The sequence below is a fragment of the Scomber scombrus genome, chromosome 16 (assembly GCF_963691925.1).
Source record: "Scomber scombrus chromosome 16, fScoSco1.1, whole genome shotgun sequence".
Lineage (NCBI taxonomy): Eukaryota > Metazoa > Chordata > Actinopteri > Scombriformes > Scombridae > Scomber > Scomber scombrus.
Genome location: NC_084985.1, coordinates 26717975 through 26862153, shown reverse-complemented (window position 1 = coordinate 26862153; position 144179 = coordinate 26717975). Strand labels below are relative to the sequence as shown.

General features: G+C 38.8%; 1 protein-coding gene across 2 annotated transcripts; it reads left to right on the top strand.

The window, feature by feature from the left end:
* Positions 1-43232: 43232 nt before the first annotated feature.
* Positions 43233-132129, top strand: phf14 (PHD finger protein 14). 2 transcript variants are annotated; one of them, XM_062436280.1, is made up of 18 exons: positions 43233-43311; positions 45843-45953; positions 47201-48021; positions 49551-49683; positions 62040-62199; positions 63008-63119; positions 65196-65333; positions 67381-67527; positions 68533-68803; positions 70729-70835; positions 73016-73111; positions 78645-78751; positions 81610-81741; positions 85650-85800; positions 92321-92383; positions 93611-93732; positions 110297-110414; positions 131134-132129. In XM_062436280.1, coding segments are annotated over exons 1-18 (2865 nt in total). In that variant the 5' UTR covers positions 43233-43310; the 3' UTR covers positions 131209-132129. The 2 variants fall into 2 exon arrangements, with proteins under 2 accessions (XP_062292264.1, XP_062292265.1); XM_062436281.1 differs by lacking the exons at positions 110297-110414; positions 131134-132129 and adding an exon at positions 95699-97974.
* Positions 132130-144179: the final 12050 nt, after the last annotated feature.

The window sequence follows — 144179 nt, the reverse complement described above, 5'->3', positions numbered from 1 at the left end:
ATGTACAGTAGTAGTGTCACTGTACCACCGATAAAGATGATTGGTTGGTCATACTTACAACCCAGCTACCAATGAGCACAACAATGGACATATTTCTATTGTAGATGTGGGTGGTAGTTTAGAGGTCTGGAACAAGGCTACAACAAGATTACATTAACATTTTGGATGTAAGAAACATGGACAATTAATGTGCAATTAAAATTACAGTAAGAATACTGATCAATGGTGGTCAAGAGAAAATGTGAGTGTAACCCAAAACTTTGAATATTTACTTAAAGGAAAGTCAGTCCTAAGTTTTTGAAATAGCTTGTGAGCCACACTGTTGGGCAATGGAAACATTAGGCAGTTGGGGGAAAGGTTAAAGTCTCAAAATAATCAGTAATCATTCTTTCGGGACCATTAATATTGACCTTCCAACCAATATTCAAACCCTATGGGACAGAAAGTTGAAGTTTAGCAGCCTTCATGTGGCAAAAACTAGGGCATGAACTCAGATTCATAAATGATTCTCTAGCGTGGGGAGTGATTATTTCTGCCCTGGATAGTGTAAATGAAATCTGACTTCATTTTGCTTCTGTTTATCAGGAGGGAGATGATAAGATAATCCGGATTGTGAAAATTGCTGGATTACACAGAAAATCATCACAATGGGGAGTGATTGAGACTTTGGAAAACCGCAAAGCGCCTTTTTGTCTGGCAAGAAGTTGATGCAAGTACAGATCATCACGTCAGATATGGAAAAAAAGTAATTTAGGCTTTGTGAATTTTAACAGTTATTTCATGCTAAGAGCTGTAACAAAAGGTTTGGTAATCCTCACCCTTCATTCAACATGCAAGGCATTCATGATTGAAAAGATTATGGTGGAAGTTATTTGATGAAAACTGCTGGCATATGTCTGTGAGGAGAAGTTTGCTCATGCGACGGCGCAGGATGGTGGACGCTCTTTCTCTCCAATCCTGTATAGGACGGAACCTTGAATGATGAACAGAAATCATCTCCATTATCACCACTTCTTTTATCTGTCCAAACCAACAGAATCCATTCCATCTCAAGCTCATCAACTCATTTGTTAAATGTTGGAAATTAATTTCAGTCCAGTCCTGCTGACAGTGATAGAGCACATTCACTAATTATATTGTTACCATAGTGACAGTACGGGACAAAGCGTGGCACCGCGGGTTTAATTTCTAAAGAACTATTTTTTCCTTTTCAATAATATCTTTTATATCTGATTTATTCAGCATGCCAGTGTTCACTTCTATTAGATTCCATGCTTGCATTGCTCTTACAAAGACGGCTGATATAAAATAGCAGCAGGAGGAATACATGGAATCATTCTTGTTACTGTATGTGCACACAATGAAAAGTACAGCAAGACAACCCTGCTTTATCATTTCTTATTCTTTTTTTTTATGAACTGCTTTGTTTTAATGTAACATTGTTTTTGGAAAAAAAAAAATTAAATTTAACTGTAATGTTTGTTATTGAGGAAAAAATGTGTCATTAAATTACAGATACTGATGAACATGTTGATTACTGTACATCTGAATGTTTTCTGTAAAAAGCTTATAAAGGCTGTATGTTGAATAATATTCATTTTGATGTTTTGCATGTTTTTGATTTTCTCAATACCTTTTATTCTTTGAAATCAATATTTCAAAGAATTATTTATTCTTTCTAATCATGACATGGGCTTATTTGAAACACACATGGTCTCACTTAAATGGTGTCACAGTACCAATTAAGCCCATGCCAGACTTGACTTTTTTCATTAAATGTATTTTATATTCCAGAATCTACATGAACTAATGAATATATTTTCAAATGATTGATAAATCTTCTGACACATTTACAGTCTTTTTAGCATCAAATTCCCTCTTTGTTTCCTTGTTGAGCTGTGATGGAAGTACAGTAACAAAAAGAGGGACTTTGGCACTAAAAAGACTAACATTGAAACAGAAGACTTGATTTGGCTCATTTGGACAGCGGAAGCTTCAGCAATCAACTTAAATACATTTTTTGCACAGGAGGAGGACTGGATTTTGTCCTTAATCACTTACATTGGAAATGTATTATGAAGAGATCTAATGGTCAGTTAGATGGTTCAGACACTTGAAAAATTGTGAATCTGTCCTTTGAACATGTGTTGTATGTTCAGTGTGAGAAAACCGATCTGTATATATTCTGTGTAAGCTTTGTTCAGCCTGTTTTGAGGCACACTTCTCCATCTCTGGAAAGACAGCTACAGTCAAACACTGTGTAGGGGGAGAGTCACATGACCCACACAGCTGGCATTGATAGGTCAAACCTTGGATGACTGCGTTGCAGAGAAGGTGCTGGCTGATGCTGTATAGTGTGCTAAAATAACCTAATAGATTTATTTAAGCCAGGGGTGTCAAATACACGGCCCGTGTAACAGGAGGAGGTGGTAAGACCCAAATGTACCACAAACTCACCAGGGAAGCAGTTTGTAATGACTTTTATTAATACTCAGCAAGGTAACTGAACAGGTACTTGGCAGATTTTGTTGGCAGGCTGGTCTCAGGGTCAAGACGAAGCAGAGTTGGCAGTAGGTAAGGTAAAGCCAGTAGCACTCAGAGATGAGGCGTTTCACCAGGCAGGAGTCTGTAGGCTCTCCTGATAGGGCTGAAGCTGGAGAACCAGGAACCAGGAACCAGGAACCAGTAACGAGACAGGCAATACTCATGGTCAAAGACAGAAGGCTGTTGCATTTACCGGGGCAGAGACAAGGAGAGGAGGTCAGAGGCCAGCCCAGTCAAACCCAGGAAGTCAGTCCATGAATCAGTGCTGGAAGGTCTGGCATTAGAACAAAGAACAATCTGAGTGGACTGAGGCTGCTTAAATACTGGCTTAATTACAATTAATGTTAATTAATTATAATGAGGTACAGCTGAGAGTCCAGGTGGATGGGGTTAACTGTTGAGGTGGGTGTGGCTGACTAGCAGGAGTAGAGCAGAGGTGGGACAGCCTGGGGGGCCAGAACCAGCCTGGTAAAGGGTCCAATTTGGCCCACTGGATAACTTTGCAAAATGTTAAAACTGCAGAAAAGTCAAATGTGCCACTGTTCTCATTTATTTTCACTCGCCGTTCACAGTTAAGTCTTCTGATCTTTCCCATGGATGTCCAACTTGAGCTAACTGACATGCAGTGTGATTCAGATGTGAAGGACAAGTTTTCCTTGGTGGGTTTGGACACTTTTTTTTTTATCAATATCTGTTACCATGGTAACCCCAAATTGACAGCCCTGGCTGCAAAAATGTTGTTAATGTTTGGGACGACTTATATGTGTGAACAAGCTTTTTCTGTGATGAGCATCAATAAAACTAAACTGTTTTGTAAACAGATTGTTTATTATAGTAAAGTTATGTAATATATATGATATATTATTCATAGGGTTTTACTGGTCGGGCCCACTTGGGCTGTATGAGAACTAAAATGACTTTGACACCCCTGATTTAAGCAGTCTGCAGGTGATGATGAGGACAGTGAGGAAGAGGCAGAAACATCAAACAGGGACTGAAGTGCTTAAAAAAAAAGGTTATCAACTGTAAATGGGTCAAATTAAACATGTAAATGTGATCATTTACTTCTAGATTCCTCCTCGGTTCCTCTTTCCCATTAAAGCCTATGAGGCGTAGAATATTGGATAGCCAGCCCAGCAATAAAAATAATGAGTTAAATACTTACTAAATAAACAGGTGAATAAAGCTGAGAACAAGAAAGGGAAAGGATTCTTCTACTGTAACTACTACTGCTCTGAATGTAGCATCTTAGAAGACGGAATCATTTTCTAGTTTTGTTTTTTGCCATGTTTCATCATCTCATACTGGTATGGATAACTAATATAGCCTGATTAAAGCTGACACATCCTTCAGTATTCCTAGAATAATTCCATGCTCATTTTGTCATTTAACATACACTTATTCATTTGTATTTTGACGTGCTGCTGTGCTGCTGCTGCTGCTGCTGGATATTCCCTGAAGTCCCTAAAATGAGGTGGAAAATCACCTAATATCTGTTCTAAATCTAACCACCCCTCGAGATGAAAGCACAAGGCTTATTATCTTGATGACAAATATGCATCCTAATATAATAAACACAAACTAATTACGTGATTGTGGAAGAATGATAATTATTTTCAAAGTCTGGAGCACGGATATATTTGTTCTGTTTGTCAAATCCCTTTCGATTTTTTAGGCTAATGTCACTAGGACAAAGTATAGAAAATGTGCTTTGAGTGGAACTCCATTATAGCACATTCACTCCTTGTGTACCATGGCTTGTCATGTAGCTCTGTGATGATTAGTAATACAAGACATGCAACCATCTTTACAGAAGCACAGTGAAAGGCAACAATATTTAGCTTCAGCATCACTGTCCTTTTACATCTAATGCGTTTGGCTCCAGTTTCCATTGAGACACTGAGTCAGTGACAAATAAGGATTGGCAAGATGATCAATTCAAAACAATCTTAAAAAAAATAGTTTTAAAAGCAGCATCAGGTTTGTTAAAATGTACATTTAGTATTTTTGTTGGTTTTATATCATTTGAAATGACATTTGCACCCTTTTTTTTTTTTTAACCAAAAGTAAGACTGAATGCTCCTGAAAATGTCAAATGGTGTAACCACAAAAGAATATCTATTATATATTAAATATTTGATCCACCTACAGTGTATTTACAAAAGTGGAATGGTTCCCGGTTAAACCAGATTAAATGTAATATTTAGAACAATTGTATTCCATTACCTTTATTTAATATAAAAAGTTATAATGTAAGATCATGCCAAACTAGTTGATATGGTGTTTTATTGAGAATTTACTGTTTTTAAGCAAGTTGAATTATTTGGTACAAAGTTTTTATGGTTACACCACTTAGACATTTTTGCCATAATCCTCTAATATATTCTCTCTAAATGGATTAAAAGCAGAAATTTGATGCTGGGTCCACAAAAAAAGAATGTGTGCAAGTTATTCATATGTTTATTTTCACATTTTAACCCTTTAAATTTGACTAAACCACATGGACACAAAAAACACATGTACATCTGTACTCCAAAGATATGCACAATTTCTGGTACTTATCACCATCAAAACTATATATGCGCATAACCCAGTGAGATCATTGGGAGAATTAAAATAGTTATTGTCCCATTTAAAGAAGTGTTTTTTTATTTCTCCATCATTCCACATGTGGACATTCACACTACACATGTGACTTTTCCTTTTCTGAGGAAGGTCAAATGTGTTCCAGAACTGTACAAGCTGTTAGATATTTGTATTATGTGCTTAAGTGTGGTGTGCATGTGTCTGCTGCTGGTTGTCTGTAGGATAAATATTAATCAAGTGGTTATGCCTGCCAGTTAAACACGATGATGATAGAGGGGATAGGAGTGGAAACAGAAATTGAAATGGTGGAAGGGATACAGCTGCTACTACAGAGGAAGCCCTCTTTGGACAGCCTTTTTTTTTTTTGGAGGGGGGGTGTGGGCAGATAAACAGAGCAGCCTGGGGCATGATGGGTAAAAAGCTTTGTAATAGCAGAGCATATCCTCCTGTCCTCAAGTGCAGCTTACCATATTTGGATCTCAGCTGCATGTGCTTTGAAGATTGAAGGATTTCTCTGGGTTTGGACATATAACAGGGGTTTCTTTTCGTTTGCTGTCAAGCAGTCTTGTATGTACATGTTTACCTGCCCTGTGTATGCATGTACTGTACTGTATGTGTACATAGTGTGGATGATGAGTCAGTATTTCAATCTGTTTTGCATAATAATCTTCTCACCTTTTGTTTTTCCTACACACAGTCATACAGCATGTACACTTGAGGATAATTGAAGCACAGTGTTTGTTTATTTGCCATATCTATGCAGAATATAATGACAGCAGAGATTTAGCCATTGAGTAATTAGAATGATTAAGTAGTGAAAGACTCATATTGTGCCATTACAATGACAAATCTCTAAACTTGAGGAAAAAGCAAAATTTAAAGTACCTTCATGAATATGGCAAAAAAAAAAAAAAAAAAAAAAAAAAATCAAAGCAGTAAAATGAGGAATGTTACCACCATGCAGAAAATGTGCACATTTTATGTGCGCAAGTTAATTATGCCACTTCAGAGGAGCTTGTGAAAGGATAAGGAAAGCTGCATAAATTTAGCTGTAATCCAGGCAGGCAGAACTCATTTGCAGGGATGGTCTTATCTGGGCACTGCAGCTTTCTCACAAAATTAACCTTGGATATTTGGGCCCAATTCAGCCAGCGTTTGATTCTCTCTCTCTCTCTCTCTCTCTCTCTCTCTCTCTCTCTCTCTCTCACATTCTCTACACACAACCCTTCCCCATATATGCCACTACAACCCCCCCCCCCCCCCCGCCCGTTCGTTCTCCCTGTTTGTCTATCTCCCTCTGCATATTACAATGTGTGAGTTAAGATTTCATTTTTGTAGCTTGAGATGAAATATACATACAAGTGATAGATAGATAGATAGATAGATAGATAGATAGATAGATAGATAGATAGATAGATAGATAGATAGATAGATAGATAGATAGATAGATAGATAGATAGATAGATAGATAGATAGATAGATAGATAGATAGATAGATAGATTTTTATCTATAAAGCAAATTTCATTCACAGGATTTAACATCAGTGACTGAAAAAAAAGAGACTTAATTTGCAAATTATCTTAGTAGAAGTGCAAAAAATGGCTGAATTGGTACTGTATAAATACTGAAAAATGGTGAGCCCAGGAAGAAGCCTTGTGGTTCTCCATGTATTGACAGATAGGTAACTATTTAGATAGACAGATAGATAAATAAACAGATGGACAGACTGACTGACTGATTGGTTGGTTTTCTGAGGCACTTTCAAAGCTTAAAAGTGCTTTGCAGTAAAAAATAAAGTTGTACAAGTACTAAAAAATACAAGTCCAGTATATAGATAGTCCTGGGAACCATTAAAATGTGTGGTTTAATTAATCCAGGCTAACATAACTTGGTTCTTCAAAGGGATGTTTGATTGATTAACAATGGATGAAATTGTCTTAATTGACCGGGCGCTAAAGGGAACATGAGTGAAGAATTTGAATAACAAGAAAAGGAGCAATTTGTATTGGAAAAGGAGTTTGTGAATAAGGTCTTGGTCACGATCCAGCTAGCTGTGAATAAGCATACATCATTGTACATTAAAGCTTAAGGAATTGTTGTTCTGACAGCAGTTCTGGATCAACTTTAAGCCAGCTTTGAAGAACTGAAAAAGCTGAACCAACTCATTTAGTCATCCATGTATGAAGAACAAAGCCCAGACAACTGTAGCCTAGCTTAGCATCAATACTGGAAGCTCATGGTTCCTAGAATCTCCAAAGGTAGAATGAGAGGCAGAGCCTTCAACTATCAGACTCCTCTCCTGTGGAACCAACTTCCAGTTTGGGTCTGGGGGGCAGACACTCTCTCTACATTTAAGAGTAGGCTTAAAACTTTACTTTATGATAAAGCTGATAGTTAGGGCCATTCCAGGCTTTCGCTCCCCTCTCCCCCTCGTTTTTCTTCCTTGCTATTGTCGCTAAGTGCTTGCTCATGGGGGAATGTTGGGTCTCTGTAATTTAAAGAGTACAGTCTATACCTGCTCTATGTGAAAAGTGCCCTGATATGACTTCAATTGTGATTCAAAGTCCTTTTAGCAGCTGTTATGGAGGTTTTGGTCACATTTATTGATCTTCATTAGCAGATGGAGTTGCCAAGGCCTCGTCAAATTGTAAATGTTCAAATTAAATTCTTTGTTGGCACTTAAATGACTTATTTTTCATGTTGCAATAATGATGAGATCCAACTTTCATTCCTGATCTTAGAAACAGCAGTTTCACATGTAGCAGCAGGTCTGGACTTGGATGTAAGATTTGTTCTGTTGACTGTATTCTTCCTGGTCCATGTTCTTTTTTATATTCCCAAGACTAAATGTTCACTTCATAGTTTTAGCAATACCAACCAGGGAGTCACCATACCAACACAATACCACCCTGTAGGCAATCCTACAGTACAGGCATGCCCTTTTGATCTTTATGATTTTACTATACTGATGATCTGGTCTCAGTGGATTTGGCATTCCTGTTACCCCCTACTAAATCTAGGTGTCAAGATTTAGTAAGGGAGATAGGCCAGCTACAGGCCTATCTCCAACCTCCTTTTCTAGTCCAAGGTGTTGGAGACGGTGGTTGCTTCTGAGTCTCAGGACCACCTCAAATACAAACAACCTACAAACCCACAAACCTCCACTCGCACCCTCCGATCTGCCAACAGCTTGTTCCTCAGGGCCCCCCTGTACCCAGCTCCGCACCATTGGGGATGGAGCCTTCTGTTCTGCTGCACCATACTTGTGGAACAGTCTTCCTAACCATCTCAGGGCAGCACAGAACCTAAAAGGCTAGAAAAAGGTTTCTATTCAATTAAGGCTTTTTCATCTTGATTCATATTATTTGCTCTTGTATGTTTTTAATTTGAGATTCACTACAAAGGAAATGGTAAATGGACTGTACTTATAAAGCACTTTTCTAGTCGTTTTGACCACTCAAAGCTCTTTTACACTACGTCTCATTCATCCATTCACACACATTCATACACTGATGGCAGGGGCTACCACGCAGGGTGCCAACATGCTAATCAAGAGGAAACTAACCATTCATACACCGTTGGCACAGCAACGGGAGCAATTTGGGGTTAAGTGTCTTGCCCAAGGACACATGGACATGTGGACTGAGAGGAGCCGGGAATCAAACTGCCAATCTTCCAATTGGTGGACGACCGCTCTACCTCCTGAACCACAGACAACGAAGTGTGGTACAACTTAAATGTATATAATACAGATAATTGCGATATTGGAATATGCCATTGCTCCATGCATGTGATGGGTTCCAAGATGTGCAGATGATGATATTTTCATGTTAATATAATGTTGGAAAATCTATCCAAATCAAATCCTCTGTGTTTTGATTGGTATGCACCACAACACTAAGGTACATTCCTTGTATGCACAAACTTACTTGACAATAAATCTGATTCTGATTTATATTTCCCACACGTACATGTTCCTAAATTAAACGTTTTAAGTTAAAATGCAAAGACAGGTAGAACTAGAAATCTTTTTATGTCTTTGTTGGTGATTTGTGAATCATTACTTATGTCCTCTTCCTGACAGAAATAGTTTCCCATTGTAGCATATCTGCCTTGATCTTTCAAACAGTCCTTTCATACAGTACTGTGCTGTGGTGTCAACTGTATTTAGTGCCAAAGTGATAGCAATCATAAAGTATAATAAGCCATGAATAAGTCATAAGCTCACATGATGCAATAAATCTTGTCAGCATCTGGGCTTGTACCCAGTGAACTTAAATTAGTTGCCTTTATCGCTGTAATTGAGTTCTGCAAGAGAAAGACACTTTCAAGGCATTCAAAATTATTGAATTGTCATTTGTCTTGCTGCACAAGTGTTTGCTCCTCTGATGCTGACAAGGTAATCTTCCACTAGGTACTCTGAAAGCGAGTTGAGAAGCCGCAAAAGCTTTTTTTCCCAACTCTGACTGGACCCATAATCCTCGCTGCCTGCTCCTCTCACATCATTTTGGCAATGCGTCACCTGGAGACTGATGGTCCTGACAACGTCACCTGTCCCCATCTGTAACACTAATGTCCCTGTCAGGTGATGCCAACAGAAAACATAAATCAGCCCTTCTGCCAGGCTGCTAATGGGACAACTCCTAATGTATGTATATCCCCCCTCAGATTCATTCTGTATGCTGGAAACATATGCTAATCACGCCTCAGTGTCCGTGAGGCATGAGTCTTCAAAGTCAGCCACAAATCTAAAATTAAGATATTTTCTTTCTTTTTTTTTTTCATTTTATTTTCAAAAGAGGTTTTAGCGTGCCAAAACTGCTGCACACTCAAACTCAAACTTATAGTACATCTGTGAAGTGTACTGTCTTTGGAATGAGCAAGAAGTGTGTTCTCCCGGAGCAGTCACTTTCTGTTCCGATATTGATATATCAGCTGTTAATCTTATATTCAATGGTCTCAGTGGTACCAAATACTTTCAACAAAGATACTGTATGTAATGGAGGCATGTACAATTTAGGAATCAATGTAATATTTATAAAAAGGACATCAGTGCACTTTATCAATAAACGCCACTTGGAATTTAATATGTAAACTTGGATTAAGAAAAAGGATCAAATATACATAAAATGCAGCCTTTATATCTTTAAAAATATCAGCACATATCAGACGATAATATCGGTTGGGCTCTAGTTATCACCTTTTTGAACACACTTGAATACTGTATTCTACATGCACATGCTGTGTATTTTAGACATGTCACACACAAACATATACATTTAAACTCTCCATTGAAATGTAGGATAAATAAAGCCACCAGCAATAACATTGGAATCTTAATTATTACATTATACAAATATATTGTATGAATGCCATAAATTCTTCAATAAAATCAGGTGTTCAAATGTTGGCCAAGTCACAAACAGTAGTCGGCACAGATATAATAAAGGCCTGTGCTAACACCTATACCTGTTTTCATTCACTAAATAATTCCAATCACATCATTTACAATGCAGAATGAAATGAACAAGAAGCACCCTATACCCAAATAAATGAATGAGTACCATTCAAAAACAACGTAATGCATGAATGTCACCTATGGCGGTTGAAGAGAGTTGCTCTTCAACTACTTTTTTTAAATTAGCATTTTAAGGGTTAGGGTTAGGGTTAAACAATTGACAACAACATCAATAACGAGAAAGGAAGTAAAAAAAAAGAACCAAACTTTTAGGTCAGAGGATATATTATGACAGGAAACAGGTACTATATATATATATTAAGCACTCCTACACCCCCAATTCCTCACAAATGGACTCACACATATGTACCCACACTGTGCGCACATATTCACACACATTCTTTTATATATTCATAAACAAAGTGACATCAATACAATTTTCATCTTATAATTGTCTATTATCACATATAAGATCATTAAAAGTATTATTATGTTATGTACCTCACCCATTTTCACATCTTTCTTCAATAATATGTAGATTCCTGATTCTCATAGTTCTTTTTTCTATTTCATATATTTCCTTTACAAGATCCTTCCATTTGGAGTTAATTAAGTTATCATCTGTTTACTAGTTCCTGGTCATGTGTTTAATTATTGCTGCTCTGATTACTACAAACAAGTGAGAATCTTTCCTGCCAATATCCTCAGGTATTTTCACAAGTAGTAGAAGTAGTGTGGTTCCATAGAAGGAAATACCAAAAATATTCAACAGTTCTCCAATAGACTTTTGCAAGAATCCACTTATAGTTATTTACATGACTGTGGTTTGCCATCTGCTCACTGCATTCTCTCCAAAATCTTGAAGCTAGATGTCCTTTTGTATGTCCATTGAATTTGAGGTGTCTTAAAGTAATCTTCCATGTATATTATTTCCAATAATTTGAAGTAGTTCTTTCAGTTGTTTATTCTTCAGCTACTAAAGACTATGATTTGTAAGGGACCATCCATGCTTATTAACATGCCAAATGCTAACCTTTAAGACATAACTGTACAGCTAATAAGATAGTTGTAGTTCATAAAAACAGTTACAAAGAAGAACAGAACAGCTAATGGGTTTTTTTTTTATTATGAAAAAAAACCTTCCTTGGAGGGACACACTCTGGGACATATCCTGCCTCAGAGGTCTGTGTGGTTAATATTGAGCAGCTGTGACAGATTGAACAGGGGAAATGCAGAACTGATCAATTCCACAGTAAATATAAAATCAAATGGTGAAACATGAGGTTTTCCCTCATAGCAGTACAATAGCAGTACAATAGAGAAGAAGCTATGTAGAATGTGCAATATTTGACATAAAATAGAATAGAATGACTTTATTGCCATTGCATGTTAACATACAACGAAATTTTCTGTCCTTCTAAAAAAGGAAAACTGTTCCCCATTCACTCTGCTCATCCGTCCATTCACTCACATGGACACATTAAAAGAAACTGTGTTTTCAATGAGTAAATAACTATGAAAATAGAATATGAAAAAGAATATGAAATGAGTTTAAATGCTTATGCAGTTCCAAAACCACCTAATGTGATTTTGAATGAGGTTTCTTACTTCTGGAACAGAACCAGAAAGTTTCAATCTTATTTTGTACATTAGTAAAGCCATATTAAAAATACTAAGGGACCGTTCGTTATTTAAATTGAGTGCCAAACGGAGAGATTTTCGGGACTCTGATTATTTTTTACATGACCCCCTTGCCGGAATAAATATATTTTGACATGACCCTGCTTTTGCTTTCAAAAATTGCATGACCCCTGCATCATCACATGATTTTTTCATCACGTTCTGCAAAGCGCAACGATATTTCGACAACCATACCACGATCCCCAGAACATCTGCATTTTGACCTTACACACCACACTCCAACAAGACGGTTATTATGGAGACACAATAAGCATAACCAGAGCCCGTCTACAATGGACATCTCTGTGGAACTCTTTGGTGGAAACTCTAAAATGCAAAAAAAAAAAAAGGCCTACTTTAAAGTTAAAACACAGTATTGCATTTTACAAAGCACACTGAGTAATCCATTCAAATCATCACTGTTTTAGCAGACGTCATTTTTAACTCACAATTTAAACAGATAAACATGAAGGATAAACGTGGCGTAGGTGCCTGAAGTGCCATGAGTGCGAGGACTAAGACCTGGCTCCACAGGGGAATGCCTGCGGCTATTGTGGATTCCCACCGGTCCAACACCAGCAAGAGACACAGTTGGGTCAGGAAAGCAGCGGGTTGGAAAGCAACCAGAAATTCGACCAGGTATATGTAAGGAAACTCGTAGGTTTTTATGTCTCCAGCAACCGGCCCGTATGTTTGTTCGTGTAGTGTTGTGATCCATCTTGGCGGAACAGGGCAAGAAACTCGCTACTTGCTGATATCATACACCTGTTATTATAGGATCGAGGGGGGAGGGAGGAGTGGCGATTTTCGTTAGCTTCAAAAGTTGAATGACCCCCCCTCTCTGACAATTTTTTTTTTGGGTGACCCCCCCCTCAACAAAGAATATTATGACATGACCCCCCCCCCCCCCATTTTCCTCCGGTGGCCCATTCCATAAATAACGAACGGTCCCTAAGGACTGTACTTTTGCTTCCACACTGGATCTGTTGACATATGTAAAGCCAATGGGGTCGTATTCATTTTCTATGGAGAGCAGGAGATCCGGCCACACAGTGCATGATGGTTATGGAACAACAACAACTAGACGGACCACTCAACGTATCTGAACTTCCATAATCACAACTTAAGGTTCAATTTTATGCAAATGAGTCCAGGACAATGCACTGGGCTCACAAAAATTCAGATCAAATTTACCAAGTACCACCCAACTCGCCCATCACATCACCCACCAGCCGGAGCGTTCCGTGGTCCAGCATGTCTGCACCATCTCACATGCCTCATATTATTCTAGAGATATCTGCTTACACTAACTTACATTCACCGCTGTGATCCTGCAGGTCACTTCCTCACCTGTAAGTGCTTTGACATTTCAATTTGCCTTTTACCTCAAAAAGAGGTCTCCAACCAAATGGACTCCTTTTGATCCTCTCAGATATTCCCTACAGTAAAGTGTGATATGCAAAAGCACTGCAGCTCCCACACTGCTGCCTCATTTATTCACGAGGGAGTTATTAGTCACCAAATGAGCTGAACTTTATTCGGTCGGAGACAGAAAATCAACCGCTAACCGTGCTGTGAGGGAATGTAAGAACTCAAAAGAAGATTGTTTAGGACATAATGTTCGTATCCTGAGACACTGCAACGTCTTTGCTGAGCATGACTTCATGACAAAATGAAAGCTTGTCTACAGAAAGATCCACCCATTAAAGTTATTTCTATGGTGGTACAGTACGTGCATAGTAATGAAAGGAAGAAGACAGTTCCTCGCTATTTTTTTTTCTCTAATTGGACTGAAATTAAGTGGAAGAAATTGCGAGACAATTAACTGTGCTTTTTTATCAGGGTTGCACAGTCTGAAGGAGGTTCAGTGGTGGGCCGCCTGCGCTGCCAGCCACAATCTTTCCCTCTGCTTTTCACAGCCTTTGTTTATCTCATTTTTCAATTAACCTCCACGATTTAACTCCCTTCATAAAGCCCGGCGCATGTTTGCTCCAAAGAACAAATAAAATGGTCTCTTTCTCTCTCTCCCTCCCTCTCTCTTTTTCTCTCTCTCACACAAGCGCTATCTTTTCCTTTTTCTGTTTCTCCGTCTATACCTCTGACTCCCCTCTCTCTTGGCTGCGGTGTTCTTTCAGCCCAGGATGCTGAGCTTCACAGCGCCTTGCAGGGTTTTAGCAGGCATGAGGCTGTATGTGTCAGATTAAAGAGGGGAAATCTGTGGCGTGCAGGGAGAGCTTTGTAGATATGGCAATTTGGTGAGATCTTCCTCTTCTCTGCACCCTCCCTCCGTCCTCCCTCCTACCCCGTGCCTTCCATTTGGAAGAGACCACTAGAGGGAGGGTGGGGGAAGAAGGGGGGGGGAGCTGCTGCTGCTGCTGCTGCTGGTAATCCTGGACAATCTTTTCTCCAGATCTGGTCCGCCCCTGCCACTTATCAGAGAGATTGGAATGCATGTTTATTCTAGTCCGACTGTTTCTGACTTTGCTTTCTAACTCGGCTGTTTGAATTTTAATTAAAACTCACATCAGACAAAACCGCCCGCGAAAAAAAAAAATTCGGAGTGAAATTAGAACGTGTCTCGCTTTCACACCTGAGAAGTCTGTCGAAGCCTGTAATGTAGTTTATCGATTTTAAACGGGGCGGAAAAATGTTACACTTCAGCAGAAAGACTGGAGATCAGTGTGTGCTGTTTCACACTGCACTAACACTGGATAAAAGTAAGAGCAGAGGGGGGAAAAGAAAAAAAGAAAATCCCAAGACACGAGTAGGCTACTCCGTGATTAATCATTACTAATGAGGAAGGAGGCCCAGGAAATACACAGCAAATCAAAATGAATTAATTGCCTGAAGAACATAGAGTAGTGGAGTAATTGCATTACTTGTTTTCAGTGTCACAGGGGTGCCATTCCCCTTCGCAATCAAAGGCCAGTTTGAAAATCAAATACAATACCATCTTGGGGCTGCAGCGCTTCTGACAAGGCTGATTGAATGAATGTATTACCCGGTGCCCAAAGAAACGCACATTGTTTGCCAAAGCAACCCCAACCCCCCCCATCCTCCACCCCTCACCTCCTCCTTCCTCCACTGTAGGGGGAATGTTTATCAGTGCTGCAGTTCCATGGTTATGGATGATGCAGCGAAGGTTGTCCCACCCCGAGGAGCCCCCGGCCGATGCTTATTTCAGCAGAAAGCTTCAGTGGAGAGCGGGCGTTTAGCAAGCATAAGCACAGGACATGGTGGATGTGATGTCAACAGAGGGCCTCTAATAGATCAATCTGACCCTCCCAGATAAATCTGCGGTTTTATGATCTTGAACAGTGCTACTGGTCCTGCTTCCACTCAGCAAGTCTGAGGTTGCGGAATGGGGGCGAAATTGCTTGAGGAATTAAATGAGAAGTGACTGTTAAACCGTAGCATGTTCTTCTCTCGACGTGCTCATCAAATTATTCCGCCTATTTAAATAATTCCTCGAAGAAGTGTGTGTTATCTGTTATATCCGTCGCACTGACACACCACAGCTGTAAATGAAAACATTTTAGATGCTTTACCTTTCACACTGGTCTCCTGTTTAGAAGAAAACAAAACCATTTCAGTTCTCCCTTTATACATTTGCAAATGTTTGCTAATATTAGCCACTGTAAGCTACCAGGCCAGGTGACAGCAACAATTTATCAGTTAGATTGAAACATCATGCTGAAATTATTATGCTTCAGTTCTTATCAGAAATGGTCTGAAAACAGTTTATCTTGTGTGTTACCATTGGAGAGGTCAATAAAACCAATTTGATATAATTTAGAATCTAATTGTTCTCCAACAGTCTCTTGAGAAATGCTACATGCTACATACTAGCACTGTTAAAGCTGCGTTAGCTTATTTTCTGGGGCACTACAGGGCTGCAAAAGAAGCTAGTCTGGTGTATTATTAGCTTGCATGATTGGGAGACAGTTTACACATCAAACGTACACAAAAGAACTTAGCATTAGCATTTATTTATAGTCAAGTTAGTGTCCACCAGTATATTATTAGGAGACACTCTAGCTTTGTTTTGGTCTCCTCCTGAGAAAACAGCTGCCTGCTACAACTACTACTGGAAACTTCTTTAGAGCGAAGTTTGTAAGCTGGACAACCAAAACAATAAGCTTAAAGATGCTAAAGCGCTCTATAGAGGTAATTAGGGCCCGAGCGGCGACTGCAAGTCGCCTGGCGAAACCCCTTTTGAAATTGTAATGTTTATTATTATTATTATTATTATTATTATTATTATTATTCCGACATTTCGTGCCCCAATTTCGCCCCTTTCCCAAATGCGAAAATGCTTATACTTTTGCACGGACGTCCGGCCTCATCCGAAATTCGATATTTTTGGGTGGTCGCACATGGTCGACGCAGAATGGCGGAATAGCGCCCCCTACAAAGTCAAAAAATGCCCATAGGGAATTTTGCTAACTTTGTCCTATGCTCACAAAATTCGGTACACATATGTATTATACCCACATATGCAAAAAAGCCTCTTGACCTCATGACCTCAACCCAACAGGAAGTCAGCCATTTTGGTTTAGATTTTTCCCGCCTAAAATTAACTCCTCCCACAGCGTTCGCTGATCCGATCAAGTTCAAATTAGGTACGCAACATCTCCAGACCTAGCTGAGCTTAAGTTGTGCTCTGCGCATCCGTAGGTCAAAGGGCGTGTCTGCCAGGGCTCAACTACCTTTGGCGTGCTCGCCATGTACATACGAGTGGCTCTCACGCCCACATACTTCATCCAATCAGCTTCAAACTTGCTGGACATGATGATGGCTCCGCCCTGAACGTCCCGATATATTAACTTCCCACGTAACTCATAGCGCCCCCCGGTGGTAACAGGAAGTTAACTAAGATTCATTAAAATTACATACTTTGCCCCATCAACTTCATTCAGAACCAGTTGGTGAAGCTACATTATGAAGACTGTGAAGCTACGAGTAATGGCGTCCGTGTGGCAACGCGGTGACCATCAATTCCTCGCCATGAAAATACGTTTGGCTTTTTGATGGCTTTATTGAACTCGTATCATCATGAAAATTGGTACAGAGAAAACCAAAACAAGCTAAATGATGCTAAAACAGGGAAACTACAGAATTCTCTGTGAGTTGGTCAATACGAGTAAAACCTTTGACATTACATTTAGGGATTTGACACATTGTTTATATGAAAAATAGAGTGTAGTGCACCTTTAACATTGTTTTTTTTTGGTACATTGAACTTGAAGTTGCTTGGTGAAGGTGTCTTTATTTGTATACTAGTGACCTCTGTGTTCAAAGACATTTCTGTCTTCTGTGTTCAGCCTCATTCTGTTCACGCACCAGTGAAAAAGAAGGCGGGGGGGGGAGCAGCTAGAGACTGATTACCACTCAGGCATAATCCCTTTTCTCTGATCTCCCCGATTTTGGTTTAATATATATATATATATATATAAAACAGGAAGGAATTATTCAAATAAAACTGCTCAGTGGAATTCTGTTCTGTACCTGCAGGCGTTTGGAGGGAGGCAGGGGAGGAGAGACGAGGGAGATAAATTGGAAGAAAGTATTGAAATGGCCTCCAAGGTTTCTCTCCGTGATATTTTCCCTCTTCTCTGACTTTCTTTCCTGTCGTCTCTCTCTCTCTCTCTCTCTCTCTCACACACTCTCACTCAGTCTTTCTGTTTCCTGTATGTCAGTGGACATCTTAGCTACTTTAGCTTATATCCTAGCTAAGCCAGGTAATTGACTCTGGGCTGTTTGGGCTGATCTCCTAAATCAGACACTGGAGCAGAGACCTTCAGCCCGCCGAGCTCACACCCCGACTTTGAAGTAATAACTGATAGGCTGCTGATAGTCAGTCAGCGCAGTTAAGCATTCATTTGTAGGAGCATCAGAACAACATCAACATGTCTCAGGACTCAGGCTTGTCAACAGAGATAAGGGAGAGCTGCTAAGCATGCAGGTATGTGCATTATACACGTTTGGAGGAGATAAAGGAGAGACAAACATTGACACCATATAAGAAATGTGAAGCTAATATACCCTAATCTTGAAGTTTCCTATGCCATATTGATTGAAAAATTATTGATTAACCCAGCAGGGCCAGTTTCACCTTCTGGAGGTCCAGGGGCCAAAATGTGATGTGGCCCCATTGTGTAAACGTTCATACCAGTGTTTGACAGTAAGGAATTACTACACGTTAGTAATGTAGTTTTATGGATGGTTGAATGCTACATGCTAGCTTGGTTCAAGGCCTGGAGGTGTGGGGATTGTAGCTTGCCGCCACCAAAAACGTTACAATAGAATACAGTAGGAAGATAAAAAATAAACCTTGCAGTATTTTTGGCACAGTGTCACCAATGAAAAAATATAGGATGATTAGGATATATTGAGGTGTTGGTGATATTTTCCCAATAAAATATATGTATATGTGTCACACAGTAACATAAATGACAGTTTAATTTCTGCAGACACAATGAAATCACACTTTTTCTTAAACCTGAACATACAGTATAGACTGACAAAAGGCCCACAATGCTAAGCATGCATTTAATGTGCTTAACTGTTTCTGATTGTTTAAAAGCAGCAATGAGTCTGTCTGCGCGTTCATCCCAGCAGTGTGTGAAGCTGGTGGAATGCTGCTGCGTGCACGCTGATGAAGCTGGCAGTCAGGTGCAGTGATGGTACAACTGGAGAGTCCTGTATAATCCCATAGTGTGAAAAGCCCCGCCACTGGCAGCTCATTTTGCTTCAGTGGTATCAGTTTGTGCTACAGCCTCCCTCTGCAAATCAAAAACTGTCCCTCCAGAGCTATTTATGAAGCCAGTGACAACACATCCAAACATAGTTGGGATTAATGTAACTTGGCTAATGGCATGTATCTGTGGCGATCCTATGATTGTGTTTTGATTGTGTCTTTTGTTGTTTATCCAGAAAGCTCATCTGTAAGTAATTTGGGAGGATACTTTTAAAATAACATTACTTGTGTTAATCTGCATATTTTAAATGAGATGAGACATGAGATGAACATAAAGTAGCGTACCTTAAAGCCACTGTATGTACAACTTTTCATTTCTGACTTTGGCGCCCCCCAGAGGAAGAGTTTAAACAGGCATTGTGGCAGACAGCAATGCACTCTGCTTTTAAGAGTGAATTCATTATTTTTGTGTAGAGACCACATACATTTCAGGAACGTTAAAGGAAAGTCTTTAATATTTTTTCATCTATCTATTAATTATGATGACATGGTACCAAAGCAGTTGCTGAAAAAAACCAGGATGTGAACAAACACCAGTTTAGCCAGCTGCCACTTTTTTTGTCAGAGTTAAAATTTGAGATTGAAGTCTTGCTAATAATTCCACACAGAAAAACTGCACATATGGTAAATACAACAGGTCAGAAAAGCATTTAACATTTAACCTTCCTGTTGTCTTCCTGTAGACTATGCAACTTGTGTACTCCTGGGTCAAAACTGACCTGGTCTGGTTTGACTGTTTAGAAAGCATAACGTGTAAATTATCAACCAAAACTGTGTTAGACCTTTTAAGGCAACTTCATTCCAATTTATTACCACAGGTTTTACACATATTTTTGGAAATTATGGTCAATAGGCCCAGTTAATGAAAGTATACTTAATTTTTGAGCTAACGCCTGTTGTCCTCCTGGTCAAAATTGACCCGTGGACAACAGGAAGGTTAAACTGTGATAAATGTTTACAGCAGACAGTGTTGGTAGTAATTACACCATTCGTTTTTATTTTCTCTTCTTTTCAGATACATTTGGCTAATCCAAACTTACATTGGCATCAGACAAACATATGTGGAGGTTATTTGGTTCCGAAACCATCATCTGACCATCTGACCGCTTGGGTTTTTTGCCCTGTTAGACCTTTTAGCAACAGGGCAATGACCGAAAGAACTGTACCAGAGCTACACAAATTTACAATATTACAAAAATGTAACAAATAATATGTCATTTTCCACATGTAGCTTTAATAATGTATGCTAGAGTCTGTGTTGTAGTGTAGCAAACCCAGCTGCAGCTGATGGAAGTGATAATGGATAGGTTTGATTTGGGCAGGCTAATGAGCAGCTATGAACAATAGTCAGTATTGTTTGATGGTGCTCGCTAAAACTGGCACAGCTTCATAAAATCTTTCCATCTTTCATCGATTTTATTAACTGCAGCTTTGATTGTAGATTTTTTTTTTAGCACAACACCAGCAGCTCTGTCTATCATACAACCATATCTCCACCCCAGATAACTGTTCATTCAGTGGTGCTAATTACACTGGTTATTAATAACACTGGCAGTCACTATCTTCAGCTGTCTTGCAAGTGGCGACCAAGAGACTGATCACAGTTACTATAGCTTTCATCACATATGACGTCAACGTGGCACCATCGAGGAGGGTCACGTGACTTCTCAATATGGATAAAACACAGTAATTCACCCTTTTGACCTGGTGGTGAAGATCCGGGCTAAATTGAGACATTTCCACAACCTTTTGGAGCATTAACAGGTTCTGTTTGCTTGGCAGTCATATCATCTTATTGCCTCCCCCAATCAGCAGCAGCAGGTTTCAGCTCAGCGTTCAAGTGAGCAGTGGGTATGGCAGCAGAGCACTGACAACAACACCAACAATGATTAAAAGTGAGTGTTGGGTGTTTGTAGTGAGAAGCGTACCCCATGTGGGTGTAGCATCTGCCTGAACTAGCTTGCATGCTGCATTTTTGTGAAGAATGGAAAAGTTTGATAGATATGTTAAAATTCTGGAAATTTTGGAAAAAGTTAGAAAAGAAATTCATACTCATGGCCCCATAATTCTGATGCTTTTAGTCAGTACAGTATGTGCACAATAAGTCTTTACTTTGTTATATTATAAAGAAAGTGACTTCAGAACAACTATAAATTCAGCTACAGACAATACCACAAGCACTTTGTTTGATGGATATTGATAAGTTCTGTTGAGCGTTCATGATTAGTCTGTTTAACATCAAACAAGGCCTAACCAATTGTGAGGAAAATTTTGATTTGAGCATTCATAGTAGTTTTGACTGTCTCGCAGAACAGACTTGTCAGAAATTGAAAAGTATGTTTTAATTAGTGTATCATCACCTGAAAATAAGAATCATTGAGTTTTTGTTACCTTAAAAAAGACCCTTTATATCTACATAGGGAGCAGGACCTTTTCTACATAGGTCATCATGTTGTACTGCCATGTTTCTACAGCAGCCCAGAATGGACAAACCAAACACTGGCTTTAGAGACAGCCTTTCACATTTTTCAGGAGGTTCATGGCCACTGTAGGTTCTCCTACATGCTTGGTAGTGGAGAGGTATTCAGTTGGTTGCGATCTGGAATCTCGCAGCTAGATGGCACTAAATTCTACACACTGCTCCTTTAAGCAAAAATGGAAATTAACCACCGAACACTGAACTTACTTTGCTGTGACTTTATTTTGATCAAACAATGCGTTTCAACTGCAGCTTCCTCAGATGTGCTCAGCAAAAAATAACAAAAGCACACAGGTGCAATAAATACATTGGTGAAGGTGTCTTTAAGTGTAGTGCACCTTATGTTAAAGGTGCACTACACTCTATTTTTCATATAAACAATGTGTCAAATCCCTAATGGCCTGGTAGCTTACAGAGGTCACATGGCCAACCATCTCAGTCAAAGTGAACATATCACAGAGGACACAATACCAATTGTGAAGAAGGTCAATACTACACAGTTCCCCAAAATGATCATTCTACATGATATAAATGTCACACAAGTAAAAGTGGGTTGTTGGACAAAAAAAGACATTTAACCATCATGTTGTTTTAACTGTGCAACTTTTGTCTTCCTGGGTCAAAATTGACTCGATGTGGTTTGACTGTTTAAAAAGCACAAGGTGTGTATATATATATATATATACACACACATATAGGCATACTGTATATATATACCATCACCCAATTCTGTGTTAGACTTTTTTGCCAACTCCACTCCAACTTCATTCCAAAGTTTTTGGAAATGATGGTCAATAGGCCTCATTTAAATATTATAATATATCATTTTTCAGAGTTTTAGGTGCATCTCATGGTCAACACAAACGTTGTCATGATGCCCTCTCATTCATTCAGATAATGCAATGTTGAGAAAACATGATAATCTAATGGAATTAAATAGTAGAGACTCTTTCAATTGAGTGGATTATTCCTTCTGTGGAAATTGAAATTCAGCTCAGTATTTTTGAGCATTGTTAGAGGCCATCATCATATTTCTATGCTGACATGTTTCCTACATATTTTCTCTTCCTTGTGTTGCTTCCACTGCTGTCTACATGACACATGATTATTTATTTTAGTGTATCATGTCTTTATAATCAGTGTTTAACATGTCAAACTGAATCAAGAAGCAGTATGGTGGCTTCCCAGGCATTTATCCCAATGTGATGCCAGCGCAGACAGACCAGGGAATCAACTTCCTTTGGACGAGCTGTCTCGCCGTCGAAAGATAAAGAGAGAAAACACAAACAAAGCTGAGGCTGAACCTGCTGCCAGCATCCAGCTTTACTCAACCTGCCAATTAACTGATTGTGGGCAAGCGATCAGCAGCGGCTGGCAACGTGACCACTTCCACCTCTTCCATGTCAGAATCTGCTTCAATCTGTTGTCCTCTCTGAAACCAGACAAACTCAGCTGCATTTTACAGTCATTTACTATTTCTTTGTTTTAGGGCATTCATGAAAGCTGCAACTTGTATCCAAAGAAACTGAGTTCATGCCAGAAATGTGACGAAATTTAAAACCAAAAAAAAGTGGTACTTTAAAGGTACCCTGTGGATTATTTTTTTTTCACTAGTGGAGTAATGTTTTGATGAGCAGGTCACAGTATTATCTATATCTAGAGCACAAACACAAGGATGCACATATACATGCATGAATGTGAGGGTGGAATATTGGAAAGACAGCAATGTGCCAGCAAAGGCAGAGAAGAAGAAAACTACTAACAAGAAGCACAGACTGATGTAAGGAATGCAGGTTTACACATAGTTTTTACTCCATTTGGTGACCATGGAACAAACACACCTGGAAACACAGCATAAACATATGTTTTAGCAAAAGGTTGCCTCACCCAGCAGGCACAGAGCAACATTATAATTCATTTAGAGTCGGGTTTGTGTCCGCCTGATGAACGAAAGTCTAATATTCATTCTCCTTTTAGCTCAGTTTGTGGTCTCCACCAGCTAGTTTCTACTTTGCTGTTTGAAGTTGGGCAGGTAGGATTTTACAGTGGATTTATCAGAGCAGATAACTGAATGCTGATGGACACACACTTGATGAGAACAGTGTTTAAAACTAAATACATTAACTAAAAGATGGTAAAAATCGTATAGCTGAGAGGAACTGCAGAGTTGATGATAATTCTCTGAGGGTTCCTGCCAGCATCCCTTCACAAGTCATTTAATCCATTGTTTACATAAAAATATTGATTAGTGCAAGTAAATTAGTTTAATTTTGCTGTTATTCCGATTTCTTGCATTTGCAGACTATATTTGAGATTGGAATTTGGGGGACTTAGTGAAGTGGGAAGAAAGTTTAAATTGCACTATTACCACAAATTATATAATGTTGTTTTCATGTCTGATTTGGTTTCTTTTAGTCTTACCATTTTAGGCAAAAAACTAAATTGATCAAAATAAAAGGGATTTTGTATTTCTCCACCAAAGTGACCTGGTAGTGTAGAGACAACTTTGAACAGATACAGTTTATAAAAAGATGAAGATAGACGTTATATAGAAGTTGAATAGTTTCATGAAAATAAAATGTGAAATTTTCTATTTTTTCCCCTCAAATACCCTGAAAATTCTACAGTTTAGTTGACAGCCATGAATTCAGTACTAATAAAGTATGTAAAATCCTAGCAACAGCCATGAATGCAACTGTCTAACATGGTCTAATATAATGCGCATTTGGACATTAATTGTATTGTTTTTTATTGGTTTGTTGAACATCACATTCATTCATCACATCTTTTAATATCACTTTTAATCAAATTAAACAACAGTAAACTGCTATGTAGACTTTCTGTATAATGTTTAAGTGCACGGGGGCCAAGTCAGTTGTGCTAAGAGAACTATAAAGACTTGTTAACAGAAGCAGTCTATGGACACTAGTGTGTGTGTGTGTGTGTGTGTGTGTGTGTGTGTGTGTGTGTGTGTGTGTGTGTGTGTGTGTAAGGAAACAATTTGGTCCTCAGATAACTGTGAGAATGACGCATTGTGACGCAGTGTGTGTGTGTGTGTGTGTGTGTGATATTGTGTTCCATGCTCTGTTTGCATGTTGATATGATAAGACTTTGCTTTTTATTTGCTGTGGCTTACATCAGCTTCTGTGTTTACAGTTAGGTTTACTGCCCTCTGCAGGACATCTGTATAGGGCACAGCACACATGAACACACACCCATACACCCATACACACACACACACAAACATACACGTGATTACTCAGATGGCCTTTTAGCCTTTTGGCAGTGGAACAGTGGATGTACATCCTCTGCTGAGTATTTGCAGTTGGATGACAGATTAAATACATGAGATTACCTGCATTACCATTCAATGACACACTGCCTATCCTCTTACTGGCATAGATTAACAAACCAATCAACATAAGCAGCTCATACACAGAAACACACACACTCTCCACTTTCCTCTTAGTTTGTCTCATTCAAAGTTCTACACTGAGCTATGACAATTAATCACACACTGCAACATAACACACCCTGCATGGTGTTCCTTGGGCCTCTAAATGGGGTAAATAACCCCAGCACTCACCATGCAGGGAGACATTTCGTCAAACAAATATGATCAAAACAAAACTAATGACGTGTAAATTGTTTATGATGTATTCTGAAATGAGCGGGCCCAGCGCGCTGTCTGGGAGTAATCATAGACACGAGAAAGACATAATCAGGAGGAAATGAATATGAGCATAGCCAGAGCGCACTTTGACACTCGGGCGGTGTGTGTTGGTGTGGTCGGAAAGGTGTGTGGCATAAATGTGTCGCGTCTAGCAGGAAAAAAGAAATCATGTGGTCCCTGCCATTTGTGCTTGGTGTGAAAAATGCTGTTTGAAGAGTGAATGAGTGACACGGATATGAAAAGTGTTCCTCCGTTTCATAAAAGCACAATCACAATACTGAATGAAGTGTTATTTGTAAGAGACGGGAGCACTATTGAATTCTCTGAACCAGCTGCTATTGTACAGTGATTCAATAAATGAACTCCAAGGGCATCATTACAATGAATTTCAATTAGCCAACACACAGACCTGTTACCAACAAAGGTGGTTATGATGTACAGTTGGTGCACTGTGGTTACATGGAAGGCCTCTTTTCCAATTGCAATGTATGGCCTTACACAAACACATTATAATGTGTTTATTATACAATAAGTAATTTAATTATAATATAATATTAATACCAAACAATAAAGCCCTAATTTTAATTCAATTTAGGTCAATGTTGCATTCATGAATTCTACTATATATTTCATTAACCTGCCTTCTGCTGGATATCAGTCTTTCAAGGCAGACAAAGAGCTGTTTAAAGCTGCACTGATCAATATTTTTTTATGAAATAATAGACAATGACTATAAGTAATGTTAAAGTTATCTTGTGCAGTGATGAACCCACTGAGTATTATAGCCAACTCTGCAATTCCCCTCATCTGTACAGAGCTTTTTAGATGATTTTAGCTCATGGTTGATTTGATGGCCCTTGCCTTTACTGTTTTGGTTCAGGCTCAATGTTATATCATTGATATATCATTGAGCCGGGATCAGCAACTAGCTGATCCCAGCATAGCATGTAGCAGCTAACGTAAAGAGCCAGGTGTTTTTTCTCAGGAGTTGGTGGAGACCAAACCAGAAATAAAATGAGAGGAAATGTTAAACATGCATCACTTGGACACAAATGTGACTCCAAATGGCACTGTGTCTCAAATCACATACTTCTGTTAGTACACTTCTGTGTAGTACACTGTGTACGCTTTGTACTTATTTTTTGTATTGCACAAATGTTGACAGGTTAGTGTCTCAAATACAGCACACCCGTTGCACACTTTATGGAAATGATGATTAGCTAGTTAGCAAGCTAGTGTTAGCAGGCTAGCGTCAGAGGGGGGGAGAGTTGTTACGTATTTTATTACTTTTTTAGTTATTATAGCATTATAAAATGTCATTATTATAACAAATAATCCCTGCAGGAAATGGCTATTGATGGAGAAGAATACCCTCTAACTTGGTGGAAAACTAACCAGGGACGTTTTCCGCTCTTGGCCAGGCTTGCACGTAAATATTTATGCATTTGTGCTACCAGCGCTCCATCTGAACGTGTGTTCAGCACAGCCGGTAGTGATGCTACCCCACTCCGCAGTCTGTTAAAGCCAGAAAAGGTGAACATGTTGGTGTTTCTGGCCAAAAACTTTGACCTTTAAATTTGTTTGATTTCCTGACACTGTCGTTTTGCATTTGCACTTTTGTACAGCAAAATGTCTAGTTTATCCAGGGTAGGCCCATGTAAATAGTTTTTAACTTTGTTCCTTATTATTGGTTTAAGATAATTATTTGCATAATTTGTTTTGAATTTCTTTTGCACAGCACATTTTTGAGTGTTAATTAATTATTAACTAGTTCACCGTAGTTACAACATCCTTTGCCGCCATTTCCTGTTTGAAAAGTGGTCCCGCTTTTTGACTGTTTTGAGTGCACCATCCAGGTACTCATAGTACACTGCATTTTTCCATATTTCTCAGTGTGAACACACTTATGACCTCAAAATATTAAGTGTAAGTACAGTAGAACAAGATTTGAGACACAGCATGTGTGTGCGGATGTTTAAACAGGCAAACAGGGTATGGTTTGCTAACATGTTAGCTTTATGTATGGTTTTACATTGTGGTACAGTTCTAACCCAAAAAGACCAAGAAAAAAAAAACCCACTTCCTTATCTCTCATGGCATCTAGCCATGCAGATAGTTTTGGGTTTGTTCAGGTTTTGAGATATCTGTTCCTAGGATTTATGCCTCCACCCCAATACAATGGAGGAAAAGGAATTTTGTGTTACTCACAGTTTATGGGCAAACTGTCCACATCAATTTATCAGGCTTCTCTGTGTAATAACAATGGATTTTTTCCCCCTCAAGATGATCTCTTGAGATTGAAATCTTTTCTAAGACTCAGTACAACCCAGAAACAACACAGTGGTGAGGGGGAAATAAAGAAAAGGGAAAATATACCACATGGCATTAGGGGACAATATTAACTGAAAACAAAAACATTGAAAACAACTGCACTTGCTCTCTTAAGTCTTAAAAATATTAATTAGTTTTGAGGATTGATAATTTAAACTAACTAATTGAGTGTTGTGTAGTTTGTTGAAGTGACAAATGTTTCATCCACATACTGTTCAGGTCAAATTTAACATTTAACAACTGTAAAAACACCCCAAAAATTGTCCTTTTACCCTGAAATTTGATGACTTTTCCTAAAGCGACCGAAAATGCACAAAGATGAAAATATTTTAAAATATTATACTTTTGTATAGGTGCTACAAATGTTTGTCCATTGAGGCTGTTCTGAGTCAGATTTGAGCCGTATCCATGACATGTGTTTATGTTAAATGAATAGTTAATAGTTTTAATAATTCTTTTTATGATGTAGCAGTGAAGACTGATGGCTCTAATGGTTATACAATAAACCCCACAGTTCCATAAAGTTTTTGTCATTTTCACTTTACATAAAATACATTTACATCATTATTGCTATGTTATATTTTCATGTCTTAGGTAAAATAGGACATGATATTGTGTGATAGTAGCTGTTTTTTCTTCTCTCTCTGCTCTCTGAAACATGAATCATTTAATCACATTTATTGATCAGTCAGATCCACTAGTGATGTTTTCTAAACAGATCTGTGGTTCAAAATTTGGTATAGACACTTTTTATGAGGGGATTCTTAGACCTGGTCAAAATTGACCCAGAACATACTGTGAGGGTATAGATGCTTACACCCTTAATGCTCAATTCCAATTTTTTTAGTCAGATCTGATGTTTTTATGGTGATGTTTCACATTCCGGGGTGAACACTGTTGAGGTACTAAGCTGCCACGCATGCACAGATTTAACTGAAATATGAGTCACACATGTACAAGAATAACAGCAATTTTTGCAACATTCAAATCATAAACATAGATGACATGGCTGTGCTAACATTTATGTCCAGGATTATTTGTTGTGTAGGTCAGCAGACAATACAGATGATGTGGATGAGAATGAGAAGGCAACAGGTTCATTTTTACCAGACTGTGAGGTGCTGACACTGAATGGTGACAACAGGTAGTATGTGCTGAAAAGCAAGACACACATTAATTCTGATCCAACTGTTCTGACAGTGGTCGCATAGCCGGTAATTGGATCAGATCTAGGACCATATGGGCTATGCTTGTGGCCCAGATCTGATATGAAAAAAAATCTGATTTAGTTTGTTCACACTTGGGCCACTTCAGCCTGTAATGTGAATGTATATTACCATTAACCATTTTGGAATGATTAAAATTTCCCTACTATAAAAAACACAGTTTAAGTCTTTAGTAATTTTATCTATCAACGTGATCCCTAAATGACAGAATTATCATCCAGACATCAAGACATGTAAAGGTGGGAACTGTTTCAAATGTGGAGTCAGTTTTTAGTGTTAGGAGTCGGGGTCATAGGTCGGATTTTAGAAATATTAAGGACACAAATTGTTTGACCAACCACCTAAAAAGCAAGTTAAACATTCTTTTTCCATATATTTTAAATGTATGTCACAGTTTCTTTAAATGTTATCTCCCTATGTTCTGAATGCTGTTTTAAAGCCTTCCTAACACTACCAAAAATATAGATCTGGTGGCCTGTGTCAAACTGAAGAATTTGGACTTAAAAAACGGGATTAGAATTTATAAAGTATATGTTATATGTGTTATTGGAGAATATAAACTTCTATGGTTGTTTAAACACCCAAATTCCCTCAAACAACACTGAAGACATGTCCTCTGTGTCCTCAGTGTGTAGCTCCAGTCTTGATAGTAGCTCAATGGTTGGTGCTGATTATTTGTGAGGAGCCCTCCACTGTGAGCCCCCTCCTACAAACAGGAGCAGTGTGGCACTGCAGCCACCGTGCGACATGTGCAAAAACCAAAGCCAGCCCCTGCCAAGGCAGTGAATTACCAGTGCTAATCCCACAGGCTGAGGCTGAGGATCTTACATCGGAGAACAAAACCTCTATTTCCACAGTCTGACGGAGGCGCAGACACAGCAGAGGTTTAGCAGGGTCCTCAGGGTGCTGCCCAGGAGGGTTTAGGACTGGTTCAAGGTACAGACACACACAATGTTTTTTTTTAGAGATAATAAGAAAAACACTGTGGACAAGAAAAGCAAAAGGTGGTATAATATTGAGTCAGGTCAGGGTTGTTTGTTCTTGGACAAAACACTGAAGAAAGCTAATGGATCAGTTTAGCACAAATACTAGAATCAGGTGGAAACTACCATCAAAACATGAAGAAATAAGCTCCTAACAACTCCAAAAGCTATCTGCATGTTGTATCTTGTTAGTCACCAATATAGAATCACCTGAGTTGTATTAATAGAAACATTACAGGAGTTGTTGCGGTGTCACTTGGCATCATCAGTGTTTCACATTTAGTTTTATAAGTAATTATGCAATATTACATTGGTTTGACAATTAGAGTGTCATTGTTTTGATCATTACAATGTTGTCGCAACTTTTACTGGAATGATTTGATCTAGAAAAGGTTCAGGTTTTTTCAAATCTGTTTTAATACAATACTGACACATGGAACTGGGTTTTGGTCGCTGTAAACATTCATACATTGACACTGACCTTGAATAATCATAATCAAAATCATCATTTTGTACTAAACAGACTGTAACTTTGGGAGATACTGACTGGATTTTGGACTGTAGATTTTGACCCTCATCTCTTACAGTGTAGGCATGTTTATAGGGAATAGCTAAAGGGCCAGTATATAGGGTTGGAATTGTGACAACTGCAGTATACAGTAGGTACATCAGTAGGCTACTGTAGTAAAACACGCTTGAAAAAACTTGAACCCATCATTTGATCTCATGACCATAAACCTCAGTTAGCCTATATGTCTACTGTAGCTTTAACCTCTAGTGGCGTTTAGTCCATTTCTACAGGACTTTGCATGTGGATTCAGAGTCCAAATAAAACAGATTCAAAACCTTAAACTGCATCTGAGCTAGAAGTGAGTGTGCAATTTAGCAAGATTACTAGGTTTGGCGTTGTTGTGTGTTTACAGAGACCCATACAAAAAAATGTATCGTTTCTGACACTATTTAGATAGATAGATAGATAGATAGATAGATAGATAGATAGATAGATAGATAGATAGATAGATAGATAGATAGATAGATAGATAGATAGATAGATGTAGCTGGAGATGCTAGCCAGAAGTACTGGAAAGAAAAACTAGTATTTTTCCCCAAAAAATACAAAAAAATAAATAAAATAGCTCCAACATGTAACTCGCCCTAACATAGTGAATTATGATTTTGACTCTTATAGGTCAACAAATGTTAATTAGCGAGCTTTAGTGTTGGCAACTGATTTTTCTTTAGCTTTAAACAAAGCTAGGCTAGCTGCTAGCATCCCCCTGCTCCCAGTCTTTATGCTAAGCTACGCTAACCACGGAAACTGATTGATATCAGTCATTGAAAGAGAGCAAATGAGTGTGTTTTCCAGACATTGTGAGCAATTCCTTTAAGGAGTTAGAGAATAAAAGAGCTAGGTCACAGTGTTTATTCACTAAAAATGTTATATCCTGAAATCCAGCTCATGTTTTGTCCTAAAATCATCCTCAGCTCATACACTGCCAGTCTTTACAAATGTCTGAGAAGCCCATAACAGCGTTGCTAACCAGTTTTCAGAATATATTTACTGTAAACCAACACAACACATTTCTATTAAATCATATTTGTAACAAGAACTCAGTGTTTCCTTCTCTTTTTGTCCCCAGCGCAGTGCAGCATAATAGAAACATCCTCTTTATTTCACAGGAAATGTATCACGTGCCACGTTGCCAGAAGTTAATTTACCATGGCGCAGATATCCTGTGCTGCTCTACCTGTTTTGATATCGATGTAAATGGCTGTGTTTGAGGTGCTCGAGGAAACATGATTTTTCCATACAATCTGTGGGCGCAACAGATGGATTTTCCCCTCCAGGAGCTGAATGAAGAAAAAAGAACATTCAATATGTAATTACCTTCCACAGACATCGTCACAGCCTTGTCAGGAATTCAATATGCACCCATGACACTCGTGGTGTAACGCAAAGGGAAAAAAATGTTTGTTTGGCTTTGTGGAGGAGGGCGAGGAAACCGCTGCGGCTGTTCATCATAAGAAACAGGTTGAACCCCCACCACCACCACCCCTCCCGTCTGATACTGGGAGACGTCTCACCATGCCAGCCAGTTCGTGTTGGCGTGCGCGCACACACACACACACACACACACACACACATGCACACACACCCCCACCACCAGCTACGTCTCTATGCGGGATTTGCAATGGTTGTGTGAGACTCTGTCGCAATATATTTTTTATTCTTATTAACTGCATGGGTGCAATTTATTTTCCTCTCAGGCGATGGAGGTGGTTGGGAGTGAGGGCAACTCTGGTCGGAGCTGATAAGCTGCTGCTCACACGCAGGCCTGCTGGAGGGACCAGATTTACCAGGAAGACAATGTCCACTAGGTCAAACGCACACATGCGCAAAAACACTCTCTCAGACATATACATTTTTTCTTTTTTCTTTTTTTGTTAATATAAATATAGTTGTGAGGCTGTTTTTTTTTTTTCCAACCTGGGTCTTGTTTGCACTGCAGAGATTTTGTAGATGGAGACTTGTCTTTTACAAGGAAGCTTTACTGTCTGTCCTTAAAATCTGTGTCTATTACAAATGAAGCTCTTTTACAACAATTACTTCACCATGATGTCACAGAGGTTTATATAAAAAAAAAACAAATATTAATATATATATATATGTTCTGACAAATATTCCAATTCCAAATGAAATTGTGATTAATCTCTATAAACTTAGCTCCAGGCCTGAGTTTGGAGGCTACATAGTTTTAAACAAGATGAAGTTGTACCAACAATATAGTGACAAATTTATCTTGTTTCTACATCTATAGAATCTAATCTGAAGTCATTTCTAATTAAACTTGACTAGTTTTCAGTAAAAAGTTGCCGTATTTATTTAGACCCACACGGAAGCTGCGCACGCAGATTTTCCACCAATGAAGAAACTCAAAATGAAATGAAAATGACTTTTTCCCACTTTTAATCAAGTGTCCCTGTTTTCATTTGCTTATCTATATCTTATTACATGCCAAATATATGTCATAAAATCAGTCCCAGAGTATTTTGACATCATTACATATTTCCTCTTCTTGTAAAATAGTTTCAAATGTTTGCTCATAATGTGTCAGAGACATTTACAAAAGTTCACCCAATCAAACATGACTTTGTATAAGTAGCTGACCACACTGGAGATATAAAACCACACGTCACTATTTGTGAGTCATAGTGGCTTATAGATGTGAATATATATGTGTTTTGATATCAGTGGGAAAAAAACTGTCTTATATACAGAACAATGTGGCTGATTCATTGAAAACAATCTTTCTTATCTTAAACTTAATTGATTTATATCAGTGACATTCATCAAACATCTGTGTTTTCTTTAAAAATACACAACCTGCTCTCTTCTTTCATATATCTATATTATATAATGTAGAAAATTGTTTCATCCTTAAGGAAACCATCTTTGGCTGAGTGTCAATAGCACAGAAACCAACCCACTGTACACAGAGTATAATTAACAAGAATACATCCTTCTCTTTTTATGATCCAGCCAACTCACAGAATCTAGTTAATGAGCTGCTCAGTTATCATCACCATCATCTAAAACATTCAACTCTTTATATATTTATATTTTTTAGACATTGTGTCAGTTCAGTGGAATAATTATTATGTGACTGTAGACAGTGTTGGTGCTAGAACAAATATCTAGGTGGGACAAGAGGCTTATGGGAGAGGGAAACCAAATTAGTGGCAATGTAGTTGTGCATAGTAAAAGTGAAACCATTCAGTGCTATCTAGAAGAGAAAATGTCAGAAAAATCACTAAAATAGTGCATTCTCTTCACTTTCCTAATAATCTGTTTAAAAAAAAACACAAGGACAGTTAGGATGCAAGCATATCAATCAAACTCAAATTTATATAGCACCTTTCACACAGGCTAGTGTATTTAAATGACGAGCTGATAAGACGGAAAGAGTGACAACATAAAGAAAATGAATAAAAAACAAAGACAAAATTGAAAGATTGAGACCAATGCAAACAACAGAAAATAAGAATGATAAAAATGTTTAGAAAATTAAAATTAAAATAAGCGAATAAATAAAATGATGAAATAAATGAGTAAAATAAGAGAGAAAAGAGAAAGGGTTTATTAAAAGTTAGAGTAATAACTGGGTTAAAATAGATTAAAAAGACAAAAGAGAAGTAAAATAAGATAAGAAGATACAACTATAGAATGAGAATAATGAAATAAATATATAATAAAATAAAAAAAGTAGAAAACATTTTAAGATTAAAAAAAATTAAAACATCAAAACAAATACAATAAAATAGAAAAAAGACTATAAAACAAGGATATGCATGTCTTACACTGACTGAATGTCTCAAAACACACATAAGGTAACACATAATATGGTCACAGCAATTGACAATACAGACCAAATATCTAAATAATCTCACTGTGTTCATATTTGTGGAGTGAATGTTAAATACAAAAATGGAATTGCATGTATCAGATCATTACAGCAGTCAGTGGCCAGTATGCACATAATAGCAATCTTATTTAGGTCTACACAGGGTTACATAAAAGTTTACTTAAATCCAAAATGTGTTGCCATTATAAATGCTGTAGTCTGCCAATGGAGGTGCTGAACTTGCACAGGTCTTTCAATTCATCTCTCAGCTTCCTCTTTAGGTTTTTAGGAGCGTGTGTCATTGTCCACCTGTGGTCAGTAAAAATAGTGGTGTAGGTTTGAGGGAAAGCAAAACAGTGATCATGACCTGAAGTACTTCATTTTGATCTGAGCGGAGTCCTGACACGTTCATCTCCCTCTGATTGTCCTCTTTCACTCTAACAACGTATTGCTTTGCCACTATACACCCTGTCTCCATAATGGTGGATTTTGTCAGCTGCTTTCATGTCCAGAGAAGAGTCATCCTTTGGGTCAAAAGCAACAAGTGCAACTGCCAACTTAGATAGTTGTTCACTGAAGCGCCATTTCCATTTCACTAAGAACATAACCCAACATACTGAAATACATCCTGCACAACTCAACCTTATCCTACAGGCAAATAAACCAGCAGCTTATTTGCCTGTAGACTACATTTACAGGCACAGCAGGTGTCAGAGTTTCCTACAAAGTGTAGAATTCTTCCTCAGTTTGGAGATTTCTGATTTTACAAGTACAACTATTCCAGTGGAGAGATCTGGTCCACTCATTCACCCATTCACCCATTCACCCATATTCATACACTGATGGAAGGGGCTACCACACAGGGTACAACCTGCTCATCAGAGGGAAACTAATCATTCATACACCGTTGGCACAGCAACGGGAGCAAGGACACATCGACATATCAACTGGAGCGAGGAATCTAACCGCCAATCTTCCAATTGGTGGACGACCACTCTAACTCCTGAGCCACAGCCGCCCCAGAATTGTTCAGAATTGTGTTTGCTGGGTTGAGCAACTTAAGCAACTACAGGTTACAGAGCAATATTTAACCTTTACAAACTGTTCATATTCTGACTCATAATTACACTCTAAACCAATGCACATTCATAAACTCCCCATCAGTCAGTAATACATGTTTGATTCATCTTATGAAAAAGTATGAAAGGATTAAATATTGTGCATTATGATTACTTGTTAAGTTAGGCCTACTTATTCACAAGCAGGATATGGCCTAGTGCTATAGACACACAAATGATTAGCGCATTCAGCCTGCAGTTTGAAGCATTGTGAGTGGTGCATCAGACACATCTGATCACACACAGGTGGAGCTGTCTGTTCAGCATTATTGCATATGTGTCATTCAGACATTAATATTATTTATAAGCTTGATTAGCCATAGCTTGTCCAACTGATTTGTTTGTGACTGTCAGGCGTCATTTTATTCTGAAAATCCTATCAGCAGCAGGCTGAGGAGCACAGAGATGCAAAAGACAGGTGAGCTGCATCCTCTCAGGTGAGCTCTCATACATTCAGGGGCTGAATGAAATATAATACAGACAGATGTTTTTGAGATGATTTAAAGATAGATTTGAGGATCACTGTCATAAAACTCATGAGTTGTTTCACCCAAACTGAAGGATGCACAGAATCTCAGCTGAGGTTTGAGAACCTTACAGAGCAGCACATTACATTACCTACAAGTTCCCATACATTTATTTTATTGTAACCTTTAATGTGACAGTCTATCATATATTATTTTTTAAATATTATTGTTAGTCTCAGATTTATAGTAAAGTAGTACATCAATAAAATAAAATATAAAAAACTGAGAAAAATCATGATACATGTCCGGTTTCATGCAAGTCAGCAGAAGCATATTCATTGAAGTAAACATTTTGCAGAGTCAGGCTCTTTGTGTGTGTGTGTGTGTGTGTGTGTGCGTGCGTGCGTGCGTGCGTGCGTGCGTGCGTGCGTGCGTGCGTGCGTGCGTGCGTGCGTGCGTGCGTGCGTGTGTGTGTGTGTGTGTGTGTGCGCCTATGAAAGATAAAAGAATACACAATTATTTTGTCCATCTGATAAAAAATGTCTGTACCAAAGTAAAAAGCAAGCCTACACCCTCACAGAGTGCTGATGACTACCTTACATACTGTGAGTTAACATTACATGACTTAAATCCTCTAGTGTCGTGATTATTCAGTTTTGCTGCTTGTTTGTTTGCATGAGGAGGCCCGGAAACAGCAGTGCAATGATAAGGGAGAAAAACTACAGCGTGCATTGCACAGTCAGGAGCTCAGACACGTCTATAAAGTGAAAGAAGCGCCGCACTGTCGGAATATGACAGCCAATCCATCAGAGAAATGGAGGCTGTGTCTAAAGCGCCAAGGAGAGAGTGCCTGAAAGTATTATAAATAGTTGGGCCTTAAAAGGAAAAAAAAGGAAATTGGAAGTTGTCAGACACATGCCATCTGCATTTCTAGAGAATATGTGCGATAGACTCTTTGAACATGACTGAAACATCATAACATGTAAAGTGGCAGAACTGAAAGCCTCTCTGGAAACAATTGGATCTCCTGCTGCACTCAGAGGAGTCTATTCACGGCCTGGTATAGCACAGTGTCAAGATGCCAGGGCTAATGAATAGAGTTTCCATGACGTCTAATTAACCTTGCTTATGCTTATACTGTGTATGTGTGTGTTTTTTACTGTGTCGTGAATGTATATGTTTATGACAGGCACGTCCATACTATTTCATAAAGGGCCGTGTGCCTGTAGGTTTTTGTTTCAACCAATCAAGAGCAAACATGATTCGACTAATCATCTGTCTGAAGACTGAGATCAGATGATGAAATGAGTCAAGCCTGGTGTGCTCCTGCTTGGTTGGGATGAAAACCTGCAGCCACATGAACCTTTATGGAATAGTTTGGACACCTTTGGTTTATGAGTGCAGCTAATGAACATCCTCTAAATGGGTTGGTCCACCAGTTTCGGACGGGACTGTAGGATGTATAGAGTTAAGATTAAACTGGAACAAAAATATGCAAGGGTTCAGTAGATTGACCTGCTGGTAAACTAACTGTGTGTGTTAGATTCAAGCAGAAGTGTGAAAGCATAACCTCTTAGATTTGTGCCTTATTAGGTCTAAAAGCTTGGTTATACAGATACAGTATAGTTCAATTTAGGCTATTGTAAGTCCATTTTTGTCACCTATATTTTCTCTACATGTATAAAGCACTTTACATTTGCAGAGCAAAACTCAAATATGTTGCCTGCTTGTACATATTTTTTAGAGGTTGTGACCCTGTTGATGATGAGGGATTACAATTGTTGCACACCACAGTCACAATCTTTTCATCTAGCTGGTGCACTGGAAGTCATACTGATGCCTCCAAGCTAAAGTAGCCTCCAAGAGCTTCTTTCTTCAAGCTGCTACAATTGCTATGCCCTTTGATGGATCTCATACATGTGTAAACTGATTCGTCCGTTGCACCTTACAATTTTTTTCTTTTACTATTACTTTTGTGACAACTCATATGTACTCTGGTTAACCTCACTCCTTCATATATTTTGAAGTTACTTATCTTCATGCTTTTAATTTTGATTTACTTCCTGTTGATTGTTCAGTTTCCTGCCATATGTGTTCAAGTCACCTGTGTTCTATTATTCAATCAGTCTTAATTAACTATACTGCTAGTTTTTCACCTCATGTTTGTCAGACTGTTTTAGTTCTTTCTGTAGTTCTTTCTAGTTGTGCATGTTCGTGTGTTAGTCTGTTTTGCCTTTACCTCTTCTGCCCCTTCTGCTCTGCTGTCTAGTTTAGTGTGAGACTTCATGCAACTAAGTCCACTTTGGCTATTTACTATTTTTTTCCTCACCTTTTTAAAAAATTATTCTTTTTTTTTTTTTTTTTTTTTTTTTTTTTTACAGTATTTGATAGATAGATAGATAGATAGATAGATAGATAGATAGATAGATAGATAGATAGATAGATATATAGATAGATAGATAAATAGATAGATAGATAGATAGATAGATAGATAGATGGCCTTTTATTGTCTGATGGGGAAATTCTTTTTCACAATCTGTCAAAAACCCCACCAACATTGAACAATATACATACACACACACACACACACTATACAAACACCACCAAACATTGAGAAACATATGAAATACACACACACACTGTACAAGCACCACCAGACATTGAACAACCAACACGTGTATCACACTCAGGAAGGCTGGGTCCAGTGTGTATATGTGGGTGTGTATGAATGTGCATTTTCATAGCACACACATGAATTCCAAAAGAAATATCATATTAATTCTCACACTTTCATTCAATACAATCAGTACAACAAAGGTTTTGCTGCTATACAGCCTGACTTTACTAGTAGTTTTACTATTGTTTTTATTGCTTTTGTACTTACTTATTATTTAATATTTATTCTTTTTATGAATACTCTTTCTTTTCATTTTTTCTGTCCACTTTCTACTGCAATAATGTAAATGTATTATCTTAAAAACTATCTTACAGTCTGCTGTGACCAGTAGCTTAGTTGCTAATTTTGCTAATTTTGGCTAATGTTGCTAATGTCTGTTTCAAGTAAAAGTTAAACATTAGCTGTATAACTGCCACTTTGCTGACTTAAACACTTGTTTTTCCTATACTACTGTTATACAATGTTTCACCATTATCCCATAATTGATACGTGTAGCCACATTAGCTGCTGGTTAGCAAATACGCTAATGTCAATGCCTTTTTCCTATCTTAGCAAAAGTAGCCTAGCCTAGCAGCCACTTTGTTACAGTATTAGATAATTAGATAGAGATTTATTATTATATCATGCATTGCTCTGTTTTCAGTCAACATATCTATCTATTTTAAACACTGTCTTGAATCATTAATTGAATAATTATGCTTTAGAGTTGTTGGCTTTTCAGTTTGTGCTAGCTAGGTTAGCAGTTTCTTCCCACCTGAAGACAAACCTAATTTATTTATGAATTTTGAAACTGGATAATTTTAGAGACTGACTGTTATTATAAATCTAACTGCAGGTTTTTCCAAATATATCCGCTACTGGATCCCTCTTTAACAAGGTCACCTGAGTCCAGTTTGACAACCACTGTGTTAAATAATGAAACATTTATTTTCTATGTTCATCAAATTGCATTATCATATTTATTTTAGTGAGGGCTGAAAATGACACTTGCTTAAATATAATTTGTTCTGCATGTCTCTGAAGTAATTGGTTACCAGTGAACATGTTATTGCATTAAGACGTCTTGCGGAACTGCCAGTGGGCTTTTAATACAATTCACTTTCTGCAGACCTAGAATGAAATGTAAAGGCAGTCCCATAAAGATAAATGCAGAACATGGGGCCACATGATTTACACCATACCAATGGATAAATATTCCAATTTAAATGCAAAATCTTGAGGTGGTTGGAGGCTGTAGATCAACAGAGACATTTTGGTACATTTTACCTCAGGATTCATAAATAACATCCAATGCAATTACTCCTCTTCAAATGAGGTTTTAAACCTTACTTGTCATGGTGTGTCCTTATAGTAATGTTTTTATTTCCTAAACCTTGTGTTATTCTTGCTCTCAATGTAATTGCTTCTGTCCACTGGCTCATCACGCTGACTGATATCTGTGGTAAGATACTTTCTCAAGATCTCAGCTCTCTGCACCTAGCCTGCACAGCCTTTCCTACTGCTCCTCTTAAATCAAAACTTCACTAAAGTCACTCACTGCCATCCACTTGTATCATTTCATTCTGCCTAATAAGTTTAATTTCTAATGTATACAGTACGGTTTGCGCACCTCATTTGTTCCTTTTTAAATGACCTGCGTTCATTTTGTAGATTCTAATCACAATTTGCCAAATAAACACTAGTGTGAAAAATCAGGATATGATTTCTAAATGGAACATAAAGTCTTTCATAGCTTTGTATAATTGATTATATAACATTATCACTGCGTGTCATCATTATCTGATGTGTTCACAACTTCACAACTCAACAAGTCTGTTAGATCTAAACCAATAAGTGAAAGACTTCCTGAACACTGTTTCTGTCTTGAGTTGTGTATTTAGCTTCCATGTTTAATTTCCAGTGATGAAAGAAGAGAATACTAGTCTGCTTTGACAGTATGACAGTGCTGATCATTTTTTTATTTCATGAGTTGTATCTCCACCAGGATACTTTGCCCCCTATTAAGGTATAAAATGGTCATAATGGTAAAAACATTTGAATGTTTTATTTAATATAGAAACGTGATACATTCTTGCTTTCCCTTGTCATTAATATCACACATACTAGTTTCTAAACAGATTTTTATCATTTCTATGAAAGTATAGACCTACCACAAGCTTCACTTCTACCAATTCAAGGCAGATATAACTGAACAACCACCTTAACCCTCCTATCAGGGTGTTAAAGAGTCTGTATCTCCTGGTGCACGTTCCCTGTTTAAGGGTTAACATAAACCCACATATACCTTTTGGACATTGTAGAAATTTGATCCTAAACATCCCAACATCTGCTTGTAATTCCTTTGTATAACTGTATTTTTTGTTCTTATTTTATTTTTTATTTTTTGCTGTCTTTGTAATTGACTCGATGTCATTGTAAATGAGGGTCAACCTCAATAATCTAAAGGTTACCACTACTACTATGCAATATTAGTATATCAGCCTATATTATAGTATATTAGCCCTTTACTATTCTATTACCCATGTGTACTGCAGTAGTTGTATGAACTGTGATCTAGCAGGAAAACTGGGTGTAATTCTGTTAAATTCACACGTGACCTCAGTAACATCAACACACTGACCAGGGCAATTTCTGAAGTATTACTTGTCATATCCTCCAATAATATCTGGCTGAATCACACAGAAGCGACTCTATGTGGATCAAATCAGGGCACGAGAGAGAACAATGAAAATGCTGATAGTGATGATGACAGTGATGACTGCAGTGATATCCCTAAAGTGTTTTGATGCGGGCTGATAAAAAACTAGCCCCCTTTTCCAGCACAACAGAGGGCCATTTGTCATCAAGCAAGGACAGTTGTAATCATCCCTTTTGCTTGCCTGGCCCATCAGTCTTCTCCTTACCATGTATCAGGATCAATCTAGGCTCATTTATTTTAATCGTCTCTTATTTGCTAAACTGGCAAAGTCACAAGAGGACGAAAATGAGAAAATGAGCCAAAGTATTTATTCAACTTCATCTTTCTAAAAGGAACTTCCCTCAACAGAATGCCTGAAGTACATTTACTAAAAAGAATAAGATAGTTCTTAGGTGATTATAAACAAATTAGAATTAAATGGGGAAATTGATTAGAATAATTTTGAACACTCTAGAAAATCCAGTGCAAACTAAATCTGGTACCAAGTTACTCCAAAAGAATGATGCCTGAATGAAAAACCGCCATACTATTCTGTTTCATTATATGAATTAATCATAGTCAAAGACACAGACCTATACTTTAAATGTTCGATATTGTTTTCATTAAAAAAACAACCATTCATTTTTGTCTCTGTTGCTGTATACTGTTGTTAAAGGACTAGTTCAGCATGATAGAAACTAATACAAACACGAGTTTACTTATTAACACACTGTATCTTGCTTGTTTTAATCCACACAACAACAGTGTGTGATTAAAGTAGTTATATGTATATATGCATAGACATTTAGTAAAAATAAGTTAAACTGACACTAATTAAAAAACAGATTAAATACTTACTTAAAAATGTTCACAGAGTCCACAGCTCTTACAGCTTCATGTAGTATTCCATCATTTTGGAGCATAATTAAAGAAAGCTACACTACCTATTTTCTTGGGTGTAAGATTGAATTATTTATGATACTGTATGATTTGATGTTAACCCTGACTCCAACATTTTATGTGTAATAAATGAGTGACTGTGTGAGTGAATTTAGTTTGTGACCCCTGATGCTGAACCAGCTAAGGTCCTGAACATACAGTCATTGGTGGAGGAAAGGAGGAAGAGGACAGTAGTGTCAGATTTAATTAATATGTTATTAGTAATTATTTATTTATTTATTTCTGATAAACAAAAAAACATAACAACGTGTCAACTATTTCATTGGAATCAAGTATTTAGTAAGTAATAGCACACCAGCCTTTGTCTCAACATGAGCTCCAGTCCTCTTTGTGTTGCTGTTTCAGCTCTGTGATAGAAAATAAGATAAAAAATAATACCTTTATTTTTTATAGCACCTTTCATACAAGAAATGCAGCTCAACGTGCTTACAACACAATACATTACATACACCAAGTGATTCACATTAAAATGGTCTAAAAGGAGCATAGGGTGATGTTAAATAAGAACAAAACAAAAGAAAGAAAAAAGATGGTGATAGATGACTCTTCTTGGTTTCCTAAAAAAAACACATGTAAAAAATGTATGATTTGTATAACTCACAAGTACATACTGTTAATTGACATTTAACTTAATTTCTCCTTGAGTCCTACTGTATATGCCGTCATGTACAATGTATTCGTGCTTTTTAGTCTAAATCATAACTCAGCTGTAATGAATCTCCACATTTATATATCTTTCAATGTTTTCACATTTTGGGAAGAAGTACATTTTTGTTTCATTCTGTTCAACACTGACCAAATATGTTGTCTGTAGGTCGTCTGTAGCATGTCACTCCTCTCCATGTTTTTATAAATGACAATAAATGATCCTTAATCTTGCACTTTTGTGATCTCTGACAGGTATTACATGCTCTTACAATTTTTGATGTCTTCGGAGAGCGGGGTCAGGTGATATATAAGTATATAACTCAGTTTTAATGTCTTTTTTCATTGTTTTTATTGTGTTTCTTTGCAGTTCTTTGTAATTTGCTGACTAATACCATTCTGGGTTCAGAATATATGTAATATTTAATTTGATAAAAATCAAATTGTACCTTTATTGATCTATAATGCTTTTTAAAAAACATAATTTTTATCAAACGTAACCATCCTGTATCTTCATCTTCAACTGTCCCCATGGCAACAACATCCAGTCGTCACTACGTCACGGCTGTGTTTTCCATTGTCTACAGAACATGCTGCTAACAGGAGCTCTGCCTTCTTCTTTGTAGTAAACAACAACTACAAAGTGAGTGCTGCTTTCCACCATGTCACGTTTGTCTGCGAAAACCTACCATGATGTTTAGTTAAATTTACCGGAGCATCGGTTTAACCCGTTTTATTTGCAGAACCAAACTGCTGCTAATTAGCTGCTAGCCGGCTAAGCTAGCCCAGCTATGCTTTGTGACTGGCCTTGGCTAATAATGCTAATGCAGCTTTGTTTTCCTCGCTGTTTGGCGTTTTTCGTTCTCGGTGTGGTGTTGTCAGTGGAGGTGGAATCATGTTCTCCAGCGTTTATTCCCTTCGTGTGACTGTGTGCTGCGTGCTAAAGACGCTGCATTGTTAAACGAGAATGAAACGTTAACCGTTGCTAATGCTAGCCAGTCTCAGGTTAGCCTACGTTACCTGTGTCGCAATAAATATGTCAATGAGGTTGTTTTTGAATGAGTGTGAACGCTTAAGCTCAAGTTGAAATGCAATTTGACTTATAGTCAACAGAGCATGACTCGTTAAAGCAGTGTGAAGGCTGTACTGTACTAGCTGGTATCTACTCTCAGTTTCAATTGTGTGTTTTCTACAAGAAGCGACAGAACTTTACAAAATAAAACTCCAAACTTAACATGTTACTTTATAAAGCCAGCACAGAACTAACGTCAGGTTAGTACTGCTCAACATGTTCTGTAACTACTGTTAAAGTTACAATACGGTTCTGGCTGCAGACAAAGAGACTTTACTGTGATGCCAGTCTGCTCTTTTTTAATGACATTAATCACTTCTGGAATTGTAGACTGTTGGTGTTCTGCCGCTGTTTTACTGGCATGTGCCAATTCTCAACAGTATGTTCCACTGGCAGATGCCATTTCCTACCTGCAGACAGTGATTCTTACTAACATACACACCACTACTGATCATGATATGCTGCTGTTTACTGGCACGTGCCAATTATTAAGAGTACGTCACCAAGGTTCCACTGGCAGATGCCACTTCCTACCTGCAGACAGTGATTCTTACTAACATATATACCACTACTGATGATGAAATGATGCTGCTGCTTGCCCATGGTCCACTGACAGAAACTTGTGTTCACTGTTTGATGATGATGAAGTGCCATTCTTGTGCCAACTGTTTGTGGTATTTCACCTTAACTAGTGATGTGCTGCTGCTTTGTCCTGTACTAAAACCACTGACAGCTGCTACTCTAAATTATGCTGTAAAGTTAAAGTGGAAGGTAGTCAGTCCTTGTAACAAGCTGTCACTATACATTTCTCATCACTATGCTAGCAGGGTTAGCTCTAGCTGTGTGTGACTACCAGACAGCATAGCTGTGGTCATGGTCTGAGTAACTACATGTTTATGGTCATTATGTCGATATGCTTGTTAATAAAACAACAAAGAAGTACCAAACCGTTACAGTATCAGCCTGTAAGTCAGTAAAAATGGTGCCAATGCAGGTTTTTACGTGACAGATGGCAGCTGAACAGCATCAGGGCACCACTAATCAAAGTGTATAGCAGTAAGAATTAGCATACAGCACTAAAACAAGAGTAAAAAAGAGTGAAATGTGAAAAATACTCAACATTTGGTGGTTACAGGTGCTTCAAATGTCAGAGTTTGCTGTTTTTCTTTGTCTTATATGAATGTGCTCTTGGATGTTATTAATGTCATCTTTCATAGTGTTCTGATGTTTTATACACCAATGATGAATCAGTTCATGAAGAAAACAATCAGATAAATAGCTGCATGTATCAGTAAGAATTGTCATTATGTCAGTGAGGTGTGATTCATATGGAACAACATTAGTGACATACTATGGACCATTTATAAGTGACATACAGTATATCAGTAGAAAAGGCACCAGAAGAGCAGTGAGCCGATATTGTTGGTCAATATCAACCTATCACAGATACATTGGTATCAGCATATATCTGTCTTTTAATTTTTTAATGTTATATAGGCAGCATTTTCTGTGTATTTGATCCCTTTTCTTAACTCATATATAGATGTTTTTTGGTTGTTTTTTATTCATAGTTATTTATAATGATGAAATTCCCAGTGAAGTTTACTATTTAAGTGCACTGATGTCATTTTATACAGTTAAGTTTATTGTTCAACAGTAAAATATGATGGGCTGATAACCACATCTGAGGGATCATTACAAAAAATGAGTGTTTATGTATTCAGTATATATAATAATATCGGCCAATATATTAATATTGGATTTTTTTTTAATGTCCTAATATCTGCATCAGCATCGGCTCTAAAAATCCAGTATAGGTCAGGGTCTACACAGAATCCTCAGAAGTGATTTCTAGTGTTAATGAAGGTCCAGTATATTGATGTAGGTCTTCATAAATACTGCAGATCATCCTTATCCTACAGTTTAATCACAGTATTAAGTTGTTTTACCTTTGTGTGTGTGTGTGTGTGTGTGTGTGTGTGTGTGTGTGTGTGTCTGTTTAGAGTTTAGCTCCTCGCCTCATGTGTTTATCCTGCTACCCAGAGATCACAGCTGTCTCATGTTGTTTTCTTGTGTTTACCACGTGTTCTTTTTGTCGTCAGTGGACCGCGGTTTGAAGCGCCGGCAGGTGAAGCCGCTCGCCGCCTCCCTGTTAGACGCCTTGGATTACGACAGCTCAGATGACAGCGACTTTCAAGTGGGAGATGCTTCAGGTAAGCACACACCTGAACATATATACTTTTACATCTTCACTCTACACTAAAAGTTTATAGTTAATACGGATAATGTGCATCCAGACATGTAAAAGGCAATAAGTAATCCACCAAGGTGGTATTGGGTATATGGTCATGTGACTTCAGGCCAATCATTATCTCAGACAGGTAGGGAGGCAAGGAGAGTATCCAATAAATAAAATGGGTGACACCGTATTTGGTCCATGAACCAGAAAAATATTGTGTAAAGTCTTATTTGTATGCGAATATATATATATATATATACATACATACATACATAGATCAAAATACCCTCATTCACCCTCATAAATAAAGTAGAATGTATGGCAGAGCTGTTGTATCTGATTACATTATATGGATTATATTGCAAGGGTGTTCCTAATAAAATGCTCACTGCAGTGTTTTTTCCCCATTACATCAGCTCCACAGAGTGTTACCTATCAGCCATTAGTGACTGGTACAGTATTGAACATTTTGGAGGACTCGTCATACTGTTAAAGGAGAATTCAGCTTTATTTCTACTTGATGTATTTCTTGTAAATGTGGTCATTGTTGCTCTATGTGTCATGTTAACTGTACTCTCCAGCTCTATTATAGAGATTCCAGCCATTCGCAAAAGGACATTTATTGCACATAGCAGCAGTGATCAGGGCGAGCTGCTGAGCCTCCTGCAGCTTTCCAGATAAACCTGATTTTTACATTAATCATGTCAAACAATTGTTAGTTTGAAAGAAGGTAAACATAGGATCTCACCAGCTGTAGCAGCTGTTATGGTTAACTGCACATTCATTCACATTCCCACTTTTCATAAATGTTGTTCTACCAGCTGCTGAGTCACTGGCAGCTCCTGTACACTCAGACCTGTGTTTGTCCAACATTATAAAAAAGGGGGTAGTACCAGTTCCATCTGTGCTGACATCACAGGTGGGGGTAAAGCAGTGGTTAACAAACCCCCATCTGGTTCAATATTACAGTAATCTGTATAGCTGAGTTCATTTATATCTTAACCCCTGTTCTCTGGTAACACTCTGAGAAAGGAAGAAATAGTAGTCACACCTTAAAAAATGTATCATTATTTAAGTTTGATGTTAAACTCTGCATTGTGTACACTGCACTCTCTATAGATATTTGTGCAGTAACCCATGGCAACAAGAGTACATTTACACCATGGAGTTGTACAGAATCTTAAGTTCACCCTGGTGACTTGTGGTTTTGTGTTGGAACAGGATCAGACGGCACAGGGAACGGCAGTGATGAAGAAGGGTCTAAAGCGAGCGCGGCGGGTTCAGAGAGCGACTCGGACAACGCCGCCTCTGCAGACGACGGCATAGATGAGGAAGAGGCCAAAGACCTGGCTGCTGAGGACAACCTGACAGAAGATGAAGAGAAGAACAAACAGCAGCCCTCCTCAGACAGCTCCACCAAAGACGCCCCAGCCGTCACCCCGTCCAAAAGCCGACGCAAGAGCAAGAAGACGTCCGAGCCCGCTGCAGCTGCTGGCAGTGGGTCTGCTGACACTGCTGCCTCCGGGTCTGGGTCCGGATCTGGGCCCGTGTCTGGATCTGGATCTGGGTCCGGGTCCGGCAGCGTGAACACTGAGGAGTCACAGGCCGAGCCCAAGAAATGGAATTTCCGCAGGAACCGCCCCCTGCTGGACTTCACCACCATGGAGGAGCTGAACGAGATGGACGACTACGACAGCGAGGACGATAACGACTGGAGGCCCACAGCAGGGAAGAAGAAGAGTAAGACTGCCACCCAGAAAGGAGGCACAGAGGAAGAGGAGGGAGGCAGCGCGAGTGACGACGACGACGATGACGATAACGACGACGACGATGACGACGACGATGATGATGATGATGACGACGACGACGACGATGAGGACGATGACAAGGAAGACGGCGACGACAACAACAACAACAACCACAACAACAGCAGCAGTGACACTGACAAAGAGGTGAAGAAGCCCAAGAAGAAAGCCAAGAGTAGCAGCACGTTTGATGAAGAGCTGACTAACGACAGCATGTCTCAGGGAAAAGGCAACGAGGTGAGTGCAGCTCTCATCTCACCAGGCCACATTTCAAATCCAGCTGACATTAAGTTGCATGTTTCAGTTGCAGTTTCATCTGAAACTGAGAACAGGACAATTTTAGTATTTTATTTATCATTACATTTGTGATAATGATTTATGGATTACAACATTTTAGCTATGCATTTTATAACTTAATTGTATAACTTAAAGTAATAACTTGTAGAGCCCGACCGATATATCGGTCAACCGATATTATTGGCCGATATTGGCCTGTCATAGATATATCGGTACCAGTGTTTATTCCATCCAATATGTGCAGATATTTTTTATATATATATATATATATATATATATATATATATAGGCCACATTTTATATATATTTTATCCTTTTTCCTAACTCAAGTTTAGTATATATACATATTAAATTCCCTGTGTAATTTACTGTTTCAGTGCACTGATGTCATTTAAATTAAGTTTATTCTTAAACTGTTACCTATCATGGCCGCTATTACGTATCTTTTTCACAAGTGTCGGATAACCACATTTTTAAAAAAGTGTGTTTTTGTGCATATCCTGTATATAGAAGATTATTGGCCAATTTATCTGTATTGGAATTCTTTTACTCCCTAATATCGGTGTCGGCATCAGCCCCAAAAATCCAATATCGTTCAGGCCCTGTTTATTACTGATACAGTCAGGTGTTTACATGGGGTGTTTTATTTTGAAAACCTGCCAGAAGCTCTATGGTGTTTCTGTTTCTGATTTGCTGCCTGTCTCGATCTACTCTGCAGCTTGACGCGGCTTTGACGCTGCTTCTGTCAAAAGTAGACTAGATTTGTTTATTGGAGCGGACTCTTCTGGTGGGATCATAAACACTGACTAGAGTAGCCATGATCAGCTCTGGTGGCCATGTCATAACCAGAATGCAGCAGAGCTGCTTCTGGTGGAATCAAGCCATATCACAGCTCTAAATTAGTTTACAGAGTAAGAACAAATTCAGGTAAGAACATACTGATGAATCCTGAACTTATGCTTCAAAGGTTTGTGCAGTTCTAGCACAGGTTTGTTTATATGACCATTGAGTGCCAGCCAGACAGCAGGCTGAGACCCTGAACTGCAGCCCACATTAGTGGTTCAGAGACCAGGAAACCAAGTTCTTACAATGAAACCAGCACAGCAAACAAAAAACCTGTTTAAGTTGTAAGACAGTGTTTTTAGGAAGTTTGGGAAGTTTACAGAAACTTTTTGATATCTTCTCCACAGTTTATTTTGAATGTGTTAGTGGTTACTTTAGATATTTGGCCTGCTGCAACACTTCATAATACCAAACAACAATATGAGTCACAAAGTCAGCATATAATCCAATGAGAGGTTTAGATGGTATCGCAGTGATTCCAGGAGAAATAATCCACTTAGCATAGCGTCCATCAACATTGTATGTGGGATTTGCCAGCTGCCAGTCACTGGATCTGTGCTCACTATAGAGGAAGGAAGCATTGATAAGTGGCTTTACGGTTTGCTCTGTTTCCTGATTTTCCCCAGGACGCCTTGCTGGACCGCTCCCAGGCCTGGAGCACCCAGCACATCCTCATCTGCTGCGTCTGTCTGGGAGACAACAGCGAGGACGCAGACGAGATCATCCAGTGCGACAATTGCGGGGTGACCGTGCACGAAGGTAAGCCGCACATCACTGTTGATATAGAGCCAAAAAAATAAAAGTCAAGCCTCAAATCAGGCAGTAGTCCAGCTATTTGTTAGATTACTTCATAGAATTATATACTTTGGAAGCACTCTTAAATCCTGAGTCCAACAAAAGCAACAAAAAAGTCAAATTAACTTTGATCTCAACCAACTTTCCTCAAAGTACATTAATACTTCAGGGACTTTTGTTCTCTTGAAGTTGGCTTGTCAGGCAACTTTTACTCCCAGGCTGTGTATCACTGCCAACAAACTCTACCAGATAACACTCATTTTCTACTCTTTATATATTTAATGTGACGTTTAATTCTGTACTAGCGGAAAAAAAGCCTTTTATTGTAGGATAGTAGTAAGACTGATTTTGTCTGATTAACAGTGCAAAATCTTAAATTGTCCCTTCACTAAACTTTCTACTTTCAGTAGATGAATTTGAGAATAAACTATTTTACACAATCCATTGATCCTGGTCCCATTTTCTCGGTTTATGGTTTTCTCGATTGATTTTCTATTTTCAGATAAAATCCAGTAATAAAGTGTTCAGAATGTGTTTTTTAAATTTGTGAAGTAAAAAAAAGCAGGGTGTTAACATTCAAAAGACTTCCTGAAATCTTTACTTGACTTTACTTAAACTTACTTGACTTTAGTTTACTTGACTTTAATTTACTTGACCTGATTTTATTTTGACTTGACTTTGTTATATACACAATAACAAAATAAGAACAGACAAATCAGTGTGAAAGGGTGTTTGTGAAATCTTCAATATAAATATTTCTTCAATATATTTAACAGTTTTTTGGATATTTTAAATTGTATTTTGAGAACATTTAAATCACTATATAAAATTGATTTTTTTGTTCTTATTGTTATTCAGGGACAGGAAACTCATTTACAAAGACAGACTGTGACAGTGATACTTTAGCTGATAAGCATTTCCTCTTCTCTAAGACTAACTTTTAGTACATGACCCTCAGCTGCTTTCTAACTCTCTGTGTACACTGTTAGAAAGGTCATATATGTTTCATATTATATCCGCCATGCTGCTGCATACTGTGTAGACACAGTGTTATTTGAATGACAACAGGGAGGACATTTATAAGGAGGAACTATTATCTATGAATTGATTTCCCTCTCCGTCTCATCTTGTAGAATCTTGTGTTTTATTATGACATCAGGAATTGTGCAGCAGGGGTTGAGGAGGGAATAAACTTCCTGTTTCAGCTTTATCAGCTGAGTGCGTCTCGACCGGCTGGAAACAAAATCAATGAGTGTGCAAGTCATCTCTTTTAAATCGGAGCTCTCCCAGGCATCTATAGTTAAGGCTGACCACGCAGGGCGGATCAATGTGACACCACTAATTTTCAATCAGCTCGTTTATTAATTTATTTCCACTGTTGCATTATTTTAAAGGCAGCAAACGAACAAGGCGAGACAATAATAATACTCAGGAGGAAGAGCGACTCGTCCATTAATAGGAAGATCGGCGGTTCAATTCCCGACTCCTGCAGTCCACATGTTGAAGTGTCCTTGGGCAAGATACTGAACCCTGAACCTTGGTCTCATGGCCCAGATACACTTCCATTGTATTAAATGTATCAATCCATACTAGATCTGAGATACACTTGAGACTTGATGTGAGAAACTTAGTGACATCTGTGAAGTGTTGTGTGCTATAAGCTTTATTTTGCCAGTTATCACCAAATAACCCAACAATGTTCTAGCTATATGGTTGATTTGGTGTTATCAAGCTAGCCTCTATGCAATATAGTTTTATTAGACTAGTAGAATAATGTTGCACCTGTGTGACTGGAAAACAGGAGAACCGCTGCTGGGACGCTGCTGAGACATGGCAGCGATCAGCTGACGGACCCTGTGGAAATTGGGCTTGAGTCTTTCATTAACTTGCTTAGCTTTGATAATAGAGAGTGAAGATAGATGTAAATAAATAGCAGAGGTCACAATACATTTGTATACCATCCTAGCATATAAACATGCTAAGGCTAAACAGGCTAAGGCTATAGCTCTGAGTTGGCAACATTTTACTATAAAATAGTTATGAACAAATGAAATAGGGCTTATTTTGGTTGAAGTACGTATGTTTTAGCATTAAATTCCATTTTCCCAATCCTCTAACATCTTTTAACTACATAACCTTGGGGCATCCATGGTAGGGGGTTTGATTATTAAAAACACAAAACAATCATAGCTGATGCTCTGGGCTTGCTCATCTTAAGCCTCCGGTTCAAACATTTCCCTACTTAATAAAAAAAACATAACACCAACATATCCCAGCTACACCACAGCGGGAGAGATAATGAGCCAGAGTGAAGACGAGGCTACATTAGAATGAAGGCTGTGAACATCATCGTCATCATCATGATCATCATGTCCAAAGGCTGCATTTGGTGAATGTGCTTGTGCTCGTGTAGAGGACAGGAGGAGGCCATCAGAGCAACTGTGTTTTCCCACAGAACAAATATACTTCTGTTTTATTAAATATATCAATCTGCACTGAATCTGAGACTTTCTGTTGCATAGTGAAGTATAATCTGAGTAGGAAGCTGCTTGTATATCCTGCTGTATATGTATTTTCAACTTATTAACTGTATCAATGAATCAATAAATACAGTTGATTTCTTCCCGTGGAGCTGACATGTAAACTCTTTAGGTTTAGTAAGTTTCTGCTGTCAGTCAGCCCGGTGAAGACAGTTTGGCTGTTGCCGTGACATCACCGGCACTCCCCAGTGTTTAAGCCAGGCTTGCAATACACTAGAGGAAACTCTAGACAAAAGAATCAGAACATGGATAATGAAATAAATTAGCATATTATTGGCAGGCGTGACAACAAAGTTTGATGTGAACATAAGTACATTCATGGATCGGAGTCCTGAAAAGTCTGTTTGACTAACATTGGCTGAATGTTGTTGTTTTCAGATGGTCATTGTCCTGTGTTTCTTGCATTGCTGTCACTGTACCAATCCAAAAGAAACTCTACACTGTTCATATCAAGCTTTGTAGTTGGTTATTATTTCCAGCTGTGACATGTCAGAATGTCTGCTGTTAAAAAAACATCCTGTGTTGCTCTGGACCAGAGGGTGATAGTCAGATGTTTACAGGTTCACTGACATGAAATAAATCATTGTTCCTATCATTCCTCTCTCTCATGTTTATAGCTGTGAGCCACAGAGTGCTGCTGCTCATCAGCATCATGGTGTATGTCTGAGAAGTAGTCTGACTCCAGTGCTGACACACTAGTCTTTGTGACACATCTGAGATAGTGATACCAGGGCCTGAAATTCATTTTTCAAAATTGGAGGGAATTCACCCCTTAAATGTATCACATAGGGGGGTTTTACTTTGTGGAGGGGGGTACAGGCCTTACTTTGTCCTATTCTCACCTCAGATTGCATTTTGTCCCTGTCCTTCAACTTAACTTGAACTATATCATATAGTTGAGAATACCTTAAGTTGGAGGAGAGTGACTGCAATGTTAGTATTAGCATCATGTTCTTTGTTGAATCTGCTTCGCACTTTCTCTTCAGATCTGCTGTTTGAGAATCTTGAGCGGTAACTTGACATTTCATGTTTTGTAACACAGGCTGGTAAAAGGTGCAGCACCATACATTTTACAAATGGAGCAGCTCATTTCAGCATTGTTAAGTTGAAGCCACGAATATAATCTGAGCCAGTTAGCCTGAAACTTCTCTTTGGACGGCTGCTTCACCTCAGTAACATTACCGTTAGCTATGTGAGGATCCTGACGAGTAACGCTGTTAATGTTGACATATCTGGTGCCTTCAAGTTAATATCATTGCAAGCTTGTCTGTATATGCTAGTAGCAAGAGATGCTGCAGCAGTAGAGGGGGCTCGTAGCCTTGTACAGAGCAGGAGAGAGCGTGTTCCAGGTGTGTTGTCCAAGACAGAAGTCAGACCATCTGATACAGCATTTGTGGTCAGTTCTCCTGCATGCTGTACCAGTGCAAACATTGGCTGAACTTTAAAATACATTGCTGTAAATGTGTGCAGGAATGTCCCATTTTTGAAGTGCTAGTTTTGTGGGAATCAATTAAACTATATGCAATACCTGCAATCCCAAACTGAATTTCAGATTGTGACTACTGTTCATCTACAGCTACACTACTCCACATAAAACATTAATTTTATCCAGACACATATTATTTGAGTAGACTCATTATGAGCTCATTGTTTAGTCTGATCTCAGCATAAAAATGACTTGACAGCGCATAGAGAACAGTGGTGGCTTCATACACTGTTGGTGTGTGTTAGTCTTTACACTCTACCTCATATCACAATGATCCTTATGATCCAGAACTTACAGGTGCTGTTATATAAGTTCACCTTTCATTGTTTTACCTCCTGACATAGTTGACATATGACTTATGTAATCTAGCCATATTGATGTTATGATGGCTATAGACCTGATATTTAGCTATTGTGCTCTGGTGGTCCCATCTATATGTCTATGGACAACTTTTGTACATATGTGTATATATACATAACATTATCATTATATATTTTTTGATCTATTTAAGATGGCGACTATACATTTTTGTCTTAGTCTGAAGAAGAGCAGTGTGCGCCCAACATCACTGTTGGTATCTCATTAAAACTACATCTGCATAGGGAGCTTTTACGTGTAAGCCCTGTAATGATTTACAGTTAAGAGACATTCATTGGGTGACATAATAAGTTAACATGTTCACACATGCTTATAATAACATGTAATGAGACACACACACTCACAGTTTGCCTTTCCTACAAACACAGTCCCTCTCACTGTCATTGGTTGAAGTGTATCAGAGCTTCGCCTCGGAGTAGCCAACACCTTCAAGCTGGCTGGACTCATTCCATAATATCAGACAGTCTAACACACACACACACACACACACACACACACACACACACACACACACACACACACACACACTGACACACATGCACGCACACACACACACGCCCACACAGACGTGACGGGTGAGAACAGTCCTAATCACCAATTCTCCATAGGCAGACACAAGATATTAGGAGCAGGTCTTTAATTTATCTTGTTCGTTTGGTCGGTTGATATTTTCTTCCTCTGAGACAGGTTTAATCTCCATGAGGAGACACAGAAGGGAGAGTGAGTGGCTCGCAGTGTAGACTTGAGAGAGAGAGAGGAGGCAGCGGCAGCACTTGTGGCCAGTTCTTATCTTTTTCTCCAAGGACATAGATGCTGTTCCTTTTTTTCCCAAGGCAGTAAAATATGGAACTTAATTCTATCAATAAGTTTGCCATTCCTGGGTACTTGTGCTCAAACTGGATAGATCTATTGTCCTATTGGAGGTTTAATTCAAACCTCAGCTATTTTTTTGTCATGATATATTATCTCATCCTTGAGATATACAGCACTGCAAATAATGTCCCAGGATAATAAAAATTGATCATTGCATGTCGGTTGCACTTTCTGTTGAGCTGTGTAAGTAAGTGCACCTTGAGGAGGAACCCAAGGCAAACCGGTCCTCAAACTAGGAATGTAATTCAATAGTATTTAATTGAATTTCAATCCAGTATTGAATCAATTTACCACATCTGATCAGGTTTGTCTTTCAACTGAAGCTCATATACAGTACTGTGCACAGATTTTAGGCTCTAAAAGTAAAATGAAGTAACTTAATAAACATAATAAACCACATTTTTCTTTTGAAAGACTGAAACCCATTATTATGTAACTAACTGGTTAATTTTTAAGACAAGTTGGGATGTAGCTGTAGTTTGTGAGATGTCCAGCAGCCAGTCGGTGGTCAAACTAGCTTGTTAGCCCTGGTTAGCTTGATTTTAGCTCGCCATCTGGACTTACACTATAACTTAACTAAGTGGACTGTAAAGCCTTGTTGTAGAGAGTGAGCTTTAATGCAGTGCAGCATTCAGGTGATATTGGAGAAAAAGCCACTACATACTTGTGAGGGAAACTAAGAGCCCTACGAAACTTTTTATTAAAAAGAGAAAATAAAACAGATAACTCATTTAATAATGCATCAGTCATTCATTTATTCAGTTTTTGTTACTACAGTAAACATGGTGATTCTATCAAAGTCAGCACCTTAACGGTTACGAGTTCTGTTACAAGTAAGTGTTGGCAGCACCAAGTGAATGCAACGTAAAATCTCCCACATGCTCTCGTCTGTTCCAAATAACGGTAACTGTAACTGAAGAGATGCAGTCGGTCACAGACATTGTGTTCCCGCTGTATCCTAGATATCCAAGAAACTTAAATCCCTCATGACATTAGGTGCAATATTTGATAAGATTGACGATTGTTCTCCGACACTGGGTTGTAATTTCTAGCATCTCTCAACACTGGTTCTCTTACTACCTGGAAAATAGACAATCATGTCTCTTAATTGGCCAGAATTAAACTCAGAATGCCTCAAGGGTCAATTTGGGGTCCTTTTTTATTTTCTGATAAAGACTATGGTGGCTTAGCGGTTAGCACTGTTACCTCACAGCGAGACGGTCCTGGGTCCATGTTCATGTTGACGGTTCCATTTGCCTATTTAAGCACATGGGAGCTGGATAAGTAATCCCGATGATGGAGAAATATTATGCTGAAAAGGTGTACTCATAACATGTGTCATAACATTTCATTTTAGAGATCACAAAGTACAATGTTTAAGGTTAAAACAAGGTCAAACAAAGAAGTTCTGAGGCAGAGATGAGAGATGAGCTGTCAGTATCTGGAGCTCACACGAGTCAGTCTTGCCGCTTGACTCCACTGCTTTTTCTTTGTTCTCGTGTTCACATCGCTGTCCGGACACCATCACTCCCCCTCAGACAAGAAGAGGGGCTGACATGAAAGGTGGGCGCACAAGATATGGGTGAAAGATCAAAAGGCGGAATGAGCAGGAGTCCACAAAGCAAGCATCTACACAGAGCACATAGAGGAGTGCTGTTCTTACCGGTCTGTCTTTTGATTATCTGACTCTCACCAGTCGTACAAGGCAGACATCATTACCATAGCACAAGTTCCCCCTTTGCTTTTATTTGCCTTTGACTGTAAATGTCAAAGAAGCCCTTTTTTTTGTCATTTATTCATGTATTAAGGTCTGCTGGTTTTGTCTCATATTCAGTAGTCTGAGGATTCAGTTCTCTCATTTTGTATCATTATTATCATTTATAGGCTGCTGTAGGAAAGTTAACTGTTAATGTTACACCATCATACAGCTTTCATGCTCTACCGATTTATACTGTCACCCTATTTGTTAATTTTTCAGTCAGTTTTTGGCTCTCAGCTGGTTCCTACTGAATATATATATTTTATGATGTGGTCACAAATATACTGTTACATTTAAGGTTCAGTAATGTTCTAAACAGCTGGTCACTATAGTTTTATCAAATGTGGCTCGAACAGGAGGAAATAGTGTATTTGTTGGGGACTATTTTAAGCATTGGATTGATACACATTTGGTGCTCTAGTGATTATTTCTGCCAGCAGGACTGTGTGTGTGACTGATTCAAAATAAACTACAGTGTGTGTTTGTGGTAATGCAGGAACATGTCACTAAGTGCAACAATGTATCTCATTGATGTGTTTTTAATAGCTTTTGGGCAACAATAGTCTCGGCCATATCAGGCTTTCCAAATTAGGCTTTTGAAACTAATAACTACTACTAATTATAATGATAACATCTGGCAAAATGATTGATCCATACTGAAATATGGCACAGTTTGGTTGTAGTGTTAATAAAATGTGTATTAACCACATATACAAAGGTAATGAACAAGGCAGATTGTGAAGATGCTTATTGTGATGCTTGCAAAGTGAAGAATAGGCCTGCAATAAACAATTATCTTCATTATTGATTAATTTGCTCATTATTTATTTTATTTTATTGATGTAGCCCATAAAATATAAGAAAAGGGTGTTTGGTATTTTTGCCTTGAAGAATAACTGCAGTGAATAAGTTTATATATAACATAATTTTATGGCAATCAGCTAATTGATAACTTGACTAATTGGTTTCAGACTTAGATGCAGATGGGTGACAAATAAATGGAGAAACTAACAAAGTGTCTTATTGCATGTTAATACCATGTGTAAATGGAGTGATAGGTACCCCATTTATACCTGGTATTGACATGCCACCTGTTAACCCTAACCCTAACCCTCTTGATACGTTATTTCGATAAGTAAAAACATGCAACCGCAGGTGTAGCTGCATTACTTTTTGGATCTCAGCCAGGCGTAAATGCAATCTGTACAGTGTGACCACATTCATAGGAAAAAAACAACCCACTAAGTTGAAAGGTCACCTGGTTCCGCTTCTTCCTGTCAGCTAAAGCAAGCCCAGCAAAAGATTACAACTATTAGCAGTATCTAAAAGTCTTTCCTTGCACAAAGCGATTTAGAATTGAATGAAGTTCATTCATGGTAGCAGTTTCCTTGACCTGTGATGTGTTGTGGTTATTGACAAGTCCACCAACTCCGCCCAGCTAATTTGTATATGCAATCACTATGTGAACACAAAAGAAAATGAGAATGTATTTTAACAAGGTGATAATGCAAAGACCCTTGGTTCGGATGTCATCCCGATATTATATCCAGACACAGATCATATGTTAATACCTGGTGTAAATTAAACCAGGTTCTCTAAGTGTGTGTCGCATTACCGGAGTGATGACCTCGATAGAGATAGAGACATTCCCGCATTTGGTTTTTTTTTTAATGATGATGGTGGATCATTTTCATCCCCATCGCACCATTCAGTCAGTCCTCATGTTCTGTATGGAAGAATCTGCATTAGCTACGTTTCTCTACTCATTTATTCATTTTTGTCGTTTATTGGTCACCAGTTTGTATTGTTGGTTTGTAGATAGCTAAAGACAGAAAATTAGTATGAGACGGCTGCCAAGTTGAAAATGCAAGCAATCAACGTACTGTCAGAATAACAGATGGCTGGTTCACTCTTGTGAGATGCTCATCACTTTTCTTTTCATCCCATGGACAAACAACCCATTGCCTTCATTGTATGTCTTCATCCATGCATGATTTCATATTGTCACTTTGGGATGAATTTACACCTAGTTGGTTAGCCTTTGTTGAAGGCAAACAAACAGCTCTTTCTCAGTTAAAAGTACTTCTCTTGATTCAGTCAACCCTACCTTGCACCCTTCTTTTTTTTTTCCTGCCAAGCTCGTCATTTCTGACAAGGATAATCTTTCCTTCAGGGATTATCAAGCTATCCTGTAGTCATCACTTTTTGTCAGCTTAGCTCATATTAGCCAGCAACCCATGGCTTAATGGTCTGAGCTTTGTATCTCAGTTCAAAAGGAACACCGAAGATTTGTGCCATTCAGCCATAAGTCGGTTAAACCAGCATGGTGGTCGTTCACAATCCCAGTTCCACGGTTCAAAGCCCAATCAGGGAAAATGAAGCGCCCAGCTGTTGCCAGAGGTATCCCAGTAATACCTTCCTGTAAGAAAATAAACGTTGAGTGGAGCTATATTGGAGCAAGCCGGACTTAGCCTCCTGCCCTTGCCACATACTGTGGGGAAAATGGAATAGAGATAGGTATGTTCACATGTTGGGTACTTAGAACATACGTAGTTATTTCATTTTAAAGGTCAGGGCGGACCCCGACTGTGACTTAATTGCTCAATTGGAGAAATCAGCAATTTGACTGATGTGTCCTGCCTTTGGGTTGGTCTTGTGGCAAACCAGGAGCCTCTAAAAACTGCAAACACCCCCACCCCCACCCCCACCTCTCTTTTCCCCCAGCTTCTGAAGAGCAGAGTTCAAAATAAGTGATCTACCACAACACACAGCAAATGGTCTCTCAATCAGAAAAGGACATGCACCCACCACACAAAGTGTAGAGCTGAATAAACAACTCCGTCTGCGCCAGTGTTTGCTTTCGATGGGCCGCCCGACTCCCCAGCGTGGCACACAGTGACGGGCATGCAGAACATTGAGCTTTTGATTTGCGAGTCTTTCCCATTGCTTAAAAAGCCTGAAGGCTGGTTGACTGAATTAGGAGTTAGAGTGTTATCTCCCCAACAGAGGCAGAGTACTGATTGCTGCCCTCATTGGTAGTGAGGAGCACGTTTTCCTGGTGTAATAGCTGCCATAGAAACCACATCAGGCAAGTAATTGTTTAGGAAACCTCAGAAAATTAAGAGGACAACATTAAAATGCGTTTGCTCGGCTTCGTTTTGCTTCTCTGAGGGTACATTTTTTATCAAATGTTCAATTTGTGCGGCTGCAGTGTCACACTAGATTGACAGCAGTAGGTCTATTTTTTAACTTTCTTTGTCTTCTTGGATTCCAAAGAGTTAGAACAGCAAACCCCATGGATATACGCACTGTCAACTCAATGCAGGACATATAGCAATGCTAGTATGTGTCTAGATGCTGGTTGGTATACGCTAAATTGTAGCTGACAAAGACAGGTTCTTCACAACCACAACAACTTTCCTCTTATACTGCTGGCTTCAAAACAAAAATGCAGAATTAAATCAAACATTTGTCAAATGGAGTCTAATGTGCTGTTACTTCTTGTGGAAGTGACGAGCAAGTAAATGTAGTTATTTCTTCTCATTAGGTTTTGATGCTTGATGAATTATGTCGAGCAGAATTACGTTATTCAAGACAGCAGAATGTTTCAAACCTCCAGTTAAATATTGATAGTTAAGCAGCCAATACTGTGCTATACATCATTTCTGTTGGTGTTAATAACATTATACTCATTAAGTGAATTACCAATATCTATGAATACAGACACTTTTCCAAAAAAAAGACAGATGGATCAGTCAAATGTATTTGGAAGACAAAACTAAAGTTCAGTTCATGGTTTTCATGGACAGTTGTGGACTTGCACAAAGACCTCAGACACAGTTCCATACACACTGCAATCAGGGGTTTGCAGACACAGATGCGTTCTACATGTATGCATTAGAAAACAAGGTGATAACTTTCCAGACTTGTGGTTTTCTAGCTTTAATCACTTTTGTCTATTACTCCAACTGGACTGGATTGTATTTCATTGTCTCACTGATACTTTAAAAGACACATCCACATCAGCCACTTGTACTGAATGCAGTTGAAGAGTTCCTGTATGTTGCAGAACATCAAGAACATGTCGGTGTCCAACTTCCACATTCAACTGTAATGGAATAATGTATTAGTCGGACCAGACTCCTGCCAGGTGTAAACCCAAGTTCTTGTAAGCAAATAACAAACGTTTTCTTTGCTACGCTCTGACCATCCAGCTTTTCAATCCAAAACATCATTAGCCCCGTTTCCACTGCAGGAACTTCAGGGTAATTTTACGGGGCCGGGGCCAATGGTGCGTGTCTCCATTGCAGGAACCTCCCGCGAAGGACTGTCTCCCGGAACTTTTACGGGGTCTAACCAAGTCCCTGCCTCTGGGTAGGTACTCCATACGGCCCCGAAAAGTTCCTGGGTGGGGTTTGAGGTTTACTTGGTGCTGATTGGGTATACTCAAAGCGGGATGTGGCATCAACAGAAAGCGCTAAAATAAGCAGCATTTTTAAAACCCAGCAGAAGAAGAACAGTAGTAGAAAGAGTCTACACTGCCGGAAAAAAAGTTCATAGCGTCCACCGTCATGTACAGGGACACACAAACCAGAAACGCGGCAACCACCTCAACTCCCTCCATGTTTACCTCCTCGTTGTCATTTTCTTTGTTATATTTTTGGCGAGTCACCTCTGTGACGTCACGGTCAGAGTCCGGTGGGTCCTATCTGGGTCCTACTCTGCTATGGAGACACAGCGGTTTAGAGGACAGAGTGAGAAGATGTTCCTGTAAAGTTCCCGCCTACAAAGTTTGTCAAGTCCGCCTACTTCCTGAAGTTCCTGCAGTGACTGGGAACCTCTAGCAGTTCAATGTTGTGCACACAATCAGCCACACCTGCTACTGCCTCCTGCCAGTCAGAGCAGCTTTATGGCTCGACCTAGACTGCAGATTAAATGCAGTTACTAGCAAATAAACTTTACTGTACTGATAAATATAAAATATAATTAGTTCATTTTGAACCATTCAACACTCTCAAAAAAATTAAGGGGTCAGAGAGCACCTGAAAAACAGCATATTTGTTGTGGTTTCATGGTTACTGTGCCCTCAGTGTGCAGCCTCTCTCTACACTGAAAACTTTCAACAGTCAGAACACGGGCCTATATTTCCTCTGCTACTCGCAAAGGTGGTGACACACTGAGACATTGTCATGCCAGTGACATGGAAAAAAGGATGACTGATGTTATCTTTAATGAACAGTGAAACTGATTCTGCCATACCGGTAACCCTTTGCTATGTTTCCAGGGTGTTACGGCGTAGATGGCGAGAGCGACTCCATCATGAGCTCCGCCTCGGAGAACTCGACAGAGCCTTGGTTTTGTGATGCCTGTAAGAACGGAGTGGCTCCCAGCTGCGAGCTCTGCCCCAACCAGGATGGCATCTTCAAAGAGACCGACGCCGGAAGGTGAGATACAGTAGCACATTGACCTGGTGGTCAGTTGCCATTTACAAGAGGCAGCGAATGGAACGTGTTCAGCAAACAAATAACGCCTAATGACCTTAACTGGTCAAAATGCTGCAGGCAGCCAAAGGCTATCTAAATTGTACATATATTCAGCAGTGGTAGAAAAGGAAGTTGGATTAAGGAGGAGAGAGAGAGAGAGAGAGCGAGCTGGTGGAGGAATGAGAGAGGGGGATGGTGGGAAGAGGAGAGATAGAGGAAGAAAACGAGTGAGAGAAAAGAGTGTTATGTGAAGCGTGGAGACTTCAGCCACGTTATCGCTGATAGTGCTCCTCAGCCAGGCTGCACCCAAATTTACTACTTCACTAGAGCATGAAAAACACAGCAAATTAAACTGTGAAGCGGTTGCTTGCTAGAGATGGATATCTTTATATTGGACTTCGGATTCTCTTCCCTAAAGTCCACATTTGAAATTGTGTCACACCATACCATAGCCAGAGTCTGGGGCTACATAAATCTATGAATCCATTTCTTTTTGAAGTGTCTGAGCAACTCACTGCAGCCAATTTCATGATATTAAGTTTGTCATTGTCTGCAGTAATTCTCCCTACGCTAAATGCAAAAATAACCACAGCCATAGATTTTTTTTTATCACGTATGCAGAAATCAATATATTTTAAATGTCACCTTTTTAAAAACTACTTTTCATTTTCAGCCCACAGTTTTCATATTAATGTATAGTACTTTGTTCTGTTTCCCTTCAACAAACCAGTTTATCAGCCAATTTGATTTTCTTCTTCTATGTTTTCAGATGGGTGCATGTGGTTTGTGCACTTTATGTTCCTGGAGTAGCGTTTGGAGACATCGATAAACTACGACCAGTGACGCTCACAGAGATGAATTATTCAAAATACGGGGCCAAGGCAAGTACTCTCTAACATACTGATTAAAAACATGTTGTGGCTTCATTGTTCATTCAATTAGGTTTTAGTTACATGTTTTAAATCCTGCATGAATTATATCTTCCAAGCAGTTGAAGTGTCAGTCGAGTTGTGAGAGATGAACACAGTTGAAGTGTCAGTTCAATTGTAGGAGATGAAAGTGTCAGCTGAGTCAAAATAGATGAAATTTGTTGAAGTGTGTTGATTTGTAAGAGTTAAAAGAAGTTGAAGGGTCAGTTGAGTTGTTAGAGATGAAAACAGTCTAAATGTTAGTTAAGTTGAATGAAATGAAAGCAGTTGATGTGTCAGTTGAGTTGGGGGGTGGGTGGGGTGAAAACAATCAAAGTGTCAGTTGAGTTGTAAAAGTTGAAAGCAGCTCATGTGTGTGGTAAATGCAATTAAACTATCATTTGTATAGGCACTGAACATAGAGAGAGACTCCACATGACAGTTGAAGTATATGCAAGCATTGACAACAGTTGGTATTTCAGTAGAAGTACAAGAGATGGAAGTAGTACTAATTGTCTTTTGAAAAGGAAACATCTGTTTAAGTGTCAGTGTTTACTCTGAAAGCAGTTGAAGTAAATACATTGACAACAGTTGACATTGGGCAGGAATTATATTGTGGCCAATCAGCCAGAGTTGTGGATGCCCCAAGGGTGTGGCTGTAATGCCCATGTGACTAACTCACGGTTCCCAGTGTTTCGGACATCATGCTGGTCATCAACAGTAGAGTGAGATTTCTCCCACTTCCACAAATATATGTGTAATGTTAACATGAACATTAACAGCTAATCTGCTAGCTAACATTAGATAACAATTAATGACATGTGATAAGCACAAACAGCTAAACCAAGTACAGTGTAAGTATTAATACATGTTTTAAAGTTAGCCAGGATTTTGCTGAATAGTGTTAGCTAACTACTAACATTCACATAACAGGATACTATCTTTTCAGTGTGATGTGATATTAACACACCATCACAAACACACACACACACACACACACACACACACACACACACACACACACATGCACACGCACACACACACAAACAAATCCATTTCTCTGTAAGCAGACAGCCACTTCTCAGTTGAGACACATCAGGAGAATCTGTTGACTGTGACATGACTGGCAGCTATCATCCCTGCCTCTCCTTGAGAAGTTTCTCATCAGTGTGTGTAATCTTTTAATGTGTTGAAAAAGTCTCCTTTTTATGACTGCTGCTATGATCTCAGACTCAAATCTTACTAGTTGCATGATTGTTGAAACTTGAAACTTGATAATTAATTTAGATCAACTTCCAAAGTCCATTCATAGACATTTTTTTAAATTATTTAAATAGTTCACTTTTTTTTAAATCAATAAGACAGCATTTTGTGGGAAAGTCAAACATTCAGTGTACAATTTTAATAAACACTGTACTGTTTTTTCTATACAGTGACCCTTAATTATTATTTTTGAATCTTAAGTTTTGATCTTGGTGTCCTACATTTGCTGTGATGCCGCAATACATTTGTATTGATCAAAAGCCAAAGTGACCTGACCCTAAAAATGACTTAATTCCAGGCCTGATACTACACGTGTCATTTTTAATTACTTTTTAATGAGTGTGTCCTGATATTCATGTAAAGTATATAAAGGTTTCTTGGTATTTAAATTTAGCGGGCACATGAGGCCTTGATCACGTGGACTGCCGCACACCACTATACTACAGCAGGCTTGGTTGGACATTTTGAGTGTCTGTCAAAAGACCTGTTTTAGTCAAAGAATGTGGCGAGAGAAGAGAAGAGAATTCTCAGAGGGAGAACAGAGTGTGAAGTTAAAACATTTCATCCATCACGCTTTCACATTAACACACTGTGTGCTGTGTCTACAGGTGACACATTCACTGACTCATAAGAGGAAATGACATTGACTTAGACAAGGTGTGTGTTTTCTGTGACTAAACCATTGAAAAAACACAGGCTGTGTTTAACAAGATGTCCTGTTTGGTCGTGGTCCAATTGTGAAGCATTGTTCAGTGTTGTCTCCCTGTTGTCTTCTGTTGCATTTAGGAATGCAGCTTCTGTGAGGATGCCCGCTTTGCCAGGACCGGTGTGTGCATCAGCTGTGACGCAGGGATGTGTCGCTCCTACTTCCATGTCACCTGTGCACAGAGAGAGGGACTCCTGTCTGAAGCTGCAGCAGAGGAGGTAGAGGAAACCATAATGGACTATTATCACTTAACCTTTCTTTTAAAGACATGAAAAAATATCCCAATATTGTACAATTTTACATACTTTGGTAGTACACTGATAACTATTGCTATGTCATGTCTGTAAGCTATGAACATTCATACTGTAACTGTGAGCACTGACCGTGTTTGACCACACTGTGATAAACACTGGTACATTTGGTCTTTGGTCAAGTGTGTTAACAATAGTAACTAGCGCTGCTAGCTGCTTAGCAGATATTTAAATGAGTAATTGAGCTTTAGCAATGCCATTCAAACTGTAGTGCAGCACCAATACATATATACACTCCAAGAAGGATATTTTCATTTTGTGACCAGCTAAACAAAATTATGATTTAACACACAAAGACAATTTGTATAATTTCACTTAAAGGGGCAGGGTCTAGAATTCAGTGCCATCTAGTGGAACAGACTTGGCAGAAATGTAATATAATATTCATAAGTATGTTTTAATTAGTGTATACTCACCTGAAAAAAAGAAACAAAATGTTTTTGTTACCTTAGAATGAGCTCCTACATAGAGAGCTTGTTTTCTTCCAGCTCTTATGATGCAGAAACCTACATCATGATGCTAAAATATATGTACTTCAACCAAAATTAGAATTTCCAGATATGAATACATCTGGAACACTAATATGAAGAAAGAGAATTATATAAAAAGATCAAAAAAATAATGTATCTGCCTTTTAAAACTCAATATCAAGATAAAAGTTTGACTTGAATCAGTCCGATGAATGATGAATCAGCATTTTGTGTTCCTGACTCTGAGTCACCTGACACCTGGGCTGCTTCTATGTGTTTCTCTTCCCTCCTTAAACTTATTTTTTCAATTGTGAATACATTTTTTTTACTTTCTCTTTGTTTTTTCTCACAACCGCTGACATTACATCCTCTAATTCTATCTCCGCTCTCCCGATTCCTTCACTCTCTCTGGAAATGTAAAAAGCTTTCCTGTTAAAAGTGTGAGTGAGCAGGAAGTACAACTTGAACTGTTAATTATTGTAATTATGGACAAACAGCACACAGGGGGAAAGCATCAGCAGTCCAGCTATCCAAACTATTAAACTACATCAACATTACTGTAATGTAATGCAGCAGCAGCAGCACATAAACTGGACAGTTAAAACACTTCAGCTTCACTGAAGAGCTACTTTGTTGCTTTTTGTCTGACATTATCATTTGATGGCATACTCTGAACTCTCGTTAATTTTCCGTCCCATGAAAGCAGCTCCAGTCTACCTGCTAGCTTCAGAATAGAAGGCTTGTTGGGTTTAAACATCAGTGTAGCAGGAGCTGATGGTGGTTTGTTGGTCAGTGTTAACAGTAACAGCTGCTAAAATATGAAGAGATGGGGGTCAGGCAATAATAGGGAAAACCCTGCACATAACATAAAGACATACATTGTTTTGTTTTTTTATTCTTTTCCCCTCTTTTTTTGACATGTCTCTTGGGGTAAGCCGATTTCTCTTCCACTTGCCCGACATAAAAAAACCCTCCACTTGTCCCGGACAAGCGGACAATTGATACTTTATTATATATGGTATAAATAACTATTTATGAAGATGCCTGTGTGTATGACAAATGTTAAAGTCATCTAAAAATGTACCTTAGCTTAATTTATTTCAAAGAACTTGATTTTTATGTTTTTGAACATGAATCTAGGTTTTAATACTCTGTTTCTGCTGTTGTTGGGCAGTTCATACATGCACCACATACATCAGTAAAAGTGTCTAGAAAAGTGCCTACACACTGCAAACCTCTTAATCCAGTCAATCGCACAGAAAAGCTTCTATCTACTGATTGCATCGAGTGAAAAAAGTCTGTCTTAAATCATTCCAGGAAGCCAGCATTTTGAAAAAAAGGCATCTGCTTTCTTTTTATTGTAATTTTCATCCTGTGACAGAGTGAGGAACAGATGGGACTAGCTTGTAAAAGGTCAGCGTAGTAAAAGCTGTTAAATATAATGTCCCTGTTGTGTTAATACAAGCATGTTTTTCTTTCCTCAGGATATCGCCGATCCATTCTTCGCATACTGCAAACAGCACGCAGACCGCTTTGACAGGAAGTGGAAGAGGAAAAATTACCTGGCTTTGCAGTCGTACTGTAAGGTCTCTCTGCAGGAGAGAGAGAAACAGCTCACACCTGAAGCTCAGGTAAAGTGCAACATTAACACCATCCATGCATATCCACTGTGAGGAAGACTGCTGAACAGGTGTGAGGAAGATGTTCAAGTTTGGGACATTTAGCTATTTGTTCAGTAGAGAAGATTAGTCTTAAGTTTGGGTTTTAGGGTGTATTATTAAAATGTTAGTCTCCCTCTAAGTATCAGTTTATTTCACATGAATACTTTCATCTTTAAAAATACTTTTCCAAGACAAGCACAGAATGAAATCGTCATTATTTCACTTATTGTTAGCTCGGGTTCAAGTTTTAACAGGTCATATTTTTTAATACTGCAGCAGTGTCACTTCCAGAACTGTGCTGAGACAGTTTACACTTAATATAGCTGCTCTTGAGATCTTTTAGTTATTATGAGGTGAACAAGCAGCCTCCACAACAATGAGTCATGTGCTTAATGGCCTGTTATGGTGGAGTGATTGGACTTTTCTGGTAAGATAATACAACACACACATATAAAAGTGTGTGGGCACCTCTGTGTATATGTGTGTACTTGTGTTTTTCAGTGAAATAATATGTAAATGCTACAGCATACAGCGATATTTAACAGGAGAGAATGTTGAAGCACACACATACATAAACACAGGTGGGTCTGTGTAGCAACCAGTTTCATACTTACATTATATACAGTAGATTCTATTTATATGAACTCTCCACACACTGTGGGCGCACCTCATTGTTTTTAACAAAACCTCCTTTTAAGATATTTGTCTGTTTATGCATGTGTTATAATAGTCAGCACACTAACATTAGTCACCTCACAGCCAGCCAATCATCAATGAAATTAACAGGCATGCAGAAAACATAAGCAGTATAAGCAGGTTTTAGTGAGAAGATTTTAAACAGGGTGTATCAGCTACTACTTGAATCCCCTGCGATGCTCATATGAAGTTCAGTTAGAAGCCACCGATGGTTTGTGTTCATTAGAATTAATGAGTATATGTGTATTTCTGTTTTCACACGTGTGTTTTCTCCCGCAGGCCAGAATCACGACCCGCCTGCAGCAGTACCGCGCCAAAGCAGAGCTGTCCAGGAACACCCGGCCTCAGGCGTGGGTGCCCCGGGAGAAGCTGCCGCGACCGCTGACCTCCAGCGCCTCGGCCATCAGGAAGCTGATGAGGAAGGCGGAGCTGATGGGCATCAGCACCGATATTTTCCCCGTGGACACGTCGGACGCCAACGCCAGCATGGACGGACGCAGGAAACACAAGCAGCCCGCCCTCACGGCAGACTTTGTCAACTACTACCTGGGTGAGAAAACACATGATTTTATTCTGCTCCACTCACTGCTGATGGTGCTTTAGTCCCTCTCAGACTGCAGACATTTAAATTCAAACACTTCTTTTTTTCTCTTAATGCATATTCTTATGTAACAGTGTATAGAGACCCCTCCATGTCTTACACAAAGGGCAAAAGTCCAGAATACAGCAACAGTGTGGAAGCTCCTTGCTTGCAGTGTGTGAAATGATTGCTTTAAATTTCGATAAATAAACAAGAAGGCATTAAGGACAGAAGCATTCAAATATACCCTAATTCAAATACATGGGATGGACAAAAATTAGAGCTGTCCTTCACTCAGGTTTTATTTAGTTCTTTGTATTTCTTGTTCCATGTATTTTGTTCTTATAGGCATACATTCTTATTATTGTGTTCCTTTCTTTAAAACACCTATATTCATGTCTGCACCCAGTTACTGCAGTTACAGTTAAGTTAAACTAAACTGATATAACAGCTACATGAGTTTCATATTTAACCTATAATCAGGGTTCCTGCAGTCTTAAAAAGTTTTATTTTAGATTTTCAGAATTGAAGGTCATAATATGTTAGAAAAAGTCTTGTTTTTAATTATGGTAGGTGTTCAATTATGAGGTGATGTCTGGTTGCATGAGAAATGTTGGCCGACTCTGTGAGTGTGAGAACTTCTTCTTTTAGACTGTTGTCAAAATCAAAATAGCTCCTTTTTTTTTTTAAAACAGTGTAACAGTGGGATACCTCTCATCGCATTTACCATTAATTCGATCACTTTACTTTATTATACTTTAACATATATTGTTATATGGAGATACAAAAACATCCCTGTTAATATTTCTATTTATATCAATATCAAATTGGTTTCAAGCATAAAGCTTAGCCTGATTGTGCATTCATTTTGCTTCATTTTTTCTGTCAAGGTCTTAAAACACATTCAATTTGATTTCAAAAAGTGTGCAGCAACGCTTGTGTTTTAATGCTACTTTTCATCATTTGTGATGTATTAACGTCAGATTTACACACAGTCAGAGGAATAAAAAGTGTGTTTCCTGGTATTAGATCCGTTATAAAACCCAAGCCTCTTCTGACAGCAGCTGGCAGAAGAGGCTTGGGTTACTGGATGGTAGAGGAGGAGACAGTACTGATGCTGGTATTCGACTTTTGGACTCAGGACCTTATCGACTGATGCATTGACTCAGTGACTTTTCAAAGGCAGATGTAGACAAAATGTTACCTCTCAGTATAAACTGAATTGTGAGAAGATTTAAAGGATATCCCTCTGTAGGTACTGAACATTGTTGTGGTGCCGTCAGACTGCCTTAAATCAGAAAAGCACCCTGTGACAGGTACTATTAAAAGGAGGATTTAGTCCTTTCAAACATGAAACCTACAGTATTGCTTCTCTAGTCTGCCTCCAATCCAAAGTCAGCAGTGACACTAGTACTACTGTTTTTCTTTCCTTTTCTATCCACAGAGTACTGAGATGAAAACATGATGCTTATCTGTATGTTTGCCAACAGCCATTCTCATGGTCTTGTGCTCCATGCACTTATATTTACTGATATGCATCTACAGCATCAATAAAATGCCCTTTTATTTTATTTTATAGTATCCTAAGTATAGGAAAGATATCTGATATTATGTTTGTATTTTTAAAGAAGCACTTACCTCCTTACAGCACTTACTTTATGAGTTATTGTTTGAATACCAGACTCAAGCATGAAGCCCCAAAGAAAGGCATTTTCTCCTCAAATGAGTGATTATGATGGCAGATGTGGCAGCAGCGCCACGCCAGTAACCTTGAGAGCATACTCCATTAGCCTGCAGCAGAGGGCCTATCTGCCATCAGTACACTATCTCATGTGCTTTTTTTCCTGTATATAGATTGTGATCGTGCTATTGATTTTTGTCCCATTGGTATTCAGAGCGGAACATGCGAATGATCCAGATCCAGGACAACATCTCCGAGCAGAAGAACTTAAAAGACAAGCTGGAGAGCGAGCAAGAAAAACTGCACGTGGAGTACAACAAGGTCAGCAGCACAATCCTTCCACATACACCCACACAGCTGCTCTATCAGAGACAAGTACTCACCCTGACATTGAAATGATTGGTGACAGAAATTATTTCAGTGCTAACACTAAAATAAATTAGATTATTAAACAAACAATAGACTATATGAACACCTGCTAAAAACGGAAGTAGCTGTGTTTTATTAATGGGAGTTTGATGAAATTTACTTCAAATGTGTAAAAAAAAACAAAAAATCTGATTTTAGAAATTAGAGATTAGTAGTCCAAACTACCAATCTCAAAACAAGTCTAAAGCTGTCTCCCAAAACCAAACTACATATTAGAATAATTCTCAAATCTACTGCTTAGATTAGTGCAACTTTTTCACTTGTTATTTCCAGCTGATGTAGCCTCTTGACTTTAGCTTGCCATTAAATCTGGTAGAGAAAAATGTAATTTGTCTAATAGTAATTTGTCCAGTACCATCAGCCTCAGCTTTGCTTTGTGTTTAGAGCTAACTATCAAATGTTAGCATGTTTAGCAGGCTAACCACAGCACCTCTGTGACTGAGTACAGCCTCGCAGAGCTGCTAGCATAGCTGTTTTGGTAGATGAAAAAAAACAAAACTCTAAAAATACTAAAACCACACGATCCTTAATTATAAATTAGTAAGTCGTACATTTGACATTGAACATTAGCTTGTTACTATGTTGAAAATGAGGACAGCAGGGTCAGAAACAGCAGTTAAATGTCTCACACTGTGTCTCAAATCACACACTTCTGTTAGTACACTGAGTACATGTTCTTGTGCAGTGTGCAAATTTCTACATTTTAGTGTTATCTCAAATCCAATACAGCCATTGCACACTTACCGGAAATGACGATTACTTACTTCTCAGTTTGAACACACTCAAAATATTAAGTGCAAGTACAGAAGAAGAGGTTTGAGACACAGCAACAGTCTTGTGTATTGTTATATACAGTGTTCTTGGTCTTTGCACCGTGCTGGCTAGCTGTTACCTTTCTGCAGTTTAGCAATGTGAGAATTAACAGTACTGCTCTGCTGCATGTCTGTAGTGGAAATATATATTGTTTAAGTTGAAATAAAATTTGGAATTGTAATTTGGTATTTGGTGGTATTTTATATGTTAAATAGTTTGGCCTCCTTGTGAGCACTGGCTTACCCAACATGATAAAATGAAGTGGGCTACAGAGATCTGTGCCACCTTTTGTTCCGTCTGTCCTCAATCATGTGACCTTTGAGAAGAGGCTGCCGCTCCATCTGTCACCACGAGGAGGGGAATACAACGACAGAGTAAAAGTCACGAGAGTTAATGTTGCGTTCAGTCTTCTGCCGTGCGTGTTAAGCGTTATTAATGGGGTGTGTGTTGCTAATTGCGCTGCTTGAGTTGCTTTTACACGGCTTCGGCCTTGGAGGAAAAGCCCGTGGAGGAATGTCATTACAAGTTCAAGGTTTACATGTGACAGAAGATTTGTAAAGTGTTAACATCAAACAGTCGCAGCGCAAATAAACGTACCGAATTATAATATTTAGGAAGCTGTGTTATATGTCCTACACAAAATACATAAAACTGTAAAAGTGTCTGTACTTGTGTTTCTGCACTTCACTCCACTCATCTAGACAGGCAGAGTGAAACAATAACATATTGTTTTTGTTTTTTTAATATTTCTGTTTTTAGTGGCTTTTAATGAACACTGTTTCCCACAAACCTTAAAATCAACTCAACCCCTTAAATATGAATGAAGCAGTGTTTTTCAACATTTTACAATATACAGCACTGCTCTATATTTAGCTTTTATTATTATTATATTTAATAATGAATAGTTCAGAGCTTGATAGTGGTCTTTTTAAATAGTCTGTGTGACTTTTACTAAACACAGGTCGGTCAGGTGTGTTTATTATGGATATTTAAAAGTTCAACTTTTCATTTGTTAGAAAAAAAGCCATGTCTTATTTTAAAGTTCCCTAAATGTATTTTGTCTTTCAAATAAACTCTAACAATGAGGTAGAATATTTCCATCTGATTTTTAAAAAATAATCTAGAAGAGAATGTCAGACAGAATAGAGTTGTAGATCTTAATAAGAGACTTTTTGCAGTGTAAAATGATTGAGTAATTAACAGTATGAATGCTACATAATGTCTGTATGTGTAATGTTGTCTCTTCTCTGATGCTGTAGCTCTGTGAGTCTCTGGAGGAGCTGCTGAATGTCAATGGAGAGCTGAGGAGTGAAGGCCAGGCCATATGGACTCTGCTGGGGGGCATCCTGGGCCAGGTACCACCACCACCACCAGCAGCACCTCCATACACACACCCTCTCCTCTTCTCTCTGTCACCTCTAACCATCCTGCTCTCCATGTAAACAATAGCTGTCTGCTGAACTTTGCGGAACACTCCCATTTATAGATTTCCTCTTTTTTTAAATTTGTGATGGAGAGTTCTCCAGATATCAAACAGCAGCACTGTGGAGATACTGCAGTCTGTTTATAACAAAGTCTTTCATTTTGCACTAACTGATTGACCTGTCATTTGGCATGAAGTCAGACCTGACTGAAGGTAAAAGCTGTCTCCACACTTCTGGTTCCTATGGCAACCGATTGCAAAGATGTGCCACTGTGGCTGATGGGCTATTTGATGAATGTGAAACGCAATCTGCAGAAACAGACTCAGATTTCTGTGAAGCAGCTGAGATTACTGTGAATTTACACATGATTCTTTACATACAACTAACATACATGCAGCTCATTACTATAATGTAGCTTTGTAACATACATGCAGCTCATTACTATAATGTAGCTCTGTAACATACATGCAGCTCATTACTATAATGTAGCTCTGTAACATACATGCAGCTCATTACTATAATGTAGCTTTGTAACATACATGCAGCTCATTACTATAACGTAGCTTTGTAACATACATGCAGCTCATTACTATAATGTAGCTCTTTAACATACATGCAGCTCATTACTATAATGTAGCTTTGTAACATACATGCAGCTCATTACTATAATGTAGCTTTGTAACATACATGCAGCTCAGCACTATAATGTAGCTCTGTAACATACAGGTGCATCTCAATAAATTAGAATATTGTGGAAAAGTTAATTAATTTCAGTAATTCAGTTTAAAAAGTGAAACTCATATATTATATAGATTCATCACACACAAAGTGAAATATTTCAAGCCTTTATTTGTTTCAATCGTGATGATTATAGCTTACAGCTAAATAAAACCCCAAATTCAGTGTCTCAGAAAATTAGAATATTGTGAAAAAGTTCAATTCTCACATTCTAATCAGTTTATTAGCTGCAAAGGTTTCCTGAGCCTTTAGATGATCTCTCAGTCTGGTTCAGTGGGCTTCACAATCATAGGGAAGACTGCTGACTTGACAGTTGTCCAGAAGACAGTCATTGACACCCTCCACAAGGAGGGTAAGCCTCAAAAAGTCATTGCTAAAGAAGCTGGATGTTCACAGAGTACTGTATCCAAGAATATTCATAGAAAGTTCAGTGGAAGGAAAAAGTGTGGTAGGAAAAGGTGTACAAGCAACTGGGAGAACCGCAGTCCTGAGAGGATTGTCAAGCAATGGCCATTCAAAAATTGGGGGAGCTTCACAAGGAGTGGATTGAGGCTGGACTCAGTGCATTAAGAGCCACCACATACAGACGTATTTAGGACATGGGCTACAACTGTCACACTGTCGTGTCAAGCCACTCCTGAACCAGAGACAACGTCAGAAGCGTCTTACCTGGGCTAAGGATAAAAAGAACTGGTCTGTTGCCCAGTGGTACAAAGTCCTCTTTTCAGATGAAAGTCAATTTTACATTTCATTTGGAAATCAAGGTCCCAGAGTCTGGAGGAAGAGAGGAGAGGCACAGAATCCAGGCCGTCGTTTACCTTTCGAAGTTCTGCGTCGAGGGAATGCATCGTGTTTTGTCGCGGTGCAATTAACCGCCAGAACGGTAGGGGGATGTGCTCCTTTCCTGAATGGTTATCGGTGTCTCTCGTTGATTCTTTGTTTAGCTTCCGGCTTTTCCGGTCACAGTAAACAACAATGGCAACCGAAAGAGAGAGGATCTTGCTGCAGTTGTTGAATGTTGAAGAAAATATGCTTTTATTGCACTTGTTCGATAAGACGCTCTTCTACTTGGTCCATTTTCGTTGTGTTTACCTCCCTGATCCAATGGTGGGGTATAGGCAGGCGACCGGGAGTTCACGATACCGGAAATACGTCGCTACCAAGCAAACCAATCACAGCCCTTGCGATCTACGACGCCTCGACGCGTAGTTAGGATTTTTTGGAGGTGCACGTCAGGCGACGCTGACGTTCCGACGCAGAAGCCTAAATCAGCCTTTAGAGGGAGTGGCTGAGGTCCTTCCTAAATGGCTATCAAAATAACAACACCTCCGCAGTTTAAAGCCGACGTTTGGAAGCACTTTGGCTTCCAAGTTAAAAAAGAGATTAAAAACAACGAGTTAGATAAAGATAATGCCGTTTGTACGCTTTGTCATGGAAATTAATAACATGGAGAGGCTGTTTTGAATGAAATAGTTTTGACTCAATTTGTCCTCTGATCAATATCATCTGATGTACATATAAAGGTACTTGTGTTTTCATCTCTATTTATATCGCAATATCGTGATAGATTGTGATACTATTGTATCGTGACCCAAGTTTCGTGATATCGTGATAGATGGTGATACGTATTGTATCGTGAGGTTCTTGCCAATACTCACCCCTGTACATGTATGTATGTTCTTGAAACATTTTTATTAGTTCTTTAGGCCACTCTAAAAACAAATGTGGAGCTTGTCTGTCTGATGTAATAATTTCTATTAGAATTGATGTCGGCAGCAACAGAATCTGGACACAAGTGGTTAGCTGAAGACACATAACAGAGACAGGTTTGAACAGCAGTGTGTCTCAGCTGTCCACATATGATTGGATCACCTGAGTCAAGAGTTAACAGGACTTTAGTTAGTATTTTCTCCTCACCTGTGTCATGACCTTACAGATTAGAGGATGGAGCTGACTCTGACCCTTTTATGTAAAGTTTTTGTAGAAAATAAATAGAATATCCACTCTAGTGCTCAGGACAGTGCAGTCCCTCCTGTAGGGATTTATGTATATTAGTATCAGCTAAATCCATAAAAGCCTTATTAAAGGAACGGTCGTTGAGAGTATGGTCTGTGTAGATAAATGGTCAAATGATGTTCAGACTGTGGCGAGGCAGCAGAACAGACAGGAACTGGAGGCAGACTGGCAGTGAATCTACAATGACCACCATAAATCACCTAATTATGAACACGCGTGCTTTAAGTAGCAACATCAGTCACAGCACCACATGCTTTTGTGTCATCTATCTGCCACATTTTCATCTCCTATTTGTCATCGTGCCCGTGCATTTGCAGAAATTATTGATGTCCCCAACTGGGACTCTCATCCCTCTTCCAGTACACAGTCAGTGCTTTTGTTCTCAGTGCTGTGGAAGTTTAACACTGCTGGCAAATCTACAGGAAAACACTGAGAGGAGGAGACATTTTCTACCACACTCTATAAAACTCCATGAGGCTCAAACAGCTGCCGGCCAACACATAGTAGAACCGGGTTCCACTTAACTGAGTCGAAGTGTCCATCAACACACTTATAATGTACAGCAGGTACACTGAGGTCCAAGTGTCAGATTCAAAACTTCATCAATCAATTAATCAATCAATCAGTCTTTATTTGTATATCACTTTTTATACATAGTTATGTAACACAAAGTGCTTTACATAATGAAAAACAAAAACAAACAAACAAAAAACACATTACAACCCCCCCACACACACACACACACACACATTCCCTGCACATCCACACAATATATATAACACTATATATATACACACATGGACAGGAACTTAGGAAGCACTATCATAACTCAGAGGTCACATAAAGTGTAAAAATTCAGAATAGCCAAATAAAATAAAAGATTAATATAATGCAGTAAATAAATAATACAATAAAATCACTATATAATAAAGTTAAGGTGCACTGACGGATATTATATTTATTATGACAGAAACGGTTGAAAAGCAGATAATTGTCACATTTTGAGAAGCTACAAATAGCAAATGTTTAACATTTCATCGTGACTGGAATCATTAATTTTTGTACTAATCAATGAATGGACTGTTCATTTCAGACTCTAAACTCATTAAGATTATTAATTTCTCTTCAGTTTTTTAGTTGCAAAGAAAAGGTTGATGTTTGTTGATCATGTGTGCAGCAGCATCACAGAAGAGCTTCTTGTTGTTTCTTTAACAAATGAGGAGGCTGAGCTCATGTGCTTTAGTAGGTTTGTCTTTAATAAAAAAAAAACAACCTTTGAAACAATGTTTACAATGATTATAAGAAGAAAAGCTTCTTTCTCTTCCTATAGAAACATTAAGGGCTGATTTCCTGGACAGGGATTAAACAGTCCAAGACTGAAGTTGTTTCTCAATGGATCAAAAAGAGGAAAAAAAAACAAAGACTGTAATAAACTGGTCCAACAGTGGAGACCAAGCTGAGTCTGAGTCAAACCCCCTCCACACAGTCACAAGTCTGAGATAATTAAAAAAAGACCAACTTGAAGTGCTGCAGCCCTGATTGGTTTGTTGAGAGCAGCTGTCATCACATGTACCCTCCAGACTGTGCGGAGAGATTTTAACATGATAGAATCTGATACGGGATCAGAGAGCTTTAGGCCCCAAAATTGCAGCATTAGTGGATTATATTCACAGCTGAGACACACAACTTACACTTTCAGAGCCACTTACTTGTGCACAGCTCCTTTCAAGTGATGTTTTTACGCCACAGCTTGATTTTCATTATTTTACCATCCTGAATATGGTAAGAAAAAAAGGCTCTCAGCCACAGAAAAGTGGGCAGTCTGCTCCAGCTCTGCAATGTTTTGATGAGTTTTCCCCCTGAGGACACAGCAGCCTGGCAGGAATCCAGACAGCTTAAAGCCACTCTCTATTTATAATCTGCACCTTTTAAACTTCTTCATCTGTCTGATAAAAGCACGTTAACAATGTTGAGACTGCTCCATATCAGCGGTGGGCAACTCTTCATAGTGGCCAGGTGCAAGCAGACTGCAGTCCATGTTGCGCAGATAGCCCCGGCAGGCCCCTTGTGCTTTCGGCCCCCACCCCGTCTATCAGGCCCTCCCTGCGGGGGAAGCTCCCTCCGCGCTCGCAGGCAGAGCGCACTCAGATTAGAGCTTCCTCGGGGAAAACCTTGTCTGTTTAGTGACAAACTCAGTCCCTACGAGATAAGTTTTCTAATTAACCCGCGTGGCAGCAGAGCACCTGAGATGCAGGAGGAGAATAAACCGGCTATCTGCTGCTGCTGCTGCTGCTGCCACTTTTCACCCGACACATACAACAGGTTCCCTTCTCCTCTCTCCCATTACTTTTACTGCTATGATGTATTTATTAACGCTTCCTTCGGACAGTTTAAACTCTTTGGCACCAAAAAAGCTAACGATGGAGCGTCACAAAGCACCTGCTGGGCTGTGATTGGTCGGTGGACAAAAGTAACCTTTGTACATTTGAGGCCACGAAACAGAAACATGCTTCACTATATCAGTGATTTACTCACCCAAATAAAATAATATCCCTCGTAGTGGTACCCAAAGCAGTTGCCATGGCATCCTCGTGTACCCTGTGACAGAATGAGGGTACCACAAGATTTGTTCATTTCCATTTCTTTCACTTTCAATTACAATCATAAAGTTTGAACCATATTTGTGATGCTGTGTTTTTGTTTTTGTCAGAAACTAAACACTCCAGCTGTTCTGAAGGCTCCTAAAGAGAGGAAGCCCAACAAGAAAGAGGGAGGACACCCCGGAAAGTCATCCAGCCTGCCAGCAATCCTCTACAGGTAATAATACAACGTTTGCAGAGATGTTTAGAAGGATTAAAGACAGGGTGAAAGTAGTGAAAGCAGGGTGCACTTGTTGGAAATGTCATCAAATACAGCAGGTAGTCTTGTGGGTATCTCACTGTGTATGAGCATTACTGTTTTTTAGACTTTACAGACTTTAACAGACACAAGTAAATGATGCATCCACTGTTTCTAGTGTCCATTCCATCCTTCATGATTAAAACATGTGCACAGAGAAGGAAAAAGAGGTCTAAAAAGGTCAAAGCAACACTTGTAGTATCAGTGTGGCCTTCATCAGGGTCATTATAAAACACATTACATTCATTATTTAGATAGGGGAGTTAAAAATCTGAAAACAATTCAAGAAGCAGCCAATAAGGTATCTACTAAGATGGGTTGGGTATTAGGGTTGGGCGACGTCAACAAAACTGGCATATGACTAAAGAACCAGGGGTCGGGAACCTTTTTTATTTATTTTTTTTAAATCTCAGAAGAGCCAAATTTAATCAAAAGACTGTAATGCGGGGTGGAATTGCGCAATTCATTTGCAGTCTGGACGCGGAGTGGTGTGGATCTCCTCTCTGCTCTGACTGCAGCTGGGTCTGCAGCGCGAGGCTACTGTGAACCTGACCACCTGTGAGTGCTTTGGGACGGGGGAGGGGCTCACAGCAGCACCCGCAGCTCGTTGAGGACAGTAACTGCAGAGCTATATGTGCTTTCACTTCAGAGTCTCCAAAACACCAGAAAAGTCTCCAATAACACCAGAAAAAGTCGCTAGATTTGTCGCTAGTCGCTTTTGAGAAAAAAAGTCGCTAACAGGATTTGGAAAGTTGCCAGATTTAGCGAGGAAGTCGCCAAGTTGGCAACACTGTTCTTGTTGACTGAAATGGAGGGAAATCTGTGATTTTGTTTGATGTTGTCATGGCAACGAGCTGCGAATGTAACAATATTGTGCAGGCTATGTTTACGGAGTCAAATGAGGTGGAAAGTGAAATTAAATTTCTCAGATAGACCTACGTATTTGCCACGAAGCCTTGTCATTTTAATATAAGTAGTATTGGCTGTTGTTTTAGCCTTCCTCTAGGACTATGCTTATCCCTTTATTTGCAAGTTGTTTTTTTTCGCCAACCCATTTCGTCAGAGAGCCCTGGCCGTGCAGCAAAGGAGCCAGTGGTGGCTCGCGAGCCCCAGGTTCCCGACCCATGCTATAGACCAGGCATGTCCAAACTATTCCACAAAGGGCCATGTGGCTGCAGGTTTTTGTTCCAACCGATCAAGAGCACATGATTCAACCAATCAACTGTCTGAAGACTGAGATCAATTGATTAAATGATTCAAGCCTGGTCTGTTCCTGATTGGTTGGAATGAAAACCTGCAGCCACATTGCCCTTTGTGGAATAGTTTGGACACCCCTGCTATAGACGATGAAATGTGGGGGGTTAACGATGGTAACGTAATGACTGTAGTAGTTAGCCAAAAGTGCCATCAGTCACCACTATGTCTATCAGCATATACCCATATTGGGTATGTGGTCATGTGACTTCAGGCCAATTATCAATCAATCAATCAATCAATCACACTTTATTTATACAGCAGCTTTCATATCGACTAGTGTAGTTTCAAAGTGCTTTACAGCTGATAATACGAGAGAACAAGTGACAATATAAATAAAAGGAATAATAAACAAAGAACAAATTAATGCACACAAGAGAAAATAAGAATGAAAGTTTAAATAAAATAAGTAAAAAATAAGTAAATAAATAAAATAATGACATAAATAAGTAAGATAAGAGAGAAAAGAGAAAGGGTTTAATAAAAGTAAAAACTGGAGTATGGTGTAGAACAGGAATCCTCAAACGGCGGACTCCGGTCCGCATCCGGACCGCTGGACAACTATCTGCGGACCCTGGTCTAATCTTAAAAAAAGGAAAATCTTGCATAAAATATTATTATTATTAAATGAGAGTGTTCACGCGAGTCATAATTATCCGTTTTATCGCTGGTATGGATGTGTGACTCCAGTCCTTCACCGTGTGTATTTTGGTCTCCATGCCAACAGTGCGCTGATTGGCTGTGACTTGTTGGGCGCGGTTGCAGTGCGACCCACATTTTTACCGCAGCACTACAGTTCTTTCCTCCTTTCTTGTGTCCTTTGTGCCTGTATTTTAAAAGAAAAGTGTTGATATTTGTTTGGATTATTTGCAGGGGTTGTGAATGTATTTTGTTTTGTTTTATATAAGTATTTATTAGAATTTATGTTAAAACGAAAAATTATTTTTGTTTTTGAGTATTTATTAGATTTTTTGGGTTTTTATGAAAAGGACATTTTGTTTTGTTGTTAAAATTTAAAAATACATTTTATAGTTGAGTGATATATTCTATTTTTCTACTATACACCACTGTATTGTTAAGTTGGTTGGTGGTGGATACATTGATCTGTTGTGGCTTGACCCGCTAATAAACGGACCTTTGAATCATTGAAAACATTTTTTGTGGACCTTTTAAGATTTGTATTTGAGGAACACTGGTATAGAATATGGTGTTATTGGATACTCCCCTTGCCCTCCTGCCTGTCTTTAATTGATAATAATGATTGGCCTGAAATCACATGACCATATACCCAACCCTTTTTAGTAGACACCCCATTGGCTGATACATATCTGGATGCACATAATTTGTTATTTTTTGTGTATATATATATATATATATATATATATATATATATATATATATATATATATTTTTTTTTTTTTTTTTAAATATTTTTCAGCTTTTTATCTCCCCTATTAAAATGCTGTTTGTAATGTGTAACGACCTTCGTCTCACTAACTATTTAACATCATGTGTTTCTGCAGCTGTGGCATCTGTAAGAAGAACCAGGACCAACATCTGCTGGTGCTGTGTGACACCTGCAAGCTGTACTATCACCTGGGCTGCCTGGAGCCACCTCTAACACGCATGCCCAAGAAGACCAAGAACAGCTACTGGTGAGTAGTGTGTGTGTGTGTGTGTGTGTGTGTGTGTGTGTGTGTGTGTGTGTGTGTGTGTGTGTGTGTGTGTGTGTGTGTGTGTGTGTGTGTGTGTGTGTGTGTGTGTGTGTGTGTGTGTGTGTGTGTGTGTGTGGACATGTCAGGGATCTTAAAGAGTATTGTTTGGAATCATACAGCCTGGTGAATCCCTGCATGCCTGAGCAAACACAGACACAGAGCAAGACGATTCAGGGGAGCCATTAGTGAAGGTTACATACAGATTCCTCAGAAGGAACACTGGCATATCAATGCGGTGCTCCGTCAGTCTTGACCGTTTGCTGGCTGCTGAGGCTCCACCGTGAAGCACGCCGCCATGCCTGAGAACATGATTCAACATGACAGAAAGGAAACTACAGAGAGAAGGAGAGGAAGAGGACAGGCAGAGGAAGGGCTGCTGTGTGCAGGAATTGATTTAATGACGAGAACACATGCACCAATATAGAAAGAACTAAGAGGAGCAGCAGCAGTAGTAAGAAAACAACACATAAAACTGAAAGTGAAAGAGACAACTGTGCATGTACTGTAAACCAACCACATGTGAATGTTGTTTCCTCTGTACAATCATCACAGTAAAACATGCAGTATGACGAAATATAGATGGAATTTCAGCATAGTAATGGCAACCTGACATAAGAGTTAGATGTTAATTGTGTGTTTTACTAATGGACTCTACTGAACATCTAATAGCAGTTTGTAATCATGTGTAGTCAGACTGGTCCAAACTGTAAAATATTTTTGCCCGAAGTCTGACCTCTTTGTTTTTGCCGACGAGGCAAAACCAAACTGCTTTACTACATTGTGTCTGCAGTAAAAAAAAAAGGTGTAGTAGTTATCTGCTCTTCATCATTCTGTGTGTTTGTTAGCTAACCTCACCATCATCATTCACAGTGGTTGTTAGACAGTAGGGTTCTTCCATTGCCTTCATTTGAAAACCCTTTAATTATGATACACATGTAGAAAATGTAACTTCATCATTTGCTTACCACAGCAAATTTTCAATTCTATTTTATTTATATATCGCCAAATTATATAAATTATATATCGACCACATTAGCATATGTTATTAAATGAGAATGAGACTAATGTTGTAAACATTATCATTCCTTCTAATATCATAAATCATATCACAATTGCAATATCAGTCAAAATAGTTGCAATTAGATGTTTAGAACTAATATAAAAAGAGTAAGTGTTATCAGCAAATGCTTCAGCCTACATCTTTTGGGTCAGAAACTGCTTTTTTCAGCTTCTTGATGAAGAAAACAAGGACATATGACAATGTATTTTATTTATACATGTGTATTTGAGTTTAATGACCAAACTAAACTAAACTACAGTAAAACTAATGCTTTTTTGCCCTGAGCAGTGTCTGCCGGTTAAAGAGCTTCCTACCAGGCTCCAAATATAATATAGTAGCCAACAAGCTCCACTCATTAGACAGTTCTGTTGAGCTCTCATAAAGAGATGGTTCAGGTACTGATGATATGGAATGTACAACATACTGGTTATCTATTGTTCCATAAATAGAGAATTGGTAGTTAATGAAGAATCAATACAATCCTATTTAACACTACAGTCATAAAACAGTATAACATTTCATTTCTGTTCATATTCACATGAGGATCCAGAGTGTGTTTATTCCTATGAAGCCTGACACTGGAGGCCAGATGACAGATTCAGAGCTGATGGAAATGTCACAGTCTCTTCTCTCAACTACTGCAGCTCCTTATCTAGAGAGGAGATTTATAGCATCTGTTTTTCCCCACATATGATAGCTCTTGAGATATTCACTTGAACTACTTTTTATATGAAAAACGAGAAGCTTTTCTCTGCCGCTTTGTAATTGAAAGAAATGAAGAGATGCAGCTGGACGTGTTTGTGTTTGTCTGTGACTGCACTAATTCATCTGAATAGTGAATAAAATGAGCATGGAGCTCTTTATGCTTTACTCAGAGAAAATGAGAAAGCATTTGAATGATAGTAGCAGCATGGTAGCAGCTAATTACACAGTCCTGCATGTACAGAAAGCCTCAGAGACTACACACTGAACAACAAACACAAGAGGTAAAACTGATTAAAGCACTATCATTTCACAACTTTGACCTTTACAAAACATCAGTATTTGATACGGTTGTGTATCAGCAAAGATCTCTGACAACATTTGGGTCTAGAGTCCTTTAAAGCTTTTAAATGCTGAATCAATTCAAGGAACTCAGGGTTTTACCTGTGTTACGTAGCTTGTGGTGAGGCTGGATTAGGCTGGATTAGTACCCCCAGGGGCCCCTGGGCAGATGTTGAAACAATATATACAGATACAGATGTGAGTCTACAGGAGTTAACACAGCTGGCATTGTTTTAATTCACATAAGATTGGTTCTTTTTCTTTTGGAATTCAGTCAGTCTCCACATTAACATGCTGCTGGTTTCAGTCTCCTGTTCCACTTTTAAACATGTTTCTCCAAAGTGGATTAAAAAATGTTCAGTTACACAACAAAGAGCAGCCTGATCTCAAACCAAGTTTAAATGTATAACATCTCTGCTGCTGTGGAGATGAGTGGAAACAGAAATACACATGAGTTTAGTTTCTGGGACTGTTTGATTGTTAATATTAATGTCAGTGCTATGACATCACAAACTAATGTCTCATAAATTGCCACATTTGACACAGCAGCACTCTGGTGTTACTATTACACATCATCAGCTTCATAAAGGCAGCAGCAGCAGCAGCAGAGTTGCTGTATTTAGTTGCATTACTGTGCAGATTATACACTGCATCTGTTTATGAGAAGAAAAATCAGCTGATTGACAGAAAATTAATCTGCAGCTATTTGGGTAATTAGTTATTTGTCATTTTGAAGCCAAAACAACCCCAAATAGTCAAATGTGAAAATGAGCTGCTTCTCCTTATTGTAGTAATCACAATCAGAATCAGAATCAGGTTTATTTATTATTTGTATATATAGGAGTGAAATGCTGTTCTCCACAGATCAGAATCAACACATTAGACACATTTAACACCTTTTCAAAACAAGAAAAAACATAAAAATCATTTAAAAAAGCAGCTATAAAGTAAAGTGCTGATACATGTACATGTATAATGTAGGGTAGCTTATGCACTGGTCTATTGAAAAGACAGGAAGTGCTGTTGTAAATCTAATATTTGGGGGGGGTTGGATTGATGGACATTTGATAAAATCACTTCTGGCTTTAGGACACTATGATGAGCATTTCTTCCTGTTTTCTGATGTTCTATAGGCCAAAGGATTCATCAAGAGAATAAAATAATCAGATGAATGGATTATGAAAATAATTACAACAGCGATACTAATACATAATAAGTGATTGAAGCTATACAGATCAATGTACACACAGCTGAAATACAAAACGTGTAGTTAAAGACAAGAAATGAGTGTAAGATATCAGTGAGGGGGTTTATTATCAGCATTAAAGAACACTGATGGCTGATACATTTAAATGGATTTATTGGAATTTTGAGACACTTGGATATCCTAAAATAGGAGAGAAGTCCTGTGCATGTTGGGCCAATAGAAATCTTAAATGGCATATATTAAACAGTATAAAGGGACATTTAGTAACATAAGAATGATCACAAACATTTCTTTATCTAAGAGAAGATAATCTGCCACTTATTGATTTATTGATGTACTTTTTTACTCTCAGCTTTATTGTGTATCTGCTGTTTTTTTCCAGCCTTAAAAGCTCGCTTTCTTTCACAGCAAAGACCAAAGATTAGAGCCTCTGATAATAAAATCAATAGCATTCACTAAAGAAGAGCTCCCCCCCTCTCTCTGTCTCTCTTTCTCTCTCTCTCTCTCTCTCTCTCTCTCTCTCTTCCTTCTCCTCAGGCAATGCTCCGAGTGCGACCAGGCCAGCAGCGATGAGGCTGATATCGCCATGGAGACGCTGCCCGACGGCACTAAGAGGTCCAGGAGGCAGATCAAAGGACCAATCAAATTCATCCCACAGGAGATGTCGCCGGAGCCCAAGAAACATCAAGTGAGAGGCACGGTGTGTATCGACACACTGGAAACTTTTAAATGTGATCGTTTTGTGTCACAGCTGGAAATAATGAAAGGTTTTCATGCTGGCCTCGTCCCACGATATAATTAGAGTGTAACTGATGTCAGCGTCAGCTCAATGATTGATCCGTATTGATTACAAATAATTAACTCAAGTTCTCATTAGTCTCGTGCTCGCCTTAAGGTTATCAGAAAGTTGCACACGGTGATGGTGTGTTCGCCTGTGTGTGAAATAAACATTTGTAAGCAGAAGGACTGAAAGTGTTTCAGAAAGCAGGATGCTCCAAAAAAAAAAAACTTGAACAAAAAGGAAGAAAAAGAAAAGTGTTATTCTTAGTTGTATCAGTTCATTTGATTAGAGGCAGGAGACAAGAGCATAAAGAAAGAGCCTGTAGGGAAATAATTGGAACAAACAGGCTTCAGTCTCACTACAGAAACACTCCTGCAGTCACATTCTCATGAATAAAGACTTTAGATTTGGTTTACATTGTTGCTAGATAGCAGTCTTGTAGTTTTAAGGTATTTGAACAAATAAAAAAAGGCTCACAGAAAGAGGATGTAGACACCTCTTAAAACAGGTCACTCTTCATTTCATGCTACAAACTCCTGATATAATGTTGGACTAGCCATGAATAATTATCATATAATAAAGTAATTATCAACATCATCATATCTATATATGGACTTATTATAAGACAATATATCGTCCAACAAAAGTAGTTATCGTGACAGACCTACAATGAACAATTTAGAATATATATTCATATATATATAAATCGATTGTAGCAGAACCACAAATATTGTTCTCTTCCTTGTCAAACCCTGGCACCTACATTTCCCACAATGCAACTCGACTATCAGTAGTTTTGTCAAGGTGTGGTATAGCAGCTGCTAGACTCAAGCAGAGATGAGAGTTTGCTAAACTCAAAGATTTATTTCTAACTTGTCTTCAAACCCAATCAACGCTGACTCATGTGAATATATCAAATGTCACACAGCTTCATACTACTGTTACACACATGCAGTAGTGCTCCCCAACTCCTGGAAACACATGCTGATGAGTAAAATGATTGTTATTCTGCTTTAATACTCTACAGTCCAGGCTGCTGAACCAAAGTGTCAGACCTTCACACAGTTATAACACTGACTGCAGTACACACAGTGATAAAGAGTTTCTAAGTTAGTGGTTTAATGAAAACAATAATCAAAAGACTTATACACTCAGTCATTAAGATCAAATCTGTAGATTGAGAAAGAGGATTGAACACAAACACTGTGACTCCAGACTTATTAAGAGGATAAAAACTGACAAAAGATTGAAAAGCAAATAACAACAGAACATAACAGCTGATGTTGATTTTAGGATAGGACACTGTCTTAACTTAACTAACTCACATACTCAGTATATATATATATATATATATATATATATATATATATATATATATATATATATATATATATATATATATATATATATATATATATATCATGGAGAAACAGTCATTGGTCCAGAGCTAACCATTTATTCATGTACTGGAACTTTGTATACTTTTTATCTCTTTTAGAAACTCAGACATGATCATTTATTTTAAAAAAGGGAGGTGATGCCATTTATTAAGGGAGTTGTAGAACATAGATTCACTTAAATGTATGTGTACATTTCCATGATTTACATTTACCACATCTTTTTTTTCGTGTCATTTTTTTATTGCACATAAAAGAAAAGAAAAACATTATATATGCAGAATTTTTTGAGATTAGGAAAAGAAAACAATAAGCAACAAAAGAGAGATGTGCAGGAGGAGCCAATAACACTCATAAGGACTTGTCATGTGGCCTTCCTGTGGTGAAACATACAAAATGAAAACTTAATTAGTAAGTGAGCAAAGAAATACAGACAAAAGCTGACATTGTTAAAATCTTCATAAAATATAAATGATTCTTGGATTTTATCAAATTGGAAAGGCTTTTTATCATTTTTTCAATCTTTTTTTTGTTGTCCATATATGAGCACAGAAGAGATGTAGAGCAGCAGTGTCAGTCATCGATTCTCTGACTGTTTGCCTGCAACTTTTTCTCTAAACATAAAGGATCCCCGGTGTGTGTGGACTGTAACCTCTCTTCACCCCTCACTGGATCCTACTTATCTGCACCCACCACGCTCTGATCCTGCAACACAGAGCCGCCCCCCTCCCTCTCTCTCAAGAAACACTCCAGATTGATATCTGACAGCTCGGTGGCGGTCGGGGCGGTCGGGGTCGTCTTTCGCTTCCCATTAGTTTTTTCCACTGTCAATAAGTGACCCTCTGCCTCTCACCTGGGACCGGAGGGAACTTTCCTCTGGTGGCACTCTGGCAGCAGAGCCGATCCCACTGAAGCCGCGTCTCTGTTACAAATAGAGAAATGAACAAAGAGAAAAAAAAAGGAGGAGCGTCTCAGACACTCGTGCGCGCTCTGCACTCTATCTGTCTTAGAGGGGGGAAACAGCGGAGAGCAGGAGCACAGTGCCAGTCTGGGTTAATGTGTTTTTCTGTTCAGGTTTGGAAACCCTGCGCCGAGACATGTGCCGAGGACCCTGCTGGAGCTCTCAGGGATTAAGCAGCTTTCTGATTTTTCTCGCAGCCACAGCCACTCGGGCGAGGCACTTCAGTGCAGCATTTATCTTCAAATGCAAGGCGTGCAATGGCAGGCGCTAAAAGGGCCCTGCTTTGCATTTTTAATGCTTTTACCAGGGCGCCCAAGCGCTGGCACTTCTCTAAAGTCATGTTTCAATTTATCAGGACTGGCTAATCGACCTCCTGCTGGCCTCGGAGGCTGTACGTTCTGTGTGTGAGTGTGTGTGTGTGTGTGTGTGTGTGTGAGAGAGTGTGTGTGAGCGCACAGGCACACATTTACATTTGGCCAAAAGGGCTAACACAGCCCAGTGCTTCCATGATGAAGCAGAGAGTCTCCTGGCTGTTATTCATGACTTACCTGTGCCTACCGGAGGAGAACCTTTAAAGTCAACCTGCGAGCTGAATTTTATTTAGCATGTTCGTTACATCGCCGCTGTATAAAAAAACGCTCCGTAGCACACACTGTCTGATTTTACACAGTCCTGCTAAAGATCAAAGAAACAGACACACACTCCTCTATCTGAGCAGCCGGAGCTTCACGCAAGGACAATTCATTAACACACATTTAATTCTTCAATGGAACCAAGCAGAATTCTCTCTTAACTCCCATTTCACAGCATCAGCAGGTTTCTTTCCTGCCTCCCTGATCCTCCCGCATTCATTTATCAATGCACTAATTAACCCAAGGTGTTCACTGAACTCTGAGTTAAAGCACAAGTGGATCATTTTGAAAATTAAATAAGCTTTCAGGTTTAAATAATCGTCCCACACACGCGTGCAGGTTTTGTTTAACAGTGATGATCAAAAGTGTTTGAGGCAGGATTGTGTGGGCAGGGGTCAAATGAGTACTTTCCCAGGAGGGGTCATTTAATAATACTGTGAAGGCCCACCGAGTACCATGAAATATTAAAATGAATCAATCAATCAAACTTTATTTATATAGCAGCTTTCATACAGATACATGTAGTTCAAAGTGCTTCACTGTTGATTGACAAGCTGATAATAAGACAGAACAAATGTAGACTGAGGACAACATGAAGGAAACAAAAACAACCAAAATAAGAAAAATAATAAGAATGTTAAAAATGCAATAAATATAATAAATGAATATATGGTAGATATACACATTTAAATGTAGTACCAGGAATTGAGTATTGTATATTTGTATAATTGTTTAATATAGTAACATAATAATGTAAGGGGGGTGGGATGTCATTTTGGTTGGGGACAGAGTTATTTACCTTTAATTCTTCTGCAGTCTCCACTCAGGACGTACACAGTGAGGAATGGAGGACACTACTTGTTTACCCAATGTGACATGAATAGCTTCTTAGCTGCTAATGTGAAGTGTGGCAATACTGAGGTCAAAGGTCATGTCCATGTATCATATGATATGCTGATGATGCTGATAATTATTTTATTGTACGATAAGTCTGTAATGGAATTATTTGTACAGGCTAAAGTTAAAGCTGACCAAAAGAACCCAAATATATTCAAAAACAACAAATAAGGAGGTGCAAGTGATTAAGACCATACCTTCATTTTTCATTAAGACTGGAGAAAATATAGAAAATAAATCATATGACTGCAAACGCAATGGAAAGTGAAATATAATCATTCTATGACATGAGTCATCTCTCAGCAGAGATAGTGTGTGATATCAGAGACATATTCATATTATGGCTCAATTCATAATTTAAATCAATGAGCTGAGGCTTGTTTAGCATTATGTTATTCTGTCAAACATCATAATTACTTCCACTGTAGTTAAACTATAAAGAATCTGAATCTGATGCAGCCTTTTCTCACCTCACAGCATATTGAAGGTAGATTTAAGATGGAATTGAGTATTCTAGAGGCTAACTGAAGGTGGTGATAAAAGGTCCTCCTAATTGGACATGATTTACTGCTGCCTGCAACCCACCACAGTGCTAACATTAAAACCTCCCATATGAACATATGCCATTAATCAGTTGGAAATGATGAGAATTAAGTTAATATATCTGGTTACTACCACCTCCTATGCTCTGTTAATTTCTCTAATCCTGTGTGAAATGATTCATGCTTGTTAAAGATGCACTGATGTACTTAATTAAAAGATTGATTTTGCCGGGGACTTATAAACTGCCTGCAGTTTTAATTTCCTCACCTGAGCAGAGCCTGAGATTAGCCGTGTGGTTGAGCGTTTTTTCAGCTGACGCCGAGCTCAGATGCTCTCTGCTCTCTCCCCGCCCTGATAGATGACTTTAACAGGCGCTACTATAATGCAGAAATTATTAAATAACGTCGGGCCTTTTGTTTGGCGCTGCAGTCACAAGAGAAATAGTGGAGGAGGTCTGCAGGAGCCAATTGGCAGCATTCTTGCACTTAGCATTCTTAAAGATAAATGCTCCATCTGGTGAGCGAGCCAAAGGCGACAGATGGAATTGTTTTCACAATCTGTTTAAATATGTTGTCGATTTTTCTCTCCCCTTTTAAACCTTTCCCCAGCAGCTCCGACACTCGCTCGCTAGCAACAAGAAGATGTTTGATTTTTATTTTCCCTTTTTTTAATTTCCTCTATTCAGGCTCCTGCGAGCAGAGAGTTACTTGAAACACTCCTCAGAGCTGTGTTGTAGATGGAGGTGTTGATAGAGGTTTAGCTTCCATATAATGAAGTGATTGGTGTCGTGGCATTTCCAACAGTCATACTTAATGCCACAGCATAACTGGCTATGTAAAGGGTTAGCCAGGAGGGCTGTGAGTCAGGCAGCACTCATATCATAGTGTTGAGATAAAGAGATTATAACAGCACTGAACTGATCAGCACAGCTCTCAGTTCACAATCTAAACTATGGAACACCTCTAGAGGCTTTTTATTGAGTGCAATGAGTCCACTTATCCAAAGGCATGGGTTTTTTCTTCTTTAAAGATATACTATGCAGGATTTTCTTAACACTCTTGTTGTCCTCGGGTCAATTTTGACCAGGGGTGACAACAGACATTATCTAAAAAACGAGGTATACTTTCATTAAAATGAGGCCTATTGACAATAATTTCCAATAATATGTGTAAAAGCTGTGGTAATAAGTTGGAATGAAGTTGACTTAAAAGGTCTAACACAGAGTTGGTGATGATTTATACGTTGTGTTTTATAAATAGTCAAACCAGACCGGGTAAATTGTGACCTGGGAGGACAAAAGTTGCACAGTTGACAGGAAGTCAACAGAATGGTTAAGCATTTTCCTTAAAAAGTATAGACTCATACAAAAATAGTCAAATTTAAATAAACTTTATTGGCATGATGAGGAATCTATATTGCCAAAGCAGAACAGAAGATTATTAACAGTGACCAAGGATTATTAAAAAATATACAATGTGCAATTATCAACAAACATATCAAATATTTTATAGTAAAATAATCTATCTCAATCATCTCTTATGACCCACAAGTGTGTGGTGGTGTATTTATCTACACAGACTCTGCTCTCTGCATATCTGTATTTCTTCTTTTTTTTTTTGCTGTTTAGAGGATGTTTCTGGGTGTCAAAGTTAGTTCATTGGGTGTGTAGCCCCCAGTGGACAGTATGCAGGGTGTGAGGTCATTACTCTGTTAAACTGTCAGAGGGAAGGGCAGACTGAAGCCTGAGAGGCAAAATCTAGAGCAAAAAAGTCCATAAAACAGTTGTGACAAATGGTAATATAGAAGCCCAACTAGATGAAAGTATCACATTTGAATGAACTCATCTGGATTTTGGCGACTGGATTGAAGAAATCAAGCTTAATGTGTAAAGGTTGGGGGTGAAAATGATACCCTTTTGACAGAATTGTAAGAGTAAGAATTGAACTGCATCATGATTTTGAGCGATGCTTAAAAGTGAAAATGTTTGTGTTTCACAGAGAACCAGAGGGCAGAAGAGGAAAAGAATTCCCATCTGTGAAGACAGAGAAGATAAAATTGAGGTTTGTCATTTCATTCAGCAGAAAGTCATTATACATGAGTTATTTACTTCATTTGTCTTTAACCAACCTTTAATCTTACAAATACTGTACGTAAGGCCCATATTGTCTTTTTATTAAAAAATTGACATCAGTTAATTAATTCCATCAACCTCTGACATGATGGAGGTTTCTTATTATTAGTAACTTATTATTATTCATACAAGGTTTTTTATTTCTAAAGTTGTAGAAATCATTACAGAGAAATGTTGTTATTGGACTAAAAAATCCAAAAAGAAACTTGCCTTATCTTAGTTGTTGTTGGAAAGAAATCTCTACTAAAAATGATGAATTCATATATTTCACCACCATGAACATGAAAATAACTAGTTTTAAAAAGTCTGTTATCAATTATTACATTCATTTAAAAAAGCAACAAAACTTTTGATGTAGTTTAAGAAGCTTTAAATTGTGTATGGTTTAAATCATTGAATTCCTGTTGTCATGGTGATGTTGCCAGGTCTAATACCATTATGTCTGTACAGAGACCCAACACCAAAACCATATCTGACATCTGCTGCACTGAAACACTGAGTGGCTGGATAACCCCCCCCCCCCCCCCAAAAAAAAAAAAAAAATAGATATAAGTTCATTATGTGAATTGGTGAGATGTAGAGCTGTAGGTAGGTGAACTTTGGGCAGAGCCAGGCTAGCTCTTTCCCCCTGCTTCCAGTCTTTATGCTAAGCTAGGCAAACAAGAGTCAGGCTCTAGCTCTGTTTATGTTTTTATATCACTCGCATAAAGAAAGCAAATGTATTTTCCCCCAACATATCTGACATACTTGAAAGGAACATCATAAGTGTTGCTTTTCCAGCAGTGTTTGTATCAGACAGCAGAACACACTCCCTCCATCAATTACATGAATTTCCAAAAAGCAACATATAGACTCAATTTTCATTGAGACTCACTCATATTTCTACAAACTGAAACTAACAGCATCATAATCGTAATTTGAAAGATACTTTATTGACATAAAATTAGACACATAAATGCATTCAATCCAGAAACCAGAGGATGAAGAATCCACATGGTTCTAACACTCATAGTTATTTCCATTAATTATATTCAACTGATAATGGTCCAGTGTTCTCCACATCTCTCCCTCAGCTTAACAAGTCATTCCTTTTTACATCGCAACCACCAACAAATGCACATACAGCACTTGATTCTAATCAGCCATGTTTCCATAGGAACCACTGCCACGGGAACGCAGACAACGCCAGTCTACAATGCAGAAAAAACCCAAAGCCGACGACACGAGGACTGAGTGTACAACCTGCAAAGGACCGGGTGACAACGAAAACCTTGTGAGGTGAGGGAACGTGTGTGTGTGTGTGTGCGTGTGAGTGTGAGTGTGTTGTGAGGCAGCCATATCCTCCTGATGATTAAAGTTCAGTCTTCATTAGGCTCTGGCCGCCTTGCTGTGTAGAATGAGGGGGCTGAGGGTATCCTCTCCATAGGCCCCCTATATTGACCTGCCACATACATTTGCACAGTTCATTAAGACATAATGAATAGCACAATTTATTCTGCTTCTTTCTTGGGATTTCAGGTGTCAGGCATCTAATAAACAGGAATCTTCTTTGACATTGGAATTCTGTGAAAAAGAAAAAAAATTGATCACAGCAGGCAGCGTGTCAGCACATTGTCATGTGATCAATATTTACGATAAAAATCCTCTGTCCATTCCACATTCTCATCAAACTTCTGACTGAACTGAATTCTCTTGGTGAATTTTGGATGGTTTTCAAAAAACTGTAATTTTCTTGTGGTAGTTTGAACCAGTTTATGACTATATGAATAGTTGTGCTTAACCTTTTAAGTATGAAAACCCTCTCAATTTTTCCCAGTCTGACAGTCAAATACACAGAGAAGCAGACCTTTATTTGAACCAAGCTTATATTAAAGAGATCTTATATTTCATTTTTTATATCCTAATTTTCTAATTTTTTAAGTACATTCATTCATTTTTGTAAAGCATATCCCTGTTTTATCTACTCAACTCTTCCTTTGTGTTTATTTGTTTTATTAATAAATTCAATATACCTTAATGAGCATTTGCAGAATACAAATGTTACTACAACAATAGTCACACCATACTCACCATTCTGCTGTTAGTTTTTCTTTTGAACAGAAATACTTTTATTTAATTCTAACTTCTACTTTGTGTCTTCCACCACTGTTAAACCTAGGTCCATAAAACATACTCTGAAACTATTAATTCATCTACAGACAATTAATCACAAAATATTTTGATTATTAAGTCATTTTTTATGCATTTCGTGACAGTAAACGGATTGTTTGTGGATTTTTAGGCTGTTGTTCTGACAGCAAAAGCAGTTTAAAGCCGTTATTTTTGCACTTTTGGAAAAATTCTGATAAAAAATAGTGTTGAAATATAAAGTCAGAAATAAATGACATGCATCATTAAAAATAAAATGTAAGTCAAATGACAATAGATACATGTATTTCTATACATTCACAAGCATTTCATGCTTTAGAGAAATTTCAGTTACTCATGCAAAAATAGAACATTATATGAACATAAAATGTTTATATAATGTATATAAACAATACCAGTCAAAAGTTTGGACACACTTTCTCATTGATTACATATACACATACACACACAGCCCTAAATCCCACCCTTACCTTCTAGGCTTTTAATGTAAACATCAACAGGAAGTGTTTTTTTCCTCTAATCCCGCTGTAGTGACAGAAAAAACGGCAAAGTAGAAACGCTTGGAATTATTTAGTGAATGTCATTCTTAAAAGCGTATGATATAAATCATAAGTTGTGTTGATGTAGAAAGTGCTGTGTACATGGTAATGAAATGTACATTACATTACATTATTGACCATGTAAGGTAGGTAATCTCACCACTCAGCCTTTATTAGCAACCAGACTATATCTGTTGATGCTGACCTCTTATTTAAGGCTCAGCTTTCTTTAAAATATATATTTTTGCCAATGTAGCTTTATAATGAGTCTGTTTTTAGTTTACGTAGCGGTGTGTCTTATCAGCATCAAGAAGAACCAAAGGTAGAATCACAACTACACAAGAAATATATTTATGACAGCTTTGAAATGATACTATGTCCATACTGAGAACAGCGTCATGGAGATAGATGGGGAGAAAAAAAAGAAGCTCAACACTTGAATACTGAAGTGTGTGTTTTTATTTGTCATAGTCTTGAGACAGCGTTAAAGTTATAAGGGTTGCTGGTCGGGGTGTGAGGTGTGCTGCCCTGACTCTTTCTATCTTTGCATTGCACAGGTTGTGAGAGCCGGGGCAGCCACCTCACCTCCCATAAAAACTCGGGACAGATGACCGTTGGCTTAGAGACAGAGAGAGGCAAATTGAGGGCGTTTGAAGAATGGCGGTTGTGTCAGGCTGAAGAACAAGACCATCATGCCGACCTGCAACGACCTCTGATCCAAACTGGACCAACGAAAATTGAGTGGGACTGTCTGAGTCTAAAAAATAAGGAATCCAAATCCTAAAAGGTTTCTTTAAGCCAATTCTGTTAATGTTGGACTGCTTTTACACATTACCAGGAACTTGGTTGATGGGTCATTCTTTTTTCTTTGACAAACTGTAGCTCCAGTTGCATGTATGCAATGATCTTCACCTATAAAATAAAAGCATTTATGTATTCATACAATTCATGTAAGTAACCACAGTATGTTTCTGGGGCTATTCAGGATAGCATTTAACAAAAGTAGAAGTAAAGAATGACTTCAGAGCTTACCATCAACTGTTTGAATACAACTGTTTCAGATATCATTTATGAGACTGAGTCCTATCATCTTTAATGTCCCATTAAATGGTATCATCACTTCCTTATAGTGATGTATTTCCTTTTGAGTAAGGATGTTGGGACAGGACATCAGACAGTAAGGGATCAGAATAAATGCTACTGAGTGGAATAAGTTTGATTCATCAGAACAAAAGAAACGATTTTTGATTATTTAATCAATAAGACCTTTTTAGTTCCAGGATATCTGACTGAAGATGCACTGCAGCAGTTTTCCACGAAGCACGGGATATTTCAAGATAAACAACTTTCCGTTCAAATCTGACGGCCGTTGAGCGTAATGAGATTGTACAAATCTGGCGAGCTTCTCGACCGCTCGAACAGCTGCCAAGTTAGTTTGTCTGCTTGGCTCTGTAGGAAATGACTAGAAGATTCTCGGCCCGTTCATCATGTTGCTTGCAGTGTGGAAGCAAGTGCTCTAAAACTGCTGCACTGCTTGGAACAGTTGATATTTGCAACTTCTGACTAAGGACTATATTCCCAATGAATCCTCTCTATGCCTCTAGGTGCAACCAACATATACGGAATTCTTTTTAAACAATTGCTTTTTTAATCGATATGAGGACAGTACTTTGCATTTTTGCCCTCCCTGCACGACTTCTCATCAGTGCCAATCAGTATTATTGATTGAAGTCATCTGCCACCCAATCACCCTGAGCATTTCAGTGTGAATTCGGTTAATTGTAGAAACACACTTGAACCAAGACTTCCCCAGACTTGAGTGTTGTGTTTTGTTTCCTTTAAGTAAGTGGAGGAGCAGAAGTATGAAGAAAAGTCAGTGTTGTGTATAGAAAAGCAAACTGTTTCTGGTGTATTGACGTGTAGCAGTAAAGTAATGCTACATTAAAGCATCTGTAGTAGAAACACAATAGTGTAGTTAGCCATAATAGTACTTAAATATTAATACAAATGTGGTTAGTGTCTTTAGGCATTTAGAAGTCTTCCTCGGTCTCCATATCTTGAAGTGACAGTTAAACTGATGCGTACTCAGAAAGAAGCCCAGCTTTGTCTCCAGGTCTCTGGTGGCCCATAGTCAGTGCTGTCAAAACAACAGCTGCTTGCTGCTCTGTCAGGGCTCATGACAAGTGTCACATTCTGCCCTCATATGTCACTCTGTTGCCCATCCAGGGCCCTATATGCATGCTTTTGGGAGCAGTCAAACTCATGCAGCTTACTGCTTCTGCCTCTCTGGAGTGTGTCCAGAAACAACACCAAGCTGGGTTTGTCTTTGGAGATGAGATCTCGGTGCAGAATGACTTGCTGACTCCTGACCAGTCCTCTCTCATCACTCATACTCAGTCAGTCTAAAAAACGGCTTGTCAGTCCTACAATGCATGGCTATATCTATTTACCCAGATCTGTACAATACTTTTAAACTGAAAATAAATGACGTGGTCTTGTAGAATTTGAATGCCAGGTAGCTGTGTAGTGTGACAATGTGTACAGTATTTATTGAAGAGGCCAAACATTCATGTCTTTTCTTTTTGTGCCTACGTACTTGATTAAATATCATAACCTTGTGTTGTCAGCAGAGTTGAACTCTGTTTTGTGATGTAGTCTTGAAGCGACTACTTTTTTAAACTTTTTTTTTTTTTTTTTTTTGCCACACTCTTGTTTACATTTGTTTACAGAAATACCTTTAAGGGAATATTTCTGTTTTATTGTGTACTGTATTACTGTGATACTGTACGAAGTAAGAATGTGAATGTCGCTGCTGTTGTGTATGTGAAGTGTGTCAGCCTCTGGCCTATAGCTCTTGAAAATTAAGCGGAGCTTTAATAAACTCTTGACTTTTTCACCTTATTGCCGCAGTGATAAATGAGTGTCAGCTAGCTAATTAATTGCTCTAAAGGTGCAGCAGCGGCGGTCCGTTTGTGAGTGTAATGCCCTCTGTCATCTGTGATTTATCACCTGGGAAGTGGCCTTCTTGTTGGTGGGGGGCTGGCTGAGACGAAATGTTGCCTTTCAGCCCACACAGAGTACAGTCTTCAGCTGATCTGCTGGATTCTCTTACTGCAGTCACCACCCAGGTGTGAACAGATTTTTCAAAACTTAAAGTTAGGTTTTTTCAGTTTTGGACTGCAGCTGGCAATGTTTAATATCTTGACCTTTTACTTTTGACCATTATCATGTCAAAGCTTGCAGAACAAGTTCCCACATCTGAAAAACACCCAAGACCTATTGAAATTATTTAGAGCATAGAACCTTAAAGCTGACAACTCTCACACAACCAATGAAACACTGACACGTTTTACAATAATTATATAATCATTTAAACTGTTTTTGTCCATCCAATCAGAGTGGCATCACACGTAACGATATTTAAAACAGGAGCAGAAGTGAAAGACAGGGCCCTGGAGAGAATATAAAAGGCTTTATCGCCTCAGCAAATTTGATAGAACTTTGCCTGTTAGGTTGTAAGATACAGTATATGAGTGTTAGTTAACATCTGGGCCCCAGGGTGGCTCTAAAAGAAAATGTTTTAAAGCCTGAGCCCTGATGCTGAACCCAATATTACATATGAGAGTTAAAAATCAGATAACGACATATATGCTGATGTTATTTTACTAAATAAACAGAACATTAACAAACCTTTTCTGATAAGGATCCCTTGAATTTTGTTATTAAAGAATTGATAAAGACATGTATTAGGATGGACAAAATAAGCTTGTTAAAACTATGTTAAAACAAGTGTCACAAGTTCCTAAATGACTAACATACCTCTGGCATTTTTGTACTGACATTTCGTTTTTTTCTTAGTAAAAGGCACGTGCTCATATCAATTTATTGATATTTGATAAGCTATTATTGGTGGTCCAGTTATTGGTTGGGCTCTACCTTTGGTAGAGGTTGGTGCAAGAGCAAAGGTAATAATACCACCCGAAACAGAATGAGAATCGTACTCTGATGACCCTGAATATCCACATCAAATTTCATGGCATTCTGGTCAGTAGTTGTTGAGATATCTTGCTGCGGACCCAAGTGTTGGACGGACCACTACTGCTGTTCCCAGCAGTGAAAAAAAGCAAATATCATTACGGAAACATACTGTAACACCAGGCACTTTGTCTGCAGTTGGATGGTCAGCATTTGTTCCTTAAAAAATTGCAGGAGAGAAAAGAAAACATTTTAGTTTCAACAATGGTGTCAGCATCATTTGGTGGCATCTCCTCAAGATGGAATCAACTCACCGTGGCGAACTGTAGATGCCCCAATCCCTCATCCTCGACCCCGGGGTCTTTGGGGACTAAACAGCAGCCGGCAAACCAGAGATCAGTTCGGCTACGGCTGCGTTCTAGTTAGGGGATGAGACTGAGCCCGGGAGGCGCAGGAAAGGGAGGGGCCGTGGCATAAAGATAGAGAAAAGCTAGCAAGGAAGTTCTGGAAAGCAGTAACCTTTCCGATGATGAGTGCGTTTCCCATTACTGCTCTGACACCGGATCCGGGGAGATGATTTAATGGCGGCATTTTGTTTTTGCTGACTTCACCCTTTTTCCCCCCTATTAAAACAGAAAACACAAGAGCTGGGGCTGGGGGTGTGTGGGAAGTGTGGCCAAGCAGCTAAAATCTATTACTCCCCAGCTTCTTCCCCCGTCTCTTTATCCCACTGATTCCGCCACAGTGTGGGTCCGCTCGAATGCTTCCTGAGGTACAGGCTCTTCTTTCTCCTCCTCCTTAACTGGTTTCTGTCTTATCCCATTTTTACTGCACCGTGTTGCCTCCTTTCCCATTTTTTAATCATTACACACTAAAATGAACCACAAAGCCCTATGGGTGCTTTATATCTTAATTAATTACCTTGTCATAGACTTGTTTTAAAGGAGTTGCATTGTGCTACAAGCTGTTTGTATCTCACTAGCAATGCACTGGTAGAGTAGACGGAGTTTCTCACTGGATCAGAGGCTACAGGGTTTAAGTTTGTCCTGCAAAGGTGAGGGCACAGACCTGCTGCTGAAATCATCTCTTCTCCAGCATTGTACCCAGTTCACTGGGGCCCCCTGCTGGAAAATATGAGAAACTTCAGTCACATGCAAAACACCAGGTGAGAGAGGCAGATCAGCTCTCTTTCCCTGCCTTAAATCCCCAGCTGTGAATGAGTTGTGCCCTGATGAGCTAATAAAGGCTGTTCTGACTTGGCTTTCTCCATAGGTGCAACTTCAGCACTCCATTCATTACATCCCCCTCTTGTAAAACAATGGCTCTTTTATAATGTTGCAGTGACCCAACAGTAAATCAAAAAGTAGGAGGCTTGCAAAGTCCAATAATCCACTCCTTTCTATGGAAAGACAGCAGCGCACTTTGTCATGGATGAGAGTCAATGGCTGAGTGCTTTGTGTCATATTGATTTCTGTCACGTGGCCACTCCCAAGGTAATTGCATTGCCCACTTGTGATAAATCCACTGCCTTGTTTCAGCCACTTGGGCTCAGACACCGGGACTGCCGGGGAGAAAAGAAGTTTTTGAGGCTGCAGACCCCCACTGTCAATACATGGACTCATGACTGTGGGCACAAAGCAGTTGGGAAGCAACCAAGCATCAATACTTTACCAGGTTCTATGTCTCATCATTAAGGTTGTTTAGCTCAGTGTTTCATTTCTGTCAATTAGTTTTGTCATTGTTTTTTTGTAATCTGGTTTGGTTTTGATAAGGAAAGGAAAACATGGGAACCAATGCTTACTGAATGTGCCATCCTCCAGGGGATCTGCCTCTGAGAAGCTTATCAGAATTTGCAAGCAAAATGAGTATGCCCTAAACAATTAAACGACAATTACTCACATTTAAATTATATATTAACACTAAAAGACTCAAAAATTATATCTCAAAGGAAAACTCACCCTAATTAATTTCAGTACACTCAATGTTACAAGTTTTAGGTTTTACCATTATGTCATAATTATTATATTTGACCACAGTGAGAAAGGTGGGTCAGGGTTAAGATAGTATGCATCACGTGTCATTGGAAGAGTATATATCTTCAGATAGGCCACACTTAAATGTGGTGTAAAAGCTTTCCATCATAGCAGGGTGTGACATGCTATAATCTTTCAAATTGAGATACCGGTGCACACTTTGAGACAGTCTTTCGCATTTCCAGACATACATCTTGGACATACATACATATATAAGTATACATACTTGGACACGAATAAAAGGCAGTAGTTCAAGCGATGAGTAGTTTCATACCTCCGCAAACTAAAATAGATATGCTTGTTGAATTGTCATTTTAAAAGTCCCCCTGTTTCTGACATTGGAAAGGTATAAGGGGAAGGGGTTTCAGCTGCTGTTCAAAAATTGATATGCCTAGTAGCTTATGGTGGCTAATGCAAACTTCATGTAGGTACTCATTATGTGCTGTAGTTATGTCTACTTTTAGCATTGATCATTATCTCATACTACTTACATGTGGCCACAGTGATGGGTGTTTCAGGTTTAGAGTTAGGGTTACGTAACCATTGCTAAAGTTTCATAGGCTTGCTTTCATTTCTGTTGCTTTCTTCAGTGTCCACAACACAGCAGGCTTTGTGCAATTCCACAATGCCACTCTGGAGAAATAAAGGCTTTGTACGAATATGTTAGATAACATTTGGAAATTAGCTTATGGACAGATATTTTGCAATCCATATACATATTTTGCTGTAGATGTGAACTTAATGCTGACTGCTTTTATTAGATAAGGTTCATTATACTGGGATTTTCAACACAAAAGCCCCCTGAACATTCATACAAAAAAAGCCTTTTGGTTGGAATTCTGACTTCTCCTCTTTAAATCCACTTATAAGATGAATGAAGTAGTCCAGGAAATCAGTAAGATGTGTTGCTTCTCCCTGGTTCACTTAAGTTAAGTTATCTTGTTACATTTCAAAGTCGAAAGAGTTCACATTTAGATGTATAATTTTCAATTCTGTCCAACTGACTCAATTTGATATTGTGTCATCTACGTCCTCATCAGTGTGATTTAATTTAGTTGCGGTGATACATCAGTGAATGTTTCCCAGAAGCTATGTGGATGAATGGAGGCACTTTTATGGTTCCTCGAGCAATGACAGTTCCTCTTCATGAAACCTGGACACAAATGTGACAGCGTTTGTGAAGAGGTGGATGAGTTCTAACGAAGGCCAGCTTAGATTTGTGTGCCATCACTGGCGCTCGGCGAGGACAGGTCCCAGGGTGACGCCGGAGGGGAGGGTGAGATCTGAGAACTTCACACCGAGATTAAACACCAGATGAAAGTGGACACGAATCGCCAACCGAGAGCAACACGTGTAGCAGACAAAAGCAATCAATCATGTCCCCTCCACCACCTCACCTCCAATAAGATTACATCAATCAATAACCGCTCTTATGAGTGATTGGACTTTGTCTGCTTCCAAAGTACAAGGGAGGGGGGAGGTGGGGGGGCTGCTCAATTTTCCCAATGATTAAAGCAGGGCCAAATTGCTCTGATAACATCAAGGACCTTGCGGTGGCGGGGTGTGTAAGGGCAGTGTTGGGAGCAGATAGAGGCTGGTGGTAGCAGGTGACTCAGACAGTGAAGAGACTGAGAACAACACCGACTACATTACGTAGATCATCCAGCGAGAGTTCAAAACTACCATCCTCTAGGGCCGAATCTGCTCAAATTTGTCTGTGATGGATAAATCACCAGCCAGGAGCATCTGCCTCCACAATTCCTGTCTAGCCAATCAACTTAGCACTTGACGAAATCAGATGCTGAGAGGTCAATCTATGACATGACGTATGTTTATGTCAATCAAATTACAATATTACCCAAATTGTTGGAATGGTCCTTTAATGTTTCTTCTAGTGTTCCTGTGGGTTAGTGTCCTTTTAAAGCCAGGTAGTTCCTAGTACAATAGGTAGTGCCATATGATGTCATGACTACTTGCAGGCTAGCTGTTAGCTAATGTTGTTGGCAGGCTAACAGGTAACATAGTAGCCAGTGAAATGGTAGGACTAGCAAGCTTGTTGTGACTGGCTAGTCCTAGGATTTTACTACTAGCTAGCTTGCTACCTTGCTATTTAGCGAGTTTATCCAAGGTACATACTAAAACCATTAACTCCTGTTTGATGATCCTGACTGACGGCAAACCAAACCTCTATATACTCCACAGTGTCATTTTAAAATAATGTTATATTAACTTCCTCCATTTTGGTGTCCCTCTTTGTTCCCTCATTGTTCCCTCAAAGATCTAGACATTCTTCTATGTGTTGGTCAATGGTGCAAATTAGCATGTTAAGGTTTACCAAAGATAAACTCTCATAGAATTTAGTTTGAAACTGTTAGAAATATTGGTGTTTGGTCCTTACAGTAGTAAACTGATTGTGTTGGTCAGCTCACTGTACAAATTTAAGGCTCACTTTTGCTGGAATAAATGGAGTTCAGCCCACCTTCCTTGAATAAATGAAGATTAACAATCGAGTTAGCGCACACACATCCTTACAATACCTTGCGTCTGCATCGGAGAGCAGTGCTTTAATTCTTAGATCTTCCCCACAATACACCACAAACATTACAAAGGGTTCATTAAGGTAAAGTAATTAGGGAAGCATGTGTGCAGTCGTCACAGTCTTGCTAAATAAAAAGAGCCCTCCTGTGAGTTTGGAAGGTCTTTTAAACAGTCTCCAGCAGCGAAACTGAAGAGTTTGCTTCTTCCTCTTCCCCTTAGTTGGAGATTCATGTGAAATCAATTGGCGGTTTGTGTGCAACAATAGGAGCGTGCTCATTAGTGGAGCACACACACTTTGGTCATTTATCTTCTATTCAGTAGGTGGCCGGAGGACACTTTAAATTCCCATCGTTTCCTAGGCAGATATGCCTGCTCAGCCCATCCAAGATTTTTTACAGTGTGTGTGTATGTGAGTGTGTGAGTGTGTGAGAGGGATCCACCTGCCTCGGCATATTTTTGCTAATGTGCAGCAGCTGTTAACTTATGCCCCTACAACTCATAAGATGCCAATTATCTATGCCAATTAAATTTTAACTCTGATTTGAGTAAATCTACCACACTTAATGTGTAAACACTACAGGTGTGATATTACACTGATTTCACAGCCTTTTCTTAGTCTAGTGCCAGTGGGCTGCTTTCCATAACTTCCTGCATATTAGAGTTTGGCTGGTCTCAGTCCAAATGGGGGTGTGTGTGTCCACTGTATGCTGTTGGTTTGTTTAGAAGAAAACAAAACAAAGGTGAACAGTGAAATGATTCCCCAAACTGTTGACCTACTGTATATGCTGTAGTTGTGTACATGTTCTGTTCATTGAGGGATTTTTTAGCCACATTTTAGGTGTGCTAATTTTCTCTTTTACTGCCAAATGAGTTGGATTTTGTTGTAGTCATGTACCTTATCATTTGCTTCAGGGAATACAGTGTTATAATAATTGAAAAAATAATTAATAAAGGACAATACAAACAGAATATGACCTAAGCTGAAGCAATGCAACATGTATGTAGGGCATGTAGCTAAAGCTCTAGGACATACCCTTTTTTTTGTATTAATTCATAAACTCATAAGGAGTTGTTCAATTTCCCAGTGGTCCAATGCAGGGACACAAGTACTAGATCCTTCATATAACGTTTCATTTGTGGTGGTGACAACATTGAAAAATAACATCCACAAACAATGTTCACATTTTATTTTCCACTGTAAAATCTAAAATTGTTTATTGCTGAAACTTGTACCTCTTGAAAACAGAAAATATAATAACTACCAGAAATCAGAGTATTTTATTTAATATTAATACTGTGTTTATGGATTAAATGACATTCAAGAGTCATTTTTGTCATCAGACCGACTTGAGTAATACTTCTTGGGACTGTGAATTTCAATAGGACATAGCAATGTACAGTAGGGCTGCAACCAATGATTATATTCATAACTGATTAATCTGCTGTTTATTTTCTTAATCGATTAGTTTTTTAGTTTATAAAATATCAGAAAACCTAAGATATCTTGTTTTGGTCCGACTTACAGTTCACATCCCAAAGATATTCAGTTTACTCTCATAGAGGACTGAAGAAACCAGAAAATCTTCCCATTTTAGAAGCTGGAACCGAGAATTTGGACATTTTCTTGTGTCTAGGCTGTTGTTGATGTTTAGTCATTAGAAGACTTAAATATGAAAGAGAACAATAGAATTCAGACAGACCCTCTACAAGCTGTTGACATCCTCATGTTTGGACTGAAGTTGTTCTCAATCCTTCCATAACTTGCCTCATTCAGAGCCTGAGGCACCGTTGCCATCCACCATATTTCATTTGTCTGTAGAGTCATCAGATCTGATACCATCAAACTGCCTAATTCCTTTCAGCACAGACATCCAGCACAAAGCTGGCTTCATTGTTGAGGGCTAGTAATTGATACCCAAACACTCGCTGCCATAAATCATGCACGGACAGCTTATTGGACAGAGCGTATAATGTGATTTCATGATATTCATCCTGAAACCTCAGCATGAAAAGACCGAAACAATCCCAACAAAATGAAACAGAATCAGTGTGGAGGATCAGTGATCATCTGCTGATTTCTCAATAAGTCCTGTTCTGAAAATCTTGCAATATCTGCATTTGTGTGTGTTTCTCATGGCCTGGCAGGTTTCTTTTAAAATGTGCAGTGATCATTTACATTTTACTGTATATCAAACATTCTCACAGCTAACTATGACCACAAACAGACTTTAAGAAATGGGTGATATAAACCCTTTTTCTTTAGTCATGTCCATGGTATCAGTGTAGTTCTTAGAAATGAAATGTACATTGTGTTGTTCTTCTCTTTTGATGAATTGTTTCTGTATATCAGGACACATCTTGCATTAACTCTTACATAAAGGTTTGGTTCACCAAAGTTCAAAAAAGAATATATTTCTCTTACCTCTAGTGGTATCAAGTCATATGGACTTGTGGTTTTAATTGTCCAGGTTTGAGAGATCGGTCTCCACCCCAGTACAATCAGGCGGGGAGTTCTGGTCCTCTGAAATGATGCGAAGGCGGAAGTAACTTAAAACTGCATTCTATCAAAAGGCCACCAGGGGGCGCCCGCTTTGGTGTCAAAAGGACTTCCGTCTCTATACAAGTCAATGGAGAATTCACCAACTTCTCACTTGATTTCTAACCTCAGTAAACGTTTTCAAAATGTGTTTATGGTCTCAATCGCTAGTTTAAAGCCTTCTTCAATGCAGTATGATGTTCATTTGGGACATTTTGGCCTCCCTGATTTTATATTTGACGATAAAGCAGGGTATGCATTAGGGCGTGGCTACGTCGTGATTGACAGGTTGATTGGTTCACAGGTTCAGGAGGGCGCCTCTTGCTCCTCCTGATGCCCATATAAGTAGAATCCGTGTTTTTTTTTAACCGGCATGCACTGGACATTTTCAAGATGGCGCTGCCCAGATCCGAAACTATTCGCTTCCAAGCAGCAGTCCACAAACCAATGGGTGACGTCACGGATGTTACGTCCAATTTATATACAGTCTATGAGTACAATAGAGTATTTTCATAAATGTTGTCTATCAGTGGTTCTCAATCTTTTTAACACCAAGCACCCCTAAACTGACACAAATTAGACCATAGACCCTATTTGATAGGATTTTGTCCCAGGGTCCTTCATAGGACGAGACTTCTAAGATGTCTTACTACAGAAACAGTCATACATTCTGTCATCGTGTTACTTATGGATGGAATTAGGGTGAAAATAAACCATTGCAAGGACCTCTGGGGGTCCCTGGACCCTACTTTGAGAACCACTGGTCTCTATAATCCGCAGATCCCAATGTGACCAGTTTCCATTGGAAATTCCTTTATAACAAAGTAAAACTCCCTAAAAAATAGCACCATATAATATTTCTAAACATAAAAGTAATATGATAGATAAGAATAGTTCTGAGCAGAGTTTCTGCAACCTGCTACAGTGAGATATTATTGTTATTAACCACAGTCCAATGCTTTATGCAACGCTGTATACAGTGCTTGAACTGAAATGAAAAAAGCACTGGCACTCTAAAACAGCAGCTTGAATAGGGTACATGTGTAAAATAAAGAATTGTGTCTATAGCCATTAATGCCTGTGTGAAGTTGCACTTGCAAAGATTACAACGCCAATATTCTCACAATGACCTTCTTACCATTACATGCTAATGTTGATATAATGTTTGCCATTTTTGCCAATATTAGACTGTTAGCATGCCCATTAGCACTAAACACACTCAAATACAGCTGAGGATGATGGGAATGTCTCTAGTATAGGGGTAACTAAGGTATTGCAGTCGATCCTGAGGGGAACATGACGGTCTGTAACGAATGCCATGGCAATCCATCCAATAGTTGTTGAGACCTTTGACCAAAGAAACACAATGGTTAACCTGATGGTGGTGCTAGAGGAAAGGTCAGGGGTATAATGTTCATCCACTGGGGACCATGAATGTGTTTTTCAGTCCAAACCAAAATATTGGACCGACAGACTAAGAGGTATGCTTCTAGCTAAAAAGGTTTCTCGCCTACATTTCAACCCAGGAGTTGCTTCACATTCATTTATTTGCAAAAACATGTAAATTCCTTTTTTTCCTTTGAATCACTTTATTTATAAGTCTCATTTCCATTCAGTACAGCCAGTAAAACACTTAATAACCGGAGATAGTTTAAGGAATCAATGCTGCATTGATACACAATATAACACATTAAAAGCAGCGGTCTATCTGAGCGAGTAGAGATTAACCTGTGACCGTAACACAAAGAGAACAGACTTTTCTTTTAATCATTTATGAGATGGACTGCCCTTCAACAAGCCGCCCCCTGCCTGGTAAACACACACACACACTCCACAATTAGAGCCAATTATGTCCTAATCAATGAAGGAGATTCACATTCTCCAATGAAAATCTGATAACAGCAGGCAACAGCCAGGGAGGTCAACCTGAACTCGCTCTCTATTCGTCTCCATTACCAGAGAAAAAGAGGACAGCGCGAGGGGGTGAGAAACACATCGAGACAACAATAATGAAAAGTGTGTCTGCAGGGTTCAGAGACACTTTGGAGACCTTAGTGATCCACCCAGATCAACTACAAATGAGCAGTGTATGAAAAAGGACACCGTAGCAGCAGTTTGAAGGAAATATGAATCTAATAGTGGATATGTTTTACAAAGAAATCTGCATGACACAGTGGAAATAAAACAATTGCCACAGATAGATTTACTTTCTCAATTTGTAGCTAAGAATCTCATTTATTTGAAGACTCGCTTGACTTCATTTGATCCTTCAAAAACATGAAATTCACCACTTTTGGATGAACGGAATTCCATGTAATCTGATTTAGGTGTTCATGGTTCCCAGAGAATACATTCTAATAACTCACTATTCTTTATTCATTCTAAGTATGTTCATTTGGTTTATGACCAAATAAATAGTGCAATAATATATGTATTTATAGTTTTTATGGGTATGTGTATGAATATGTATGTGGTCATGGATATGGGTCAGGTGTGTATTTTATATTATCTTTATATTTATGCTGCAGTTGGGCTGCTCAAACATAGTTTCATTGTATACTTGCAATGACAATAAAGATCTATCTATCCATCCATCCATCCATCCATCCATCCATCCATCCATCCATCCATCCATCCATCCATCCATCCATCCATCCATCCATCCATCCATCTATACCTGTGAAACTAAACTGAAGACTGTTTCTTGATGACATCACAGTGAAGTTGGAAGTTTTTGGAAGCTTTGGGATGTGGTTCAATAGCATGTTACTGAATTTGACTGCAGTATTGAGTAGACTTATAGAATCTTATTAGCTTTACTTTTCAACTTCTGCAAGTAACTAAAGTCTAAAATAAGTACAACGTATAACATCTAATGAACTGTTGTTGGCAGAGTTCAAGGCAGCCACATAACAGGTTTTTCTTGTAGCCTGATTAAATATTCACAACCTGTAAATGAGCAGAGCAGCATTATATATGTTCATTTAACACATTCAGTGAAGAGATGTAACCTACTGTAACTTCAGCTGATACCATCATCGTTCTTCTAGAGAAGACTCTCCACTCTTATAATAGCACGCAGTCCACTGGCATTGGTACAGCGATGTTGCAGAGTGATGTCTCTTCACTCGCAAACAATCTTTGTCAGAGAGCACGTTCATTATAGAACCATCTTTTCCTTTGAGCTGTTTCAGAGTTAATGTTAATTAGCTGCAGCTGATCTAATCTGCTGCTGGTGATTTCTGTCATTTAAAGCAGAGACAGAAACAATCAGGTTAAAATAAGAAGCTGCTACCTTTATGTTTCCTAATGCTTTATATTAAGGAGGTTTGATAAGAGAAGAGCTTAACGAATGCAGATATTTTTCAAATACAAAATTGAACTGACTATCAGAACCCCAAACCCCACAATCCGTCATTGTGAATGTACAGTGACCTGTACTAAAGCCAGTGCTATAACTGCTGAGAATGTAAAGAAGTACGGGGTGGATGGATAACCTGCTGATCATCAAGAAATACTTTCAACATAGTTTCAAAACTACAAACTGTCATTTTTACATTTTGTGTGTGTACAGATTAGAACAATCTGATACAATACAACCTGCTTGGTGTTCCAGCACATATTTTCATCCCAATTGCTTTTGGAATTATCTGCTGGTGCATTTTAAATTCAGTAAATGAGGGAATACCAAACAATCAAAAACAACTCTTCTAAGCGTATTTTGTCTTGTGTGTCCTCTGTTGTTTGACCCCTTGTTACTTCATTGAGGACACAGAGTCAGAGCAGCTTCAGGAAGCCTGGCAGGCATTTATCTGACACTAACAAGGCCTGTATTTATCTGGCCGTTGATACGAACCATTGGACGGTCAATAGCTGTGTAAGGTCAAGGCAGCGGGGTGATTAGAGGAACTTTAGAATGCATTAAGAAAGTCTCATAACTGACAACTACCTGCCCTGTCGTCATCCATCATCGCTCCTGAGCCGGCCTCATCATTTGAAGGCGGCGGCTTTATTTATGTGAGACGTAACACGTGCCCTTCCTATGTGTGTGTGTGTGTGTGTGTGTGCTTCAGGTGTGACGAGTGCCGGCTCTGTTATCACTTCGGGTGTCTGGACCCCCCACTGAAGAAATCCCCCAAGCAGACGGGATATGGCTGGATCTGCCAGGAGTGTGACACATCCTCCTCCAAGGTGAGTGTGTGTGTGTGTCTGTGTCTGTGTGTCTGTGTGTCTGTGTGTGTGTAGAACTCAGTGTGGGTTTGGCTGGCTTGCTTCAATATCTCAATAAGAGTATTTTGCTTTGTGTTTGGTTTGTACTCATTTGGTAAAATATTTTAATTTGATAGAATTAATAGATCTGTTTTAAATCAATACAGACAACTTTCATTTGACTCATTACCCATTTGTCAGTATTTTCCAGGATTTTGCAGTTTTTTGTGATTATTGCAGCCAAAAATACTTGTTTTGCAGCTTTTCTCAAAAAAATTGTAATAGGATTTGCAATGAAAATAATGCAATTTTTTTTTTTACACTACACTTCCTTCAACAAAAAGCATATATGCAACCCAGGGTTATTATAGTTAACACTTAGACTAAAACTAAAACTAAAACTAGCAATGAAAAAATAATTTAGTTAACTGAAATAAAAATAAATATGATAGTTTTTTATAAAACGAACTAAATAAAAACTACAATGAACAATGCAAAACTAAAACTAAACATAAGATCAGCTTGTTTTTTTTTTACTGTGTCCTGTTCAGTTTGACTTTTTGAGATAACGGGCTGCTTCCAGTAGGTGGCAGCAGTGTGGCTGCCGCATAACGCACAAGAAGATGCTAGACGTGCAATTTAATTCCAGGTAGAAAAACGTCACTGCCCAATATGAGAATATAATTCCTCAAAATAAAAATTAAACTGAAACTGCTTAATCGCTTGCTTAACTAACTAAAACTTAACTGAAATTAAAAAAGACACTGAAAAACTGAATACAAATAAAAACTAATGAAACTTTCAAAACTATAATAACCCTGGTGTAGCTTCTTTAGTCACAGGGATTTGCCTGTGTTGTTTATTTATTACAGACACTTTCCTAAAATGACTTTTCATTGAGGATTGCCACATGTGGTCTACCACAGTGTTACAATGAGTATAAAACAGGTTCCCTCCACTGTTGTGTTAAACATAATGGAATTATTTAAAATTTAATAATTTTTATTGGCAGGGGAGAATTGTCCACATTCCACCTGAACCCATGCTGAATAGCAGTGCGATGACATAAATGACCACGATACGAAATGTTACAATTGGTCCAACTGTTGATTTGTCCATTTCATGTGGAAAAGTTGCTGTAATTTAAAAGTCGTGGTTAATACTACTACTACCGAGATTTCATGAATTTGCGTTAATTACAAAATCACAGATTCCTGGAGGTACTGACTTGCAGTTCTAATATTTCTGTGAATCTTAAGGCATTATTCTGTATCTGCCGGGTCATTGCAAGTCTCCTATCACTTACTGGAATTCTATGATAATGAATAACAATGATTTAAAATAGAACACTGAGGGCCTGATTTACTAAGATCCCAAATAGTGGGTACTAAATTGCGTGCACAGTGCAATAGATTGCACGTCTCGTTTGCGTGCGTTTTGCGGGTGATCTACTAAGAATAATAAGAATAACTGTGTAAATGAAAACAGGTGCAACAGGGAGGAGACAGCAGTATTTAAATGAGGGTTTTGTGTCTTTATGGAGAGTTTGGACGAGCAGAAAGCTGCAAGAACAAAATGAAATGTGATCAGGTTCTAGTGGAAGAGGTTAACTAATATATTGAGTTATAACAAAAACTAATATTACCAGAGAAACCCACATATGGAGAGTATTAGTGACAAAGTCAATGCTGTTAGTAAAACCACAAATATTCCACTCCAGAAATATTAACACAGGTGGAAAAACTCCGTCCTGTGTGTATTCTGTCATTGTGTCTCCGTCTCCTCGTCTCCATAGTAACAGCCGGTTAATACCTGTCCTTCAAAGGTATTATTTATAGACGCAGTTAGCGTCAGAAATAATACCTTCAGGTTTGGTAAATCACAATGCGTGTGCTAAATAACATATTAGCATTTTCTCCTCCCTGTATTTTACACACTGGGGTTGAAACGCCTCATATTACATTCATTACGGTAAACTACTAATATTACATTCATTATGGTAAACGTACTAACACGTACTGGACAGCGCGTATTATCTTACACAGTTGAAAGACACAAACCTCAGTGTGCTGCGTTAGTAGATCAGCTTGCACACGTTTCTACACACGCAAACCTTTAGTAAATCAGGCCCTAAATGTGTATCTACAAAAGAGACTAAAAACCAGGATTAGATTTGTATGAATATACACAATAAAAAACACATCATCCCGTACACAAATATTTAGCTGTTTTCTTTTTGTTTAGTTGTTTTCCTGTTTTGGTTGAATTATTTAGTAATAAACGGTAACATTTGGCTGCTTCTCAACCTAATTGATAAATGTATCCCTATTTCCATCTCTCTACCAACCAGTACTCTGTCCTGCTAGACTTCATCTATGTGTAAAATGGGGGTTGATTGATGGGAGCAGAGGAGGTGAATTATAAAAGCCAAAAGGTTAAAGCTCTCTTTAAATATTAAGTGCTGAAAATCTATAATAATCAAATATGTGCTTTTACATGGATGTTGATTTAATGTTGGCATTTAAGAAACGTAGTGGACGCACTGTGCATCTAACCCTACACACATGTAGATATTCTGTAATATAATAAGCAGCATATTACATTTATTAATTTACTCTTACTTGGCTAAAGTGGTGGACCTATCTGTGCTCTTTGCCATAGTTAAGCTCTTCATACCAATAAAGAATACTCAAAAAAACTGAATATAAATAACAGGCTTCAGTATCAAATGTGAACATCTGTCTTCTTTTATCCAGAAGGTCATTTAGGGTTACTTCCTGTCGGCTGGGATTACTCTCTAACTTCTAATGAACCTCAGCACAGTTCTGTTGAGAAGAAACAGCCGCTGCATCTTGATGTGCTTATATCCTTAGTTTTAGTGTCTGAATTGTATAGTTTTTTATATGTCATTTAAACACTGATGTCATTATTTTTAAATCGTCAAGATCAATAACCTTGCAGAAACGTGTGAATTAAGACATCGACGCAGCTGTACGAGTTGTGAGTCAAAACTAACAACTCATAAATCGACATATTCATTTGATTTACATGAAATACATCGCCTGCTCCAGGCAACTGCTACTGCAGCGGCTACAGTGGCTGAAAATGACAGCAGAACAGATATGTAAGTGATTAGACAGCTCAGACGCAACACGGAATGAATCAAGTGAAACCAAGTGTAGGATTTTACATTTTCTGACGTTAGCATCCCCAGTTGTAGCCTCAGAAACACTGAGACTGAAAAACAGCTTCTTTCCCCAGCTGTTAAACTAATGAACACGTCCTGATCCCCTCATCCCACTCACCCACACACACTCACTGGAGTGTGGCCTACTGTTACAACAAGAATTGCTACTGTTTGCTGTGTTTGCACCTTTTTATATTGCATATTTCACTTTATTGATCTTATAGATTATCAATGTTTTATTTATGTCTTAAATTGTTTTTAATTTTTTAAAATGTTCTTATGGCTCAGGGAGTGATATCTACATTTCGTTATATTGTTGTCTAACCCTCAATATAATGATAATAAAGCTACTAAACTAAAACTAAACTAAACTAGATCCAACCTGAAAGCAATATATAGACTTCACCAGTTTTCTACATAGATATCTTCTATTTTTACAAATAGAATACTCACAAAAGATACAGCAGAAAAAAAAGATAAAACCTTTTATGTATAGATATGTAGATAAATATGTGTTCTCTGGACTGACAAGATATCATAGTCCATACAGTATGTTACATCTATATGTTATCTTTTAAAGTAAAACTCTCAAAATGGAAGAATAAAGGCTTGAATTGGTTCGCTGGTGTTAATATGGAGGGCTGTGCTGTTCTTGTCAGAAGTGGTAGAGAGAAGGCTGCTAGAATACCAACAGAAAAAAACAGCTGCTAACAGGAGTAGTTGAAGGAGGAGGAGGACACTGGGATTAAACCAAACTGCTTACTGGCAGTCTGAAGAGACAGTAAGGCTCCTAGAGGACCTGCAGGTCCAGTCCTGTTTAATCAGCCTGAGCCAGAACATATTAATACTCTGCATTTTTAAACAGAACATTAATACATGATAACATAAACCCTGTGAGACACTTGAGAATTTTATCGTATGTACAATATCACTATTTATGTTGCACAGAAACAACAAACTGGCAACTTCTCTGTGATTAGAGTCTTACCAGTATAGAGGCTAAAACTCTAATCTTTGTTCTATGTAAAGACAGAACAATGCTGATGTGTCTGTCTGTCTGTCTGTCTGGCTGGCTGTCTGTCTGGCTGTCTGTCTGTCTGTCTGGCTGGCTGTCTGTCTGTCTGTCTGTGTTACATGTACAATCACAGTGACATGCAATTCCACCAGATCAATTTGTGTATTAAAAAGAGTTTAAATAGTATAGTAATAATATGTATGATTGGGGTGGGGGGGTGGGCTCAGTCTAAGGCCATGACCTGACCTAGGATCCTACTGGCCTGACCACTGAGAGGCTGGCCTGGTGTATCTGGTACTTTCCTCCCGACTGCAGCAACTGGACAAGGCCATTATGGTTGGTTGGGATCCTTAATGACTCTCCTAGCCTTATACTCACAGTGCTTGGTGTAAATATCTTTCTGACAGGGTAAAGCATCACATATTGTCTGTTAAGCCAAATGAACGACTCATTGCAGGGCCTTTGTGGTCCTGCTTAGTTCTATTTTCGTACCAGGCAGTGATGTTCCCTGTGAGGACGATGGAAATTCCTCAGTATTTGAAGGAATACCTGGAGGTGGATCAGTCTCTGCCTTGGCTTTCTTACCACTAAGTCAGTATGCAGTAGCCAGCACAGGCCCCTTGGTGATGTGGACACCAGTGTGATTGAAGCTGTTCACCCTCTTCACGTCGGGGTATTAAGGTCGATAGTTCCTTCCCTGCTTCAAAGTCCACTGTCCATCAGCTCCTTAGTCTTGCTGATGTTCAGGATCAGGTTGTTGTCCTGACTCCAGTGGGTCAGGTCCTATACTTCTTTCAGGTAGGCCTTTTCATCGTTATGTGTGACAATCATGCCCAACGCAGCTGTGTCATGAGGAAACTTGATGATGGTGTTGGAGTCAAAAGTGGCTACAAGGGGACTCAAGACATAGCTCTTGGGTACTCTAGTGTTGAGAGTAGGGCTTGTAATCCGTCATAGTTCTTAGACCTTGTCACATGCTTCTGGGATTGCCCTCCAGGAATTGTACTTCCACTTTATTCCTGTAGCCCTACGTTGTAGGCTGCAGTGTATGTGTTTATGGCATATCAGATGGGTCTGGTAATCCATGGTTTGTGGTTGTGGAAGGATTTAACTGAAGTTTGTGGGTTTGTCACAGGTGTTGACAGGAGAACTAACCTATCATACATGTTTTTTTTAACAATGGGAAGAAACCAGAGCACCCAGAGGAATCCCATGTAAGTACAGGGAGAACAAGTCAGGCCGTGCCCCAGCTGGCTATCAAACCCAAGAATTAAATAATGAATCGACACAACTATCGATCTTACCTTCTGTTCTAAGAGGTTTTATGGCTCTATAACAACATATACCTTTCTTTATCATTCTTGCAAATATATTACGTCGAATGTCAGGGAGTGTGTAAACATCGGTTGTTTTTCAAAAATCAACCAATACTGTCATTTTTCTGGCGAGGACAGTCGACATAGTCCTCACAGTGTGACCCATCTCTGATCTAACAAACATAAAGAATATGGATTTGTGTATTTCTGTAAATATTTACTGCAGTTCAAATCCCTGAGGGAATACAGGGGTGCTGTATTCCCCTCCCCGATCATTGGTCGGGGAGGTACAGACCTATTCTACTTTTATTCTGTAGACAGTAAAGACAAATAATAAATATCAAGCCAGTTTCTGTGGTTCTCTCCCCCTCAACTCTGTGCCGTGTCACTCGTTCCGCAGCGCTTCACACATTGTGTATCTCATTCCCTCTGGAGTATCTTGTCCCTATGAAGTTGCTCCCCGCCTCCTCCTCCCTCCCTCCCTCCCACTTGTTTACATCAAATCGCAGCACCTCCAGGCTTCAGCTCTCCGTGCCCCCAGAGTAGGGGGCGACATTTCACTGGTGACAGGAGAATAACGTTTGCTGTGTTGATGTGACAAATTAGTGTAAAGGAAATGTGTTCTCTTTTGACTTTAGAGAGCAAAGATCACTCGTGTCAATAACTGTAAGCCTGTTCAAAGAGTTGGTTATAGCAGTGTGTTTATTCTCTACTTTGGAAAGCCTAGCTGGTAGAAATAAGAGCAGAATGGTCAACGATTCTGAAAGAGTTTTACTATTCCATTTTGAGCTCATCAAGCATTTTGAAAAGGCATGTTTAAGCAACAAATGAATGAAAGAAGCCAACATGTGTACTTCATTTTTTTTTTAATATTGCAGGGTCTACATTTTGAGAGGCAGTTAAGATAGTGACATTTTTGAAAAAGCATGGTGTACAGACCTTTTAAGGCGCAAGGTGCTCAGAGTTTCTCAGTAATAGCAAGTGTGGGGAGATAATTGACTCCACTAAGGGCATCTAAAAAGCACTCTGAGATGAGAGCTGTATTTAAAGAAAGTTTTATTATCTGCTTTTAAATGCCAAGCCACGCACCGCTTTTGCCTGTGGGGGGGGAGAATGTTTCTTAAATGCCAGCATTAAGTGCAGAATATTACCTGATCGTTGCAACTGAGATCCAGCTGCTGGCAGAGATAGCGGGGGGTCAACCCCTCTGTCTGACAGTCGGTTACAGAGAATGGTACAGGCAGTGATTTGCCAGAGCTCCTTACAGACACTGCTCTTATCTAAGAGGAAGATGTAGGACATCTGAAGGAAGACGTACACAAGAGTTGGCATGGAGGATCTTACAGTATGTGATGCTGACCACGGTTTGGTTTCATCTCTTGTTCAAAAATCCTGTTTCTGGATGTTAGACTTTGCTATTTGTATTTACTGTCATGAAGAGGGATATTGTGTACGAATGGGAATAATGGCACCCTGTTTCAGGCAGTTATGTCCTTATAATAGTTGTACTAGATTAGAGTTGGAATGATTAGTTGATTGACAGCTATTTTGATCAATACAATCAAATAAAGGTATTGAGTGAAATAAATCGATACCAAGTAGTATCGAAATGTCTCCCATCAAGCGATACCTGCAATCAATCCTTTCTGGATAACGCTGCTGCCATGTAAAGACCTTGTAACTCCTTATTTTGTTTTGGACATACTAGGTTTCTGACAGTGATCATAATTATTAACATCAAGAGAATGGGTCATATTTGTAAAGAATAGAATAGAAGAGTAGAACTTGACAATCCAATCATTGAGGGCCCCTTTCTGCTTAAGGGCCCTTGGGTACTTGCCCAGACTGCCCGTATGGTAGATCCAGCCATGGCTGCAGTAGTGGAAACAATCCTTCAAGATTTTGTGAAACGATTGAAGAAACAATCCGACTTATGAGTCGTTATTTCTGAAAGTCGACTCACAACAACCACTCCACAGTGTCCAGCTGCATCACCTCATTTACACTTGTTGTTATTTTCGAGGCCATTTTTTACAGTTTTTCATGGAGGTAGCTATCTATATTGGAAGATAGTGTTCACAGTCTGTAATCTCCCCTCGAAAACTCAGATTTTTCAATCGTTTCTCAGAGCTGGTTCAATTAGAATCAAAGTTCTTGGTCTAAACTTTATGAATCTTCTTTGTGTTCTTTTGTATTTTGGCTTTGTGATTAAACCTATTACAAATACACAACAAAGTAATTGTACCTTCTATATTTCCCGCCAAAGAAAACAAACCTTGAGACAGAGGTCTTTCTTGTTTCTGTTGCTGTTTCTTGTTTTGTCTCTCACTAAAGGTCACAGTAAATGGGATTCAGTCTCGAGGTCTTGATTAATAACAAAATATCATTTTGATGATGATTTGTCTCTGTGATTTGCTCGTATTGTTCGAGGTTCTAGAGCAGCGGTAATTACAGAGAAGCTGCTGGTTTACAGTGTTGCAGAAAAATGCGGGAGCTGAGCGTTTGTGCCACAGCACACATGTTTCTGTTGTGCAAAGAGGCAATAAAAGGCTTTATTAGACAAGCTTGAGTTCATTATAGATGCTGTGTTTCTCTCGGCCTGCTTGGCTTAGATAAACCTCGCTCTGACCAAGGCCACATCCCTCCCGCTGTCGCCCCAGGCCCTCGCCGAATTGATTTCAGTAATAAAGTGACTGTCTTTCCGTAATATATGGATGGCCTTTAATTCAAGCCTGTTACTGTGCCAAGGGGCGCCTGTTTAAGGCTTTATTTACACCCTTGCAGCGCTGCCTGGCATGCTGGGCTCCACGGTGAATCACACCAGAAGATTTGGATAAAAGGTTTGAAATGCCAAAAGCTCTTAAAGTTGCTCAGGCAGTGTTTAAAGTACTCAACTGTGAACTTGTGTGGGATGCACTACTTTAGCTGCACTTAGACTTGTTGTCATCAAAAGGATTGCAACTGTTGAAATTACTGTCCGTAAAAGTTTCATTTTTCTTCACTTCCTCCACAGCCCGCAGGCCCACTCCTACTCAGCAAACACTTTGTATTTGAAGTTGTTTTATGACCTCAGAGGATTCAGCTGTGTTCATGTTCATATGACGATTATGTGTTTGCCTTTTTCTGACTGCAGTGTGTTTATGAGTCAGTTTGTCTTTTTTTTTATGGTGTGTAGCAGCTGATGTACGTTTTGATGTCATTTGCAATTCAGATGAAGATTACCTTTACAAGCTGCGCCATCAATCAGAAGCTTCATCGGCTGACCTGTGAAAGACTGTAATTAAGTTAGCCTAATTAACTTAATGAAGTGTCACGCTTGGCTGACTTTACTATATAGAGTAAATTGAAAGAAAAATAGGCATCATTACTCATCAGATGTTCTGGTATTTAGAGTGAGGCAGAGGGAATTTGCATTTGTGCCAACTCCTCAGTCAGTGGGTTTCTATCTCAGTAGAAAAATCTAACCTTTAACCTGTTTTTGTGTTTTTCCTCAATGAGGCGTTTTTCATTAGCGGTCTGATTGGTTTAATCAGTATCATTGGTGCATTTATGGAATGAAGATAAATCCCTGAGTATGAGTTGAATTTGTTGCTTTCTACGTTCTCTTATCTGTATTCAAGTTCAACGTTAATGCCGTAAGGACTGTGCGATCAATAAGCCGAACGGTCGAGGCTTTTACTCAAGCGCGTGAGGTGCTTAAAGCATGATAACCTCATCAATGATGGTTGTCTTTTAGTCGTGGCCAAAGTTTAACCGTAGTTTAATGTGATTTAAAGGCGAGCAGGGGCAGCTAAACTAGTCTGCAGGGAGCACAGGACATGGTCAAGGGTGGCCAGGCGGGACGCCGAAGATGAAGGGAAAATCGATGGCTAGGAGTCACCTCAATCACTTTAACTAGGCGCTACAGACGCCCATGCCCCACTCAGGGGCCAATTTGTGGAGTAAACAGGCTAGTGCGATTGTTGTCGGGGGTCCCCGTTGGCCACGGCAGTTCATTTCTCTGGACCTGGCTCCATTCTAATAACCCTTTTAGCAGAGAGCGTACATGAGGCCGCTTTTCGGACCTCCTCAGTGTTTTATGGCCGTGAACAGTGAAGCAAACACCGAGCAGCAGCGCTACCAGCCTTCGTTAAGATAACATTCCCACAAGTCCCTGCATGAGTCCTGCTGCGTGGGCAGAAAGCATGCTGGATTTTAATGGCATACTGTACAGAGACACAACACTTCAACTCAATACATAATAAACTTGAGTTTTACATTTTTGTTGCTGAACCCTTTACAGTAAAATACAGACGCACTATAGATATATAATGGACTGTAATTTGTGCATTTAAAACAGAGTAAAGCTTCAATTATTGGTCAGTTAGTTCAGACAGCAACAGAATATAAGCCGTAATAATTGGTTCATTGTTTAAACCGCTCTTTGAGCAAAAATACAACATTTTACCTGGTTCCAGCATCTAGAGCGTAAACTAAATATATTTGGTCCTTGAACTGCTGGTCAGACAAAGTGAATGTAATGCCATTTTCTTGACATGTTATTGATTTATTGAATAGTCATCAGTACTACAAAATAATTATCACTTGCGGCATTAAAGGACCAGTGTGTAAGATTTGGTGGCAACTAGTGGAATGGACTTGGCAGGAATGGAATATAATATTCAGAAGTATGCTTTAAGAATCAGTGTTTTTCTCACTACCTTCAATGCATGGTCCTGAGGCCTTGGCACTTTTGTGCTCGGGCCCATATTATAAGCAGATATTATGTTTGGCTATTAAATCAGCAAAAGCGACAGCAGCTTATTTACCTGAATGTTTTGTACATCACTGTTTGCTAATAAGAAAGCATGTAGAGATAAAGTGTTCAATAAGAGATGTGTGAGAATGGAAGATTAGCATATCTGGACGCTGGAACTGGTTGTTGGAATCCAACACTAATTGCAGGGTTGATGTTTTAGAGGATGTCGGAAAAAAGGTGAGCCCAGCATCATTCAGCACTTTACTGTGACTAATCACACATTTCATAGAGTAGAAAACCTTGTAGCATGTACCTGGTTGGCATAGTGCTACAAAGTGCATGCTATTTGTTCAGCCTGTCTTTATATGTCAAATTAATAGTCATTAGATTTTCCTGATTATTTCACTGTATGAACAAACTGCATCATGATGAATCTTGGCTATGTAAAGATTTGGCTGGATTGCTCATATATGTGCATGTGTTGAGCCACACACTTACTGTACAGACACATACATTTAACACAGTGCTGGTGTGCAGGACTGTGTCTCATCGATGCTATAAATCACACTAATGGGGATCGGCAGAAAGTCTCTTGTTCATAACAGAAAGGCTTCATAGACTCCAGCCTGCTGAAGTCTCCATTCCTCTGTTACCTCTGCTACTTACTACTACTGTACATATATCTCACTGCTGTCTGCTGCAGAGCTTCTCACCCTTTACTGGGTCATTATAGGAACCTTCAGCACTGAAGGCCTGAAACTCACTCTGACATGTATTTAGCCTGTACTTGTTGGTATTTTGGTGGGTTGCAGCATAAAAAGGAATATAAGTAAATAAGTTATAAGTAAACTGGTAAATGGACTGTACTTATATAGCATTTTTCTAGTCTTTTGACCACTCAAAGCACTTTTACACTACAAGTCACATTCACCCATTCACACACTGATGACAGGGTGCCAAGGGAAATGACATTCACATATATTCATACAGTGTTGGTGCAGCCGTCGGGAGCAATTTGGGGTTAGGTGTCTTGCCCAAAGACGCATCAACATGTGGACTGCGGAGGAGCGGGGAACCGAATCACCAATCTTCCCATTAATGGATGACCGCTCTACCTCATGAGCAACAGCCATTCCTCTTAACACTCAAACAACTATCATTGGATTACTTCGATAGTGAAGGAAACTTCCAATTGTGATGATGATGATGATCAGGCTAGATTGTGAAGTTAAAAGGAGCAAGATTTTCCTGTGATTTCTTGGTATATCCATGGTAGACATTTAGAGATATGGCTACCCCTGCAGAGTGTAAGTCACACAGAGTCAGTATGTGGAAGTGAGTTATGAGTTATGACTTTAAGAACAGGGAATGAGAGGCTAAACAAAAGCAATAAACAGTGTTGTGAGGTAAATGTGAGCTTTGTAAAACTGACTGAAGTGATGTTTCTCAAATTCATGAAAGTATTTAACATTTCATTATTTTTTTCATCATTTCTATCATTAATGACTCTAACAGGTGTAAAACAGTGGTGGTGAGCCACAGATGGCTCTATGTAGAGGAATACATGTTCACCACGTAGCCAGAACTCTCTTCTCCTCTTTGTTTTATCTTAGAAGCATTTTCTGTTATTTTCTCTTTGACATGTTGTGTGTCCTCAGCTCAGAGACACACACACACACAGTGCCTGAGCACTCAGACCTATTTATGATTCACTGCTTTATTCTAAATGCTTCAAATTGGAAAACAGAGAGAAAGTAGCTCTCTTCTTCCCCAGACTGTATATCCTGTTGTAGGAAGCATCTGTGGTTATCTGATGAGGCGATAAAAAGAAAAAACCTGCTTGTGCATTTTACCTCTGATTAAATTAGGCGTCGCCTAGTAAGTTCACCTCGGTATCAGTCATGCCTCACTAAAATGGAAAATACGTTTCTTGGAGACAAAAAATTGGACATTAAAGAATGCCCTTTGTAATAAATGAAATGGGAATTGCAAATATGCGCAGTCATGAAATTTAATTGTGCTCCTTGATGACTGGTTTGTGGGTGCTGAGGAGCAGGAGTGCAGGGTTGGGGAGGAGGGCTGGGGGCAGAGGTGGTTAAATGTAGCGCGTAACGCACTGCCTCAACAGCCTAATGAAGCCGCTGTTTATGACCCACTGCAATTGTGTCATCTCTTGAATGGCAACAAGATGCCAGTGAGCACGCACGCACGCACACACACACACACACACACACACACACACACACACACATTCCAGCTACCAAATGTGCTGTTGTTTTTCGTAAATTTTATTAATGTCTCTGGGGTTGTTTTTAGAGGATTTAACAGCCACAATTCTTTTCAAGTGCTGAGCCACAAACAGTACAAGAATTTAGAGTACAGCAGTATACAACATGAGAGTCTCTTACAATGACCTCATAATGACAATGTAATGAAATGCAGTAATTAAAGCAGTAGGAAAAAAATACAAAATGACACACAGTGACCCAACATACCACCAAGTCTGATGACATCATGAAAATCCATCACACATACTTATGTCTACTGATGTGCATCGTTAGCTCATACTGTAAACTGACAATGTAAATACACTGACACATAAAAACAAGTGTTACTATAATAATAATGTACAGTATATAGTCTGTTTACAGGCGTTTCTAGTTTACAGCTGTTGCATCAGAGAGGATAACACTTGTTAGGCTTTCTATATGGAACACCTACATGACTGATGTTACATTTAAATAACTTCATAATCTTTTGAAAACGAATTGATCTTGATATATTGTCTGAGTATGAATATAATAGAAGTGAATGGGGGCTTCACAAGAATTCAGCTTTAGGCTGTAAAAGTCTATGTCATCATAAAGATCTGATTCATAGCTGATCAGTGTGTAAAACCAGTACGTCCGGTATACTGATTATTCTATTAGTTTGATAATCAATTCATCATTTGGAGTCTTCTTTTTTTTTTTTATTCCAGCTTTTAAAATGTGAATATTTTGGGTTGTTGTTTTTTTTAGTCTTTTATTGTAGTAAAGTGAATATGTGTTAGTGTGGACTGCTGGTTGGGACATTTGAGGACGTCATCTTTGGTTTTAGGAAACGGTGGTCAACATTTTTCACTATTTTAAGACGTTATGAACCAAATAATAATTGATTCATCAAAAATGGTAGTTTACTGTTTCAGTGCACTGTGTTTATAGCCTCCATCACATAGCTTTATCACAAGTGTTTGATAACCGCGTTTCAAAAGGTGTGCGTTTTAAATACACACTCTGTAAGATTATTGACCAATACATCAATATCAGCATTTTTTTTACTCCCTAATATTAGTATGGGCATCGGTCGGGCTCTACTCATAAATACATACAGTGAAAGTAGAAGACATGATAAGTTAATCAGTCACTAATTAACTGCTAATTCTTTTGAGGACTGTATAGTGTTGATAAAGGAAAGCTTCTTAATGTGTGCCGTGTTAAACATTAACATTCTTTTACAGTGTAAATATAATCCCAAGTTTATGAGGCTGATTGCATAGAGTGTGTGCTTAGCAGATCTCCCTCTTTTGTGTGTGTGTGTGTGTGTGTGTGTGTGTTTGGGGGGGGGGGGTCACCATTACAGCTGTACTGGTCTTTGTTGCCACCTAGGGCTCAGTCTAAGCTCTCCTCTCACTCTACTGCTGCCCTTTAAAACCTCCACCAGAATGTTAAATGTTCCATTTCATTATCATATATGTATATATAAGCGCCAGAGGGAACTGCCAGCCTATAGAAAGTGAGCGTGGAAAAAACAAACCCGCCCTCCTCTCTCCTCTCCCTCGTCTCCCCAGAGGGAACTGATGGAGATATCCCACAATGCTAGAGCCCATCAGCTCCTGCAGGCCTGTTAGAAGGGGGAGGGTCTGCCTCTCTGCTCTCCACAAAGCAAACATCTGTAGCAGGTCCACTGCTGCACAGCTCTGCTCCATACTTATGTACCTCAGATTCTTCAGTCCACAGTGAGTGAGCAGGAGAAGTCAGAACATTGCTGCTTTAAGTGCTCTCTGTCTTCTGTCCCAGCTCAAGTCCATCTAGTCATCTGAAGCTATTTATCACAATTGATCACATGTTTCCCTTTTTAATACCATTTGATATATTTGGCTTTTAGATTATTAGTCCGTCACTCAAACATCATCATCATTTTCTTACATTGTATAAACTGAACAACTGGCTGATACATGAATAATGAAATAATGGTTAGTTGCAGCCATAATTTTAAACAGCAACATTTAAGATATGATGACCTGATGCAGCATGATTCATTGCACATTTAGTGTAATCATACACTATTTGGTATTTATTCACATTCAGATTCAGAAACGTTATGTCTGTCGTGACAGAAATTCATCTTAGACATGGCTCACCATCATTTCACATTCAGACAGTTTTTTGGTCAGAGGGGTTTTATGTAGCAGTCTGCTGGTAGACACTGGACAGACTTGTACAGGAGGATGGAGGGATCCTCTGTGATGAGGTTGGCTTTTCTTTCAACTACTTGGGTATAGAGTACTATATGTGTTTGTTTATTTAATAGGGACAGAGCACATTAATGAACATCAGTAAAAAAAATAGAATATGTAAACATGCTGGACTCAGCAAATCTGTTGATTTTGATTGATTGATGTTGATTGTTGAAAAATGAGTGATGTAAAAGCTAAAAAATACACTCTCTCTTATCTTTTTCCCGGGTGTTACAAATGAATGCTACATATTACATCATCAATATGTAAATTAGCATCTGTTTATCAACCTTTGTCATATAAGTTTTATAAGGTGATAATATATGAGTGTTGTGTTTACAGCTTGCTCTGCTGCCCCCAAGTGGCCAAAAAAAGCTTTGAATAATAATAATGATAATAATAATGCTCCTGTTCACAAAAAGGTTCAGATCATTTAAGAGCAATATAGATATTTCAATGCAGCTCAATACTTCTGTCACACATGACGGAGCAGGGTTACAAAATTATAATATGATGAACTGCTCCACGCTATCTCATATGTGGAATGAGCCCCCTCCCCAAGCAACTCTTCAGATATTCCCCAGGTGATGTGTGCATTTCAAATATGACTAACAGCTCATTTTCTCCGTCTCTCTGACACTTTAAATTGCACAGCACACAGGCAATCTCTGTAGACTCACTCCATAAGCCTGACTATAAGGGCGGATAAATGAGGGAGCGCTCCCTACCAAAAGGTAATCTTCAGATCTAGTATCACTTCCAGCGCGGCATTTCGCTGAAATTCACAGAAACATGAAAACAGATGAAGATTGGCCCCTCGTCTCTCCTCTCCCTGCTGCTGCCGCCGCCCTCCTACCCAGACTGGAGGAAGCTCTGTGGGCAGACAGACAGCAGGATAATACCAACCACCCGTCTGCCTTCCCCGAGGCAGAGCGAGGAGTGATAGGTGGATGAGGGGTTGGAGTGGGGAGGATAAAGAGCGCATGTGAAATCCTGTGAAGGCCCCCCGAGAGGCCAGGAGGACTGGTGTCACCCCTCTCCCCAGGGACAGACACTAAATCAGTGAAGGAGGAGGCATGGGAGGCACATTTCTGGCTTTATGAGATAGTTAGCATGCGCTGGCCCCTCCTCCCCTCTTGTTTCCCATTTAAGAGCTGACTGGCCCTCTGATAACGGATGGCGCCACAGGTAATTGGAAAATTGGCAGGCTTGTCAGGGAGATTTGGTGGATGGCACCAGTGTATACGATGGCGGAGTTCATGAGGTGTCACCCCACAGCTAGATTTATATCAGCCCTATGGACCAGCACTAGAAAGTATCCAGAGTTCAGGAAAAAGTGGCATATTTTTCTCCGGGGGAAGACTGCATATCAAGACTGCTCCAGAGGCTCCGACAAGGTTCCTGTTAGTAAAGAGATGATATACGGACCGTCCTTTGCATTAACCCTAACCTTAATTTACTGTTTCGACACATGCCTTAACAACCGCCGCCAAACAGCTCCGCGCATCCTCGACTTTGATTTACTGACAGCAGAACGCAGGAAAAACACCGAGTTCAGCTCATCTTCATCTTCATCTGTTGACATGTTCAATTTCACTCTGCATTATCACATACATGTTTTCACTGGAGGCTTCACTATGACATATTTACTGATATTCGCTTCACCGGTAAAGACTATCAGGTACATTTATAAAGAGTGTTAGCTACAGTTTGCTCTAACAACTTTAGGTTTATGGATAATTTACTGTTGGACCAATCTGTAGTTATTATATCCCTGTGCAACACTAGACTACACTTTTTTAAATTACTTCATAAGTTGATACCAATGTGTCCATGATGAGCTAAAATCATCCAGTCATATAATGATGTAGCTCTATTGCGGATATCGAAGTAGACAAGCTGTATAGCAACCATGGCAACACTGCTTATGGTTACAGAAAGCACCATTACATGTCGGTACATACATTATAAAATATGTGTAATGCATGGTAAGGCTTCATAATGCAGTTTGTCTGAAGTGTTATAAGGTGTTATGAACCTCACTGTGCTTCTGTAAGAATATTGGACAGAGAGTGTCTATGGTTTGACATATTGGGTCTTATGGCAGCTCTTTGCATAGGATGTGATACGATAAGCTAAAATCATCCAGTAATATGATGATGTCACTCTATTGCGGATATCAGAGTGAACGATAAGTTGTCATGACAGTCCTATAGCAACCATAGCCACACCGTATGCTTGTGGTTACAGAAAGCACCATTAAATATTTCCAATTCCAGATGTACGTTTGAAATATTCACACAAAACTCAAGCAGGTTGTTCAATTATTTTTTGTGTGTTCCTTCTTGTTGTCTAGATGTAACTTTGTGTGATAGAAACAACTTTAGTTTGTTGGGTTGTTTCTGAGGAAACTTTGGTGTCAGACTGAGTGTTTCACCAGTGAAAGATGAGTGGAGTGGAGGCTGAGGCAGTGCTGAGTCCGCATTTTAGTGTACATGTATAATAAGACCTTGTGTCAGATACAAAAGAATGACAGGAAGAGGAAACGGTTTTTTGCTGACCAGTTGCACAAAAATGAAATATAGTAGAACATGAGAACTTGTGCAATTTTATCTCAAATATGTTTTGGTTTTCACATAAAAAATGTAATTTCAAACCAGGTGTGTAACAGCTCTAAGACTTCATATAGTAAACATTTGCACAGAACGTAGACTTGTTAAAAGGATATTATTGTTATGTATCATTTTTGTAGCACTCACACCATTAACATTGACATTATGTTATAATATTTTATTCAGATATCTATAAAACATGAGTTAGTATTATATATATATTATATATTATATTAGTTTGGGTTTAAGAAAATAAGAAAAAGGGTTTCTGTGTTTTCAGCCACACTAGCAGCATGTTTGAAGGATGGCAACAGGATTGGTCAACCAGACTGAAATGTCTTGACTATTGGTTGGATTGTCATGACATGTGGTACAAACATTCAGGTCCGCCTCAGGATAAATTGATAAATGTACCTTTTTTTTGTCCATGAAAACAAGTTTTTTCAATAACAAAAATATCTGAAAAACTAATGACATTCATGCCTCAGCTGTACATTGTGTAAAGCGCTAGTTAGCAAATGTTAGCATGCCATGTAAACATGCTAAACTATGTAAGGGAGATGAAGAAACACAAGGACGTATGATTATTTACTTTATTCATACATGTGTATTTGAGTTTTATGACCAAAATAAACTTAACTAAGTTGGTAAAGATTATCTACTGTACATTAGCATGTTAGCATTCTGACATTAGCATTTAGCCCTAAACATGGCCTCACATAGCTGCTAACATGGCTGTAGACTCTTAGTCTTGTTAAACTTGTTCAACAACTTGAAACAAATATCATTTCCAAGATATAATTACAGCTTAAAGAATCTTCAGACCAAATGTTTGGGGGAATTGTGTTTTTTAAAGATGAGAAAGTCTTTGTTTTGTAGTATAACAGAAATATGAACAGTTATGTGCTTCTCTTGCCCTGGAGTCTAATAATAAATGAGTCTGCTGGTGAAATTCCCCATTTGAACAATCTATTGTTTAAAGATGTATTCTGAAGCTCGGCTTTTCAAACACTTTTATCTAATTAGTGAGCACACAGTCGGGGTGTTGCAGGATTAAAAACTGCTTCCCCAGTGACCGGCCTTGAGGGCGACAGTCAGACATAAGGTATGATTTGTTCTTTAGAGGTAGTTTTGAAGCAGTTTTGTAGGCAGGGAAAAACAGAATGTGCCAGAATAGGAGAAAAGTTCACAATGTTTAACTGTCTGTGTATTTCAGTGAGTACACAAAGAATCCATAAGGGGGTGAAACTGTGCTTGATTGACAGAGAATTAGAAGCTGACTAATGTGTGCTCTCAGCTGGCTGGAGGATTCATGAGGTGTTCTAGGCTGCAGATCCTAACCTGTGATCACACATTCTAGTGTGTAGATGTGTTTATTAACCTCTGGAGGGGGGATAATTGTATCTGTCAGAGTCGTTTAATCACCGCTGCAGCTCTCACCACTGTCACTTTCATTTTATCTGCTTTACTAAATTAGCTGGCTTCTTGGGCCACCCACTATGACGCCTGCTCTCTGTCGGGGACTCGCTCTCTGTTGGTTTTATAACTCACATTTGCATTTAGAAGCTGTTTTGTAGTTTATTTTTTTAAAAAGTCAAGGCTGTGTGGTTGGTGGAGGATCTTCCAGGATGTACAACACAGCAGGTTTGGTCATCAAATAATCAAAGTGGACAATAGAACAGTTTTTAGTTTTTTTTGCGATCAGGTCCACTTACTAGCTTTTTTCAGAGCCTCTTAGCTGCTAATGTGAAGTGTGGCAACATTGAGGTCAAACAAATGATCAAGTCATGTCCATGTATCATACAGTAAGTCCATATATAGACATGATGATGCTGATAATTATGTTATTGTATAATAAGTCAAAAACATAATTATCATAGGTCTGTGTGCTGGTTGACTTTCAGTGTGTAGTTACTTTTAATCCTCACATACTGTTCATATTCTGACACAGCACTGTATTACCTCATAATGAGTCTCTTAACCAAACCTTTGAACCACAAATCATTCATAAATACCTCCTCAGTCACAGATCAATGTGTGATTAATCCTTAATGAAGCTTTTAGAGAGCAGACTTTAGTTTTTAGTTTTTTTTTTTAGTCACAATGTATAATGGTCGGATGTTACAGTTAACAGGAGAACTGAAGTATCTCAACCAATTATATTGAATGTGAAGAATGAACATTTTTGAATAATGATTTTTGGATAAATATGGGTCAAAGACACACAAAATTATTTTTTAAAAGTTGAAATATTTCCTTTTTTGTATTCTGAGTCACATTAGAAAAAGTCGGCACATTTCAGCTTTAAAGGAAAAAAGTATTTTCACAGGTTTCAGATGTAAAAACAGGCAAAATGTGACTCTGAACAGTATGTAAGGGTTAAAAATCCCACTCGTAGCTAAAGCCCACCCATGTTCATTTCATTGTGACATTAAACAAAACGTTCAATTTCTCTTAAGAAGATACAAAATCAGTAGTTGTATATCAGTGTCAAGATCCACATCTCTGGCCATTTGTCATCTATTCTGGTTTTCAAATTCATTGTTTCTCCAAGTCTTAAATTAAAAATGGTTTCAGTCTGTTGTCTTAACTGAAGTGTATGAAAGTCAGCCATGAATTTGTGTTTTTCTGCACAAATAACTGACGAAAAAATGACACTGAGCCATAAAACTTTAAATTGTAACTTCTTACTGTTTATAAATGACTGCTCTTTGGTTTCAGACCCAGCCAGCATGTCCATATGGGCCCCACATGGGTTAAATGTGGGCTATGTGGATACTGAGTGGGCATGGGCTTGACTTGGGCAAATCTTGCAGGTCCCACATGTTTTCAGTAAAATGGGCCACATGTGAAGCCCAAGTGGGTTGACTGTATGAGCCCCATAAGGGATGTAAGCGGGCTAAGCTAGCATGGGCATAAACAGGGCAAATTGTATGGGCCCCATATGTTTCAGAAACATGGGCCCCACATGTGTAACTCACTCAGATGGGCCCCCCCTGAAACCCAGTCAGAATCCATTTGGAGCCCATGTGGGCAAACACAGGTTACCATGGAAACTGCAGACAAACCAACTTGGGACCCATATTGCAAAGTTTAATTAATTGTTTTCCTTCTCTTTTTCTATGAATTTAAAATGAATTGATTTACTTGAACTAACCGCTATATTAATGAATTGTTATTATGTTGTATCACTGGGTGACTTCACTATGTAGATTACATGCACAAGATGCATAAAATAAAATGATGGCAATAAATAAAGCATATGAAAGAAAGAGTGATGCAGCGCCAGCTCAGATGTGTTATATATGACATTACAATGTGTCGTGTGTTTCCAGGAGGAAGACGAGGAGCATCTGGAGGAAGACGAGTCCGTTAAAGAGGAAACGACAGAGCAGGAGATTCCTAATTGAGTGGGAGCGACAGGACACAAACACACCACAGCTCTGTGGCTTCTTCACCTCCAGTCTTAGCATTTGTGTTCAGACGATATAGCACACGTAACTTTCTACTAGCCTCCCAAAGTTTCTAGACAGCCAGCATTTAGCTTTCACTCCAGATAGTTTAGCAAGCAGAAGGTATTTTAGAAGAAAGAAAAAAAACACTATGTGAATGGTGAAATCTTTAGATTCAAGGGTAGAGTTTGTACTTTTTATGGACGGCGCTGGACAGACACCTTCATGAAGCAGCCAGCTGATATATTTATGACACTTTCCATGCAATCTATTTTCATACACTAATTATCATCAGACAGCATGTCCACACAGAGTATCTTATGCATATCTCCCTACTCCCCCCCTCCCCCCCCCCCCATTTAAAAATACCTACTTATTTTCTCATGTACACGTATGTATGTAATATGTTTTTTTTAATCTTTGGTTTTCTGTATCTTTACATGCTACATACCGATATATATTTTGTCATTAGATTTGTAATGAAATCTTCCATGTTTAGGAAATGTGTCTACTCAGAGATTGTATTTACATACTTTGTAAAGTAGAATTAGTTTTGGGGCTCTTCTTCTTCTTTTTCTTAGCCAGATGGTTGTTTGACCTGTGAGTGGTCTCATGTTCACTCTGGAAATCACTCACTTTCAGTAAACTGAACATTATACAGGAGCTAATGAACTGATACACATCATTTGATGCTAAAAAAAAAGGGAATACATTAGCAGAAATTAAAAGTAATTAAAACAGTGGTTACATTGAGGTTATATGACTGTTATCAGAGAGCTCCTGGATCTTCAGATTTGACCAGAGACGACCGTCAGGACATAGAACCATCAGACTGTCACAGTAAACCTGGAATTATCCCTTAAAGTGCCAATAAATCTAAACTGCAAAAAAATGTTTGCTTGTCTATCACTGATACACACACATTAAATGTTTGAATTCTTCAATCGGTGTGTTTCTTGGTGTCTGATTCAATGAAGTGACGCAACAGCAGCAGCTCATAATTGTTATGTGAAGATGTGACCCAGAATACTCTTATTTGATTCACACATTCAATTGACAACGAGACATTTTGTGTAGAGAATATGAAGGAACATTACAGGCAGCTTTTACTCTATAGACTCTGGCTGTATTCAGATAGACTTCAGATATAAACCTACTCGTGTTACAGTGAGAATTATTTCAACAGTCTTACAAAATAGGCAGCGCTAATGTGGAGCTAATGCTGCGTTCCATTTAACTCAGAAGTTGGAAGTCGGAGCTGGGGATGATGTCACTTCTGAGTTTGATTCGTATCCAGTTCAAGAAGTCAGAAAACCAGTTGTAGCCAGGTTAGCCATTGATACAATAGCAACACCGGTTGATAAAAACACATTTTTGCTGTATTTTGCTCATACAAACAGTTTATCGAGAAGTGCTAATAAACAGGATGTTACTACAATTTTCACACTGTTGATGCTCAGGGCAGCCATCTTGGATTTTGAGGTCAGGACTGGGAACTTGGAATTTCCTACTTCATAGTACTGGTTAATATGTGCAAAGAACAGCAACATATGTTTTTATCAAATGGTATTTGTATCAATAGCTCATCTGGCTACAACTGGTTCCCTGACCTTTAAACTGGAACAATTCAAACCTGGGTGTGATGTCATTACCAACTTACAACTTTTTTTCCTTTTTTTTTCATTTACCAATCTTTAATGAGAAACTATAACAAGATAATTTAATTTTACCTGTCTAACCATATCAGACACAAATGAAAAAGTAGAGTATTTAATATACATCTTAAACCGTGTCTGGGAGAATCTTTTAATATAGTACTTTGGTAAATGTACTTTCCACCATTGTATAAGTTCCATGGTTGCCTCAGATGAACAACAACTGTGGACCTAACAAAGATGGCGCCTGAATTGCGTCACATCTTTTTAAAATGTATTTATTTAATTAAGAAATCTTTATTGTAAATGAACATAGTATACAGAACAGTATACAAAGAATATAGACAGAGGAATAGCCGGGTTACATTACACAAATATATTCAAAGATATACATACATTGAGCTTTTTTTATAACCTTTTTGTTATTGGATTACTTCCAACTTCCGAGGTAAATAGAACGCAGCATTACATTGTGACATCGTCATAGATTTTCAAAATCGCTTTTCTGGGCTCAAGAAAGATTTACAAATATAAAACGGGTTAGGGTTAGGTGGATTAGCAGGTGGATTTTTCACTGCAATACCGCAAGTGACCACTGGGAACACGGTGACATCACATGTCATGTGGGTGTGGTTACAGATGCAACAGAGCACACTCCTTACCTGACGCCTCATATAGAAACCTGTACATTGGATCCACACAAAAAAGTTAGAGGAAAACACCACATATAGCAAAAAAGTAATTAGAGATGTAGACACGCATGCTTCCACACATTTCCCCCTCTATAAAACACAATCAACTTGTGGGGAACATGAAGGGATGAATGAGAATATGAAGGATAAATGTGGGGGAATGGTGAGCCAGCTTTTCTGGAAGCTTCATGATCACCTGATGCATCCCAGTAGCATTACTGTCATTTCAGCACAACTGACTGTGACCATGGGAATGTGGTTATGAGTCACCACCTGATGGTGCTAACAGTGTGAGCAGCAGGGTACAGTGTTTAGTTCTGGTTTCACAATAAATCACAGGTCTAATTGCTGAGGTATTGAAACAGAGCGCTGCTTGAGGACAGAGTTTTGGCTTTCCACAAACGAAATATAACAGCAGCATGAATGTTTTGTATAATGAGTCATTTGATATCAGGTGAAATGAATCATTGCAGTACAAAGTCTGATTTCTATTCACTACCTCACCATCTGTGCTGCTAGTTTCTCCTGCCTCCAAAGCTTACAGCTGGGTCAGAGTTTCCATACAGATGTGAACATTCTCTCACTTACTGTTTTTTATAAATCCCAACTCTCTTGTGGGAAGCGTGCACACGTCTTTGAAGTTTTTTGTGCACTCAGTGATTATATATGAGGCTCCTGGTCAGTGGTCAGAAGTGAAACAGACTTCAAACTTTCAACCAGATGTTCACCATTGATTTTATTTGATTTCTTTTGCACTCTGGTCCTGAGAAACACAATTCTGTTCCACTGTTTGTATTTAATAGATATAACATATAAATAAACTTGAAGTTGAACTTGAATTGAATTGATTACACATCACCATGAAACAGCTACAATAACATTTCACTAAGAAAAGTGAGGTGGGATTGTAGCCAGAAGGGTCTCGATAGCTGAAAAGAAAGAATGAGAGGAATCTTAAAGCATATAGAAGCACAGTGCAGAGGTACATATTTAGCTATTCTGTGTTGTTTGTTGTAATGTAAAGTGCTCCGTGAAAAATGATGTGAAGAGTCAGAGCAGATAATGTCTCCTGAGACTATTCAGTGTTATTCAGGCTGAGGGGTTTCCCTCTTAATGCTGACGATCAAACACTTCCAGCCGTCCTTTTTACACAAGCTACACACTGTACCGGTCCATGAGAGGGGAGGGGGTGCTGTGTGTATGTACGCCCCCCCCCCCCACACACACACACACACACACACACCATCCTCCCCTCCTCTGTGTGGCTCAGATCTTCATATTCCATCAACAGTCAGAGCCGGGACGTCAACGCTCTCACATTCTGACATTAAGGCATCGAGGGGTGTAATTCCAATTTGTTTCAAAGGAACTATTAATTTGCCCATTTCAAGGCCAGGCAGGAGGGAAAGCCCTGTAAGACCGCTGAACCGTGAAAGACATTATCTGGAGGCCTCAGATTTGGGTGAGCAGACATGTTAAATTGATGATGGGAGGCGTCGGCGCCCGCAGACGTTTGAGCCAGGCTCCCTGCGGTCGAGCTCCCAGCATGCCATCTGGGAGCGATGTCATTAGGTGTATGATAACAGCGATGGGTACATTAATGACAGAGTGGCCCGCTCTGCCACCCAGTGCCCCGCCAATCTCCCATTTACAAGCGCGGCATACTAAACAGCTCCTGATGATAATAGTAAGCAGAGCAGAGCAGGAGCGGTGCTTAACGGCCTCGTTCTCATAGTAACAAAAGGAAGCTTTGTTGTGTCCTCACATCCACGTTACATCCTCTTACAACACACATTACTCACAGTGCTGATGCTGCCAGTGTGTGGACACAGAGCAAACACTGCTGTCTCTTACACTCACAGCAGTTTTTACACCTTCAACTCATTTCTTTATAAATCATATTTAGCTATTACTTTATTTTAGCCCTCCTATCCATCCTGTTGTCTTTCTGTCAAATGTGCAGCTTTTTTCCTCCCGGGTCATAATTGACCTGGTCTGATTTGACTGTTTATAAAGCATGAAGTACAAATTATCACCCAATTCTGTGTTAGACCATTTAGGCCAACTTTTTACCACAGGTTTTACCCTTATTTTTGGAAATGATGGTCAATAGGCCTATTAAACTAAACTATATCTTATTTTCCACTGTCCTTCATTATGGACAACAGGAGGGTTATTCACTATTTATAAGCCTTATATAAACAGATCATGAATTAATTGTAACACACTATAGCAGATAGTCACTAGATATCACTAATAGGTGGAGCGCTGTCCAGACGCCGTCCTATCCAGACCTGGACATGTAACTTATGAAATATTGAGGATTATTCAATTTTGTCTGAGTGTTTCTATTTTAACAGACAGCAGCTTCTCCAGCAATTACGGTAAAAAGTGGAGCAGCCCTCAGAAACTCACAGACTGCACTGTGTATAGTGAATTTTCTCACGTGACACTAATCAGCCAATCAGCAACACATTATGCGCATTAAGGAATAGCCATACCTGTGCTGTAGGACTGTAGGCCAGATGGGAGGAACATTTAAGTTTAAGTTTTTAGATGTGAAATGAAGTTTATGGTTTAAGTTTAAATTCAGTTTAAAAGTAAAAGGGGATTATATTTTATTTTTCTAAAACAAAGCACTTTTTAAAGATTTGATATAAGAAAAGATACATTTATTTATCTTATTCTTTTTTATTCTTATTTTTAAAATTTGTAAACAGATTTAAGAACATCTTTAAGTGTTGTGTCACCATAAAATAAAGTGGATAAAACCAGAAATGTGATGAGGGGTATTAACAGGAATATGAATGTATGTGAAGGAATGTGAAATATGTGGCATCATTAAAGGATCAATCTCCTGTTATTATTATTTTTCTTACTGTCAAACCCCATAAAAAAAACAAAATCAACAATGTGTCAGTCAGCATTAGTTCCTAAAACAATTCACAAATATATTTGTCACTTTTCTTACAAAAAAAAAAAAAAAGTTCTTGGTAGTTGGTAGTTGGTCACCAGTATTTATCAAATGTTACTAAAACAAGAGGAAATAATACATTTTCCAGGGACTATTTTTAGCGGTGGATTAATCTACATTTGATCTGGAGCAAATCGACTGTCATCTCCATCACATAGTGCACACACGTTGAAAACGTTGGTCCAGAACAAACAGAGGCGAGTAAGCTACTATAATAATAATAATAATAATAATAATGACAATAATATGATAATAAGGGCAATAATAATTCTAAGCACCACAGCAACAAGTGCTTAGCAACAAAGATGGAGAGTAATGTTTCATATCAGCACGTCACGCAGCAGAATGCAGCAGTTTGATCAGTGTGCTGCGTCTCATTAGCTGTGTGTGTTCTGACCTCTGTGCCTCTCTGCCCTGTTTGCTTTCATGGTGACATTTGCCAGGAGATTTGAATACGTTCTTCTTCTGTGTTTCTCTCTTCTTAATTGCTGAGGATAATTCTTCAGATAACTTCTCTTCCATGTACTCAAGATATTTGGGTGACCTTTTCCCGCTTCGCTTTTATGACAAACTCTTTATTGCTGCTGCGGCTGCTCTGCGTGTGTACGTGTGTGTGTGTGTGTGTGTGTGTGTGTGTGTGTAAATCATTGTGTGGATCTGTGCTCTATATGCTGTCTACTTTCTCCCTGCAGGAACACATTGATGCTACATTTCACCTCAGCTTTAAATGATATTTTTTATTCTGCACATTTTCAATATAAAATATATTTTTAGATTTTGTTTAATTTATTTTATTTAAGAAAAATCCACAATATTTTATAGGCTAAACCAAAGCACATGTGGGAAGCAGGATGCTGGATGTATTATCAGCCTTCAGAACCAATTCTGAACTTTTATTTATCATGTGTGGTAATAATAATAATAAATCAAACTTATATAGCGCTTTATGCAGTGCTCAAAGACGCTTTACAATTTCCCTATTTCCCTATTTAAAACTATGAAACAAATGTTTATAAGTTATAAAAGGTTATGGTATGTTTCATATTCACCACTGATTATTATTTGATATTACATGTAAGCAGGATTTGCTTGTGTGTAATCTGCCTGCTCAGACTAACTCAGAAGTTCACAGCAAAAGCAAGTTTTTGAAGTCAAGTTGAGTTTCAAAGAGAATAAAATGAATAATAACAAATAGCTGCCTGGATGGTGGGAAAATAAACTGAAACACAGTCTGTGTTAGTCTGTAATCATCTGCTGGTAAATGGAATAAGAGCAAAAACAATGTTGCGTGTGACTGAGTATACGATACATTTTTATTTATGGAGCGATTTTCAAGATACTCAAAGATGTTTTACACAAGTTGTAAAAAGGTTTTGACTCACTTCTTGAAAGCAGAGAGATTGCTGTAGTCATGTGTGTGTTTTGGGGAGAGACTTCTACTCCAGCTTCATGGTAAAAACAGCAGGTGGGCATCAGAGGAGCAGAGGCTGCTGGGAAAGAGGAGGACTTCTTACAGTAGGCGTATGACTTTATTTTAACCCTAAACCGCTCACCTCCACAGGATATAAGGATGTATTTAAATGTGTATTAATATCTTTATCTTTAACTATAACTCCTATAAACAGTTAATGAATTATTTGTCTTAAGTCCCTTTAAATAAAAATATAATATTAATAAATGACTTCATACACACTGTAAAAGTGTTATCAGCTAGATAGTATATAGTATATATATTGTATAGTATGTTATAGTGTATATATATTAGAGTCTCCTCCAGTTTAATACTGAAGGGACTTATGATAGACAGTTTTAGTCCCTATAGGTTTCTTTATCTGAAGACCTACTGCTCTACCCATGATGCAATTCTCTTCCCTAGCCCCTAGCCCCCAGCCCCCACGTCATTATGGATCCCACTCCTATTCACTGTGCTTGGTCTTGTTTAGTACAACTTGTGTCTAGTTTAGGTCTGTCGATCCGTGTTCTGAATGATTCACATAACAATACGCAGCATGTATTGTATAAACTATAATATCCAATCATGATTACTGAGTTATCAGGATAACTTGTCCAGTTCATGTACAGAACAGTGTGTGTGTGTGTGTGTGTGTGTGTGTGTGTGTGTGTGTGTGTGTGTGTGTGTGTGTGTGTGTGTGTGTGTGTGTGTGTGTGTGTGTGTGTGTGTGTGTGTGTGTGTGTGTGTGTAAAAGAAGTAAGTACCATTTACTGCCTCAGTCACTGATTGGCAGGATTGTCATCTCATCTCATCTCATCTCTGGGAGATACAGTCCAACACACACTTATACTGTTCTCTCAAGAACAAGAATTAATCATTGCAGAAAATGTGCAGAAATGAAAAGTGTTCAGACTCTAACACAGGACACCACAGTTAATGCTTTAATGATCAAAATGAAGATGTCCTTAACAAAATAGTTATTTTAATGCAAACCATGATCATCCCTTACCTTGCAATCAGTGTGAAACACACATCGTTTTTGTCTAGGTCCAAAACTCCAAAACATCTACTTATTGGAGACTTAAAATAGTTTTGCTTTATTACATTTAGAGAAAGTACAACACTCTGAGCCCAACTGACTCTTTATTATGGCATCAAACTCAAGTTCCAGGAGAGACTCTCTGAAAACGTGAGCTGTAGCCAGTGTTTAAACTACATCATGTCTCATCCATCTCTATGAGGACAAACTTCACCTCTGTTTAAAGGGAACCTATTATGCTTTTCCTCATTTTTAGTCATGTATATGGTGAGCTCACAGGACCTGATGTCTCAATCTTTCAGATAAGTCGCCACTTTTTTTCTTGAGTGGAGAGGAGCTTAATTGCCTTATCGCGGGCATCGGGTGGGCAACCTCTTTCATTGGTGTTTCGTTGATAGGCCAACCTCAGGAGGGCTCAACAGCAACACCCAGCATCCCAGATGTGCTCCCCTCTGCTTTCACCCCTCTTGCTGGTCATTTTGCAGCCCAGTCGAGATCCTTTCTTTTAAGCCAGATCCAGTCGCTGCTCAGCCTCTGACAATGACCTGACTGCATGTCGGAGAGAGTGACGTTGAACTCCCATCTTCTTCAGGAGCTTAAACATTGAGGTATATAATGATACGATGTCGGATGTTCATATTTAACGTGGCCAAAGTGTCAAATAATAAGATAAATGTATGTAGAAGTAATCCCTGTGAGCACCAGCTTTTTTTCTTCTATCAACCTTTGACATATTTTATTCAGATTTCATTATATGGTCATCTATTGCACAAAACAAAGTAAATACATTGAAAAAATGGACCTACTCTTTGGCACACTACAATGTGAACTTATAAACAACACATGAAATTTAGAACATTTAATCCACGTTTCAAACTTCTCGTCCACATGCGTGTCCACCACGTGTTAGACGAGCCCTGTAAATGTTCCCCTCCACCTCTGTTCTTATCCTCATCACGCCAACAACCCATAATTCCCTCTATTCCTGTACCTGCTGCTGTTATGACAGATCCAACAAAGCGGCAATCAGACAGCTTTATACTTATGATACATTTAGTCTGTTGGTTTTTACTTTACATACCTCCGTACCTCCGGCATGTCATATTAACATCTGAAAGACACGTATATTAGTTTAATAATACGGTCGCACATGTAAAAATACTCTTCCGGTTGCATAGTAATGTGTTGGATTTTGGTGGTGCGGTAAAATATTTTTTTTATGTTCATGTTTGTGATCATTAAAGGCTGATTACGCTTGATTTGTGACGTTAAAATGAAATGTGAAACAGTATCATGAATGACCCAGACTGCACATATCTCTGTGTTTGTACTGTGTGACCCTATGAGCTAATACTAAAAAGGGAAAAGACATCTGGAAAGAAGCTTGTCCTTGGCACATGTCAAATTTACACCCACATAAAAAGGTAAATACCCTGCAAGGCTGCACAGATACAAGCTGCTGATTGTCTTTCCTATTACAGCTTTATGGAAGGTGTAATTCATACAGACATCACCCACCAGTGAGCCTTAATCGAGAATTGTCTCCCTTCTGAAAATTATCAGCCCATATACGGTACCTCCAAAATACCTCAACCAGTAAAAGACCTCACAGAGGAGTGGGTAAGATGATGGGAAATTATATGCTGCTCACATTATCTGTTGATGCAAGCGGAGGTTTCTTCTATTTCTAATTCTGTATCACGGGGAGGAAAAACACAGTGGTTATTCTGATGTTCAGCCTTTTATTCTTATTTTCTATGAAATATGTTTAATCGTAGCTTTAAATTCACCATCTGAGAAATCACGTATCAGCAGTAAACTACACGCACATATACACACAAGCTGTAGGTGACTGATGAATGTGTAGTGGAGTGTGTGTGTGTGTGTGTGTGTGTGTGTGTGTGTGTGTGTGTGTGTGTGTGTGTGTGTGTGTGTGTGTGTGTGTGTGTTGGTAGGACCGAGGCTCTTGGTTGGGGGTCAGCCACACAGTTTCCCCTTTCGTCTCATAAAACATCCACATCAGAGGACACAGCTGCTGAGCACGGCAGACCACCCCCTGCCATTCTTCTCCATCCTCCAAGGACACACACACACACACACACACACGCACACACACACACACACACATCACTTATGTTGCCTTTCCCTCCAAACACTTGTCCAAACACTTTGCTGTTCATTAGAAAACAGCCGTATACAGTACACTGATGTATCTGTGTGGAGGGAATGGCTAAGGGTTAATAAAATATGATAGTGGCTTGTTGATATGATGGAGGAGGAGCTAAGTTAAAAAACTGAAACTTGAGACCTGCATCGAATTACTTGAGAGTTGAGATTTGTCTTGAATCACTTGAGTGTCGACTTAACATAAATCTTGAGACCAGTGCTGTGTCTGTTAGTTCTTCTTCTTTGTAGTAAATTACTTACTTTCAACATCTAGACCTACTGCATGGATTAGTACAACTTTTTCACCTGTTATTTCCCATTAATTTACCTTTCTGACCTGCATTCAATTTGCTTAGTTTGAATTTGAATTTGGTATAAAAAATCAATTTGTCCAATACTTATTTGTCCAGTACCATCAGCCTTAGCTGTGCTTTATGTTTAGAGCTAATTATCAAATGTTAGCATGCTAGCAGTCTAGCACACTAACCTAAGCACTCCTGTGACTAAGTAGGCTACAGCCTGACAGACATGCTAGCGTAGTTGTTGTTTTGGTAGATTAAAATCTCTAAAAAAAAAAATACTAAAACCACACGAGCCTTAATTCTAAATCCATAATTCATACTTTTAACATTGAACGTTAGCTTGTTACTATGTTTAGAATGAGAACTGCAGGCATAGCATAACAGCAGTTAGCTAACTTTCTCACATTGTGACTCAAATTGGACTACCATGGCACTGTCGTGTTAAATTTCACTACTGTGTTTTAACCAGGATTATTATTTTGTCTTGTTTTTATTCAAACACATTGACTCATGCACTACAGCCTGGTGTGACAGCCACCATTTGAAAATAATTGATAATACATCAGACCTTAACTACAGTACATTCAGAGTCATCCTGGCACCATAATAATTTATTGTAGCTTTCACATGGTACATTACATTATCTAAAAACCCTCTTAAACCTTTTTGTTTTGATTTCTTGTGAATTTATGCATATGATGTCCCTGAAGCCTTATTAATGCGCTCCAAATATGCCCTCATAGTTTAATAAAATGCATGTCAAAGATTTGCAGGTAAAGGCTTTTAAAATTCCAAACACATATGAGCACATGAACGTGTCATTTTTCATTCCAAAAGAATAAATGTGTTTCCCGTCTATCAAGACGTCACTTGTCCTCCTGTAGTGTCTTTTTGAACATAGTGTGCTTGTGTTTATGCTGTCGTAGGCTGAGCAGTGTTTCAACCCTCCTTTTGCATCCAAAGATACACAATTTACCAAAGTAAACAAGTCGGTGGCTTCGGGGCTCGTTTGAGAGTCGTGCTGAGGTTACTCTATCTCACTTAAGTCTTGTCCTGCCAGAGTTTGTTTGAGCACTCTTATTAAATCGCCATACTGCTGTAGCTCTCTCCATGACCTGCCAAGGATAAAAAATCTGTTTACTGTAAATTGCACCCCACTCCCTCTCAAATACCATCTGCTGCCCGAACTGCGCTGCGCTCACAACCTCTAAAAATAGGCCTCCTGATTGGCTCTCGAGGAGACGGGGGGTCCACATCAGCCTGAAACCCCTCAACGCTTGTCCACGAGTCTGTTTTTGACTTATTGCTGTTTTCATCTCTTCTGCACACCAGGCAGCTCACTGATCTGCTTAATGTCTAATAGAACTGGTGTGTTTGCATTCAATTCACATTGGACCGCCATGGATATGAAGGAAATACTGACATGATGGTGTTTGATAACATTTGATACATATTTAAGGTTAAGATATATTCATTTTTTCATTATTTACATTAAAGACGTTGTTGAGATAAGCCGACCAATGGCTATAGTGGTATGCTGTTAATAACATAAATTCATCACATCCATCATACGACACAGATATGTTGGATTTTTTGGGGATTTTAACAACTGATAGTCAAAGTCAAAGAGGAGTAGTTAAGATATTTTCCTCTAGACTAAAATGCTATGCAAATAGATTTTGGGTACCAATCCAAGTACCCTTAAAGTGATACTGATACCAATTGAGTACTTAATTTGATACCCATTCCACATTTTGTGCACTTGCTTTAATCTGGTGTAACAGGTGTGAAGTGAAGCCACACTTTAGAGCTTTTAGGCGGCATCTGCTAAGCGCGCTAACTCAAATTCACCATGACTTCACCACCATAGATGGGTTGTAGCTGCTGTGGCAATGGACCAATCAAATATCACATTAAATCCAAGAACGCTTGCATTGATTGGCTGTGAGCAAGTCTGTACAAATAGTCATATTTTCTAGTTCTGGGTGCAAAAAGGATCGAATACAGGTATCGTTTGACGGAAGAAGTTTCAATACTACTTGGTATAGATTTATTTCAGTCGATACCTTAAAGGTATCTTGTACCAACACAAACAGACCACATTGCTATCTTTAAGGCCGGCTGCTAACGAGGCAAGAAGACAGTATTAGCTCCATTGATCTAATTACATATCAAACCACACCTTGACTTTGTGTGAGATTTATGAGATTATACCATGTGTATGTCATATAGTCTGGATGTTAGAGAGTGACCTGCAAGTGTTCACCTCATCTGTTGATGAGTTGGTCCTGTGAGAGTTTAAAATACTTACATAATTGAATCAGCATTCCTTATCAGTCACACACCAATAACAGCCAACAAATATGACTCCCACCTACACTGATCTTTCTACACCAACGCTGTCACTTACACTGCTGCTGCTGCTGCTGCTGCTGCTGCTGGCAAAGCTTGCCTCCACTACCCCAGCCTCCACCTTTCTGGTTCAGGGTCCCATCATGACTCATCATGGTCAATCTTAAATTCATGTCTTGCTTTTGGCCCTCTCTGCTTAGGGGTTTTGCATTGTTCTCACTGTTTTAGCTTAGCATGCTGCTGGCTAATTCAGGGAGTATCTAAAAGAGCCTTCAGCAATAAATGGTTTGATGTAT

Bases quoted from the DNA above. Each gene is read 5' to 3' on its own strand.
- phf14 (XM_062436280.1), top strand. The intron at 49,684-62,039 runs GTAAGCCGCACA...CTATGTTTCCAG, and splicing joins CGGGGTGACCGTGCACGAAG to GGTGTTACGGCGTAGATGGC. The intron at 93,733-110,296 runs GTGAGGGAACGT...TGTGTGCTTCAG, and splicing joins GACAACGAAAACCTTGTGAG to GTGTGACGAGTGCCGGCTCT.